The sequence below is a fragment of the Hemitrygon akajei genome, chromosome 1 (assembly GCF_048418815.1).
Source record: "Hemitrygon akajei chromosome 1, sHemAka1.3, whole genome shotgun sequence".
Taxonomy (NCBI): Eukaryota; Metazoa; Chordata; class Chondrichthyes; order Myliobatiformes; family Dasyatidae; genus Hemitrygon; species Hemitrygon akajei.
In genome coordinates, this window is record NC_133124.1 from 76,376,744 (window position 1) to 76,501,304 (window position 124,561).

The following is a 124,561-nucleotide window of genomic DNA, read 5'->3' on the forward strand; positions in this document are numbered from 1 at the left end:
TGAAGGAAGAGAAGAGGAATTGAGGTTCAGCCAGGTTGCTTGCTCAGTGCTGCAGCTTCCCATTGAACTGATGGAACTCAGAGGCTTCTGATTGAAAGTGTGGTTTACCACAGGTAATTGGTGTTCGTGACTGTACAGGGATAATTAATAAGTCTGTAAATGACAGGAAAGCTCGTGGTGGTTTTGAGAGGTGTATAATACGATGAGGCGTCGACAGAGTGGACAACCAACGCCTTTCTCCCAGGGTGGACATGGCTAATACAAGAGAGCATAATTTTAAGATGACTGGAGGAATGTAGCGGGGGGTTGGGAAGTCAGAGGGAGGTTTTTTACACAGAGCAAGGTGGGGGTGTAGAGCATGCACTCAGGACTGGCGGTAGAGAAATACATTTGGGACATTTCAAAGATTCTTCGATAGGTATATGAATGAAATAAAAATGTAGGTTTACGTGGGAGGGAAGAGTGAGATTAAAAGGTCACAACAGCATCATGGGTCCAAGAGCCTGCACTGTGCTGTACTGTTCTGTGTTCCATATTGTGGATGGTGAGGAAGGGTTTCTAAAACTGTAGAAGAAAATGGATTAGCTAGAGATGAGAGGAATCAGAATCAAGTTTATCACTATATCTGTCATGAAATGCAGTGCAGTGTAAGACAGATAAATTACTATAAATTACAACAAAAGTAAATATCTAGTGTAAAAAGGAAGAGTGAGGTAGTGTTCATGGGTTCACCATTCTGAAATCCGATGGCGGAGGGGAAAAAGCTGCAGTCAGTTCAGCACTGAGGTGAGTAAAGCCTTAAAGAGAAATGAGCTGTACAGCTGTTCACCCTCTCCACCCTCAGCCTCGACGGTTCAATCTTTTTAACCGGCTCGGTGCTTAAATCAGCCAGACATCGGTTCGTTATCAGTTTTTGGGCCTAGGCCCGCTGCCTCAGTCTGGCCTGAAGTTTCAGCCCAGCCCCAAGTCTGCTCCGGCAGTGGCCACTGTGGGTGTCCCTGCACTCACAGGCACTTTGCATCATATAAGCAGCATTCACAAATAAGCATCAATTATACACAATTCCAACAAGAAAAACACAATTGGAACAAGGAAATCCATTTTTAAGTGTGTATAGTGTTTCTATACTCGGGTGTATGGGGTGTCCAGGGATGGGTAGCACCTCTGGTGAAGGAGCTTGTATTGTCCATTGTGGGGCGGCTCACTCACCTTTGGTCCTCACTGGACACTCAGCTCTCACCTGTGGCTCCAAGTAGCTGTTTGCATGTGACCCCGGTACACCACTTCGACAGGTGGGGGGTAGCAGACAGCCTCGTACCCCAGTGAGATGGGGGCATGCCTGAACTAAAATGTAAAAGTCAGCTCCGGCAGACTGGGTGGATGAGATGCAACCGCCAGGAAAACGGTACTGTAATGCTTGTAATGGAGAGCGAAGGGCATGGCAAGGCACAGGGGACGTTAGTTATTCACACCACTGGACCCAGACTTGGGGTCAAGAGAGTGGAACTGCCCCAGTGCAACAACTTTTCCTCTTTAAAATCTCTCCCGCACTGTTTCCTGTCTTCATCAGACACAATGGACAACCACCACTGAGGTAGTGATAAGGGTTGTGCTAGTTGGTTAAAGAACTGAATGATTGAAAGGAAGTAGCTTTCCTGAAGCTGGTGGTGCAGGACTTAAGGGTTCTGTATCTCCTGCCTGATGGTAGCTGCAAGAAGATGGCATGGCCTGGCTGGTGGAGATCTTTGATGATGCATGTTGCCTCCTGTATATCAATGGTGGCCAGGGAGGTGCCTGTGATGTTTTGGGCAGAGTCTACTACTCTCTGTAGCTTCATGCGTTCTTGTGCATTTGAATTAATAGGTTGATGAAGAAGGCAAATGGCATACTTGCCTTTTATAGTCATGGGAGGCAGTATAAGGATTGGGATGTTATGTTCTAACTTGACATTATCAGGCCATGCTTGGAGTATTGTGTGTAGTTCTGGTCTCCAAACCACAGGAAAGATATGGTTGTAGTGGATTTGAGGACTTAAGTTAAATTTGATAGGCTGGGTTTGTTTTTCCTGGAATAAGGGATGATCCGATAGAGGTAAATAAAATTATATGAGGCATAAACAGGGTAGATAGTCAGAATCATTTTCCCATATTAGGATATCAAACACAAGTGGGCATTGTTCTAAGGTGAAAGGTAGAAGATTTAAAAGGGCTTTCAGAGATAAGTTTTTGAAACAGTGGTTAATATCTGGAACGTGCAGCTAGAGGAGATGGTGGAACCAGACACAGTTTCTGTGTTTAAGAGATATTTAGACAGATATTTAAATAGGCAGGCACAGAAGGCTACAGTCCTAATGTGGGCAAATGGGATTAGTGTACATGAGTGAAAAGGTCAGCATAGATGTGATGATCTGAAGGGTTGTTTCTGTGCCATACTACTCCTCTGACTCTGCAAAATTTGGCAGGACTTGGTGAGAGAATAAATCCGAGAAATATCAAGGGAGAGGGATCTATAACTTGTAATGTTACATCCTCCAACAGCCTAGATCTGCTGGCATAAGAGCCCTCCTTTGAATTCAGAATCTAGCCTGAGACAGGCACACAGAATCCCAGGTACATGTCGACACTAATCCCGTCTTACTCTCTCCATGTTCCTAACAATGCCCCCCGATTCCTCCTCTCACTCACACACTCGGGGACAGCTTACAGCAGCCAATTTACCAACCAACTTTGGGGTGTGTGAGGAAACCAGAGCCCCAGAGGAAAATTACATGCTCGCGGGGAGAAAATGTAAACACTGCACAGACGGTGCCCAAAATTCAGAATCGAACCTGGGTCTCTGGAGCTGTGAGACGGTGGCTAACTGTGCCAGTGGTGCATGCACTGATTCTATGTTTCTTCACTAGCATTTTAAAATAAAGTCATTACAGATTTGTTGGAAAAGCAACAACACCAAAAGCTGTTTTAAACATTTTGCATTAACCAACTGTGCAAACCATTTATCACAGCTTTGCCTTGCTAAAGCTGCTCTGAACTCAGAGGCTGCATTAAAGGGGGAGACTTTCGTTGTTGTCCAATGAACACCCCATTCCATGAGTTACTGATTTGCCCAGTGTTTATTGAGATAATAATCCGAGTCAGCAGTTTGGAGGTTAGTGATTAGGTGACCCCTGCCTGGGTGAACTATAAAGTCGGCCCTCAGACACAGTAGCTCCACCTTGTATTGATGTACAGAGAGTGCAAAATGCTCCATGCACTGTTGTTATTTGTGTTCGCCCTCACTGCCTCCAGTGCAGCCACAAGAGTGGTAAGTGTTTCCGATAAGGCGGTAAGTCTTTCTTTTAAGGGAATACTTATTGGTGATTGCATTGGTATTGGCAGAATTGGTTTTAATATTGTCATATGTCCCAGTGGAAAGTTCGTCTTGCATACTGTTTATTCAGATCAAATTATTACACAATGCATTGAGCTAAAATAAGGTAAAACAACAATGATGCAGAATAAAGTGTAAAAACTACTGAAAAAGTGCAGTAGAGCTAAATGATAAAGTTTAAGGTCATGTGAGACTAAGAGTTCATATTACCGTACAAAAGGTCTGTTCAAGAGTCCAATAACAGTGGGATTGAAGCTATCCTTTTCTCAGGTGGCACATACTTCCAGGCTTTTGTGTCTTCTGCCTGACTGCACTGGCATCTGTAGAGAATATTTTCTTTTCGGCTTCACCTGGGATGAAACAACAGTAACTTATGTAAACCTTGTGTACGGAAAGGAAGAATATGGATCTCATGCAGGCAGAAGTTTACCATTATTTGGCAATGTATTCAGCACAGACATTGTGTGCTGTGCCGAATTATGTTTTAGTTCATTATTGCCCAGTGACTGACAACTAAAACCTGCAGCCAACATGTTATATGTACTAAATTTTTTGAAGCCAAAACCAAAATTATTGTCATATGCACAAATACATATGTGAACAGGTGCAATGAAAATTTCACAGCAGCATCACAGGCGTATACCATCAAATAAGCAGCATTTAAGCTGGACATAAATTATACACAGGTTTTGCAAGAAAGAACAGAGTGGAGAGAGTAAGCAATTTCAAATTCCGGAGTCCCAGTATCTCTGAGGAACTAACCTGGACACAACATATTGATGCAGCTATAAAGAAGGCAAGACAACAGCTATTAGAAGTCTGAAGAGATTTGGTTTGTCAACTAAAACACTCAATCCTCTATACATGCACCATGGAAAGCATTCTGACAGGCTGCATCACTGTCTGGTATGGGGAGGGACTACTGCACAGGGCCGAAAGAAGCTACAGAAAGTCATAAAACTAGTCAGCTCCATCTTGGGTATTAGCCTCCATAGAAAGGCGATGTCCATTATTAAGGATCCCACATCACCCAGGGCATGTCCTTTTCTCACTGTTACCATCAGATCGGAGGTACAGAAGCCTGAAGGTACATGCTCAGCAATTCAGGAACAGCTTCTTCCCCTCTGCCATTCAATTCCTAAATGGACATTGAACCCATGAACACTACCTCACTTTTTTTAGTATATACTATTTCTGGTTTTGCATTATTTTTAATCTATTCAATGTACATACATATACTTACTATAACTGATTTACTTATTTTTTCTTTCTATATTACTATATATTGCATTGAACTGCTGCCACTAAATTAACAAATTTCACAATAATAAACCTGATTCTAATTCCATTCATTTGTACTCCCAGTGATGGACTGTAGATGAATACCACTTCCCCTTGGATGCTGCTCTGCAAGCCAAAACACTTCATGGGCTCATTCAGATACTTATTAAGCATGGGGATTGTTCATGTCTCTACCGTTCTCCTGCTGTGAATTGCAAATCCTCGCTCATTGAGAGAAAATATTTTTGCTGATATCCTCTCTAAACATTCCACTGGTGGCATAAAATTCAGCCCCTGGTTACCTTTCTACAATTTGGATGGATGCACAGATGAAAAAGATTAAGAGGGATATGGGTCAAATATAGGCAAATGGGACAAGCTTAGGTGGCAATATTGGCTGGCATGGAAAAGTCAGGCCGAAGAGGCTGTATCCATACTGTATGACTCTATGACACAGAGGAACAGCCCTTTTTTGTTAGGCCTAACTTGATGGCTTTCATAATCAGAATCAGGTAGAACAAGGTAAAGCAGTATCGATTCTAACAGACATTTTGATGACAAACTCCACCATCTTCATCAGGGACATTTTCCCTAAATGTCCATCCCTCCTGACTGGTTAGTCCTCATCCAATCAGGTTTCCACAGCCCCACCTTGTTTACAATCAAATACCAGTTCTCACCTAGAACGAGGCCTTCATTTTTGTTAAAGACAAAGAAAACCTGGTGAAGTAAGCCATTGAAATAAAACTAGAGAAAATTTTTTTTAACAAAGATGAAGGCCTAGGCATCATTGCTGATGAAGATGACAGAGCTTGTCATCAAAATGCTGGTTAAAGTTGATATCTGTACCTGGCTGGAAACCCAAGAAGAGCGTATTAGAGAAAAGCTTTGTTTTGCAAACAATCCAGACAGATCACTTCATCACATCAGTTTATTGTTGAGAAACAGAATGCACAATATAGAAGCATAGAGTCATTGAAAAGTACAGCACAGAAACAGGCCCATCTAGTCCATGTCAAAAACATTTAAACTGTCTACACCCATGAACCTGCATCAGGACCATAGCCCTCGATACCCCCACCATCCAAGTACTTACCCGATTTTTGCTTTTACGTTGAAATTAAGCTCGCATGCACCACTTATGCTGGGAGCTCATTCCACACGCTCTAAGCCCTCTGAGTGAAGAAGCTTCCTCACTTGTTCCCCTTAAACTTCTCACCATTCATACTTAACCCATGACCTCCGTAGTCCTTCCCAGCCTCAGTGGAAAAAGCCTGCTTGTATTTGCCCTCTTTCTACCCCGCATACTTTTGTATACCTCAAATAGAAACATAGAAACACAGAAAATCTACAACACAATACAGGCCCTTCAGCCCACAAAAACTGTGTCCAACATGTCCTTACCTTAGAAATTACCTAGGATTACCCATAGCCCTCTGTTTTTCTGAGCTCCATGTACCTATCCAGGAGTCTCTTAAAAGACCTTTATCATATCCGCCTCCACCACCATCAGCGGCGACCCATTCCACGCACTCACCACTCTGCGTAAAAACGTAATCCTGACATCTCATCTCCTCTGTACCTGCTTCCAAGCACCTTTAAACTGTGCCCTCTCATGCTAGCCATTTCAGCCCTGGGAAAAAGCCTCTGGCTATCCACACAATCAATGCCTCTCATCTTGTACACCTCTGTGAGCTCACCTTTCATCCTCTGTCACTCCAAGGAGAAAAGGCCGAGTTCACTCAACCTATTCTCATAAGGCATGCTCCCCAATCTAGGCAACATCCTTGTAAATCTCCTCTGCAACCTTTCTATGGTTTCCACATCCTTCCTGTAGTGACACGACCAGAACTGAGCACAGTACTCCATATGGGGTCTGATCAGGGTCCTATATAGCTGCAACATTACCTCTCGGCTCCTAATCTCAATCCCACAATTCATGAAGGCCAATGCACCATACGCTTTCTTAACCACAAAGTCCACCTGCACAGCAGCTTTGAGTGTTCTGTGTACTCACATCCCAAGATCCCTCTGATCTTCCACACTGCCAAGAGTCTTACCATTAATACTATATTCTGCCATCATATTTGACCTACCAAAATGAACCACCTCACACTTATCTGGGTTGAACTTAATCTGCCACTTCTCAGCCCAGGTTTGCATCTATCAATGTCCCACTGTAATCTCTGACAGACCTCCACACTATCTACAACACCCCCCAACCTTTGTGTCACCAGCAAATTTACTAACTCATCCCTCCACTTCCTCATCCAGATCATTTATAAAAATCACTAAGAGTAGGGGGTCCCAGAACAGATCCCTGAGGCACACCACTGGTGACTGATTTCCATGCAGAATATGACCAGTCTACAACCACTCTTTGACTTCTGTGGGCAAGCCAATTCTGGATCCACAAAGTAATGCCCCTTTGGATCCCATGCCTCTTTACTTTCTCAGTAAGCCTTGCATGGGGTACCTTGTCAAATGCCTTGCTGAAATCCATATACACTACATCTACTGCTCTACCTTCATCAATGTGTTTAGTCACATCCTCAAAAAATTCAGTCATGCTTGTAAGGCATGACCTACCCTTGACAAAGCCATGCTGACTATTCCTAATCATATTATGCCTCTCCAAATGTTCATAAATCCTGCCTCTCAGGTTCTTCTCCATCAACTTACCAACCACTGAGGTAAGTCTCACTAGTCTATAATTTCCTGGGCTATCACTACTCCCTTTCTTGAATAATGGAGCAACATCCGCAACCCTCCAATCCTTGGGAACCTCTCCCGTCCTCATTGATGATGCAAAGATCTTTGCCAGAGGCTCAGCAATCTCCTCCCTCTCCTCCCATAGTAGCCTGGGGTACATCTCATCTGGTCCCAGTCACTTAACCAACTTGACGCTTTTGAAAAGCTCCAGCACATCCTCTTTCTTAATATCTACATGCTCAAGCTTTTCAGTCCACTGTAAGTCATCCCTACAATCGCCAAGATCCTTTTCCGTAGAGAATACTGAAACAAAGTACTCAGTAAGTACCTCTGCTATTTCCTCTGGTTCCATACACACTTTTCCACTGCCAGTCTTGATTGGTCCTATTCTCTCATGTCTTATCCTCTTGCTCTTCACATATTTGTAGAATGCCTTGGGGTTTTCCTTAATGGCCCCTTCTGGCTCTCCTAATTTCTTTCTTAAGTTAGCCTTATAATTTTCTAAATCTCTATCATTACCTAGTTTTTTGAACCTTTCATAAGCTCTTCTTTTCATGACTAGACTTACAACAGCCTTTGTACATCATGGGTCCTGTATCCTACCATGCTTTCCCCGTCTCATTGGAACATACCTATGCAGAACTTCACATTTGCCACATTTCTTCTGTATGTTTCCCTGAGAACATCTGTCCTAATTAATGCTTCCAAGTTCCTGCCTGATAGCCTCATATTTCCCCTCACTCCGGTTAAACGCTTTCCTAACTTGACTGTTCCTATTCCTCTCCAATGCTATGGTAAAGGAGATAACATTGTGATCACTATCTCCAAAATGCTCTCCCACTGAGAGACCTGACAACTGACCAGGGTCATTTCCCAATACCAGGTCAAGTACAGCCTCTCCTCTTGTAGGCTTATCTACATATTGTGTAAAAATACCTTCCTGAACACACCTGACAAACTCCACCCCATCTAAACCCCTTCGACATTTGCCAAATGCCAATCGACATTTGGGAAACTAAAATCTCCCACCACCGACAACCCTGTTATGATTACACCTTTCCAGAATCTGTCTCCCTATCTGCTCCTCGATGTCCCTGTTACTATTGGGTGGTCTATAGAAAACACCCAGTAGAGTTATCTCCTCTCAAACTTCTTTGATCTAAGGGATAAAGTCCTAACCTCTTATGACTTAGGTCCTCCAGACCTAGAAACAGACCTTGTAAATACTCTTTCAACCTTATTTACATCATTTCTGTCGGTGGTGTACCAAACGCTTTTTTCACAACCCTATCTACCAGTGACACCACCTCCAAAGAATTATGGACCAGTATTCCCAGATCCCTTTGTTCTACCACCCTCCTCAGTGCCCCCGAATTCACTGTGTAAGACCTACCCTGGTTGGTCCTACTGAAGTGCAACATCTTGTACTTGGCTGTATTAAATTAAATTCCATCTGCCATATTTCAGTCCATTTTTCTACCTGATGCAGATTCCTCTGCAAGCCATGATAGCCATCTTCACTGTCCACCACACCCCCAGTCTTGGTGTCATCCATAAACTTGCTGATCCAGTTAATCACATTATCATCCAGGTAATTGATATAGATGACAAACAACAATGGACCCACCACTGATCCTTGTGGCACTGCACTAGTTATGGGCCTGAAGTCAGAGAGGCAACCATCTACTGCTACCACTCTCTGGCTTCTCTCACAAAGCCCAAGTCTAATACAATTTACTACCTCATCTTGCATGCAGAGTGACTGAACCTTCTTGACCAACCTCCAATGCGGGACCTTGGCAAAGGTCTTGGTAAAGTCCATATAGACAACATCCACTGCCTTGTCTTCATCCACTTTCCTGATAACTTCCTTGAAAAACTCTGTTAGATTGGTTACACATGACCTACCATGCATGAAGCCATGCAGACTATCCTTAATCAGTCCATGTCTATCCAAATATATATCCAGTCCCTTAGAACACCTTCCATTACAATTACTGCTACAGTTATGGAGAAAGTGTAGTGCAAGCAGAGAGATAGAGTACTGGGGCCACGATGTGAAAGAGTGGGAGATTAGAGGTTCTTTTTTTTAATGTCTGATAACAACGGGATAGAAGCTGTCCTTGAACCTGCTGATATGTGCTTCATGCTTTCCTATCTTCCATCCAATAGGAGGGAGAGAAGATAGAATATCCGGGATGAGTGGGACTTATGCCCATGCTGGTTGCTTTACTGAAGAAGTGAGAAGTATAGACTAAGCCCATAGATGGAAGGCTGATTTCCGTGATGTGCTGAGCTGTGTTCACAACTCTGCAGTTTTTTGTGGTCATGACAGAGTCATTGCCATACCAAGCTGTGACGCATACAGATAGGATGCTTTCTATGGTATGTTTATAAAAATTGGTGATAATCACCAGGGACATGCCAAATCTCCCTAATATCTAAAAATAAACATATCTACCTTTTCCTCCACTGACCTCTTGGGTAGATAACTCCAGAGATCACCACCCTCTGGTTGAAGAAATTTCACCCCACCTCAACCTGAGTGATCAATCCTTTGCTTTAAGAATGTGACCACTGGTTCAAGACCAATAAGCAAGAGGAACATTGTCCCTGCATTTACATGGATCGATGAGATCTATAAGATTTGTACACCTCTCCTCTCACAGTTCCAAGTTCTAGAGAATATAGGCCCAGTCTGCTTCCACTCTGCTTATTTGATGTACCCTCCAGCCCAGGAGTCACCCTGGCTGATCCAAGTCAACATGTTGCATTCTTGATTATCTAAATATGACCAAAGATTTCATTGGCCTCCCTCTGGCTCCAGCTATCCTCTGTCAAGAACTCAAGGCACCCAGTATACTGAGCCTGTTGTCTAGTAGATCAGGCATCAGCCAATCCACACACAGCAACTTACCACAAAACTACAAGACCATAAGACATAGGAACAGAAATAAGCCATTTTGCCCATCAAGTCTGCTTCAGCCTTCGATCATGGTTGATATATTTCTCCTCTCAACCCCATTCTCCCTAACAAAAGAAAATCTGTAGATGCTGGAAATCCAAGCAACACACACACTCCCTGTAAGCTTTGACACTCTTACTAACCGAGAACCTGTAGGCTTCTGCTTTAAATATACATGGCTTCCTTGGCCATCTGAGGCAGTGAATTCCACAGATTCAACACCCTCCAGCTAAAGAAATTCCTCCTCATCATGTCCTTTTCATCCTAGACGCTGCTGCTAATGGAAACATCCTCTCCATGCACATTCTATTCAGTCCATAAGAATGAGCACCAACCATAAAGTTTGCAAGTCCATTGATGCTTGAAAGTGGCAACTTAGGGATGCAAGTAAGGTGTACAGCATGCTTGCCTTCCCCAGTCAGGGTGCTGAGGATAAAGGTCAGGAAGTCATGTTGCAGTTGTTCAGATATTTAGTCAGGCTGCAGGTGGAGTACTGTGTGTGCAACACAGGAAGGATGTGGGGCTCTGAAGAAGGTGTATAAGGGGTTCTTCAGGATTTTGCCTGGATTAATGACAATTATAAGGAGAGGTTGGGCAAACTTGGGCTTTTTTCCCTGGAACTTTGGAGGCTGAGGGGAGACCTGATGGAAGTTTATAAAACTATGGGAGACATAAATAGGGTAGACAATCCAAGTAATTTCCCCCTGTGGAAATGCCAAATACTAGAGGGCATAGGTTTAAGCTTAAAGGAGACATACGAGACAAGTTTTTGTACACGAGTTGTAAGTGCCTGGAACCTACTGACAGGAAGATAAAACAATAGCACTGTTTAGGAGGCATTTAGACAAACAAAGTCGCTGAGTTAAACAGCATGGTAACAGTCCTCTTGGCCCAACTCATCCATGCCAACCAAGAGTCTAGTCCCTTTTGCCAGCATTTGGCCCATATCCCTCTGCACCTTTCCTATCCATGTACCTGTTCAAATGTTTTTTAAATGTTATTGTATCCACCTCTTCCACTTCCTCTAGCAGCTCATCCATAAAACCAGCACAGTCCGAATGAAAAGTTTTCTTCTCAGTCTCTCAAATCTTTTCCCTTTCATGAACAGATGAACAAGGAGGATGGAGGGGGTGGGGTATATGGATCTTGCGCATGTAAGTAGGATTAGCTTTGACTGGCATCATAGTCAGCACAGTCATGTTGAGCCTAAAGGTCTGTTCCTGGTTTAGCAATGTCACATGGGCAGTGGAAAGCTTGACTTACATATTGTTCATACAGATCAGATCATTACACAGTGTCGTGAGGTCGAACAAGGTAAAACAATAACAGAATAAAATGTAAAAACTACAGAGAAAATGCAGGTTAAAAAATAAAGGTGCAAGATCAATAATGAGATAGATTGTGAGGTCAAGAGTCCATTTTATCGTACAATCAAGAGTCTGATCTCTGTACTCTGCTCTAACTTTCTTCATGAGAAGAAATCTGATCCTCTTTCTGAGTTGGTCTCTAGCAGATGCACGAGGGAATTTTTTTCTCCTGTGAACAATTTACTTTGAACAGTACAGCCTATGATGCTGTACCAACCACTTAGCCTACTCCAAGATCAATCTTATTCGCCCCCCCCAACAGATACAGTAGCCTTCCTTTTTTTAACTTTTCATTCTTTCGCCCATGTGCCAATCTAAGAGTCTCTTAAAAGTCCCTAATGTATCAGCCTCTACCACCACCCTGGCAGTGTGTTCCACATACCTAACACTCTCCTTAGAAAAATCTTACCTCTGAGCCCTATACTTTTCTCCAAGCACCTTAAAATTATACCCTTTTGTATTAGCCATTTCTGTCCTGGGGGAAGGACAGTCCCTTTATCAATGCCTCTTATCTTCTTGTGCACCCCTATCAAATCAACTCTCATTTTCCTTCACTCCAAAGAAAAGGAGCTGGATGAACCACTGATCATTCGGGAGGCAGAGACAGAGATAGATAAGAGTTATCGGGAGGTAGTCACACCGAAAAGACAGGAGGTAGGCAAATGGGTGACAGTCAAGAGAGGCAGGGGGAGCAGACAGAGAGAGCAGAGCACCCCTGTGGCCATTCCCATCAACAATGAGTATACCGTTTTGGATACTGTTGGTGGGGATGACCTACCAGGAATAAGTTGCAGTGGACCTGTCTCTGGCACTGAGGTTGGACCCTCGACTAGGAAGGGGAGGAGGGAAGAGAAGAGAGCGGTATTGATAGGGGATTCTATAGTCAAGGGGGCGGATAGGAGATTTTGTGGGGAAGATCGGGAGTCTCGGATGGTATGTTGCTTCCCTGGTGCCGGGGTCCGGGACATCTCAGATCGGGTGCAGGTTATTCTTGAGAGGGAGGGCAAGAACCCAGATGTTGTGGTCCATGTAGGGACCAACGACGTGGGTAGGATGAGTGAGGGGGTCCTGCGTAGTGAGTTCAGGGAGTTAGGTGCAAAGCTGAAGGGCAGGACCTCCAGGGTAACAATCTCAGGATTGCTACCTGTGCCAAATGCAAGTGAGGCAAGGAACAGAAGGATAATACAGATTAATACATGGCAGAGAGGATGGTGCAGGAGGGAGGGCTTCAGGTTTTTAGATAATTGGGCTTTGTTCCAGGGAAGGTGGATATATGTTCCGACGGGACGGTTTACACCTGAACTGGAGCGGTACTAACATTCTTGCAGAAAAGTTTGCTAGTGCTGCTCGGGGGGTTTAAACTAAATTTGCAGGGGGCAGGGATCCAGAATGTGAGAGAGGATAGCGAGATGAAGAATAAAGGACAAGTGGGGACTACACGGTTCTGGAATATTAAGTGTGTAGTAGAGAAAGGTGAAGCGGAACAAGTGATGAGGACACATACAGAGGGATGGTCTGACAGAACGTGGAGTTAAATGTGCAGAAAGAATAAGTAAATTTAGGAAGGACAACAAAATTCAAGGGGCGTATAGCCCGATGGGAGTTCAGGGAGCTGGGTTAAGCACAATAGGCAGCGATTTAAACAGAGAGAGGAGAAATGGGCAAAAAATTCTATATCTGAATGCACGAAGTGTCAGAAATAAGGCGGATGAGCTTGAAGCTCAGGTGCGAATAGGTAACTATGATATTGTTGGGATAACGGAGACATGACTGCAGGGAGATCAGACCTGGGAAATGAATGTACAAGGGTATATGTGCTATCGTAGGGACAAAAATGTGGGCAGAGGGGGTGGGGTGGCCCGTTGGTGAGGAATGAAATTCAGTCCTTTGCAGGGGGGGACATAGGATCAGGAGAAGTAGAGTCTGTGTGGATAGAACTGAGGAACAGTAAGGGAAAAAATACCCTAATGGTCTTTTAGCATGGATATTGGGTGCAAGTTGAATAGGGAGTTAACATTGGCATGTGGCAAAAGTAATGACGCAGTAGTTATGGGGGATTTCAACATGCAGGTGAACTGGGAGAATCAGGTTGGTGCTGGACGCCATGATAGGGAGTTTGTAGAGTGCCTACGGGATGCATTCTTGGAACAGCTTGCACGAGAGCCGACCAGGGACAAGGCTATTCTGGATTTAGTGTTGTGTAATGAACAGGATTTGATAAGCGATCTTGAAGTAAAAGAGCCATTAGGAGGTAGTGACCATAATATGATAAGTTTTTATCTGCAATTTGAGAAGGATAAGGGCAGCTCGGAGGTGCCAGTGTTGCAGTTGAACAAAGGAGACTATGGAGCCATGAGGGAGGAGCTGGCCAAAGTTAAATGGACGGATATCCTAGCAGAAAAGACAGTGGAACAGCAATGGCAGGTATTCTTGGGAATAATGCACAAGGTGCAAAATCAGTTCATCCCCCAGAGAAGGAAGGATTCAAAGAGGGGAAAGGGGCCACAGTGGTTGACAAAGGAAGTCAGAGATTGCATAGCATTAAAAAAAAGAAGTATGACAGAGCTAAGGTGAGTGGGAGGACAGATGATTGGGAAGTTTTTAAGGAACAACAGAACTTAACTAAAAAGGCAATACGGGGAGAAAAAATGAGGTACGAACGCAAGCTAGCCAGGAATATAAAGGAGGATAGCAAAAGCTTTTTTAGGTATGTGAAGAGAAAGAAGATAGTTAAGAACAATGTTGGGCCCTTGAAGAATGAATTGGGTGAAATTGTTATGGGAAACAGAGAAATGGCAGAAGAATTTAATAAGTTCTTTAGATCTGTCTTCACTAGGGAAGACACAAGCAATCTCCCAGATGTATGGATGGGCCAAGGACATAGGGTAACAGAGGAAATGAAACAGATTGACATTAAGATGGAAATGGTGATGAGTAGACTGATGGGACTGAAGGCTAACAAATCCCCAGCTCCAGATGGTCTGCATCCTAGGGAACTAAAGGAGGTGGCTCTGGAAATTGTGGATGCATTGGTAATCATTTTCCAATGTTCCTTAGATTCAGGATCAGTTCCTGAGGATTGGAGAATGGCTAATGTTATCCCACTTTTTAAGAAAGGAGGGAGGGAGAAAACAGAGAACTATCGTCCTGTCAGCCTAACATCAGTAGTGGGGAAGATGCTGGAGTCCATTATTAAAGATGAAATAGTGGCATATCTAGATAGCAATGATAGGATTGGGCCAAGCCAGCATGGATTTACCAAGGGCAAATCATGCTTGACTAACCTATTGGAGTTTTTCGAGGATGTAACCAGGAAGTTAGACAAGGGAGATCCAGTGGATGTAGTGTACCTCGATTTTCAGAAGGCATTTGATAAGGTCCCACATAGGAGATTGGTGGGTAAAATCAGAGCTCATGGCATTGGGGGGAAGATATTGACATGGATAGAAAACTGGTTGGCAGATAGAAAGCAAAGGGTAGCAGTGAATGGGTGTTTCTTGGAATGGCAGGTGGTGATTAGTGGGGTGCCACAGGGCTCGGTATTGGGACCACAGCTGTTTATGATTTACATCAAAGATTTAGATGAAGGCATTGAGAATAACATCAGCAAGTTTGCTGATGATACTAAGCTGGGTGGCAGTGTGACTAGTGATGAGGATGTTAGGAGAATTCAGGGTGACTTGGATAGGCTGGGTGAGTGGGCAGATACTTGGCAGATGGCGTTTAATGTGAATAAGTGTGAGGTTATCCACTTTGGGAGTAAGAACAGGAAGGCAGATTATTATCTGAATGGTGTAGAGTTAGGTAATGGAGAAATACAAAGAGATCTAGGAGTCCTTTTTCATCAGTCACTGAAGGTGAATGAGCAAGTGCAGCAGGCAGTGAAGAAGGCTAATGGAATGTTGGCCTTTATTACAAAGGGAATTGAGTACAAGAGCAAGGAAATCCTCTTGCATTTCTACAGAGCCCTGGTGAGACCACACCTGGAGTATTATGTACAGTTTTGGTCTCCAGGGTTAAGGAAGGACATCCTGGCTGTAGAGGAAGTGCAGTGTAGATTCACGAGGTTAATTCCTGGGATGTCCAGACTGTCTTACGCAGAGAGGTTAGAGAGACTGGGCTTGTACACGCTGGAATTGAGGAGATTGAGAGGGGATCTGATTGCAACATATAAGATTACTAAGGGATTGGACAAGATAGAGGCAGGAAATATGTTCCAGATATTGGGAGAGTCCAGTACCAGAGGGCATGGTTTAAGAATAAGGAGTAGGTCATTTAGGACAGAGTTAAGGAAAAACTTCTTCTCCCAGAGAGTTGTGGGGTCTGGAATGCACTTCCTCAGAAGGCAGTGGAGGCCAATTCTCTGGATGCTTTCAAGGAGCTAGATAGGTATCTTATGGATAGGGGAATCAAGGGATATGGGGACAAGGCAGGAACCGGGTATTGATAGTAGATGATCAGCCATGATCTCAGAATGGCGGTGCAGGCTCAAAGGGCCGAATGGTCTACTTCTGCACCTATTGTCTATTGTCTATAAAAAAAAAAGTCTTAGCTTGTTTAGCTTTGTTAAAACGTGCTCTCTAACCCAGGCAGCGTACTGGTAATTTTATTTGCACCCTGCTCTAAAGCTTCCACATTCATGTTATATTGAGGGACTAGAACTGCACAATTTCTTGTTTTTTAACTGTACCCTAGTTTTCAGTCTAAACTCTAGGACCCATTGTCCAAAGGCATCTTCGCCACACTAATGCAGCAATTCAGGAGGCAGCCTGCACTGTCCTCCCAAGTATATTTGGGAATTGACATTGGATGTTGGTAACATTTGTGACTGCCAGGTTCAATAAATCAACAAGAGAAATAAAAGCACTTTGGACTTTGCCCAAAGCTGCAGTGCCAGCTGTGAAGGACTGCTTGCTTTCATCCAAAGCAAAACAATCAGCTTGATTGATGCACGATTCAGCAGTCAGGATCCTTAAGGGGTATCAAGATGAGAGGGTATAAGTTTAATGTGAGCGGAAGGTGTTTTAAAGAGGATTTCAGGGGAGATTTTTTTCACACCGTGTACTGCTGAGATCTGGAACGCAGTGCCAGAGAGCATGGGTCAGATACGACAACCCATGAGATACAGAGATGCAGTGTGCAAGACAAGCTTTGCACTGTATCTCTGTACAGGCCACAATAATAAACCAATTCCAAATCCATTTCTGTTCAAGAGTCTGATAACAGCAGGATAGAACCTGTTAGTATAGTCAAGTATAAAGATTTCACCCAATCATTGGTGCAGTAGGGGGATCTTGCTATGCACATCTTGACTGCTGCATTTCCTATATAACAACAGAGACTGTTATTTCATTGGCTGCAAGGTGATTTGGAAACATTCAAAGGACCTATAGAAGAGCAAGTTTTTCTATTAATTTCATTTACGTTTATCTTGGTTCTTCATTTCAATTTGTAAACAGTTAAATTGCACTCTTAGAGAATCCATTGATATTAATTGCATCTCCACTTCAGGATGCTTTTGCCTTGAGGAAGTCTCAATTTTCCATCACTTATCTGTTTCCTTTGAACGTAGAGTCATGGTGCCCATGATGACAAATGCCCAATCCTCATCAAAGTTCTGGATGCTGTGAGCGGTACACCGGCTGCAAACCTGCACATCCAAATGCAGAGGCAAGGTGATGACCAAACCTGGCAGCAGCTCTCCACAGCGTGAGTACAATATCTGACCACCCCTTCGCAGGCCTCTGCAACCTCTTGCTGTCCAATGCTCAACGTTTTTTTAAAATATTGATTTGAGCATCTTTTGGGGTACTTTATATAGGTTTATAGGGTCGGGGAGTTATACAGTAGAGAAACAGGCCCTTCAGCCCAAGTTGTCCATGTCTACAAAGGTGTCCACCTGAGCTAGTCCCATTTGCCTGGGTTTGAGCCAGATCCCTCTAAACCTTTCCCATCCGCCCTTCTATGGACGCAAATGGAGACTTGATATTTCTCTGACATGAAATGATGGCTCCACACTTCCCTCCACAAATGCTGTGCTGCTGAGTTCATCCAGCTTTTTAGATAGGCACTTGAATTCCAGGCAAAAGGTACCTAGATGTGGGAATGGACCAGACAAGATGGACACGCATAGAGCTGCAGAGCGTGACCCTGGGGTTCTGATGTGTGCCTCTTTAATTCTCATTCCTTCTCCTCATTCTGTTGGTGGTGCTGGTTTAATGGGCCAAATGGCCTGATTCTGCTCTTGCGTCTTATGGTCAATCCTACTCATCTGTGGCCTCCTCCAATCCCATAAGGAAGCCCAACCAGAGGAAGTCATCTAGGCACCTTGCAACCTTCTGGAACATTGTTTTTCCCAACTTTAACTTGCTCCATCTTCATTTTACGCTATCAATCCCTTTCTCATCCTGTTTCCTTAAAATGTCTTCCTAGTGGTCAGTAATCATAAAGTCATAGAGTCATAGAAAAATATAGCACAGAAACAGACCCCTGGGTTCATCTAGGCTGTGCTGAACCACTTAACCTGCCTACTCCCAACAATCTGCACCGGGGCCGTAGTTCTCCACACCCCTACCATCCTGTACCTACCCAAACCTCACTTAAAGGTTGAAATCAAGCTTTCATGCACCACTTGTGCTGGCAATGTTCCACATTCTCACAAGCCTCTGAGTGAAAAACTTTACCCTCGTGTTGCCCTTAAACTTTTCACCCTTAACCCATGATCTATTTATAGTCCCACCCAATCTCAAAGGAAAAAGCCTGTTTGCATTTACCCTATCTATACCCTCATGATTTTGTATATCTCTATCAAATCCCCTCTCAATCTTCTATGTTTCAAGGAAAAAAAGAAGTCCTAACCTATCCAATGTTTCCTTGTAGCTCAGATCCTCCAGACCTGGCAACATCCTTGTAAATTTTCTCTGTACTCTTTGTACCTTATTTACATCTTTCCTGTCGGTAGGTGGCCAAAACTGCACACAATACCCAAATTAGTCTCTTGCATTCCTTTTGCTATTATTCCTTATCACTCAATCTGTCTTCACCAACCTCCAAATAATCTTGTACTTTACACTTTCCTGCCCCCTCCCCAGCTCTGCAATAAAAACTGAAGACTACGCTACCCCCAACCCACACTATCCCAGATCTGAGGAAGGATCTTTAACCTGAACCATTAACTGATTATTCTTTCAACAGATTCTACCTGACTGACCGAGGTTACCCAGCATTTCTGCTTTTGCTTTGGATTCCACCATCTGTCGTTTGTTTCCCAGTTTGGACTTGTTGGGCCAAACAGCCGCCTTCTGTCCCATATCTTAGTTCACACTGACCAACTTTACAAAGCACTGGTTAGGCCACCCTTAGAATACTGTGCACAGTTCCAGTCATCACACTATCATAATGATATGTGAGGGGCAAAGAAGATTCACTTGAATCGGAGTATTTTAGTGATGAAGACAGACTGGATAGGCTGGGCTTGTTTTTTTCCCAGCAGCAAAAGCAGCTGAGGAGTGACATGATAGATGTTCCCAGGTTTTGACAGGGCTGTGTTGCTGATAACTGTTGATAACAGACAGCACAGTAGCAGTGGAACTGAACCTGGGTTACTGTTTGTGTGTTCTCCCCATGACTGTCTGGGTGCTCTGGTTTCCTGCCTCATTTCAAAGATGTACAGGTTATTAGGTTAATTGGTCAGATGGGTGTAATTGAGCAGAAGGGGCTCATTGGACCTAAAGACCCTGTTACTGTGCTGCATCTCTAAATCAAAAAGTTCACAATTGCAGCCTCCTGCCAATATATTTAAATAAAAACAGAGCAATGTGCACTTAATCCAATCATTCAGATATTACCATGAACTGAGTTCCTATGTGGCAGGATCTCCTTGCAGCCCTTCAATACGTAACAGCCGGCAAGCCCATCCCACCAGTCTCCAAATGCTTGTACGCATGTGTAGGCTGTACATAAGTCGGGTGTTCAAAACCTGGGGAGAACCTGTATATAAAATTACAAGGGGCATAGAGAAGATGAACAGTCAGAATCTGTTTTAGAACATAGAACAGTACCACATACAATGTTATGCCAACATTTTAATCTACTTCAAAATTAGTCTAACCCTTCCCTATAGCCCTTGATTTTTCTCTCATCCATGTGCCTATCCAAGATCTTCTTAAATTTCCCAAATGTATCTGTCTTTACTACCATCACTGAGATCTCATTCCATACACCAATGACTGTAAAAAAAAAAATAAATGCCTGCCTCTGACATCCTCCCTATATTTCCTCCAATCACCTTAAAATAATGCCCCTTCCTTATATTAGCCATTTTGTCCTGGATAGAAGCATCTGGCTGACCATTCTGTCTATGACTTATCACCCTATATACTGTGATGCTTTGGGCAGGGGAAGGGAGGTTCCGGTTGACAGCCTGCCCCTGCATTTCTAATGACCAGTACTGTTTATTGTTCTTGTGTTAGAATGCTTTTGTGGGATAATGGTTTCAGTTCATTTATTGTTACATTTTAGCTTGGGTTATACAGTTATTTGCTTGTGTATTTGTGGGTCACCCTCATTGTAACCGGGGTGTGTGATGGTCACCTCCCCCGTCGGTGTGAGACTGGTGGGGTTCACTCTCCAGGTCATGGTGCCCAGTCTGTTTATCACAACAAAACGGTTGTTAATGAGCTTCCTCGTCTGTCATTATGGATCAAATGCTCACCACAATATTTCTATCACATCACCCTTACTCCAAAGAGAACAGTCCTAGCTCACTCAACCTTTTCTTATAAGACATGTTCTCCAATCTAGGCAGCATCCTGGCAAATTTCCTCTGTACCCTCTCTAAAGCTTCCACATCCTTCCTACAATGAAGGGACCAGAAGTGAACACAAGAACTGAACTTATTTTCCATTGGAGGAGCACCGAAATAATAGGGCATGGGTGTAAGGAGTGTTAAAGGGGACCTAAGGGGTGAACTTGTTTTTTGACACAGTGAGTAGTTGGTATTTGGAAGACATTGCCAGAGGAAGCAATGGAATCGGATACAATGACTACATTTAAAGGGCACTTGGACAGACACAGATAGACAAGGCATAGAGAGATACAAAACTAATGCAGTTAAATAGGACTGTTGGAATAAAGGTTAGCATGAGAGTGCTGAGAGGAAGGGCTCATTGCTGTGCTGTATGACACCATGACACTAAAGAGCTGGTTTTTAACTCCATTTACAGCTCACACAATAGAACCATTGACAAGTAGTCCTTACTCCACTGGCTTCTTTTGTAGGGTCACAGGAATAAGTGGAGAAGTCCACAATCTCACTTCCGAGGAGCATCTTCCAGCTGGTCTGTACAAAGTCCATTTCGACACTGGTGCCTACTGGAGGAACAAAGGAATTAACCACTTCCATGAATGTGCTGATGTAAGTTCCACTTTAATGAATACTTTATATGTAAGAACATAAGGTATCAGAGCAGAATTAAGCCATTCAGCCCATTGAGTATGTTCCGCCATTCAATCATGGCCAATTTATTTTTCAAGTCCATTCTCTCACTTTCTCCAAATAAACCTTAACCCCCTTGCCAATCAAGAGCCTATCAATCTCTGCTTTAAATATACCCAATGATTTGGCCTTCACAGTCCTCTCCAGAAATGAATTCCATAGATTCACTCTCCTCTGGCTAAATAGATTTGTCCTTATCTCAGTTATAAAGTGATGTCCCTTTATTCTGAGGAAGTTCTTTTGGATCCTAGATCCTGATGGAAATATCATCTGCACATCAACTCCACCCAGACCTTTTTTAGTATCAAGTAGGTTTTAATAAGATTCACACCTCTTCTCCCCATCCTTCTGAACTCCATTGAGAACAGGCCCAGACACATCAAACACTCTCATACATTAAGTCGTTCATTCCTGGGATCATTCAACTCCTGAGAATAATCTGTGCACGGAAAATTGCAGGCTTCCATTCCAATACAACCCATTTCACACAAAATTCCAGCATTCATCAATTCATATGTAAACTTAACAAAGAGAAAGACTGCATTTCTCCAGACACACAAGATTCTGCAGATGCTAGAAACCTGAACCAGCACATGCACAGTACTGGAGGAACTCAGCAGGTCAGGCAACATCTATGGAGAGAAATAAACAGTTAACCCATGATCTCAGCCTGAAATGGCTGACTGAGTTCCTCCACCATTTTTTTTGTCTCCAGTGACTTGGGAGATCCCAAAGGCATTTTTCAGCTTATGAAGGTGTTGAAATGTCATTTTTGGAATGCCACCAATTTTTGTGCAGTATGGTCCCACAATAGGTAATGTGATAATCTGGTTTACTGACATTGATTGGGAGAGCATGATCAGGTCCACAGAGTCAGCACCAGTCAGCACCTGGCCTCAGAATCATACGGGCAAGAGTACAACATTAAATGCCTAGGACATAGTTCACCAGTTTATATGACCACAGGCTATCAACCACTTCACTCCATTATCCCCACATCCTTTGAACCTATTACTATCTAGAAACATATTCACTTCCCTTTTATCTATATTTAATAATGATATTTATGATCTTCAGGTGAATATATCTCTACTGACCTTTACCAAGATAATGAAGAGTAAGCCATTTGGTCACTCAAGCCTGTCCCACCATTGTGTATAATACTCCCCAGGCCTCATCTCTTGTGCACTGGTTCCCCATCGCCCTCAATCCCCGATCTTTCAAAAATGAACCTCCCTCCTCTTCCAGTGCTTCCAATGATCCAGTCTCCACAATATTCGGAGTTCTCCATCCGCTGAGGGCGGAACTGTCTAGTTTTGGACACTCTATCTGGTCCCGTTACAGGTGCAGTCATTCTATGAGGACACTTCTCATCCTTCTAAACTCCAGTTTACTTCAGCTGAATCAATGCAATACAATTAAGTTTGGATAGGTACATGGATGGTAGGGATATGGAGGGCTATAGTCTGACTGCAGGTCAATGGGACTTGGCAGTTTAAATGGTTCAGCACAGACTGGATGGGCCGAAGGGCCTATTTATGGCTGTATTTTTATAAGACACTAATACTAATGGTTACAAGTTTAGATCAGCTCCCTCAGAAATGGAAACATCACTAGCACATCACTATCAACCATTGAAAATGAACTTCAATGTTAAATGGTGTTAAAGTATTAATGTACTGATTCCTTGAAGGTTTATACACTATAGGTGTTGTTGCTGTATATTGACAATTATGTTTGATTCAGTTTAGTGAGCTGTGAATAAAAGATGCATTGTCTGACTACAAATCCTAGGGTTTAGTGGTTTATTTAGCTAGTATTCTCCAGTATTCCACTCTGCCATCCCACTGCCCGCCCCCCCCCCCCCACCACCTGTGAATACTCTTTCCACTAATCTAGATAAGTTAGTGAGCTTGTACCAGATAAAACTCAAATATAACATGCTTTGTACTGGGGCAAAGTTGAATGGAATATTACTTGTTTGTGTCTTTATAAATGCTTCTCATTGTACAACAACTTGTTACTCTTGCTTTCCTTTGTGCATAACTGATTGAACAGTTACCAGTGTAGGAATGTTGGCAAAGAACACTGAAGTCTATTGGCACACACAATACAACTGCCAAATCCGCTTACTGATTAACTAGACTCTGATTCAGCAAAAAAAAAGTCCTCTGGGTGTAAGATGCTTATCAAGCATTCCCACTTTACTGAGCATTTTTAATGAAGCATAGACATGTGTAGCAAAGGAGAGCCACAAACTCTAAAGCCAGCATTAACCATGTGGAATACTCATATAATTACTCCCATTCCCTCCTAGTTTCCCCAGATCCTGGCTCTTCTCCCATTTTAAGTCAAGTTTCCCTACGCTTCCCCCATTTGTTTTCAGGTAGTAGAGTACAATCAACACAAGTCAAATTTGAGTTTGTCATGTGCACGGGGCAATGAGAAGCTTACTTGCAGCAGCTTCACAGGCACATGGTATCTGATGAGCAGCATTCACAAGAAAAACATAACTTAAAACATAAATTATGCATAATTTTTACAAGAACATAACTGAAACCAAAAATTAAGTTTATTGTAGTTCAAAGGGGCCAACTATGAGTGAAAGCTCTGCTTTTGTATTGTAATGATGTATGGCTGATATACAAGCACTTTACTTCATTTAAATCTTTGCTGCGCTTTGAAAATAATTTTGCTTGTCCAAGGTGCAAAAAGCAGCAAATCAGAAGTCGGAAACATGCACTGATTTTCATTTCCATCAACTGCAAAATCTAACAGCCTCTCAATTCAGTCCAATCTCTTTTTACACAACTGCTCAATCTGTTTCATGGGTAGAGGTGACAAACATTCCTTTCATGTTCTGAACCAGTGGGCCAGTCAATATCATTGATGCAGCCTCCCACTCTCACTACTTCGGTGGCCCTCATTAACATTGAGGTGCATGACTGAAGGCAATGATGTGACGAAAGTGAAGGCAAGAGAGAAAGTAGCAAGCAAGGAGAGAGTAGGAACTAGTGAGAAAGAGGTACAGAGGGAGAGAGATGTAAAGGTTGAATTAGAAAGCGGAGAAGGTAGATCTGAAGAGGCATAAGTTAGATCTGTAAAGGGGAGGGTAAAGAAGGCAAATGTAGAGAGAGGGAAGAGGTAACGAGAGGAGAAATGCAGAGAGAAGAAAGGTAGACAGAAAGCTTACAGTGAGTGAGTCTGCTCCACTGTTCAATAAGACCATAATGGATTGGAATTTGCCCTCCGCTTCAATTTCCTCAGAATCAGAACCATTTTATTGCCAGTGTGTGAAACCTACCAGAATTGATCATGGTTTGGTGCCAAGCATAAAGCACAGGACAAAAGAATTCAACAATTTGCAAGACAATAGTGCAAACAGACATGAGCAGTTTAATTTATGTAATCAAACTTAAATAAATGTGAACATATGAACAGACTAAATAATTATCAACATAACAAGGACAGTAGGAAAGACCATTTAATAGAAATTGTGCAGGGACAGTTAGGGTATTACATCTGAGTGAGTTTTGTTGAGAAGCTGGATAGCTACAGGAAAAGCTTCTCAGATGAAATGCCCTGTCCATCATCACAACCCTCAACTCCTTTAAATTCCAAAAATCTATCTCAGCTCCGCATACTTGTCACTTGAGCCTCCAGAGCACTCGGGGAGGGGATTCCAAAGTTCTCAACGAAGCTGTTCCTCTCATCTTCCACAAGTAACCTCTTACTCTTATGTTTCTATATCATGAATGGGAACATCCTCTTGCTGCTCAGCTTAACAGGACTCCATGTGCTTTTGTGTTTCAAAAGGATCACAATATGCCTTGGTGAATCTGTGGAATTCTTTGTCAGAGGCAGCTGTGGAGGCCAAGTCTTCATGCATATTTAAGGCAGAGGTTGATAGAATTTTGATTGGTCAGATCATGAAGGGATACAAGGTTGGGGGGGGGAGGGTAGGAGACAGAAGATTGGGGCTGAGAGGAATATTTGATCAGCTATGATTAAATGGTGGAGCAGAATTAGGCTATTTGGCCCATTATGTTTTATGGTCTTGTTTCTCCAAGGCCCTGTATAATTGTAGTAAGACCTCCCATTGCCCAACAATCCACTTACCTTTTGGGAATGTGATAAGAACAAGCAATAAAATTGGCGTAGGATTAGTGTAATTGGTTGGTTGATGATGGGTATGGATTCTGTTGGGCTGAAAAACTTGTGCCATCTCTGAATCATACACTTAATTACTTGTACCCAGCTGGTCAATTGGTTTATTGTCACATGTACCAAGATACAGTGAGAAACTTGCCTTGCACATGGCTCATACCTATCAATCCATTACAACATTGCATTGCTGTAGACAAGGTGAAACAGAAACAGAATGCAGAATAGTGTTAGTTACAGAGAAAATGCAGTGAAGGTAGACAATAAGATGAAAGGTCATAATGAGCTAGATTGAGAGGTCAAGAATCTATTCTTCTTGTACCAGGGAAAGGTTCAATTGATATAACCATCTTCAGCCTGGTGGTGTATGCTTTCAGGCTTTTGGAACTTCTGCCCGATGGAATGTCATGGGGGAGGGGGTGTCGAAGAGAGAATGTCTGGAGTGGGTAGGGTCTTTTATTCAGCAGACTGCCTTACAGAAGGAACAAGAGTAGACATGCTAACTGTGTTCCCTCTGCTCAGGCACCTTTTGTAGTACACACAGCAGCTTGCTTTGTACGTGTTGATTTGACCACAGCATCTGCAGTGTACTTTGTGTTTGCTTTGTACTGAGACTGCACATTGATCATTCCATAATCCAGCTAATATTTATTCACAAAGATCTGTTCACTACAGGTTCTGGAAGCTGCAGTGCACAAATTGACAGCCACCATCACCAATGTAATTCAGGGAACAAATTGTCAAAAGTACCTCACTGGTTTGCACAGTGATTTAGGATATCAGAGGGACATAGAATTCACCATACAAATGGCACACTCATTGAACAGAAAGTGCTGGATTTACAAAGTCAGTCAGCTTCTGCAGGGAGAGGAATAGCTAATATTTCCAGCTGGAGATCCTTTAATGGGTGGGTCTTCAGAAGTAGTCAAATATTTTGAGACCAAGATTTTGGAATCTAGCAGAGTCGAGGGTTTAAAGACAAAGTCAGAGATAAGATACTAGAGTCTGAAGACACACACTCAATGTTTTAGCAACTTCTTTCCCTCCATGATCAGATTTTAGGATGGACAATGAACACATTTATTTGTCTGCACTTTTTGCTACTTAATTTTATATATTATAATGTCTATTTTTATGTATTGTATTGTACTGCTGCTGCAAAACAACAAATTTGATGACATGTCAATGACAATAAGCCTGATTCACAAGTTAAATTTGTCATTAAGTAGATGTAATAAAAAAATTACTTGCAGTAGCATCAAGGGCACATAGAACCAGATAGACAATATTTGCAAGAAACAAGACATTAAAAATATACAAGAATAACACCATTACAAAAACAAAATCCATTTCAGTGCAAAGGGATCAATGTGGCCATAGGGTTACTAGTGATTGGGGCTGTGTAAGTTGTTTCAAGAACCAATTGGTTGAAAGGAAGTTACTGTTTTTGAACCTAGTGGTGTGGGTTTCCTGCTGGATAATAGCTGCAAGAAAATGGCATGGTCTAGATGGTATAGATCTTTGATGATATATGTTACCTACTTGAGGCAGTGCTTCCAACACGTAGTACTGACGATGGAGAGGGATATGCCCAAGACAGACAGTCCTGTAATTGGACGTTTGTGTGGGTTGGTGGGAGGGAGAAACTGGGCTCATTTGCTGCTTTTGTTCTCTTTTTGATATTGTTGCTGATTGCATTGTTCTGTGAACATTGTGGACATGCAATGCTGGTGCCAAATATATGGTGACTCTTGGGTTGTGTTGGTTGTTAACGCAAGCAATGCATTTCACTATGTTCCAATAAATGAATCTGATATATTGAGCTGAAACCACTCATCTCTGCAGTTTCTTATGATCCTGCACTTCAAAATGCATTACTTCAAAGCTGGAACTGGGTTTATGGGGATCACTTGCAGGTGGAGCAAGGTAGTATCTTCAATCTGAAGTGTTCACTCTGTTCCCCTTCTAGATGCTAAGTGCTTCCAGAATATTAAATGATTTATTTCAGATTTCCAGCATCTGCATGATTTTAAAAATTTACTAACCATTAGTCTGTTGGTAAAATCTCAAATACCAAAGGCTGACAGGAAGAGTTCACATTAAGTTGATAATCTATTGTTGCTTTTCATTTCAGGTGGTCTTCCGTGTACCAAGTGCAAGCCAGCAACACTACATTCTTGCAGTTCTTCTCAGTCCCTACTCCTACTCCTCTACAGGGCTGACTAGAAATCCACATTAGAATGAATGTGTGGCACCCAGTAAAGGCTGTTCACCCTTCATATGTGAAAATGATTCAGAAACTAATAAATTAAATGTCAATGTTGTGATTTGTGCAAATAAAACTAAATTAAAACTTTGGCTTGCATTTTGAATATATTTGTAACTGATCATAAACAAATTAAAACATTGCTTAGATAAAAATGTAAACTAACACTGATTTTGTACTTCAACAGGTTAGACATTTTTGAATGCTATTCTTTTTAGCTTATGTTATTCTTCATCTCTGTAGACATCCGTAAGGGAGTTTTTCTTCAGTATGTTGCACTCATCGCTTAAAGGCACAGGTTTTTTTTTGAACTTCTGCCAATTTATATTAGATGTTTATTTTACCAAGGATGGTAACCTAAACTGCTTTATGTAAATTCTGGAATCCTAGTTCATTATTGTTCCAACTTTCTATTTCAAATACTAGTGAACACCAAACTGCAAGTACACTTGCTTTAAAACCAAGGTAGAGGTACACATAAAGATTAGAGGCTGGTATTGTTTATTTTCATAAAATGATACAAAATGTACAAATGTTACCGAAACATCACTAAATAGATACTTAAATCAATTAGCTGACTGTGCAATGTACAAATTAGCATGCCTTTTCATTCCTCCTGGAGCATACTACAATCAATTTTTGCCTATAAACTTCAATGTTTTTTGAAAGTAAATGTGATTTATAGCATCTTACATAAATGTATTATGATTAGCAACATGGACTTTTGAACAGAAAACAATTTCTGCCACTATTACAGGTTTTTAAGTTTTGAAATGAGGTTTACACCCCTCCAATTTAAAATCCAATACATATAGATTTAAATATATCAAATATATAAGAGATAATGTATAGATAAAAGTTAAAGTGCACAATACTTTCAGTTAATACTGAAAAATAAAAGATACAGGAGAGGGTTAAATTAAAATGTACATTGTGCAGGATGCATCCTAATTTTTGAGATTTTAACCTTGTAAAACTTAACCAACAAAGGTTTCATTTTACTTTTTTAAAAAACAGAATCAACTAGATTTCAGATATTAACTCTTTGGATAACCTGACATTTCTTTCAGTGACTTTTAACCAAATGTATGAGTAGACAAAGTGCAATTTTAAAGCTAAATAAGGCAGCAAAATAATAGCGCTAACTTGCACATATTTGGCTTAATTTATAGTGGTTGGATATTGCAGTTAGTAAGTAGTTAAATTTCAAGTCTTATTTTAGTCATTACATTTGATATAATGACATGGCTTTTAATCAGAGGCATAAACCAATTGCGTACATCACATCATCAGATTCTCCCCCCCCCCCCCCCCCCACCCCGCTTCCCATCAAACCTCCACACGTCTTTAACTCCCCAGGCAGGAGGATAATCAGATAGAATTAACACGTCCATGTTCCTTCCGCTCTAAAAGGGAAAGAATGTCTCAGAAATGACACCCTGACTACTACTCATTGTAGGAGAATCCTACATTCCAAAGACTTGAGATCTTGTCAAATTTATTGTCCATTGCTTAACAAATGTCCTAGTAAATGTACAGAATTATCACTGGGAAGGGAGAATATCTGTTTCGGATAAGATTAGATATATTAATAAAACAAATTTCATACTTCATTTCCTTTCAGAAGCAAAATACTTTGCAGTCTCTTCCCTCTTGAAGAAACAAAACTTGCAGAAGCACATACAAACAGATCTACAAAAAAATCAATGCCAGGTTATTATAAGTTATGAAAAGTATTCCTTAGAAGCTGAAGCAGGCTGATTGTTGGTGGGATTAATACATATTATATTTCACAACAGTGACAGATACTCTATATTTTATGCTGAGAAACAGAAAATTTAAACATTTTTACTCATTCACTCAATAATGTGAACATTACCATTCATACCAGCATTTTGACACACATCCACAAATTATCCCAAAACCAAAAAGGGAATTAAGAATCAACTATACTGGTGGACCTGGAATGCATGTTACAAAGATGTTAGATATCATACTTTGCAATGCTTTAATATATCAAATCAGCTTTTAAGGACAATGTGGGAGTTGCTGGTCCTAAGATTGGTTTTATTTCAATAAAATCCTGAATTAAGTTACTCAAATTTAAATTTCCCAGCTGCCAAGCGATCTCTATATCGATTATGGTCTGGGATTTGATTTTAACTCCAGAGATCTAACCAGTGTGTTACTATGCCTAAAGTCACTTGAAAGGAAGCAATGGAAGGGAATGGAGAGTACAGGCAACAAGCCCAAAAAATAGGTAAAATTCAAATCAAAACTGATCTAGAATCACTGCTGGAACTTCAAACTCTAGGTTAACTTTGGCTGGATTAAACAAAACTCAACAAGCTCAATAAGATTAGTGTATTTGATTTACCCCATATAATTTCAGAATAATTCTTCTGGACCCCACTCTTCAGTACTTAATCAGGGCTTTAATGGTTCACTTAAGCAAACACTGAACAGAAAAAGATTAAGGCAATCATAGGCAAAATATACATCAATGACATAATGGCCAGAAGGCAGTCACTAGTAACAGCAACTCAGTATGTTTGATGCTGTCACCTCAAGTCTTTCTCTCCCTCTTGCTGGATGACATCCAAATTTACTGCAAGGACATCTTGGTTTTTTTAAAATCATTTGTATTTTTTGAAGCGCACTTTCTTTTCCAAGTCATAGCTAGTTTATAATATAGTAATACAAATCCCTACTGTAACCAGATAAGTTTATAACTATCAGAGACCCAGATAATATACTGGAATTTTTTCCACTACACAGTAGGGAAAGTAAATGATGTGTCTTAGACTTTCTACATTTCCATATACAAAACTATTCTCCCTTACTATTTGTGGCAAGGTATTTTGTATGTCTTACAAGGTACCTGCTTTATACACTTCAAATACATTTAGCAGTAACACACAACTCAAGCCAAAACACCTGAAGTTCCCAACTGTGGTTAGTGGCAATTGCGAAAAGTTATAGAAAAGATCTGCAAATGTACAATGAAAAAATAAACAATACCAGGCTCATCCACAACTAAAGAACTGTAGTCCACAAATGAGGAATCCCTTTTCAGTCTACTCAGTGAAACAGCCCATTTTGAACCAAATTAAATTAGAAAACTACTATCCTCTTTGAAGAGCAAAAATGCTCTCTTCCCTTGGTGTTGAACTCTAGCAATTACATCAACATCCAATCAGATTAAAATCAATGTAACTGCAGATTCTTAAAGCGCTTATAAATCACAATTTTTAAAAAAAAATCAAAAAACAAAACATTACCAAAATCTATGTTCACAGAATAATCTGTCTTTTCAATGGTACTGGCATATATACAATGGTCCAATGAAATACGTTTTAAAAACTTATACCTAGCTACTCTGCTTTGACCCATGCTTTTATATCTATTGGCATACACTAAATTTTATAATGCTTCCTTTGCAAAGTTAACAAAAAAAATCAGAAAACAGGGTCTCAAGTTCCACATCTGAATGAGGACTGCGATCTTACAAATAGCAAACTTGAAAACATGCAGGAAATCCACAGGGTAACGGATTTGCCACTGCTTTGAGTCAGATGAGCATGGTGGCTATAGAATTACTCAAGCAACTGATAACAGTCAGTAGTTTCTGAAGAGTCTGCACACACAAAACCCTACAAGATAACATCTTAGTTTAGCTACTAGTTTATTTTCAACCACTTTAAAGAGATTTAAAAAACACACATCTCCCTCATTTTGACTTTTGTAAGCAGTTGCCCATTCACGAAATGCTCTGGAGAGCACTATTCCATTCTGAAATTAATCTCAGGCTAAACTAATATTACTTTCAAGAGTATTTGGGTCATAACTAGATGATGTGATTTAGTAATATAAACTGCTACTGTAACCAGGTAAATTAATAGCTACCAGAGACCAGATATTACACTGGAATTCTTTCCACTATTCCATAGGGAAAGTAAATGATGTGTCTTAGACTATATACACTTTGATCTTACATGCCAAGTTAAATACATACATATACATACTTCCTTTTTAAAAGGAACATCACATATGCATTAGTTCAATAGTATAAAAAGAGTGGCAAAGTGCACAATTTTACAGTATATTTACAAATCCATAGCATTATTTGAAGTAGACCACAAGCCTTCATTTGAGCTAAAAATTACAATAGGTTATACAACACCTACAAATGGGAATTCCATTGGCATTAATAACTTTGTACAGGAACAGCTAACCATGACAAGAAAGCTAATACAAGAATGGCAGGACCTAATAATGAGCAGCCCTGCTGTATGCACCTCTTGATTTTTGAATGATTTGGGGTGCTCTCTCTCGAAACGCATGATGAACTCATTAGCAAAGCTAGTGCACACACATGCAGATAACAATCAGCTGTTCAAACTTCAGGACTTGAGCCGTCATTAAAAAACCACATCCACGGTGCTTTGGCAGTTTCTCAAGACCCTCAAAAGCCTTTCACTGAACCGCCAGAACAAAATATGCTGAAATTCAATATTCCAGGGAAGCTGTTAAAATTCAGGGTGGTCTCATCCTCTCTAATCATCAGCCACGGGGGCCAACTCTGGTGTAAGGTTCACAGTTATGTTTTTGTACAAAAAGTGGAGAGTTATATTTGGAGTATACTTTAAGTTGTTCAACCCATCCAGGGGTTGGCGTTCTTTGGAGTACCTCAACAATTTATATCTGCCAAGGAAAAAAGACATGGAAATGATTAAATGAGCAGTGAACCAAACCAAAGAGAGACAACCAATCAGATGACAATGCAAAAGGTTTATACAAGCTCTGAAGGAACTTTCCAATTAATCCCACATTTTCAAGAGGCTTCAATATTTCTCATTTTCCAGTACCTTTGACAAAGTTCCTTATGACTCTGCTTCCACCACCCACTCTCTGCAGTATCCAAAATCATTAAACAGAAAGAAAATCTTCACAATTCAAAAACACAAGAGATTCTGCAGATGCTGGAAATCTAGAGTAACACACACAAATTGCTCAAGTATCTCACCAGTTCAGGTAGTATCTATGGAGAGCAATAAAAAGCCAATGTTTTGGGCTGAGACCCTTCATGATTCAATTTTCTTTAGGTAATCATTTTAAATCTATTTTGTTATCTTTAATCATTGGGAAGTTTTTCCCATGCACCCTCATCTACCCCAGCATAGCAGCTCAATATTGAACCAAGCTATTGCCCCTTTTCTTAAACTGCTTTAAAGGAGAATTAAATCCTATCATTTTTAATCTACCTATAAAAGCCCAAATATCATCATCCCACATACATATTATGATGAGAGGCATTGATCGTGCGGATAGTCAGAGGCTTTTTCCCACAGCTGAAATGGCTAACACAAGATGCATAAAGGTGCTTGGAAGTAGGTAGAAAGGGGACGTCAGAGGTGCGTGGAATGCACTACCAACAACAGTGGTAGAGGCGGATACAATAGGGTCTTTTAAGAGACTCTCAGATAGGTACAAGGAGATTAGAAAAATAGAGGGCTATATGGTAGGGAAATTCTAGGCAATTTCTAGAGTAGGTTACATGGTCAGCACAACATTATGGACCAGAGGGCCTATAATGTGCTGTTGATTTCTCTTCTTCGGCTGTCCATGGATTTCGATGCTGACTGTGCTGAGAGTTTAGGCACGTTTACGGGCCACCAGACCAGCATTGGATCAGCACTGTCTCCCACATCGGTTGCATTTGTGATTTGACTTGTCTAGCACTGAATGTCTGCGTTCATGACCTACTTCATATTTCTTCTGCCTTTTCTCCTCGATAGCTGGGATTAGCTTCTTGACAATGCAGCGCCAACAACTTCTGTCCAAAGCATCTTTCTCCCAGGTGTTGACATTCATGTCCGTATTGGCGCTTGAGCTCATCTTTGTAGCGCAGCTTCTGACCACCATGCTTCCTCTTTCCTTCATGTAGCTCACCATAGAAAACAGCTTTGGGTAAACGATCATCGCTCATTCTTGTGACATGACCAGTCCCAACGCAGCTGAGAAGCTGTGATGAGTGATTCTGCGCTGACTGTCCCAGCATGTTTGAGTACCTGCACATCAGGTACCCTCTCTTGCCTCTTGATGTGTAATATTTGGCGTAAATGCCCGAGTTGTGTCTTGGTCAACTTCTTGATGTGCTTCTGATACAATGTCATTGTTTCAGTTGAATAAAACAGAGATGGTAAAACAGCTGTGTTATACACTTTGACCTTGGTTGCCATTTTAATGTCGTGGCGAGACCAAAGTCGCTTCTGCAAAGTACCAAAGACTTTAGTAGCTGATTGAATTCCCCTCTCAACTTCCAGATCTGATGAGTTGTTGTTGGTCACAGCGCTTCCTAAGTATGTGAAAGAGTCAGAACGTTTCAGTGCTACCCCATTGACCTAGGCCAAAAAGAGTGGGAGCAAACGAGAAGCGGTCTACAATTTCTTGAATCACATTAACATCAGTAGCAACCAGGGCCGAGTCATCTGCATACAGAAGCTCTCTGATAGATATCTCTCTTGATTTGGTTGAGGCTTTGAGTCTTGACAGGTTGAACAATTTTCCAACTGAGCGAGTCCTGATGTACACACCTTTGTCCAAATTATGGTCAATTATTTCCAAAACTGCAGCAAGATAAAGTGTGAACAAAGTTGGAGCAAAAATGCATCCCTGTTTTACCCCATGGTGATGGTGAAGGCTTCACTGATGTCTCCTCCAATAGATACTTTGCCAGACATGTTCTCATGAAACAACTTGATCATCATAACCAGCCTATCTGGACAGCCATAAGTTTTGAGCACTTCCCAGAATGTTTCTCTGTCCACCGTGTCAAATGCTTGTGAGAAATCAACAAAGACAATGTACAATGGTCGCTGCTGTTCTACCGCCTTCTCCTGGAGTTGCCTCAACGTAAAAATCATGTCAGTGGTTGCTCTTCCAGCCCTAAAGCCACATTGGCTTTCAGGAAGCACATCTTCTGAGATGATTTTGAGCTGGTTGACTGTTTATCTTCACCATAATCTTGCCAGCTGTGGACAGAAGGGAGATTCCTCAGCGGTTTCCACAAACACTACGGTCGCTTTTCTTCTTGTAGATGATGACTATGAGCGCAACTTTGAAGTCCTGAGGGAGACACTGATTCTGCCAACAAGCATTATGTAAGTTCAACAGTTCAGTCTTCAGAGCAGGACCACCTTGCTTCAGTACATCTGATGGAATGCTGTCTTGCCCGGGTGCTTTACCACTTCTGGTATCTCTTAAAGCCTTATTAAGTTCTGTCATAGTGATGAGTCCACATTGCTCTTCTGTTATCGGTCTAGTTGTGAGCCTTTCACACGCACTGCGGTCAGCTGCACCTTGTTGGTTTAGAAGGTTACAGAAGTGTTCCCTTCATCACTCAATTATGTCTTTCCTGTCAGTGCATACTTTGCTCCCATCTGCAGTTTTTACTGGGGCCAGTGTTTTGCTTCTTGGACCATAGATAGCTTTTAGTCCTGAGAAGAGCCCATGGTAGTCTCCATTTGCTTGACTACGCTGTGACTCATAGAGCAGATATGCTGGAGGTTCTATCAACAAAAGCAATGCATGGAGCAGAGTGCTCATCTGATCATTACAGTACAATCACAACTTGGACTTAAACTGCTGCTGCCAAGGCGAAAAACACCCAGTGAAGCTCCCAAGAAATTGGATTTTTGAAAATCCAAATAACTATCCAGTCACTCTCTATTGTCTATCCTGCCAGTTATTTCCTCAAAGAATTCCAATAGATTTGTCAGGTAAGATTTCCCTTCAAGAAAACCATGCTGATTTAAGCCTATTTTATCATATGCCATCATGTACCTCATTAACTCATCCTTAATAATGGACTCCCAACATCTCGCCACCACTGAAGTCAGGCTAACTGGCCTAATAATTTCCTGCTTTTTTGCCTCTGTCCCTTCTTACAATTTTCCAGTCCTCTGGAAACATTCCAGAGTCTATTGATTCTTGAAAGATCACTAGTAATGCCTCCACAATCTCTCGGCTCACTTTTCCAGAACCTTGCGGTGCAGTCCATTACTACCTCTCCAGCGACATTTTCCAGTGGTCCAACATACTCTCACCTCTCATACTACTTACCTAAAAAAACACTTCCCATCTTCCTTTATATTACTGGTTAGCTTGAACTTCCTATTTTATATTTTTCCTCTTTGTTTTTTTAAATCACCTTCTCTTGGTTTATAAAAGCTTTCTAATCCTCCAGCATCCAGTAATTTTTGCTATATTGTATGCCCTCTCTTTTGCTTTTATGCTGCCTTTGACTTCCCTTGATAGCGACAGTTGCCATATCATTCCTTTAGAATGCTGCTGCTTCCTTGGGATGAACTGATCCTGCATCTTCCAAATGCTCCCAGAAGTTGCAGACATTGCTGCTCTGACTCATTCATGCAGGTGTCCCCTTCAAATCAACTTTGGCCAGCTCCTCACTCATGTCTCTATAATTCCCTTTACTCCATAATAACACTGATACATCTGATTTCAGCTTCTGCCTCTCAGACTCTATATTATGATCACTTACCCTTAGGGTTCCTTTACCTTAAGTGCTCTAATCAAATCTGGCTCATTATACAACCCCCAATCCAGAATTGCCACTTCCCTAATAAGTTCAACCACAAGCTGCCTTCAAAGCCATCTCATAGACATTCTACAAATTCCTTCTCTTGAAATCCAGCACCATTATTTTCTCAATCTTATAGCATATTAAAATTCCCATGAGTATCATAGTATTACCCTTTTTACATGCCTTTGCTGTTTCCTATTGTAATTTGTACCTCACACTCTAGCTACCGTTCGGAGGACTATATAAAACTCTTATCAGGGTCATTTTTACCCTTGCAAGGATTCTACATCTTCCAATCCTATGGCACTTCTAAGAATTTGATTTGTATTTTTTTCCCACCTCACATCCTCTGCAAACCTGCCTGTACTTTCAACGTTATGTGTATGCTTGGATGTTAAGCTCTGACCCTTGAACTCAGACCATAAGAGATAGGAGCAGAATTAGGACATTTGGCCCATCACACCTGCTTCACCTTTCCATCATGGCTGATTTGTTATCACTCTCAATCCCATTTTCCTGCTTTCTCCTTATAACCTCACAAACTCCACTTTAATTCGAGAGGTAATATTGCAGCTATATAGGACCCTGATCAGACCCCACTTGGGAGTACTGTGCTCAGTTCTGGTCGCCTCACTACAGGAAGGATGTGGAAACCATAGAAAGGGTGCAGAGGAGATTTACAAAAGGTTGCCTGGATTGGGAGTGTGCCTTATGAGAATAGGTTGAGTGAACTCGGCCTTTTTTCCTTGGAGTGACGGAGGATGAGAGGTGACCTGATTGAGGTGTATAAGATGATGAGAAGCATTGATCGTGTGGATAGTCAGAGGGTTCTTCCCAGGGCTGAAATGGCTAGCATAAGTGGGCACAGTTTTAAGGTGCTTGGAAGTAGATACAGAGGAGATATCAGGGGTAAGTTGTTTGTGTTTTTTTTTTATAAACACAGAGTGGTGAGTGCATGGAATGGGCTGCCGGTGACGGTGGTGGAGGTGGATACAATAGGGTCTTTTAAGAGACTCCTGGACAGGTGTATGGAGCTCAGTAAAATAGAGGACTATGGATAACCCTTGGTAATTTCTCAGGTAAGGACACGTTCGGCACAGCTTGGTTTTCTGTGTGTCTATGTTTCTAAATATACCAATGACTTGGCCTCCACAGTTGTCTGTGGCAATGACTTCCACAGATTCACCACCCTCTGGCTAAAGAAATTCCTCCTCATCCCTGTTCAAAAGGGACATTCTTGTACTCTGTGAGACTGTGCCCCATGGTTCTAGACTTTCTCCACTAAAGGGAAAGATGAGAAATGAAAGAAGAGAATTAGTAAATGACATACTTCATTTATTCTCTCCATGTCCACTCTATCTAGACCTTTCAATATTCAGTAAGTTTCAATGTCATCTCTAGTGAATACAGGCCCAGAAGAGTCAAATACTGCTCATACATTAACCCTTTCATTCCCAGGATCATTCTCATGGAACTTTTCTGTACCCTCTACAGTGCCAGCACATTCTTTGAGACAAGGAACCCAAAACAGTTCACAAAACTCCATGTGCGGTCTGTCCAATGCATTATACTGTCTCACGATTACCTCATCTTTCAGCCCACCAAGTCATACCTGCTAATTTCTAACTGTGCTACAAGAACGTCTATCTTATTTCATATACTACTTACACTCAAATATGTTCAGTTCTTTATTCATCACCTCAATTAGCCCAGTAGACATAATAGAAACTCTACATCTCAAATGTGAAAATGCCTGCATATTGAATACTCGCCTGCCTAAGAACTGTACTTCCCCTCGATGATGATGGGGTATAGATTTGTACTTTCCCAGATCTCCTTCTGGTCTCGTCACATTGTATCCTGCATAAAGAACTCTGCAAAATGAAAGACAAGAAATAATAAATGACATACTTCATTTAAGTATAAAGTATTGAAGTTTCTCATGTTAGATTCAGTGAATTTAGCAACTGTAACTGCAGCTTTTTTTTTTTAAAGTGCCCAATACAAAACATGAAGTAGTTGGATTACAATTTTCTTTTTTTTCTATTTTTTTGTAAATTTTTTTTTTATTGAAGTTCATCATCAAACAAACATTTCCATAAGATGTGTTTCAGACATTGTAACTATATATCATATAATTAGTATTTATCTGAAGTATACACTTACAGAAAAGAGTGGAGAAAAAAAACAAGCAAAAGGGAAGAACTATGTACAAGTAGGGAGTGATCTTTTGTTTTTACAACAGATTCATTGATTTGTGAGAATAAAGTCATGCCTATGAGGCATTATGTAGTTAAACCATTTTCCAAATTGTTCCAAATTGGATAAAATTCTCTTACGTTTGATTGGATTTAATAGCCCATTGACATTAAAAGAAATGAATTTTACCTTGTCCTTAGCCATCTGTATTTATCTGTCAATGTACCATTGAAATTAGAATAAAACTTAATCGATCTACTCCCTGAACAAATACGAACCAAGAAATGCAGATAATAACAAAAATGGCAACGAACGTGTGATTCCAAGGCTGAGGTCACTAGTAGATGACCCTGCGTTGAGCTAGAGGAAATGTCTAGCTGTGGGGGATAACCCCTTCCTACTTGTGAGTTGAGGGCCCCCAATGCAGTATTCATAAAAGTCAGTGAACAAATCCATTACACAGAAAAGATTTCCCTGTGTACTGTATGTATGTGTATATATATATATATATATATATATATATATATATATACACACATACATACACACACACACACACATTACATACGTGTATATATATATATATTCTCATTTTGGTGTGGAAAAAGGAGTAAGTGAGCGAATAAAGAACTACTACTAAGTAATATAAAATCCACATTATAATAAGTATTTCTCGAGATAGGTATATCACCGTGTACTTTTGCTTTCATTTAGCTTCTCAACATTTTAAAAGTTAGCCAAACCTTATGGCTCTTCTGAAGGGGGTGAGGACTGTCTTTGGGAAACTCCCGGTGTCTTCCTGATATATTTCTCTCGGCCTCCTCCCGTCTCCTGCCTTCTTGATTCTCGCACTATTTCCCAAGCAGAGTGGGACAGTTCCTCAGTCAGGCTTTCCCTCGTTTTGGTGACACTGACGGGTAAACCTCTGGCCATCATGTCTGTAGTCGCCTCTTCCACCGTCTGGTACAACCGCGTCCCGTTGTCATAAAACACTCGAAGTTTAGCAGGGTACGGAGTTTGAAATCTAATCGTATTTTGCTTTAGTACTCGCTCTACTTCAGAGTATTCTTTGCATTTCTGCAGGACCGCAGGGGGGGGGGGGGGGGGTGAATAATCTTGGTCGAAATATATTAATTTATCATCAAAAAACACTCTCTTCTTACCCCAGGCCCTTTGTAGAATCTGTGTCTTGGTGCTGTACCGAAGGAATTTAATTATTATTCAGCGTGGCTTTCTATCCTGGGTAGGTTTCGGAACCAGCGCGCGGTGCGTCCTCTCGATTTCCAGCTCCATAGTTGAGGGAAGATCCAGCGCATCCCACAGTAACTTTTCGACAAACTCCGTCATAGACGGGCCCTCCACTCCTTCAGGAACGTTGTAGATTCTGGTATTTTTCTGCCGTGATCATCCCTCCAGATCAAGCAGTTTACCTTCTTGGTGATGTATTATTTTTATTGTCTTGCTCAGTATCCATTCCACATTTTGAACGTGATCTTCCACCTTCTCGATTTGAGTCTCTGCCACCGCTATTTTTTGATTAACGCTGGCGAGCTCTGCCTTAATATCCCGGAACTGCTGCTTTATTTCTTTCTGGACCTCCATTATCTCTTTCAGGATTTCGAACATGTTCGCCACTTCGACTGAGCGAGGCCTAGCAGCCGCCTCGCTAGCACGCGGTCGAGTCAGAGAGCAGCTTGCTGCACTCCTCTCAGCCACATGCTCCGCAGTGTCACTTTTTTTATTTCCGTTCCTTTTCCCCATTCTTGCCCCTCTTTTCAGTTCAAATATTTTTCAAAAAATATTATATTTCATGGAATAACGGGGCTTAATACGTGCTTTTCCGGAGGAGCTAGTGACAAGCTGCCATTCTCGATGATGATGTCACCGGAACCCCCGGATTATAATTTTCAATTGTGTTTTTAAAAAATCAATTTATTCTAAGCAAAATCTGGCTGGGCTGCAATTTCTTTGCACTCTAATGAAGCAATAAATTCATTTACAAGGAATTATGTGGTTACTTGGCCTAACAACCATTGTCCTGGAACAAGTTCATATTAATAGCAGCTGGTAAATAGAAACATACATCAAGGTACAGTGAAAAACTTGCATTGCATACTGTTCATACAGATTAATTTATTACAACAGTACAATGAGGTAGTAAAAGTAAAATAATAACAGTACTGAGACATCAATTTGAGTAACAAAATAAATTCTATTTCTAATAAGGCTAGTGTTAAAAATAAACAATTAAAATTAAAATATTTTAAATCAAAAAGAAAAATTCTGCAAATGCTGAAAATATGAAACAGAAAATGTTGAAGGTGCTCAGGTCAGGCAGCATCTATAGAGATAAACGGTTAACATTTCAGACCAATGATCTTTTATCAGAACATTTGTCGATGGACTACAAATAATGAGTTTTCCAACCACATCCACAATACATTAACAAATCATTAAAAACCTGTTACAGCATATTTAGGTCCAGTATCAAAACATGATGAAGCAATCTTATCAGCATCATGTACCTGGAGACAGACGAGACTGTAGCTGTTGGAATCTGCAGCAAAATGCTGGAGGAGCAGCACTTGTGGAGTGAAATGGACAAGCAGCAGTTTGGATCGTGATCCCTCCAATTCCACTTAAAGCTCTGACTAATTGTTTCCACTTGCTGTACACAGTGAATTCCAGTTAATATTTTCTCATGTCCCCCTTGCAACTTCTAAGCAAAATCTTAAATGATCTACTAATCAGAACTCCATTTGCCCACTTTAAATCAACCATGATCTTGTTAACTTTATCAAATACCTTGAAATTGATTTCAAGGCCAGCTTGTCCATTTAATCTTACAAAAGAAATCCTTCATCCTCAAGTAAAGTTTCCTTTGCCATCTTTCTGGGTCCTTCACACTGCTTTAAGGTCCAGTGACAAGATTCTCCAATAATTCTCCAATGAGATACATTGCCTTTTGTACTCCATGCTTCAATTCATGAACCCAGACTCCAGCTGCTCCGTCAAATCACTGCCACTTTCAAGGATTATGCAAATATGCACTCAGATCCCTGTATCTGCACTCTTTATAACAGTCCTATTTATGACACACTGTCTCTCCTCTTTCCGCCAGTATCACTTTACGCTTCTGAACTTAAACTTCAACTGCCACTTGTTTGCCCATTCAGCCAAAAACAGTCTTCTTGCAGTCTATTTATATCAACCTCACTTTATTTATACATAATCAAACTCTGTGCCCTCATTAATTTGAAATTTTTTACCCAACCATCACCTATCAAAATAGTCAATATGCATCAAAGAGAGTGGTGGTTCTGGCAGTGAACCCAGGATACATCTGTTTACCATGTTCTTGTCTCATTTACCTCTAAACTGACATGGCTTTAAATTAATTCTCTATCCATGGTACTGTTGAATTTTGAATTCTGTGAACCTCAGATGTGTTCATTAGAAATAGGAGTAGGACATTTAACCCTTCAAGCCTACTGACATTGCCATTCTCCTTCATGATCACAGCTGACCTGTTCCCTCAGCACCATTTTCCTGTACAATTCCTACATTCCCCAAGCCAACACATCTCTTGATCTGTTTTGAATGAATGTAGTATTGGAGTTACCATGGGTATCTGTGGTGAAGAATTCCAGAAGTTCACTATCTCTGACTGAAGGAATTTCTTTCAGACTTAGTTTTCTCCTTACTCTGAAATAATGCCCAATCCTAGACTCCTTGGTCAAGGGAAACATCCTCCTTGCTACTACTGTCAAGTTCTTTACAAATTTCAAGGTTCCACAAGATCGCATCTTATCCATCCAAATTATAAAGAATACCACCTCAATCTCTCCTCATACAGTAAACCTGTCACTCAGAACCAGTCCAGTGAATATTGACTGTACTTTCTCAATGACAAGTAACCTCTCGTGGAGAATTTGATTCAATACCTCCTTACCTCAACAACATGTGCAACTTGATCGTCGATTTCCACACTTGCAGAACCCAGCCAGTTCAGATTGACAACAACATCTCCTCAGCAATATCCAGCAGCAAAGGTATACTACAAGACTATGTGCTTAGCTTCTGCTCTACTCACTTTACACTTATGACTGTGTAACCACAGCTTCAATGCAATATTTAAATTGCTCCAAATCAAAAGTGGTGACGAATCAGCATATAGGAGGGAGATTGAAAATCTGGCTGAGCCGTGCCACAACAACAAGCTCCTACTCAATGTCACCAAGATGAAGGAGCTGATTATTGACTTCAGGAGGAGAAAAATGGAGGTTCATGAGCTAGTCCTCATCAGGGGAATTGGAGGTGGAGAGATTTCAGAGGAAATCTCCTGGGCCCTGTTCACAAGTGCCATTATGAAGCATGGCAGCACCTCTATTTACACAGAAGTTTGCTAAGATTCAGCATGACATCTAAAACTTTGACGAACTTCTTCAAAAGTGTGGTGCAGAATATATTGACTGCATCATAGCCTGGTATGGAAACACCAATACCCTTGAACAAAAAATGCTACAAAAGGTAGAGGATATGGCTAGAACCATCACAGGTAAAGCTCTCCCCACAAATGAGCACATCTACATGGAGCGTTGGTGCAGCAAAGCAGCAGTCATCACCAGGGACCCCCCCCCACCCCCCCCATTACCCAGGTCATGCTTCAAGGTGGCGGCACAGGAACCGCAGGACTCACATCACCAGATTCAGGAACAGTTATTACTCCTCAACCATCAGGATCTTGAACCAGAGGGGATAACTTCATTCAACTTCACATACCCTATCACTGAACTGGGTAAAATACTACTGTGCAAGATGCAGTATCAGAAATTCATAAGATTTAACTCTCAAACAGTACAATGTCGACGTATTGATGATATGTCACATGATGCTGAAGAGGTTTTGTGATAAACAGAGAAACAACAGTTTCTCTTTCCAGATTTCACCAATAAATGTCATGTTGCAGCATTTGTAAGATTTGCAAATGATAATGAAATTCAAGAAAACTTTTTCTGTTGCAAAGAGCTGCCAGAAACAAGCAAAGGCCAATGTGCATTTAATGTTTTGTTTTATATCTGGAAACAAAAGGTCTGTCTTGGCATTGGTGTCCCATCAATGGTTGGCTCCATGAGAGGTTTTCTTTCTCTTGTTAAAAAACGTCCTGACATTGCCACAACACACTGCTTTCTTCACAGAGAGGTCCTGATGTCAAAAATTCTTGGAGATGAAATAAGTTCTGGATGATGCTACAAAAATGGTTAAGTTTATTAAACAAAGACCTGTTTACTTGAGAATGTTTTAAAAAACTGTGAAAACCTGGACAAGAGGATAACAATCTCCTGCTACATACAGAAATCTGGTGGCTTAGCAGAGGAAGAGTTCTCAACAGGGTGTTTGAGCTGAAAGGTGATTTGCAGGAGTACTTTCCAGAAAATAGAAGTCCAGATTTTGCTGAGTGCTTTGAATGTAAAGAATGGCTGAAGAAACTAGCCTATTTAGTAAACATTTTTCAATCTATGAACCAGTTGAACAAGTCTCTGCAAGGCCCTGGTGAAAATGTTTTGACGTCAAGTAGCAAGATCACTGGATTTAAAAGGAAACTGAACCCTTGTAAGGATCATATTACAAAAGGAAATCTTGAAATGTTTCCACTTGAGAGTGGGGAAGGATATCAAAGTCTCGAATCGTATTGTAAATCACCTGGAAGAATTGCAGAACAAAATTGAGCAGTATCTTCCTCCCCTTCAACACAAGTGATGGACCCTTTCTCTGAATTTTCTGCTCAGCCTGAGACCTTGACTTTGACAGAAGAGGAAGAACTTTGTGAGCTGCAGTCTGATCATGCACACAAGATGAGGTTTACTGACCTACCCTCTGGACAAGTTATGGACTTCTGTGGTTAAAAAAAGTATCTTGCCATTCATAGGAAAGAAATTAACATTTTGCTGCAGTTTTCAACTTCTCACCTGTGTGAGCAAGCTTTTTCTTGTTTAACAAGCATCAAGAGTAAGGATAGAAACAGTATTTCAGTTGAAGGTGAAATTTGTGTGTACTTACCTCAAGTTCAACCCAGAATTGAGTATTTGTGCAGCAAAAAAAAAGCACAGGTTTCACATGATAGGCCTATCATGTCACGTAGTAAAAAAATGTTTTTTCAAAGTTTTGTATAAAATTGTGTCAGGCTATATTTTTATTCATATTGTTTTGGCTTATGGTTTTTAGTAACTTTACCATTCAGTATTGTCAATAAATTTTCATGCTGCAAATAGCATTAATTAAAATCAATTTACAACCTTTATTTAAAATAAATCTACCGAGCCTAACTTTAAAAAAATTAAATCCCATTTTGGCTTAAACTGGTTAGTTAACAGAAACTTATTATGTTTGCCTTATGAGCTTTTAAAATTTATGAAAGGGAAAAAGCGAATAATTTCAAGAAAGGCAAGCTAAGGTTAACTAACTTTTTTTCAAGAAAGATTGGCTAAAAACTCATTTTCTACTCAAACGAGCATTGACAATTATTTTTAGATTATTACATTTACAACTTACTGATCGTGCTAATGTTCCATGAGCTGTAGATACAATAATTTTTATGCAGGGTTTTCCTGAGACCTGAAAATTATTTCAAGGGTTCCCCCAGGGCAAAAAGGTTGAGAAAGGCTGCTCTAACATCCCAACACACAATCTCCCCAGATGTTCCTGTTCCAAAAGTATTCCAAAAACTCAAGTATCTTTTCATAACCAATCTAAGGATTAAGAAAGTGCAGTTTCATCCATTTGCAACTATTAAAAATCTTTCTCCTCCAGTTTAAGTATTGCTTATCCTTGGCAATTTGCCAAACAGCCTCGTCCCATTCAGTCAGCATATCCAACTACAAATACGTACATACTTCAGAATGGCTTCTTACCTTCGCCAAAGATCATCATCTTCTCCACCCCATCCCCAGAAAGCATTGGGAAACCCATTGATTTTTCTGAACTGTTCCACTGTTAGACCACTAACTCCACCAAAGAATTCATTGTACGGGAGGCTAGAAAATAACAGATGGGGGAGGGGTCAAGTGGAAGAAAAAGACAGGAATAACTACTCATGGATTGCGAGGTTTGAAATATTAAAATAATCAAAAACTTGAGATTTAAAGCAGAAAAAAACTCCCATTTAGCTTAACAGTGCATAAAAGTTACATTTCTACCTGAGCAAATAACAATGTTAAAATGAAAGCAAGTGCAAAAACAAACTTTAAAAAATTTAACAAAACCATTATACATGATCATTAGAATGCAGCGAGAGAAAATGTCCGTTCTTTTTTTCATTTGCAGGGTCACAGCTTTGCCAGCCTGACCAACATTTGTTATCCACCCAACACCTTCTTGAACCACTGTTGTCTGTCTGATGGAAGTACTTCCACAGTTCTGCATGGAGCAAGCATTTCGCATTTACAGTCAGCAACAATGAAGGTCTGGCTTTTGTTCCCAAATCAGAATGGCATGCAAATTGAAGGCAGACCAAGAGTTAATTTCTTTCCATGCACCTGCTGCCTCTGCTCTTCTTCGTTTTATAAGTCATAGTTTCAACAGATACAATTGGGATGTCCTGGGTGAGTAATCACAGTCTATAGATAGTGCACACTGCAGCTACGATATTGGCAGTAAACTGGATAAATTCACTGCCAGTCCAGCAGGCTGCTTTGCTTTGAACGGAATCCAGTTTAAGTGTTAAAAGTACAGCACTCATCCAAATGAGGAGAATTTAAACACACATCTGACTAGTTTCTTATAGATGGTAAAAGCCTCGGGTGTCAGGAATTGAGTCACTTAGTGATGTAGAGTCTGATCTGTTTATGCAGTCATATCATGTATAGAATCAGAATTAGGTTTATTAGCACTTGCATAAGACACTAAATTTGTTGTTTTGTGGCAACTGTATTGTATACCACATAAAAATATTGCAAGTTACAAGAAGTGTAAAAAATAAATTGGTGCAAAAAGAGAGCAAAATAGTGAAGTAGTGTTCATGGACTGAACAAAAATTTGATGGCAGAGAAGATGCTGCTCCTGTACCACCTCCCTGATGGTAGTATCGAATGTAGGGCATGTCCTGAATGGTGAGGGTCCTCAATGACGGATGCTACTTTCTTGAGGCATTACCTTTTGAAGATATTCTCGATAGTGGTCTATTTGAGTCCTTAATGAGACTTTCAGAATATCGATGATGTGTTGGTAATGGTCATGCCACTGAACGTTAAGGTTGATGGTTAGATCCTCTTAATGGAAGCAGCTATTGATAATAAAGCTAATTTTCATGGCACTTTTACCCCAAGTATGTATGCCTCTGGCAATAAAACTGTCCAGCATGTTTCAAGTGCAAATAATATTTGCCACTTATCAGTCCAATCCTGATCAGATACAAACTGGTAAAAATAAATTTGTCCTACATTTTATAAATAAGCCATATATGGGTAATTTTCCACATTGTTGAGTAGGTGACAGTGTTGTAACAGTACTATATACTTTGGCTGGGGCATTGCATTGCTTGCAGCTGAATTCCACTACTATTGTAGTGGATTTTAAATCTGCTCTGGAGGTTGTTAGTGTGGAAATGTAACCAGAGTACAGCCACTCCACCCCTTGATCAGTTATGTCCCCTGATACATCCAAAGATGATAATATTAAAAAGTTCCAGCTGAAACAAAGGAATCAATGCATTTTAAGGTAAAGAGGGAAGAAAATATAAAAGGAATAATGGCTAGAGGAGGAATATATCTAAGAGTGTATTTGCTGGCGTTGGAAAGGATCCTAAGGTTTACGAGAATGATCTCAGGAGTGAAAAGATTAATGAAAGAAGCATTTCAAGGCTCTGCCCTGTACTTGTTAATTTAGAAGAATGAGGGGGGGCGGGGGGGGGGGAAATCTCATTGAAACATCAAACATTGCAAGGCCTAGATAGAGTGGATGCTTCCAATAGTTGCAGAGTCTAACACCAAAAGCCAAAGCCTCAGAATACAAGGACGTCCCTTTGTAACAAATATGTTGAGTAAAGAATCCAGAGGGTTCCCTGGAATACACTGACAAAGATAGCTATAGAACCCAAGTCATTGGGTAAATTAAAAGCAGCCGATGGTAATTTTTTTTTCATTAGTAAAGGTGTCAAAGGTTATGGGAAGAAGGGAGAAGAATGGGATTGAGAGGGGCTAATAAATTAGCCATGATTGAATGAACCAGGCAAGCTAGATGGGCCCAATAGCCAAATTATGTTCCTATGGTCTTAAAGAAATATGTAATCATAAAATTGGGAACATGTAATAGGCTGTCCAAATGATCGTTTCTCTATTATTTCCAGATATATGTGTGGGCTAACTCGCAAAAGCATCAAGATATCCTGATTTATCAAACACTGAAAATCTTCTTGTTACAGAAAGAGGTTTATGTCCTAACATAACTCCATGTGACAAGATATGGAAATGAAAATGAAGAAAAGCGCCGGGTTTAATACTTAATAGTGGTGGAATGGTTAAAAAATTGAACTTGAGATTCACCACTAAGTACCTGTGCTGTTCAATTTACCTGATCCTTTATCCATAAAAGTATTTAGATTTAGTACTCATATAAAAGACTAGAGTATATAAGAGCAGAATTAGACCATTTAGCCCATTGAGCCTTCTCCAACATTCCATCATGGCTGATTTATTATCACTCTCAATCCTGGCTAATCCAGAAACTATCAACCCTCGCTTCAAATATACCCATGAGACTTGGCCTCCACAGGTGTCTGTGGCAATGATTTCCACAGATTCACTACTCTCTGGCTCAAATAGTTCCTCATCTGTTCTAAATGGACATCCCCTTCTATTCAGAGACTGCGCCCTCTGATCCTCCCCCACCTCTCCACATCCACCATATATTCTAAGTCTTGCAATATTCAATAGGTTTCAATGAGACTCTCCCCTCCCATTCTTCTAAACTCCAGCAAGTATAGGCCCCAAACACGCCTCATATACTAACAATTTCATTTCCAAAATCAATCTCATGAAGCTCCTCTAGACACCACCCAATGCCAGCACATAAGGGGCCCACAGCTGCTCATTATACTCCAAGTGCAGTCTGACCAATGTCTTATGAAGCCTCAACAATGCATCATTGATTTTATATTAGAGCCCTCTTGAAATTAATACAATTCAGCGGTTTGAACGGAGCACGACTGCGCAAGTGCGTGGAGGTCGCCCAATGAGAACAGCGGGAAGAGTTTAAAAGCAAGCAAAGTTGAAAAGGTGACGATTATTTCTTCAGCGGTTTGAACGAGGCATGAGTGCGCAAGCACGTGGAGGTTGGCCAGTGAGAACAGCTCGAAGAGTTTAAAAGGAAGACAGATTTACAGAGCGGGTGTCAGAGTACTGGGAGACAGAGTAGGAAGGCTTTGGCTCCACGGGACTACAGCAATAAGGGGTCAAGGCAAGGTAGGCTATATGTTTAAAATAAAGACAGACAGAAAGTATGTGTGTGAGGCCAGTTTTCTGTGCTCAGTGTCAGACGTGGGAGGTCCTGGAGACTCCCGGACGACTACATCTGCGTTGAGCTGCAGCTCCTTAGAGACCGCGTTAGGGAACTGGAGCTGCAGCTCGATGGCCTTTGTCTGGTCAGCGAGAGTCAGGAGGTAATAGAGAGGAGCTATAGGCAGGTAGTCACCCTGGGATCACAGGAGACAGAGAAGTGGGTAACAGTCAGAAGAGGGAAGGGCAAGAAACAGGTGCTACAGAGTACCGCAATGGCTGTCCCCCTTAACAATAAGCATTCCTGCTTGAGTACTGTTGGGGGAAGGGCCTACCTGGGGAAAGCAACAGTGATTGCGCCTCTGGCACAGCATCTGGTCCTGTGGCTCTGAAGGGTAGGGTAAGGAAGAGGATGGCAGCAGTAATAGGGGACTTTATAGTAAGGGGTTGAGACAGGCAATTCTGTAGACACAAGAAAGAAACACAGATGGTAGTTTGCCTCCCAGGTGCCAGGGTCCGGGATGTTTCTGCTCATGTCCACAACATCCTGAAGTGGGAAGAATAGGTAGAGGTTGTGGTACATATTGGTACCAACTACATAGGTAGGAAATGGGAGATAGTCCTGAAAGCAGACTACAGGGAGTTAGGAACGAAGTTGAGAAGCAGGACCTCAAAGGTAGTAATCTCGGGATTACTGCCTGTGTCATGTGACAGTGAGAATAGGAATAGAATGAGGTGGAGGAGGATAAATGCATGGCTGAGAGATTGGAGCAGGGATTCAGACTTCTAGATCATTGGGACCTCTTCTGGGGCAGTTCTGACCTGTACAAAAAGGACCGGTTGCACTTGAATCCGAGGGGGACCAATATCCGAGCGGGAAGGTTTGCTAAGGCTACTGGGGAGAGTTTAAACTTGAATTGCTGGGGGTCTGGGAACTGAACTGAAGTGACAGGGGAAAGGGAGGTTGGCTCACAAATAGCGAAAGCTTGGAGACAGTGTGGATGGGAGGATAGGCAGGTGATAGACAAGGGACACGCTTAGACCGATGGTTTGAGATGTGTCTATTTTAATGCGAGGAGTATTATGAATAAAGCGGATGAGCTTAGAGCGTGGATCAGCACTTGGAGCTATGACGTTGTGGCCATTACAGAGACTAGGATGGTGCAGGAGCAGGAATGGCTACTTCAAGTGCCAGACTTTAGATGTTTCAGAAAGGATAGGGAGGGAGGCAAAAGAGGTGGGGCGCGGCACTGTTGATCAGAGTTAGTGTCACAGCTACAGAAAAGGAGGAAGTCATAGAGGGGTTTACTATAGAGTCTCTGTGGGTGGAAGTTTGGAATAGCAAGGGGTCAATAACTCTACTGGGTGTTTTTTATAGACCACCCAATTGTAACAGGGACATCAAGGAGCAGATAGGGAGACAGATTCTGGAAAGGAGTAATAATAACAGGTTTGCTGTGGTGGGAGATTTCAATTTCCCAAATATTGATTGGCATCTCCCTAGAGCGAGGGATTTAGATGGGGTAGAGTTTGTTAGGTGTGTTCAGGAAGGTTTCTTGACACAATATGTAGATAAGCCTACAAGAGGAGAGGCTGTACTTGATCTGGTATTGGGAAATGAACCTGGTCAGGTGTCAGGTCTCTCAGTGGGAGAGCATTTTGGAGATAGTGATCACAATTCTATCTCCTTTACCATAACATTGGAGGGGGATAGGAACAGACAAGTTAGGGAAACATTTAATTGGAGTAAGGGGAACTATGAGGCTATCAGGCAGGAACTTGAAAGCATAAATTGGAAACAGATGTTCTCAGGGACAATGTTCCCTCTAATTTTTAGTAGTGAGTGTGACCAAAAATCTTGTTGTGCAAATTTTTTTCCTGTGACAAAAGTATGTGCGCACTGAATGCACACAAGGCACAGTTTATGGAGGTTTACAAAATATTTGACATAAAACTGCACAGAATAACAACAAAATAACACACATATTTAAGTCATTCAGTTATTTTTTCTCTCTCCTGTCTTTGACATTTACCCATTCTTTGTGAACTCTATCTAGACTAATAGAACTTCCATCTAATTAATAGTTTTTGATTCTCATTAACATATCCAAATGACATTCACCTAAACCGTTTCTCAGCTTGTTTTTGTGTTGATTCATTAGGCCAAAACCTTGCTCGCAGTCCACACTAGATGCAAGAAAGGTTCCCCCAATGTCCATCAACTGTACAAGGTCACAAAACTGTTCATTTTGAAGTACAAATGCCACCGTTTGAGCAAAGTTTTAAATCAGTTTGGATTTAATTTTTTCTTGCACGGAAAATCTGAAATCATTAAACAATTTAATTATTTTCAGCTAGAAAATCTTGATATTTTAGAGATAAGGCATTAAGTTGCTCATTGGCAAATGTGAAGTTTACGATATGAACACTGTCCACCAAAGATGGTTGCCACCGTGATGCAGCTGTACAAACCTGAACAGGAAAGGTGGGGTGACGTAAATTAGTGACGTGCATTGGGGGCATTTGAAAAACCAACCAACTAGTTAACAGAAATATTCTAAAAGAATATTTTCAGTAAGTATAATTATTAATTACTACATTATTTTAGGTAACTAACCTTCAGTGCGCACATTAATTTCCTGTGTGAGCTGGCTGAAAAATGTGTGTGCGTGCACACAGCTTAGAGGGAACATAGCTCAGGGAAAAGTACAGAAGAAATGTGGCAAATGTTCAGGGGATATTTTCATGGGGTTGAGTAGGTACGTTCCAATAAGACATGGAAAGGATGGTAGGGTACAAGATCCGTGGTGTACAAAGGCTGTTGTAAATCTAGTCAAGAAGAAGAGCTTATGAAAGGTTCAAAAAGACTAGGTAATGATAGGAATCTAGAAAATTATAAGGCTAGCAGAAAGGAGCTTAAGAATGAAATTAGGAGAGCCAGAAAGGGCCATGAGAAGGCATTGGCGGACAGGATTAAGGAAAACCCCAAGGCATTCTACAAGTATGTGAAGACCAAGAGGATAAGACATGAGAGATTAGGACCCATCAAGTGTGACAGTGGAAAAGTGTGTATGGAACCGGAGGAAATAGCGGAGGTACTTAATGAATACTTTGCTTCAGTATTCACTACAGAAAAGGATATTGGCGATTGTAGGGACGACTTGCAGTGGACTTAAAAGCTTGAGCATGTAGATATTAAGGTAGAGGATGTGCTGGAACTTTTGGAAAGCATCAAGTTGGATAATTCATCAGGACCAGACGAAATGTATCCCAGGCTACTGAGGGAAGCGAGGGAGGTGATGGCTGAGCCTCTGGCAAAGATCTTTGCATCACCAATGAGGACAGGAGAGGTTCCAGAGGATTGGAGGGTTGCGGATGTTACACTCGCTGCCTCATGCCTGTTAGCCATTCCTCTATCCACGCCAGTAACTTTCCTGTAATGCCATAGGATGTTATCTTATTAAACAGCCTCACATGTGGCACCTTATTAAACTCCTTCTGAAAATCTAAGTAAATGACATCCAGTGCCTGTCCACCCTGCTTGTTACCTCCTTGAAGAACCCTAACAGATTTGTCAGGCAAGATTTCCCTTGACAGAAACCATGCTGACTTTGACTTATATTATCATTTGTCTCCAAGTACCTATCCTTAATAATAAACTCCAACACTTCTTTAGCCACTGAGGTTATTGGCCTATAATTTCCTTTCTTTTGCCTTCCTCCCTTCTTAAAATAGTGGAGTGACATTTGTAATCTTCCAGTCCTCCAGGACCATCATACGAATTCAATCATATTAAGATCACTGCCTCCTTAACATTAAGCTCCCTAATAATATCTGAGTTATTACACAACACCCAATCTAAGATAGCTTTTCCCCAAATAGACTCAAACACAAGCTGCTTTAAAAAGCCATCTTGTAGGTGTAATGCGTTATAAGGTTTCACAGCTAACATAATAGTTTTGCTGTAGTAGCAATGTTTGGGTTATGACTAGAGATAACAGGGCTTTGGAACGTGGGGTGTCCAATGAGAGGGATACAATATTGCTCTTTCTTGTGGGTCTGGGTGCAGGGATTTTGTGGTCTTTTGCCAGGGAGAGAAGATGCAAATGGAGAGAGTTGGTAGACTGCCAAATGGAGTGGGCTTGGATCGAGGGTCCGAGGGTCGGCTACGCTCGAAGGAGGTCAACAGGAAACCAGTTGTCTGAACTGTGAGCTTCAATGTTGCGCATTAGACTGTTTCATAAGAATGGGCCCTTTTCTTATTTTTGTTTCTTTACTAACCATATAGTAAAATTAAGAATTATAAAGCTTATTCATTTCATCGCCTATTGTGTACTGTTTGTTATTTCTTATCACACAGCATCCACCCAAACAAAATTTCTTAAGTTTGGCTGGACTGAGGGCTGTCTTCCCCTAGATTAAGCCGCTAGCCAAACCGAGAGTTACGTAGGTATTCAACAAATTCCCTTTCTTGTGATCCAACGCCAATCCGATTTTCCCGGTCCCCTTGCATATTGAAGTCCCCCATTGAAATTGAGTCATTACCCTTATTACATGCATTTTTCAGTTCCCTTTGCAATCTGAACCCCACATCTTGGCTACTATTTGGAGGCTTATATGAGTCCATAATACTTTTTTTTTACCCTTGCAATTTAACTGCACCCACAAAGACTCTACATTTTCTGACCCTATATCACTTCTTTCTAAAGATGTAATTCCATCTCTTCCCAAAAGAGCCACACCACCGCCTATGATTAATGCCTGTCCTTTCAATACAAAATATATCCTTTGATATTAAGCTCTCAACTATAGCTTTCTTTCAGCCACGACTCAGTGATGCCCACAATGTCATACGAATCAATGTCTACTTGTGCCACAGGTTCTGAATGCTACACACACTTTAATACACAGCATCTTCATTCCTGCATTCGTTGCCCTTTTGAATTTTGCCTCTGTGGTACAGTTTAACTCTTTGCTCTATTTGCATTTGTCCCCCAATCATTGGCTTGTCCTTTCTTACATTCATGTTACGCCCATCATCTACTTGTAAACTATCATACTGGCTCCCATTCCCCTGCTATATTAGTTTAAACCACTCCCAACAGCTCTAATAAATCTGCCTGCAAGAATCCCTCACAGATTTACATGTAACCCATCCCTTTTGTACAAGTCCCACCTATCCCAGAAGAGGTCCCAATTATCAAGAAACCTGAATCTCTGCCCCTGCTCCAATTTTTCAGCCACACATTTATCTGCCACCTCAGTCTAGACACTAGAATACTACAGCACAGTACAGGCCCTTCGGCCCTTGATGTTGTGCCGACCCCTATATTCCTTAAAAAAGTACTAAACCCACACTATCCCGTAACACTATTTTTCTTTCATCCATGTGCATGTCCAAGAGGCTCTTAAATACTCCAAGAGGCTCTCATCCTTCTATGCTCCAAAGAGAAAAGCCCCAGCTCTGCTAACCTCACCTCTTAAGACTCGTCCAATCCAGGCAACATCCTGGTAAATCTCCTCTGCACCCTCTCTATAGCTTCCACATCCTTCCTATAATGAGGTGACCAGAACTGAACACAATACTCTAAGTGTGGTCTCTCCAGAGATTTGTAGTTGCAACATGACCTCTCTACTCTTGAACTCAATCCCCCTATTAATGAAGCCTAGCATCCCATAGGCCTTCTTAACTATCCTATCAACCTGTGCAGCAACCTTGAGGGAGGTATGGATTCGAACCCCAAGATCCCTCTGTTCATCCACACTCTTAAGTAACCCGACCATTAACCCTGTACTCAGCCTTCTGGTTTGTCCTTCCAAAATACATCACCTTACACTTATCCGGATTGAACTCCATTTGCCACTTTTCTGCCCAACTCTGCATCCTGTCTACATCCTCTTGTAACCTTTGACAACCTACAGCTCCATCCACAACTTCTCCAATCTTCATGTCATCCGCAAACTTACTCACCCATCCTTCTGCCTCTTCATCCAAGTCATTTATAAAAATCACATAGAACAGGACAGATCCTTGCAGCACTCCACTAGTCACCAACTTCCAGGCAGAATACTTTCCTTCCACTGCCACCCTCTGCTTTCTTCCTGTAAGTCAATATTTTATCCAAACAGCCAAGGTTCCACTGATCCCATGCCTCATGACTTTCTGGATGAGTCTCTCGTGGGGGATTCCTATCCTCACTGTCGCATGGCACAAGCAGCAATCAAGATTACTACCTTTGAGGTCCTGCTTCTCAGCTTACTTCATAACTCCCTGTATTCTTTTTCAGGTCCTCATCCCTCTTCCTTCCATGTCATTGGTACCAATATGTATTATGACTTCTGACTGCTCACTCTCCCTTTCAGGATATCGTGGATGCATCCAGAAACATGTTGGACCCTGGCACCTGGGAGGCAAACTACCATCTGTATTTCCTTTTCATGTCCACAGATCACCTATCTGTCCCCCTGACTATAGAGTCCCCTATTACTACTGCCATCCTCTTCAGTTCCCTACCCTTCTAAGCCACAGGACCAGACTCAGTACCAGGGGCATGGCCACTGTTGCTTCCCCCAAGTAGATCATCCCCCCTGCCCCAACAGTACTCAAAAAGGAGTACTTATTGTTGAGGGGTACGGCCACAAGGGTGCTCTCCACTATCTGACGTTCTCCCTTCCTTCTCCTGACAGTCACCCATTTATCTGTATGCTGTAGCCTTGGGGTGACCTGTCTACCAGTGCTTCACTTGTCCCAACATGCCTCAAGTCATCAAACTGCAGCTCCAGTTCCCTAAGAAGCTGCATCTGGATGCACCTGGTGCAGATGTGGCCATTGAGGCTGGGAGTCTCCTGGAAATCCTTCATCTGACACCCAGAGCAGAACACTGGCTTTGTAGACATACCCCGTATTCTCTCTACAGTTGAATAAGAAACGAGGAATGAACTTACCCAACCTCTGCCTGTTCTCACCAAAGCCTTTTAAGGATAAAAGTGGAAAGTGCACACACTTACATGTACATGTACTTGTCTAGCTTTGATGCAAAATGTCGTGGCATCTGTCCACATCCATAATAGTTACGATCACTTTCTGGTATGTGGTCCACATCATGAAAAATAAGGCAGTCCCAATCTAGATCTTTGATAGCCTCCAAAAAACCAACGTTGAACAGCATTGCACGATTAAAGGGGTAGTTACCAGCCTGGGTAAACAAAGGAAGAGAAACAATAGCACTTAAGAGTTACAACAAATTAAATATTAAAGTATTATACCATAAAGCTGGTGTACATTAGAATGGATGTCAATGGTAACAAAGGCCTAAATGTGGACTTCAGCAACAGATGAAGTAAGGTAGAGGCAGGAGTTGCACAACATTAAGGTGACAGAAATAGGCAGTCACTGATGGTTTGGATATAGACACGAAACTAAACTCTGAGCCAACTCTCAACTGCAGAGTTGCCTTGTCCATGGCTGGGAACATTAGTAACAAGGAAAGCAAACTGCTTTGGTTTTGAAGATTTGGTTGGAAGTTTCCATTTGTTCATTGTTGAATGGCAATCCAATTGCTGCCAACTTAAGGGAAAAGAGGCATCAAGGGAAGTAAAGCACAGTATCACACACCAGCACACTCACAAGTTATTGCTTCTTCCTTTCCACACAAGCACTTAATTGTAGAAAAGCAATTAAGGATGATGTATTAAGATGACATTTGGGGAATGAAGTTAATTCCTTCCTCTGTCTTCTTCCATACCATATGCAATGATATGGAAATAAAGCCTGCTAAAAATTACAAAACCTTCTGTAACAACTCAAAACAGTCCAGAATGCCTTGTGTTCAGTTAGACCAATAGACATGCAGCCATAGTAATACATTATGCAATTAGAATGGCTTAGAAGGTTATGGGTCAAACTCCAGCAAATGGGACTAGCTTGGATGTGTCATCTTAGTCGGCTTGGACCAGTTGGGTGAAAGGAAGCCATGGTGTAATCAAAATATTAGCAATAGAAGCTATTGAGAATGTTATGTGTACCAGTCATATTAAGAGAGAAACAAGTGGTCCTGGATTTCATTGCTTCTTCATGCCCATCATTCTTACTCCAAATTCAATGTATATCACTCCCGATATGGTAGTTGATGCTCCACCAGAAATCAAGCAATATTCTTAATAGTGCAGGAATCCCATATTTCATTAACTAATCTTGAACACGTTACCACATTCAGCATGGGAGGAATGGCTATTCAAATTATTCCACCCAAATGGCATATTTTTGGGCTGCAGCCTGACTTTACGAATGAAAAAGAATCATAAATGACTTGGTATCCAGTCGCATTCTACATCAGGAACTATGAAAGAATTTACCTGCTCAATAACATAGAAACCAAACTGTACATGCTGCCTCTGAAGCATTGGAATCAGATGCCGAAATAGGATCGGAAGATGTTCATGACGATTGCGGAATGGAATAAGGATTGCCACCTAGAAAACAATTAACTTAGCAACTTTATAGAGCATTTGGAAGTAAGAGGTTTTTTAAAAAAAATCATGAGTATTGATAAGATAGGATGGTCATAGTCTTTTCCCTGGGGTTGGGAAGTTCAAAACTACAGTGAACAAATACAATATGGGTAAGAGATTGGAATGGTAGCTTCTTTACACAAAGGGTATACCACCTGGAATGAGCTGCCAGAGGAAGTGGTTGAGGTGGATACAATTGAAACATTTAAGAGGCATTTACGTAGGTACATGAAAGAGAGGTGCTTGAAGGCCTGTTTCCATGGTGTTCTACTCTATTACTAAATATTCACCATACATTATATAGTTGAATGAACTTTGGGAGAATAGTTGAAATACCATTCAACTTAAGATATTAGGGCTGAACACATCAATGATTTACTTCCTAAAAATCAAAACATACCTCCTACCTGCTAGTCCCAATATTCACAACACATTAGAATCTAAATCATTATTATAAGGTGGTGCCCTTAGCTACCAAATGCTATGATTTTGGAAGTTACATGCAAATGTCTGGGAAAATAAACTAATCCCAATTTCACCATCCTACTAGAATAAACCTAAAGGAGTTTCACGTTGAGCTGTAAGCCAATTACTCATACTGTAATAATTCCTCCTCGTTTGTTGGGATTTGTACTTTGATAAAAGAGGGAAGTAAATAATGTTATTTGTGATGTGGATGACAGTGTTAATTCAGTATTTATTGTCTTTCACTAGTTTCCTTCCAAATTCAAAGATTACTTGAGCCAGTTAAATAATGGAACTGGAATCATTCATCAGCTAGAGCGGTTAAAGGTGGTTTCTTTCCTCAAATTTTAGCAACCAATTAAGAATGCAGCAAGTTGGGCAATTTTCTTGGAAAGATTTATTTTCTTTAGAACTCACTACAAAGGTACATGGATTTGGATCAACACTTCAACATCTCACCTTCCATCGGGGCTTGCAATCACCTGGCTTCCAGTGACCTCCATATTTTATATCTATATCTTTTGAAAATAAATGCTGGATTTCTTCCATGCTGATTTCGCTCATGTTAACATCTATAAGCCCCTCTGAAAAGACAAAAATATATTAAAACAAGCAGGCTTCCAGATATAAAATGAGCCAATATTCCAAATATATCAGATGATTGAAGAAGTTCTTAGAAGTTTTCTTCTATAACAAAATTTGTTCAAACTGTTCCATAATTTTGCTCCTACTGCACCAATTATTTCCACTTTGCATAGTTCCTTCTGGTCCACAAACACAAAATGGCCCAGTTAGATACTCTGTTATAAAGCAATGCTCAGCACTTGGAATAGGACTGAAAAAGTGCTGTCACATTCTACCAACCCAGAAAAAATGTCCGATTTCCAGGAAATATCTCCTCAAAACCCTATCCACGATCTGTCTGTGGAAATAGGTACATGCCTTTAATATAAAACAGTCCAGAATCAGATAGCATGGCTCAGAATATGGGCCATCTGGTTAAGACTAAGATATGGATGTACTTCTTCTCAGAAACCCCTTGGTCACAGTGTTGTGGGTCAATCCTAGTGTTTTAAACCCAACACATTCCAATCAGCAAGGCAGTGAACAGTTATGGGAAAAGGGTAGGAATGTGAACTTCAGGAAAATCTGATCAGCCATGATCCTAATGAAAGGTAGAGCAATACCTCTCCTTATGGTACACGACCACTCTGCAAGTCTTTGAATAACTGACCCTTCATCGGTCTTGGCCCAACACATCGACAATGCTTCTTCCTATAGATGCTGCCTGGCCTGCTGTGTTCAACCAGCATTTTGTGTGAGTTTATCCAAAAAAGGTTTCTGTGCAAGTTTTGTTCTCCAATTGCTTTCATTATCACTCATTCATGTTCATTCCAGATCTGGCAATGACTATTTAAAATTCCTTCTTTGGTGACAAATCCCAAGGCTTTTCTTCCAGTTTCTTTCTCTCTACATTTCTCCCAAATAACTGGATTCAAATTCTGGCCAATTGCACACCACCAATTCAGATATCCATCATTAATTGTCATGCTTCATCAGCCAGAACCCATAACTAATTGTTGTACTTCAACTCTGAAGGGACAAGTATCTAGGCTAGTTTCCTGCCTAAGAGATTATCCTGAAACATGCCTCTCCAGTCAGGCGTTCAGTCAACCATTGCTGCATCACCTGAAATAGACTGGTTTGGTACTTGGTTTGCTATCTCCAAGCAGGTGGCACAGGATACGTGTATTATATTGTAAAATTCTATACAAACAATTTTCCATCATTATTTCAGAGGGAGGTTCAACTTAATCATTGTTAGCTCAAGCTATGAATATCAAAGGTTCACTACTCACAAGGTGAAATAATCACATCCCTCCCCAACATTAATATACAATAGCCAATAGAAGGGTATAGGCCCCAGCTGACATCTCAAGCAGTCACTAAAATAATCTATTGACAAGACGGATTACTGAATAAAGCAATGGTTGGAGAAATAAAATTCTACTGTAAATCTTCCCTTTTCTCCCCCACACATGAAATATTGCAAATGTTTTTTTAAAATTCAGAGATGACTCACTCATTGACGGTAGCTTTTCTGGACAAGGCAAGCCTGGAGAGTAAGTGAAGTCTTCTGGAAGATATGTTCCACCCTGACCAAGGTATTCACTTGAATTATATCCTTCAAGATAATCTACATGAAAATCAATAAAGTGACAAAGTCAACAAACATACTAGAACTCAGGAGTGCATCTTAAATAATGCACTGGAATAACATTAATACCTTTTATCAAGAACACAACTATTTGATGCTGTAATTTATTAATTATTTTTCATGCAGAGAACTAAAATTAAAAATGGCATATAATCAGACAGCACACCAAGATCAGGAAAGTTGGTTATTTAGAATTGAAACATAGAACAGGAGCAGCCATTTCAGCACAAAAAGTTTGTCTGATCATGATGCCAACCCCCATCTACCTGTACATGGGGTGCATCCTTTCATTTCCTGCTTGTCCATGTGCCTATATAAAAGGTTTTTAAAAGTTGCTATTGTATCTGTTTCCACTACATCCCCCCAATCTTTATAATCATTAGCTCAGAAGGCCATCAATGCTTAATCCTTGAACACAGGGAATCAGGGTTTGTAGGGATATGATGATAAATGAATTTCAGGCACAGGTTCAACCTCATCTTGGGGAATACCAGTAAATTCAAAGAATTATGGCCTATTCCTACTTTAACATGCTGTGGTTTTAAAGCGAGAGACCTTCACTGACAAGGAACAGAAGTTCAAAGTATTTTATTATCGAAGTATGTACACTTTATACAACCTTGAGATCCGTCTCCTTACAGGCAACCACAGAACTCATTAAAAACGAAAGACAACCATCAAACACCCAATGTGCGGAGAGGAAAAAAAAACAAATTGTGCAAACAATAAAGCAAACAGCATTCAGAACTGAAGTTCACAACGCCAGGTATCACTGCAGCCAATTCAGAAGTCCACTAGTTGCAGGCCACAGCCTCACTCCAGCAGAGCCCAGCAAACCCCTCAGCAGTGAACCGAACAGGCCTGTCCCTCACTTCCGAAACCAACAATGGGACCATTTCCATCTGGCCCGGTGCTTAAGTCATCCAAACTTCAGGTCATTCCTTGCCCACAGGCTCAGGCTCCGTCACCTCAATATGGCAAGAATCCCCACTTTTCCATTTGGGCACCGCTCTTACAATCAATCAACCTCGGATCTTTCCATGCCTTGCCTCGGCTCAACCTCATCAAATTGCCTCCGTCCACTAGCAACTCTAGCTCTGATATGCTGCAACAGCCCTGCCCCAGCGAGATTCCAGCCACACCATAAAAATGCCAGACTGTATAGATGTTTCAGCTCAACACCGACAGAAAAGTCACAGGCCACTGTTTGCAGCAATCATTTCCAGAAAAAGTGTGAATAACAAAGCATTTAGTTGCTTTTTCTGTTTCATAGAACCATAAAACATTACAGCACAGAAACAGGCCTTTTGGCCCTTCTTGGCTATGCCGAACCACTTTTCTGCCTAGTCCCACTGACCTGCACCTGGACCATATCCCTCCATACACCTTTCATCCATGTACCTGTCCAAGTTTTTTTTTTAAATGTTAAAAGTGAGCCCACATTTACCACTTCATCTGGCAGCTCATTCCACACTCCCACCATTCTGTGTGAAGAAGCCCCCCCTAATGTTCCCTTTAAACTTTTCCCCCTACACCCTTAACCCATGTCCTCTGTTTTTTTTCTCCCCTAGTCTCAGTGGAAAAAACCTGCTTGCATTCACTCTATCCATACCCATCATAACTTTATACACCTCTAACAAATCTCCCCTCATTCTTCTACACACCAGGGAATAAAGTCCTAACCTATTCAACCTTTCTCTGTAACTCAGTTTCTCAACTCCCAGCAACATCCTTGTAAACCTTCTCTGCACTCTTTCAACCTTATTAATATCCTTCCTGTAATTCGGTAACCAAAACTGCAAACAATACTCCAAACGGCCTCACCAATGCTTTATACAACCTCACCATAACATTCCAACTCTTATACTCACTACTTTGATTTATGAAGGCCAATGTACCAAAAGCTCTCTTTACAACCCTATCTACCTATGACGCCACTTTTAGGGAATTTTGTATATGCATTCCCAGATCCCTCTGTTCTATTGCACTCCTCAGTGCCCTACCATTTACCTTGTATGTTCTACCTTGGTTTGTCCTTCCAAAGTGCAATACCTCACACTTGTCTGTACTAAACTTCGTCTAACATTTTTCAGCCCATTTTTCCAGCTGGTCCAAATCCCTCTGCAAGCTTTGAAAACCTTCCTTGGCCACTAGCAAGTTGTTGATTAAACCGTAAGTAGCACCATCTTAAACTGGGGGAGAAAACACCCGGGAGCAAACATACAATCGCTACTTCACTACAAAGTTACATACATTAACACAACTGTAGGGTTATGTCACTTGGAAAAATTGCCATTCTAATTTGGAACTTGCATCTCAAAAAAAAGGCAAAAGAAGTGTCAGAATTTCAAAGTCTGGATTCAGAGGCTGATTAACTTAAATACTGGGCTCAGAACTGCAATGTTTCCCTTCTATTAATCATAATAGTCTTTGAATTCTCATCTTGTTTAGCAGCCTCACATGCTGCACCTTGTCAAGACGTTCTGAAAATCCAAATAAACAACATCCGCTGTCTATCCTGCCTGTTATTTCCTCAAAGAATTGCAACAGATTTGTCAGGGAAGACTTCCCCTTAAGGAATACATGCTGATTTTGATCTATTTTATCATGTGCCTCCAAGTACCCAGAAACCACATCCTTAATAATGGACTGCAACATCTTCCCAACCACTGGTCAACCTAAATGGCCTATAATTTCCTTTTTTAGTCTCCCTCTCTCAAAGTGTGGAATAACATTTGCAATTTTCTAGTCCTCTGGATCTATTCTAGAATCTAGTGATTCTTGAAAGATCACTAATGCCTGCACAATCTCTTCTGCTACCTCTTTCAGAACTCTGGAGTGTAGTCCATTGGGTCCAGGTGACTTATCTACCTTCAGACCTATATCTATTTCTATAGATGCAACATGAGATCATTCTGACTGGTTGCATCACAGTCTGGTACGAAGGTTTCACTGCACAGGATTGCAACAGGCTGCAGATTGTTGTTGACTTATCCAGGTCCATCACAGTCACAACCCGCCCCACCACTGAGGACACTTTCAAAAGGCAGTGCTTCAATAAGGCAGCATCCATCACCAAGGACCCTCACCATCTGGAACATGCCCTCTTCCTGTTACTACAATCAAGGTGGTGGTAAAGGAATCTGAAAACCCACATTCAACAAATCAGAAACAGCTTCTTCTCCTCTGCCATCTCAGATTTTTGAATGGTTCATGAAGCCTACCTTGTTATTCCTGATTTTTGCACTACTTCTTTATTTTTGTAATGAATAGTAAATATGTCTTTGCACTGTGTTGCTGCCACGAAACAACTAACTTCGGAGTGTGTTATAATAAGAGGCAGAGAATAAATGAGTTGGGATGTTACATTGCAACAGTGAGGACAGAAAGACCATTGAGTGCAGTTCTGGTCACCACAGTTCAAGAAGGATGTGACTGCACTGGAGAGAACAGAGGAGATTCACCAGTAAGTTGCCTGGGTAGGAGGACTTCAACAATACAAAATACTGGATAGGTTGGGCTCATTGTCCCTAGAGTGATGATGACTTGAGTGTGATCTAATAGATGTATACAAGATTATAAGCAGCATGGACAGAGCAGATGGTTAAAATCTTTTTTCCAGGCTGCAATGAAACGAAACAAAGTTTGAAGGGAAATGTTTGTCTGATTCTCACACATATACAAACATACACCACTCACACAGTGATTGATACCTAGAACATGCTACCAGAGGTAGTGGTGGAATAAAATACAATTACTACATTTAAGAGGCCTTTGGACAGGCAAGTAATGGAATGATATGGTGTTAATGCAAACAAATGAAGTGAGAGCTGAGTGCAGATGCGCACAGAGATCAGCAAGGGTGTGTTGGGCCCTATGACTCATTTCATTGCCATTTGACTATTGGCTCCAATATTTATTGACAGTTGCCTGCAAGGCCACTAAAGCATTTCATTAAGGGTAACCACCAACACCCAGCCTCCCTCCCAGATAGCAAACATTTTGTAGGAAATGGTGCAAGGAAAAGCCTGACAATTACACACCTGTGAGGGAACCTAATGGAAATAATTCTGACAGACAGAATAAATGATCACTTGGAAAGGTAGGGACTCAGATAACCATCAAGGAAATACAGGAGATTGCAGATATTGGAATCTACAGCATCAAGCAGAATGCTGGAAGAACTTGGCAGATCAGGCAGTATCTGTAGAGGAAAATGGATAGCTAATGTTGTTGGGTCAAGACCTTTAATCTCATAGCCAGCTTGGCTCTGTCAGGAGCAAATCCTGACTGAATCTTTTGAAGGTAAAAAGTGTATGATGAGGATAGTGCAGTAGATGTAGCTTGCATGGACCTTAGCAAGGCATTTATGAGATCCCATATAGCAGAAGAGTTCCAAAGTAAATTAGTAAACTGGATCCAAACTTCACCTGGCATTAGGATTCAGAGGGACAGTAGAGGGCAGTCTTGCAACTGGATGCTTGTGATTGGTGGTTTTCCACAGGAATCAGTGGCAAGCCCTTTTTTGTAACAAACTTTAATGACCTGGACGTGGATATAGCAGGCATTATCAGCAAGTTCACAGATGACGAAAATTGGTGGAGTTGTTGATAATATGGAGGTTAATCCCAGGTTGTAGAAAAGATAAACTGTTTAGCAGCAAACATCCTGGGTTAATTTCTACTCATTCAATATCTGCAACCAATAAATGCTGGAATTATCAAAAGAAAACACACATCCTTGCAAGAAAAGCAACACTAGATACAGTTAAGGAAATAGAAATCTGATCTTATTGATCAGAAAACATTGTCAATTAATAATATCTACTGCAAGTACAACAAATGAATTGCGTGAATGTACATAACAGCAAGTACTCTCTGAAGTCTGTAAATCATACACATTAGGATCAGGCATTAGTTAACATGAATGTTTTGAAAGTGGTCAATCACATAGTAAGAATTTGGTAGAATGGAGTACATTTCCCATCCAGATTCATATCTGGAGAGTGACCAGTGAATTGAGATAGAACCACAAGAGTTCTGATCTCAACAGCATACTGCTCACAACACTGTGGCCTAAAGGGCCTGTTCCTCGGTTGTACTGTTCTACATTCTAAAAGAACAATAAATTATTAACTTATTTCACAAAGCCATTTTGCTAACTAAGCCTACTCCTGCTATATTTTCTAATACAAGATAGCCTACCAAAGGATTTTGGGGCAGAAAGGCTAAGACGTAGGAGCAGAATTAGGCCATGCGATCCATTAAGACTGTTCCAGCATTCAATCATGGCTGATATTCTTTCTCAACCAAATTCTCCTGCCTTCTCCTTGTATCCTTGACACCTTTACTAATCAAGAACCTATCAACCTTCGCTTTAAATATATCCACTGACTTGGCATCCACAGCTGTCTGTGGCAATGAATTCCAGAATCACCACTCTCCTAAATAAATTCCTCTTCATCACTGTTTTAAATGGACATCCTATTCTGAGACTGAGCCCTCTGGACCTTGACTCCCCAACTATAGGAAATATCCTCTCAACATCCATTCTATCTACCATTGGCCTTTCAATATTCGGTAGGTTTCAATGAGACCCCTTCCCATTCTTCTAAACAGCATGTATAAAGCCAAAGCCATTAAATGTTCCTCATATGTTAACCCTTTAAGTCTCTAATACCAACACATCTTTTCTTAGAACTGGAGTCCAAAACTGCTCACATTACACTAAATGTGGAGTGACTAAAATCTTAGGGTCTTTTACATCTTCGCTTTTATACAGGTGTTCCCCATCCCCCCTTTCCAAAGGTAGAGTATTCCTATGAAACCTTTCTTAAGCCAAAATGGCGTAAAGCAAAGAACTATTAATTTATATGGGAAAAATTTTCATAGAAGCGAAAATCCTCTTTGTAATGTGAAAACAGATTACTAATGTAGGTCTTTCGTAAAAGCGAAGTGGCATAAAGCGAACATTCGTAAAGCAGGGGACACCTGTATTGTCCTCTCGAAATGAATACTAACATTGTATTTGCCTTCCTTACTGCTGACTCAACACAAAAGTTAAGAAGGAAACTTCAAAGGAAGAGCTAACTTGCCATATTCAGCAACAACTCTGCAACAGGCTGTGACCACGCCTTAAGCTAAAAGGCAAGATTCGCAACTTGTAATTTGAGCCATGTAATTGGAGCAAATTTAGTTCATTTCATTTGCAGTTTCACATCACCACTTTGACCATGCAAATTATTTGGATGGCTGCAGCAGTCTCTATTTTAAAAAACACACTGTATGGGAAATTTGATGTTCAAGTTCTTTAAACAGTTGCATCACAATAACAAAATCTGCCCACCTGTACCATTCAGAGTATTATTCCTTTTTGTATAGTGGTCTCGAATCAAGATGCCAATAGTTCTCACATTATCCCTCAACATCTTGCCTCGTGCTTGCATCATGAAAAGGTAGGTATTTGCTGAAAGATAGCATGGTTAAACAAATTACTTGACATTTAGCACCAACTTTCAAGTAAACAACCAAATATAAAACTGATTATTACCATTATAATCTACAATCTTTATCCAATTTAAAAACAAGTGCACCAATTGCCTGTTTTTTTTTAAATAGGTTGACTGATCCATTTGAGAAATCAATAGTCTAACAAGTAGACCAAACACAAGTCAACTGCTTTCAGAATGTTAGAAGCACACTTCCCCACCAACAACTTCTCCGCCCAATCCATGTTACTGCGCTCTTGGAAATACTTAAATTATTTTAATGTTTATTTTTACTTTAAATTTGGAAATGTCCTAGAAGCACCACTTAAACTGATCAACCTTGATTAGCTTTTAGTAAATTTAGTCCATTTCAATTTTCAGCAAATATTTAAAGATTTAAGTTGTTCATCAGGGTAAGACAATATTGTACTATCCAAAAAAAATCCAGTATTAGTGGAAAGTGATCTTAAAGTGATGATCCATGTTTCCTAGACTGCCCCAAGCACTTCAGATGGTCATCGTTTCCACATACATTTTATTACACAAAGTGATACAGTCAACTAAACATTACAATGCAACATCCAAGTACCTCTAAAGAGTGAGACAGGTCCTAAAAAGCCAGCTGAATGCAAAGAACAAGATCAGAGCCATCAACACATTTGCCCTACGTTATCAATAGTGTGCTGGCCAAGGAATGAACTGGAAGCTGCTGACATCAAAACCTGGAAACTACTAACAATACATGGAGGATTCCATCCAAGGTTGAGCGACTCAACACCTGCTTGAATAAAGGAGGACGGGGACTTAGAAGTGTCAAGGCCACAGTCCTTGAAGAAATGCAAAACATCCATGAGTATGTCACGAAGATGGCCCCCAAGGACAACCTGCTAGGAGAATACCTCAGACAGCAGATAGGGGATACAGAAATGGAAGTATGTGAAGCAGAGCCAGAGGACCACAGGCCATGGCAGGATCAGCCACTGCACGGAATGTACCATCACCAGATATCAGAAGTGGCTGATATAAAAATCCTACCGATGGATGGAAATGGCAGGGCTGAGTGACAGCACAGAGGCATTGCTCATGGCTGCACAAGAGCAAAAGAAGTAGGTGTCTATCACACCACAAAATGCAGACTGTGCAAGGAATCGGCTGAAACCATCCAGCGGATAGTAGCAGGGTACAAAACCGGGCAAGGACAGCATACACTGAATGAAAAAACAAAGCTGCAAAAATGTTGTACAGCAACATCTGCACTGAGAATGGATTGGACACTCCCAAATCCAAATGGGAAACACTAGAGATAGTAGAGAATGACTGAATTAAGGTCTATGGGACTTCCAAATACAGTCTGATAGGCAGGTACTGGCTAACCAAACAATAGTAATACTGGACAAGGAAGAGAAGAAAGCATTAATAATAAATATGGCAATCCCAAATATCAGTAACATCAGGATAAAGTCAGAGTAATCATGGTGGTGACAGGAGCAATTGGAGCTGTGACACCTGGACTGGGAGAGTGGTTCAAACAAATCCCGGGAACAACATCTGAGATCTCATTCCAGAAGAGCGCATTACTTGGAACAAGGATACTGTGCCGAACCCTGAAACTCCCAGGCCTCTGGTAGAGGACCATAGATTCAGGGAAAAATACACATACACACCAGCCATATGGGATGAGAAAAACATATGTATATTAAGTAGTTAAATTTAAAATAGTACAAAACAGAAATTAATTATATGTATATACCTCCTTCCTTATGGCAACAGTGAGAAGAGGGCATGTCCTGGGTGATGGTGGTCCTTAATGGACGCTACCTTTCTGAAGCATCAATCCTTGAAGATGTCTTGGATACTACAGAGTATACTACCCAAGATGGAACTGACTAGTTTTACAACTTTCTGTAGCTTCTTTCAGTCCTGTGTCGCAGCCACCCCACCACACCACAATGTCAGGATGCTCTCCATAGTACATCTACAGAGGTTTGTGTCTTAAGTGACAAGGTTATTTATTACATCCAGTTCTGTCAATGTCATCTCCTCTGCATCAGCGAGACCAGACACAGACTGGCTAACTATCTTGCTAAATCTGCTGCGCTTGTCTGTACCTCCCAGCTGCCAGCCATTTTGATTATCTTGCCTATTCCCACAATGGCCTGTTTTATCCTTAGCCTCCTCTAGTGCCAAGGTAAGGCCAAACATAGGTGAAAGAACATCACAACTTTGCAAAACATTGAATTTTCCAACTACCAGTGACTGCTACCCCTCTGTCCCTTTCTCTCTCCGCCTGAACTACATAACCCCATCACCGTGATTGACATGAAGTAACTGACCCCTCCCATGCCTTTGCCATCTGATCATCACCCTGCTCATAAATCATACACACTTACCATTGGGTCCACTCCCCTCCCCTCACCATTGCCCACCTGGCTCCACTGTAGCTTTGAGGTTTTGTGTGACGCTACTGCAGCTCGGAGGTTGGAGTTCAACTCCAGCATCCTCCAAGAAGTTTGTATAACGTTCCCGTGAGCATGTGGGCTTCCTCTGGGTGTACCACTTTCCTCCCACAGTCTAAAGACATATCACTAATTAGGTTAATGGGTCACTGTAAATTGTCCTGTGATTAAGCTGGGGTTAAATAAGTGGGTTGCTGGGCAATGCAGCTCATTGGGCCTGTACTTGGCTGTATCTCCAAATAAGACAAAATAAAATAAATTTGATTCCATCCTCCAATTCCTTCAATCAGATTCCATCACTTGCAGCTCTTAGCTGCCTCCACCTATCATTTCCCAGCTTCTGCCAGTACTTCCACTTTCCCCTCCGCCATCTGTCTATCAATCCTTCCTCACCTGGATCAACCTGTCAACCTGCCAGCTCTTGCTCCATCACTTCCCACCTCCTTTTTATACAGGCCATCTCCCCTCTATCTTCCAGTTCAGATAAAGAGTCTCAACTTGAAACATCAAGTGTCTACATCCCTCTACCGATGCTGCCTAACCCACTGAGATCCTCCAGCTTTTACTGTGTTAAGTGAAGGCCTTCATTTGTTGGAATGCCAGACTCTGAACCATCTTTGTGTAAAGGTATGACTTCAATCAGTGGAGAGTTTTTGCCCTTGATGCCCTCTTACCTGTGCAACTTGATGCCACACCTGACAAAAAAATGTATCAAAGGCATCGCTGTCACTTTTTTGAACACCTTTGGATTAAGAGGGCAGTAGTCCTGGTAAAGTCAAGAATCTATACAGGATTTTTAAATGCTACAACAGCACTGTCAATAATGTATTTTTTTAAAGTGATATAGGAATTCAGTGTCCACTCACTGGGCAGCAATTAGCCGGAATGAATTTGCACTGCTGTTTCTGTTTTGAATATGTGGAAGATGCTAATGTTACATTGTCGCATATGTCTCTTGATACTTTAAAATTCATGCAACTCAGCAACAATCCCTCAGTTGACTTGAGGGTTACAGAGTTATTAACGCTGTTCTCACAGGTCCAAATACCCATTGTTATAAAAAAAATCCACATTAAGTAGCTGAAAGCACAGCAAGTTCTGGTGCCAACAATTTGCATTTGCCTGCTAACAGGTAGCAAAGTCTAGCCTTAGGCAAAGGATCAACTAATGGTATTCCCCCCTTAGCTTTGAGTGCATAACTTGCTTTTTGAGAGAGTGATTTAGATGCATATCATATTTTTACTGAGTTAAGTATTGTATGTAATTAGTTTTGCTAAAACAAATGTATGGGACATTGGAAAAAAATGTTGAATTTCCCCATGGGGATGAATAAAGTATCTATCTATCTGTCTAACATAGATACCATTGTTCAGGAGTTACAGAAGCAAGTCCGACACCATTCGTTATTTGTTGTATCTATCGTATGACTTGCGCAATCATGACCTTCCATCTCTTTTAAAATCTGAAGTTCTAATAAGCTCTTCCAAATGTTTGCCTGTCCACCTCTTGAAGTAACTCATGAATGTCATGCGTCGTTGACTGCGACTTGTTCTTCCATCAATTTTTACCTGTCACTGCAAGATGGTCTGAGGAAAGAGAAGCTTGAACATGTCCTAGAAATTCCAGTTGCCGTTTCCTGATTGATGATATCAGCTCTCCTCTTATTCCAGCTTTTCACAACACATCATTTGTTACTGTCCTTCCACAATATTTTCATCATTCGTCTCAAAAACATTTCTGCAGCCAGTCTTGCTTCATTTTGCTTTGATATTGTCCAACAGTCGCTTCCATGTTAATGTGTAATAAACATGACACCGCAACAATGAGTTTCATACCCATAGAAATTATGTTATTCTTCAGTATCTTGTTCAAGTGTGCATTTAGCACTCCCAATCTCCTAATTTCAACATCTACTATCGTACACCTTAAGTACTTGAACGTCCATGTTTATTTAATTGTTTCATTGCCTCCTTTCAGTTCACATTTCTGTATTTCTTTCTTCTTTGTGACAACCATGCATTCAGTCTTCTTGTAGTTGGTCAATCCTCTCTTTGCACTTGGATAACTTTATCCAGTATTTCTTAGATACTTCTAAAGAGAAGCTCCATCAGCACTGTGTCATCTGCTTATCGTAGATTGTTCAAGTTGTAATCACCAATTATCATGCCTGGAATACTCCCAATTTATCTTAGAATCTTCTTGCTATAAAGGTTGAATAGGTTGGGTGGGAGAACACAACCCTGTCTGACTTCCCCTTTAATCTAGACAAAATTACTTGTCATTTTATCTCTCACTCCTCCAGTTTGCTCCCAACAAAAATTCCTGATGATTCTGATATCTTTCCCATCAATGTCTAAGTGCCACAAGCTCTTCAAAGCTTATCAAAAACTTTGGCATAATCTTTGATATAGGTCTTTCTGGATCTCTATAGCACACTCACAAATCATTCTAAGAATTAAGATTGCATTTTGCGTTCTACTATCATCCCATACCATCAGGTTCCATAACAGCTACTAAAACTAAAATGACAAAAACACAAAAACTAAACACGTAAATTGTAACAAATCATTTTTTCCATTACAAGTCAGCCCCATTATCTGGTTACAAAAATGTTATTAAAACAGCTCCAGGGGAATGGAAATATTAATATATTTGTATCTAAATATATATACCTTAATATAAACACTAACAATACAAAATGATGGATTTGTAATGACAGAAGCAAAAACTACCTCCAGAATTTAAACACAAATAAGTTTGGGGTTTAGCTGTTTATTATCAAATATGAGACAAAGAGAAAGCCATTTCAAAGTCAAGCACTATCTAAACTTTCATACAACATGCATCATAATAGTTCTTGACTTTGTACTGTTGTCTTATAGATCAAATCTATCTTTGATTTTTGCTGAGTAAAAATCTAGTCACAGTACAAAACCAGGCTCTTTAGCCCAACTCATCCATACCAAGGCTCCTTTCTGAGTGAGTCTCATCACTGCATTTGATTACTGAATGTGCAGTTAACATTCTGATTCAAACAATTAATGTACATGGCAAACCAAAGGGAAGCCAGCACTGATTCCTTGGCTCAAAGGCCTCCATTATTAAAAAAAAAGCCTTCCACTACTATCCTCTGACTCATTCCACTAAGCCAACTTTGTAAAAATTGGGTAGATCGTCCTTCATCTTATGTGATCTGCTGTTCTAGATCAGCCTATAAAGTAGACCTCATCAATTCCTAACTTCCTTGATTGCAAATATTCAACTGTAGACAATGATATGCCAAGATTTCCAGTAAAACCATTAACTTTAATTGGAGTATAGGAAACATGGGGCATTAATGGTAGTGTAGTGGTTAATATAATGCTATTAGAGCATCAGTGACTCAGGTTCAATTCCTTCCACTTTCTCCAGGGAGTTTATAAAGTTGTGCTTCACGGTTGTATGCAGTTGCCACAATGCTATTACAGCTTGGGGTGCTGGCATTCAATCCCTGCATCCTCTGTAAGGAGCTTGTATGTTCTCCCCATGGAATGCCTGGGTATTCTACGGGTGCTCCAGTTTCACCACAGACGTACCAGTTAATAGGTTAATTTGTCATCATAAATTATCCTGTGATCGGCTTAGGGTTAAATCTGAATTGGTTAGGAGTTGCTAGGCGACATGTCTTGAAGGGCCAGAAGGACCTATTCTGTATTACATCTATAAAATAAAATAAACGGAAGTTCAGTGAGCAAGACACCAAATAGCTCGGATTTCCAAACAATCAGATACCGTTTATTTGAGTTTTACAGTAGTGGGATTTCTGGAGAAAGACATAATCCCATTTGTGACTGCTTAATAGGGGATACCTATCAGAACTACAGGTCAACCTCAGCTTATGATACTGTAGGTTTCTGTTCCTAACTCAATTTGCAAAACAGATAGAAGCACAACTACAAACAGAGCCCACAGCAACCAGAAAACCAATCCCACCAATCTATCAACCACTCGTAAATGTGATTGCAGGACTGTCACACCAGGAGGAGGAGCGAGGGGCTCGGGAGAGCGCTTAGTGCTGGGAAGCAGTTGAGGAGCTAAGGTGAGTGTGCTTTAAAAGGACGGCGGAGCAGGGACTTGGGACAGTGTGATCGCAGGACCATCGCAGCAGGAGGAGGAGCGAGGGGCTCGGGAGAGCGCTGAGTGCTGGGAAGTAGCTGAGGTGAGTGTGCTTTAAAAGGAGCTTGAAGGGCAACTGAAGGGTTAAACAGAGTGTTGATTAGTTGATTAGAGGGAGTGAGTACTGGAGATAATTGGCAGGGACAAATAAGAAGAGGGGTAACTGAAAAGGAGCGGCCAGTGTGTGAGTAACTCAGGGTAGGAGTGGAGCTTTGAGGCTTTGGCTTGAGAGGCTTCGGCGAGCAGAGGCTGAGGACGAACTTGCTCCCAAGTGAGGTAAGGCTGGGTAAGTTCCTTTAATTAATTTAATTAATTTAGGAGTAGGTAATGGAGGCAGCATTAAGGGCAGTCAAGTGCTCCGTCTGCAGTATGTGGGAAGTCAGGGACAGCACAATTGTCCCTGATGACACCACCTGTAAAAGGTGCATCCAGCTGCAGCTCCTGACAAACCAAGTTAAGGAACTGGAGCTGGAGCTGGATGAACTTCGGATCATTCGTGAGGCAGAGGCAGAAATAGACAAGAGTTTCAGGGAGACAGTCACCCCTGTAAGTCAGCAGGCAGATAGCTGGGTGACTGTCAGGAGAGGAAAGGAGAATAGACAGAAAGAGCAAAACACCCCTGTGGCCATTCCCATCAACAATAAGTATACCGTTTTGGATACTGTTGGTGGGGATGACCTACCAGGGACAAATTGTAGTGGTCATGTCTCTGGCACTGAGACTGGACCCTCAGCTCAGAAAGGAAGAAGGGAAAAGAGGAGAGCAGTAGTGATAAGGGATTCAATAGTTAAGGGGACAGATAAGAGGTTCTGAAGGAGAGATTAAGAACCCCGGATGGTCTGTTGCCTTCCTGGTGCCAGGGTCCGCGATATCTCAGATCGAGTTCTTGGTATTCTCAGAAGGGAGGGTGAGCAGCCAGATATTGTGGTCCATGTAGGGACCAATGACACGGATAGGAAGGAGGAGGAGGTCCTGCAAAGAGAGTTTAGGGAGTTAGGTGCAAAGTTAAAGGACAGGACCTCCAGGGTTGCAATCTCAAGATTGCTACCTGTGCCACATGCTAGTGAGGCTAGAAATAGGAAGATAATGCAGATAAATATGTGGCTAACGAGATGGTGCAGGAGGGAGGGATTCATGTTTCTAGACAATTGAGCTTTGTTCCATGGAAGGTGGAACCTGTTCCGACAGGATGGTTTGCACCTGAACTGGAGGGGGACTAAATCCTTCTCGGTAGATTTGCTAGTGCTGCTCCCGGGGGGGTTAAACTAAATTTGCAGGGGGAGGGAACCAGAGTGTTAGAGCAGATAGTGAGGTAGAGGAGGATAAAGGTCATGCAAGGACTGCATGTATAGACAGAAATCAAGTTTGTACGTGATAAAAATGTTCTCAGGTGCATCTATTTCAATGCAAAGAGTATTGTAGTTAAGGCAGATGAGCTTAGGCGTGGATTGGCACATGGGATTATGACATTCTTGCTATTACTGAGACTTGGTTGCAGGAGGGGCTGGACTGGCAGCTTAGTGTTCTGGGTTTCCGTTGTTTCAGACATGATAAAAGGGGAGGGATGAAAGGGGGAGCAGTGGCATTACTAATCAGGGAAAATATCACAGCTGTGCATAGACAGGACAGCCCAGAGGACTTGTCTACAGAGGCCATATGGGTGGAGCTGAGGAATGGGAAAGGTGTGACCACACTAATAGGGTTTGAGACCGCCCAATAGTCAAAGAGAACTGAAGGAGCAAATCTGTAGAGAGATAGCAGACTGATGTAAGAAACAGAAAGTTGTAATAGTAGGGGATTTTAATTTTTCACATATTGACTGGGATTCCCACACTGTGATAGGGCTAGATAGCTTGGAGTTTGTGAAATGTGTTCAGGAAAGTTTTCTAAATCAATATATAGAAGTACCTATGAGGGAGAATGCAAAACTTGATCTCCTATAAGGGAACCAGCCAAGCCAGGTGATAGAAGTATGTGTAGGCGAACATCTTGGGTCCAGTGACCATAATATCATTAGTTTCAAGTTAATTATGGATAAGGATAGGTCCGGTCCTCGAGTTGAGGTTCTAAATTGGAGAAGGGCAAATTTTGTGGAAATGACAAAGGATCTAAAAAGAGTGGATTGGGATTAGTTGGTTTTTGGCAAGGATGTGTTCAGCAAGTGGAAAGCCTTCAAAAGCAAAATTTTGAGAGTGCGGTTTGCATGTTCCTGCTAGGATTAAGGGCAAAGTTAACAGGCATAGGGAACCTTGGTTTTCAAGGGATATTGTCAATCTACTTAAGAAAAAGAGGTGTTTAGCAGGTATAGGCAACAAGGAACAAATGAAGTACTTGAAGAGTATAAAAAATGTAAGAGAATACTACAGAAGGAAATCAGGAAGGCAAAAAGACATGAGGTTGCTTTGGCAGATAATGTGAAGGTAAACCCGAACAGTTTCTACAAGTATATTAAGAGTAAAAGGATAGTAAGGGACAAAATTGGTCCCCTAAAAGATCAGAGTGGTCATCTATGTGTGGAGCCTCACAAGATGGGGGAGATCTTAAACAGTTTTTTTTGCATCAGTATTTACTCAGGAAACTGGCATAGCATATATGGAAGGAAGGGAAACAAGCAGTAGTGTCATGGAACATATAGAGATTAAAGAGGTGCTTGCTGCCTTACAGCGAATGAAGGTAGATAAATCCCCCAGGCCTGACATGGTATTTCCTCGGACCTTGAGAGAGACTAGCATAGGAATTGCAGGGGCCCTGGCAGAAATATTTAAAATGTCCTTAGCCACGGGTGCGGTGCCGGAGGATTGGAGGGTAGCTCATGTTCTGTTGTTTTAAAAAAGGCTCCAAAAGTAAACCAGGTAATTACACGTTGGTGAGGCTGACATCAATAGTAGGTAAGTTATTGGAAGGTGTTCTGAGAGATCAGATATACAAGTATTTGGATAGCCAAGGGCTGAATAAGGATAGTCAGCATGGCTTTGTGCGTGGTAGATCATGTTTAACGAATCTTATATAGTTTTTCCGAGGAGGTTACCAAGAAAGTAGATGAAGGAAAGCCTGTGGATGTTGTCTACATGGACTTTAGTAAGACATTTGACAAAGTCCCACATGGGAGTTTAGTTCAGAAGGTTCAGACACTAGGTATCCATGGAGAGGCTGTAAAATGGATTTGAAATTGGCTGTGTGGGAGAAGACAAAGTGGTAGTGGATGATTACTTCTCAGACTGGAGGCCTGTGACTAGTGGTGTGCCTCTGGGATCTGTGCTGGGACCATTGTTGTTGGTTGTCTATATCAATGATCAAAATGATAATGTGGTAAATTGGATCAGCAAGTTTGCTGATGACACTAAGATTAGAAGTGTTGTGGACAGCGAGGAAGGCTTTCAAAGCTTGCAGAGGGATCTGGACCAACTGGAAAAATGGGCCAGAAAATGGCAGATGGAATTTAATGCAGACATGTATGAGGTGTTGCATTTTGTAAGGACAAATCAAGGTAGAACATACACAGTAAATGGGAGGGCACTGAGGAGTGCGGAGGAACAAAGGGATCTGGGAGTTCAGATACATAATTCCCAGAAAGTGACGTCACAGATTGACAGGGTTGTAAAGAAGGCTTTTGGCATCCTGGCATTCATAAATCAAAGTACAGTTGGCCCTCCTTATCCGCGGATTCCACATGCGCGAATTCAACCAACCGCGAATCGCAAAAACCCGGAAGTGCTCTTCCAGCACTTGTTGTTCAAAAAGGAAAAACCTTTCCTTGCCATTATTCCCTAAACAATGTAGTATAACAACCATTTTACATAGCATTTACATTGTATTAGGTATTATAAGTAATCTAGAGATGATTTAAAGTATAAGGGAGGATGTGTGTGGGTTATCGTGCATCAGGATGGAAAAAAATCGGAAGTTCGCTTACTAAGTAAGTCGGAACAGGTACATCCGGTATTATTTAGCGTCAGTTAGTCAAACGTTTGTCTTGGTATATAGTATATATTTTGCCTTTCTATGCATATAAAACACTTAAGGACATATGTTTCAGCGCCGGGCTTGGGAACAGAAGTTCTCGGGATTTGGGACAGATCGCTCCCGAGCAAGGATCAAAAACCCAAAACCCCAGAACCAAATAATTAAACCACTGTGTTGCTTAGTAATAATTGTAGCTTTCATCGGGGCAGAGCCTTTCTCACTTTATCCTTTAAAATTGTTCCGACTGTTGACCGAAGTAGCCTAACACTTTTCCAATGACCGATGGTGTTTCACCTCTTTCCGATCGCTTTATTATTTCCACTTTATTTTCAATTGTGATTGTGATTATTTGCGTGAATAGAAACACTGCGCATTCAGAGCTCTGGCACCGGGTCCTAATGTCCACCGCACTGAGACAGGTTAAATAAGGTCTGGGGTTCCGCTGGGTCCTAAATCCACCACATTGAGCCAGGTTGAATAAGGGACTTGAGCATCCGCAAATTTTGGTATCCATGAGGGGTCCCGGAACCAATCCCCCGTGGATAAGGAGGGCCGACTGTACTGAGTATAGGAGTTGGGATGTTATACTGAGGTTGTACAAGACATTGCTGAGGCAAAATTTGGAGTATTGTGTGCAGTTCTGGTCACCTAACTCTAGGAAGGATATCAGTAAGATTAAAAGAGTGCAGAGATGATTTACTAGGATGTTGCCGGGTCTTCAGGAGTTGAGTTACAGGGAAAGATTGAACAGGTTAGGACTTTATTCCTTGGAGCGTAGAAGAATGAGGGGGGATTTGATAGAGGTTTACAAAATTGAGGGGTATAGACAGAGAAAATGCGAGTAGGCTCTTTCCACTTAGAATAGGAGAGATAAATACGAGAGGACATGGCTTTAGGGTGAAGGGGGAAAGGTTTAGGGGAACTTCTTCACTCAGAGTGGTGGGAGTGTGGAATGAGCTGCCATCTGACATGGTAAATGTGGGCTCTCTTAAGTTTTAAGAATAAATTGGATAGATACATGGATGGGAGAGGTCTGGAGTTACGGACTGGGTGCAGGTCAATGGAACTAGCGGAATAAAGTTTCAGCACAGACTAGAAGGGCCGAATGGCCTGTTTTCTGTGTAGTGTTCTACGATTCTAAGTACAGGCTATACACAAGTCCAGCATATACAAAGTGAGCAAGACCTGAATGATGCTTGCAAGATTTGTAAGTATTTAGCTCATCTTACGGGATTAAAAGTGGTTCAAATAATGTTTCACATCTACACTAATTTTGTGACTCAGTTGATTTGTTCACTTGAAAAATCATTCTGTCGAAGCAATATACACAAAATGCTGGTGGAACTCAGCAGGCCAGGCAGCATCTATCAAAAATGTTGATGTTTCAAGCTGTGACCCTTCATTGAAGCACATGGTCCTGTATATTTCAAAAAAGCTTCAAGCTTGCTTAGAATTTCAATGATCCACAACAATTCAACAGAATGTAGAACATCACAGTACATCACTAGTCCATCATGTGGTGTTAACCTTTTAACCTACTCCAAGATAAGCCTTCCCTCATACATAACCCTCAATTTTTCTATCAAAGTGCCTAAGAGTCTCTGCCTAATATATCTGCTTCTACCACTACCCCAGCAAGACACTCCATGCACCTACCTCGTGTAAAGAACTCACTGACAGCTCCCCTGTAATTTACTCCAATCACCTTAAAATTATGCTCCCTTGTGTTATTTGATACTTCAGTATTAGTTGAGTAATACTGTAAATTTATTAAGCATTCTTTGCCATTTAAATAATTCATTACAGATTATATATAAAAATGTGAACAGCATACATCATTACGCCATCACTTCATAAGTGCGCACCTCAAAGTAAAAACAAAATGAAGACATCAATTCTTGGCTCTGTGTTTTTGCTTTCAATTAGTTTCATGTTTTGGCCTTACAAAACATAACAATAACATCAAGGAAACCGAGATAACTACCTACCTGTTGAAGTGCAGTGAGATGATACCAAATTTTACCAATATTTTTTAGATGTACAAGAGTAAAAGAGAGGCAAGAGTAGATATTGGAACTCTGGAAAATAATGCTGGAGAGAGTAAAAGGGGCAAGGAAATGATGGACAAACTTAAGTATTTTGCATCGGTCTTCACTGTGGAACACACTGGTAGCATTCTGGAAGTTCGAGTGTGTCAAGGGGTAGAAGTGAATGCAGTTGCTATTATTCTGGAAATGGCACTTGGGAATCTGAAAAGCCTGAAGGTACATAAGTCACCTAGACATAATGGACTATAAGCCAGGGTTCTAAAAGAGGTAGCTGAAGAAATTGTGAAGACATTAGTAATGATCATTCAAGAATCAATAGAATCTGACATAATTCCAGAGGACTGGAAAACTGTAATTGTCATTCTGCTCTTCAAGAAGGGAGGGAGGCAGAAGAAGGGACATTATAGGCCAGTTAGCCTAAACTCAGGTTGGGAAGATGTTAGAAGTCCATTATTAAGGATGTGGTTTCGGGGTACTTGAAGGCACAAGACAAAAGAGACCAATCTCATCTTGTACACCTGTATCAAATCACCAGTACATGCCCTCTATTCCACGCAGCATCCTGGTAAATCTCTTCCGCACCTTCGCTAAAGCTTCTATATTGAAATGGATTGCATTTTCCAGCTCATTTTTGTATTCCACATTTTGAATCAATATTTCTAATAAAATTTAGCACATTTTTGGTCATGAATATCATCTATGTAAATTTTTCCTCATATCTGGGGATCAATATACATCCAAGGTTTATTAACAAAAAGCACTTTGCAATCATAGGTTTGAAGTAATACCAGGTCCTGAACTTCGGTCAGTTCTGCTTCTCAATTTCTAAGGCAAGTTTAACAGGCCAAGTAACACATAAAAATACACAGCCTATATAAAGTAGAAATAATGTATATACAGTGTAGTTTCACTTACTGGAATTGGGAAGACAGTGAGCATAGTGATGATGGTGTGTTAGGCTGAGTCGTCGGAGGTTGGGATGGTGGGAGACTGGGGTCTCATCTCATCATCGTCTGTTTCCATCAGGGCAGGCAGGTCACCTTCTTCTATATCTGCCTGCCTCGAAGTCGAAGTTCATCATCTGCTGTGGCTGATATGGAAGGCTTGAAAAACGACACTATGCTTGACTGCTTAGCCTCGCACATTTTTCTATCATGCAGTTCTTTGCAAACACTCAAACCATCCTGCAAATATGCTCTAAACCTACGTACCCTTTCAAAATTAAAGTCGTACTTCTCTGCAATCATTGCAGCATTGTCAATTGCAGCAAAAATGTCACGCAGTTGCTTCACGTTCAGTTCCTGGGTGACTTCATTTTCGGGCCATTCGCTACTGCGTTCGGTTTCTATTGTTATCCTTTCCGCTTCCATTTGTGTCAGCTCATCATTTATCAGTACTTGGTCATGGGATGCCAAAACCTCTTCAACGTCATCTTCGTTAACTTCCACAAGCCAAACTCACTTTGTCCTTACTTCGTTCACCATGATTGAAACGTTTAATTATGTCTAGTTTTACGCTAAGTGCAACACCCTTAGGAGCTCTTTTAGGCTTTTCCAATACCTTAGAACTCATCTTGCTAACGGATGCACAAAATAAATCGACATAAAGAACAGATGCTCACAGGCATATGTTTAAGCAATGCCAGCTAGAATGCAGTTCCGGGTGAGGAGCTCGGCTGCTCAAGGCACGCGCTGCCTTTTTTCATAACAGTGAAAACACCTTCTATTAGCAAAAACAGGTAACTAATGTAGATCTTTCATAACAGCAAGGTGTTGTAAAGCGAACATTCAAAAAAATGGGGGACACCTGTATTGTCATTCTGAAATCTGCAAAGCTTGCTCAATTCAACCACAAGTACAGTGTTCCTTGAGACATGCTGACAGTCCCATTACTGAGGCTACCATAAACAAAACACTGCAGGTGAGGGAAATCTGAAAAAGAATGCCGTTTCTCTCTTCACCAAAGCTGCCTGACCTGAAAACGTCTAGCATTTTCTGTTCATATAGCAATTTATCATTGGTGGAAACAAGCATTATTAATACTGTATTTTTGCGGTAATCCAGTTCTCCTTGATGCATTTTAATTCAGTAAACTAAAATTCTGAATGCACAAATACTTTACAGTGGGCTCACTTTATGTAGGATGTTGCTTTCATATTCATTATTAACCCTTTCCTATTAAATATCTGCCAAACATGACAGCTTCAGTCTCAATATAGTGTATAATGATCATATTTATAACGGAAGATGCAGTATGCAATAGATGTGAGCAAATACAATATTTGTGTTGCGAAGCGTAATGACAAAAGCAGGTTTAATAATCTGAAAATGAGACAAAATTGTTCCGATAGGAACCACACTGCAGAGCAGCTGGTACAAAAATGAAGCTGTGTGAATTTAGCATGTTCTCCATGATGTTTTCCAGATCGTGCGGTTCCCTTCCACGTACCAAAGACGTGTGATTAGGTAGGTTAATTTGCACTAGCGTGTGTAAGTGAATGATTGAATCTCCAAGTGATGGGAATATAGGAAGAATATTTCATCCTCATTTCCTCAGGAGGCTAAAAAAAAATTGGTGTGTCCTACTGACCCCTGAACAACATTGGTTTGACTGCGAGAATGCGACAAGTGTGCCTGAACTGCTTAATCACATGGTGAATCAATTGGGCTTCCTACACATGGGAGTTACGCACTTATAGCATAGGCTTTCGAGTGCACTTTTTGTGTCTCAGCAGGCTCAGTTTGTAGCATCCACACTGCAAGTTGCCCGGCACTTACTGTTACTAACAAGACTCAGTAAAAACATTTACCGTAATCATACTACTGTTATTGTTCTTGCTCCATGCACATGGAACAACTCTTACCAATTTTTAATCAATGCACCAGAGAAAGCATCTTATCTAGATGTCTCACAGTACATTGCCCTGCCTGCAATCACAAAAAAAACTAGAGTTGTGGGCAGAGCTCAGCATAACACAGAAAACAACTTCCTACCATGTACTCTTATACTTCCCTCTGCCTTGGTAAAGCAGACAAAATAATGAGCCCCCTGACATTCTCTCTTCTTCTGCTGGGCAGAAGGTAGAAAAGCCTGAAAGCATGTACCACCAAGCTCAAGGACAAGAACATTGATCTTGTCTCTGCAACAGCAGGGACTTCTGATTAGTTTACCCTGTCAGACAAGCACTGACAGCAGGAAAGTAATGAAGTTGTGCTGTTTTTCATGCGAATCAAGAGAAGCTGGTAGAGTGCAACATTCACAGAGGAGACAACAGACTGCAAATACTCTATTGGGGGCAACAAACAAAATACTGGAGGAACTCAGTCAAACAGCACATGTTGAGGGAAGAGGACAGCTGACATTTCAGGTCATTATGGATAACTTCACTCACCTCAAATCTGAACTGATACCATAACCTACAGACTCACTTTCAAAGACTTTATAACTCATGTTCTTGGTAGTATTTACTTATTATCATTATTAGTATTTGCATAGATGATCTTTTTTGCACATTGGTTGTCAGTATTTGTGTAATTTTTCATTGATTCTATTTTATTTCTTTATCCCACTATGAATGCCTACAAGAAAAACTCAGGGTAGTATATGATTATATCACTTTAATAATAGATTTACCATTGTGCAGGAGTTACAGAAGCAAGTCCGACACCATTCGTTATTTGTTGTATCTATCGTATGACTTGCGCAATCATGACCTTCCATCTGTTTTTAAATCTGAAGTTCTAATAAGCTCTTCCAAAGGTTTGCCTGTCCACCTCTTGAAGTAACTCATGAATGTCATGCGTCGTTGACTGCGACTTGTTCTTCCATCAATTTTTACGTCACTGCAAGATGGTCTGAGGAAAGAGAAGCTTGAACATGTCCTAGAAATTCCAGTTGCCGTTTCCTGATTGATGATATCAGCTCTCCTCTTATTCCAGCTTTTAACACATCATTTGTTACTGTCCTTCCACAATATTTTTATCATTCGTCTCAAAAACATTTCTGCAGCCAGTCTTGCTTCATTTTGCTTTGATATTGTCCAACAGTCGCTTCCATGTTAATGTGTAATAAACATGACACCGCAACAATGAGTTTCATACCCATAGAAATTGTTATTCTTCAGTATCTTATTCAAGTGTGCATTTAGTACTCCCAATCTCCTAATTTCAACATCTACTATCGTACTCCCTAAGTACTTGAACTTCAATGTTTACTTACGGTAATTGTTTCATTGCCTCCTTTCAGTTCACATTTCTGTATTTCTTTCTTCTTTGTGACAACCAAGCATTCAGTCTTCTTGTAGTTGGTCAATCCTCTTTGCACTTTAATAACTTTATCCAGTATTTCTTAGATACTCCTAAAGAGAAGCTCCATCAGCACTGTGTCATCTGCTTATCGTAGGTTGTTCAAGTTGTAATCACCAATTATCATGCCTGGAATACTCCCAATTCTCTTAGAATCTTCTTGTTATAAAGGTTGAATACATTGGGCAAGAGAACACAACCCTGTCTGACTTCCCCCTTAATCTGGACAAAATTACTTGTCATTTTCATCTCTCACTCCTCCAGTTTGCTCCCAACACAAATTCCTTTGAACTTTATTCCCCTCCATTGATGCTACCTAACTTGCTCAGTTCCTTCAGTATTTCACTCAAGATTTGAAAATTCAAAGTAAATTTATTACTAAAGTACATACGTGTCACTATATACAACCCTGAGATTCATTTTCCTTAAGGCATGCTCAATAAATCCAAGAACCATAATAGAATCAATGAAAGACCACATGCAACAGGTTGGACAAACAGCCAATGTGGAAAAGACAAAATGTGCAAATGTACAAGAGAAAATGAGGGGTGACCTGATAGAGGTGTATAAGATGATGAGAGGCATCAATCGTGTGGATAGTCAGAGGCTTTTTCCCAGGGCTGAAATGGCTGTCACAAGAGGGCACATGTTTAAGATGCTTGGGAGTAGATACAGAGGGGATGTCAGGGTAAGTTGTTTTCACAGAGACAGTGGTGACTGCATGGAATGGGCTGCTGGCAACAGTGGTGGAGTTGGATACAATAGGGTCTTGCAAGAGACTTTTGGATAGGTACATGGAGCTTAGAAAAATAGAGGGCTATGGGTAACCCTAGTAATTTCTAAGGTAGGAACATGTTCAGCATAACTTTGTGGGCTGAAGGGCTTGTATTGTGCTGTAGGTTTTCTATGTTTCTAAAAATGATAATAAATAAGCAAAAGAGAACAGGAGATGAAGAGAGTATATAGGTTGGTGAAACGACTTACTTTTTGGTAAGTGAAGTTGAATGAAGGTATTCCCACTTGCTCAAGAGCCTGGTTGAGGGGTAATAACTGTTACTGAACCTGGTGGTGCAAATGCTGAGGCTCCTGTACCTTCTACCTACTGGCAGCAACAAGAGAGCTTGACCTGGGTGGGGGTAGGTCCCTGATGATGGATGCATGCTGCTTTCTTGCAACAGTGCTCCGCATAGATGGATTCAATGGAAAGGAGAGCTTTATCTATGATGGATTGGGTTGAATCCACTACTTTTGTTAAGATTTTCAATTCAAAAGGTATTGGTGTTTCTATACCAGACTGTGATGCAACTACCGTAGTCAATATACTCTCCACTACACATCTAGAGGTTTGTGGAAGTATTTAATGACATGACGAGTTTTTGCAAACTTCTAAGTAGAGGTGCTGCCATGATTTCGTTGTAATTTTACCTACAGTTCCTTTTAAAAAAAATATTCTCCCCTCTTGGATATTTTCATGTTTTATTGCTTTACAACATTGAATCACCGTGGATTTAATTTGGCTTTTTGTAAAACACTAATCAACAGAAAAAGACTTGAACTGAATTGACTATATTCAGATTTATTATCACCGGCATGTGACTTGAAATTTGTTAACTTCGCAGCAGCAGTTCAATTAAATACATAATATAGAAGAAAAAAATTATGTAAATCTTATTCCATACACTTTATGCAGTATATGTATACTGAATAGATTAAAAATCATGCAAAAAACAAATACTATATATTAAAAACTGTGAGGTAGTGTCCAAGGGTTCAATGTCCATTTAAGAATCGGATGGCAAAGGGGAAGATGCTTTGAATCCTGAATCGCTAAATGTGTGCCTTCAGACTTTTGTACCTCCTATCCAATTGTAACAGTGAGAAAAGGGCATACCCTGGGTGCTGGGGTTCCTTAATAATGGACGCTGCCTTTCTGAGACACCACTCTTTGAAGATGTCCTAGGTACTTTGTAGGCCGGTACTCAAGATGGAGATGACTAAATTTACAACCCTCTGCAACTTTTTTCAGTCCTGTAGAGCAGCCGCCCCCCCCCCCCCCCCCCATACCAGATGGTGATGCAGCTTGTCAGAATGCTCTACACGGTACATCTATAGAATTTTTTGAGTGTGTTTGTTGACATACCAAATCTCCTCAAACTCTTAATAAAGTATAGCCACTGTCTTGCCTTCTTTATAATTACATTGATATGCTGGGACCAGGTTAGATCCTCAGATCTTGACACCCAAGAACTTAAAATTGCTCACTTTCTCCACTTCTGATCCCTCTATGCGGATTGGTATGTGTTCTTTTGTCTTACCCTTCCTGAAGTCCACAATCAGCATTTTCGTCTGACATTGAGTGCCAGGTTGTTGCTGCAGCATCACTCCACTAGTTGGCTTATCTCAGGGGTCCCCAACCTTTTTTGCACCGTGGACCAGTTTGATATTGACAATATTCTTACGGACTGGCCGACTGTTTTGGGGGGGGGGGGGGGGGGGGGGTGTTAATCACGACCGGAATATAGGTGATAAGTCAACTAAGTCACTTATAAGTGGCTAATACACTCAATTTTGTTTCTAAAACCCTGGGCTTGTTTCCCTGCAATAAGACGGTCCCATCGAGGTGTGTTGAGAGACAGCGATACTCGAAGGGGGTTCCTTGTGTCCAGTCTATTCCGCAATTTAGTTTTTGTTGCATTCATTGCAGAAAAGCCCGCTTCGCAGAGACATGATGTTGGAAATGGAAGCAACTTTTTCAGTGCTTTCGTGGCTATCTCAGGATATTCAGCCTTGACTTTGATCCAGAATGCCAACAGAGATGTTATGTCAAACATACTTGTCAGCCCACCGTCATTTGTAAGCTCGAGGAGTTGATCTTCTTCCTGCGCTGACATGGATGAATCGTGGGTAATGACCTTGCGTGCGTTCAAGTTCCAACAGTGGGCATGACAGGGAATGAGGAAAGGTGCAACTGACTCACATTGTTTCATATCACCAAATCATATCATTTCCTCGCAGCCCGGTAGCACATGCTTTGCAGCCTGGTGGTTGGGGACCACTGGCTTATCTCACTCCTGTACATCAGCAAATTTATAGATGGTATTTGAGGTATGCCTAGCCACACAGTCATGGGTATATAGAGAGTTGAGCAGTGGGCTAAGCACATACCTCAGAGATGCATCAGTGTTGATCGTCAGCAAGGAGGAGATGTTATCACCAGTCCGCACAGATTGTGGTCTTCCGGTTAGGTAGTTGAGGATCCAATTACAGAGGGAGTTACAGAGGCCCAGGTTCTGCAACTTCTCATTCAGGATTGTGGGAATGATGGTATTAAATGTTGTGCTATAAATTGATAAACTGCATCCATAAAATGGTGTTTGTGGTGTCCAGGTGGTCTAAAGGTGCATGGCGAGCCATTGAGATTGCTCTATTGCTCTTGACCTATTGTGGCAATAGGCAAATTGTAACGGGTCCAGGTCCTTGCTGAGGCAGAAATTCAGTCTAGTCAAGACCAACTTCTCAAAACATTTCATCACTACAGATGTGAGTACTACTGAGTGATAGTCATTAAGGCAGCTCACTTTATTCTTCCACTGATATAATTGTTGCCTTTTTGAAGCAAGTTATTACTTACATCCTTCAATACATGAAGAGCAAAATCTTTACATTAAATCTCTGTCTAAATGTGCAATTACAGTAACTTATAATAAATATTATGCACAACAGGATAGTCAATATAACACAGAAATACAGTTGTGTCAGCACGAGTTAAGCAGTCTGATGGCCTGCATGGAAGAAGCTATCCTGGAGCCTGTTGGTCCTGGCTTTTATGCTGCAGTACCGTTTCCTGGATGATAGCAGCTGGAACAGTTTGTGGTTGGGGTGACTTGAATCCCCAATGATCCTTCAGGCCCATTTTATACACCCATCTTTGTAAATGTCCTGAATAGTGGGAAGTTCACATCAAGAGATGCACTGGGCTGTCCACATCACTCTCTGCAGAATCCTGCAGTTGAGGGAAGTACAGTTCCCATACCAGGCAGTGATGCAGTCAGTCAGGATGCTCTCAATTGTGCCTCTGTAGAAAGTTCTTAGGATATGGGGGCCCACACCAAATTTCTTCAACTGTGAGGTCAAAGAAATGCTGTTGTGCCTTTTTCACCATAGAGCCAGTATGTACAGACCACAAGATTCTCGGTGATGTTTACACCAAGGAACTTAAAGCTGTTCACCCCCTCAACCCTAGATCCAATTATGTCAATAGGGGCTAGCCTGTCTCAATTCCTCCTGCAGTCCACAACCAGTTCCTCTGTTTTTGCAACACTGAAGGAGAGGCTGTTTTCTTGACACCACTGTGTCAGGGAATTTTGTGTCAGAATGAAAACAGATCTCTACAAAGGTGATCTAAATTACAAACATAAAATACAAAATAATTGATTGCATCATTCACCCCATTCAAGTCAATATTTAGTACCTTTGGTAGCAATGACAGCCTTGAGTCTGTGTGGATAAGTCTCTATCAGCTTTGCACATCTGGACTGCAATTTTTCCCCATCCTTCTTTACAAAACTGCACAAGCTCTGTCAGAATGCATGGGGGATCACGAGTGAACAGCGTTTTTCAAGTCCAGCCACAAATTCTCAATTGGATTGAGGTCTGGACTCTCGCTTGGCCACTCCAGGACATTAACTTTGTTGTCTTTAAGCCATTCCTGTGTAGCTTCAGCTTTATGCTTGGGGTCACTGTCTTGCTGGGAAACATCTCCCAAATTGCAGATCGCTTGCAGACTACATCAGGTTTTCCTCTGGGATTTCCCTGTATTTTGCTGCATTCATTTTACCCTCTCTATCTTCACAAGCCTTTCAGGGCCTGCTGCAGTGATGCATCCTCAGAGCATGATGCAGCCACCACCATGCTTCAAGTAGGAATGGTACATTTTTGATTATGTGTGGTGTTTGGCTTACACCACGCATAGTGTTTAGTCTAATGGCCAGAAAGCTCAATTTTGGTTTCATCAGATCATAAAACCTTTTTCCAGCTGATTTCAGAGTTGCCCACATGCCTTCTGGCTGAGATTTTATGTGAGGTTTTTCCAACAGTGGCTTTCTCTTTGCTATTCTCCCATAAAGCTATAACTGGTGAAGCACCCGGGCAACAGTTGTATGCGCAGTCTCAGCCACTGAAGCTTGCAACTCTTCCAGAGTTGTCATAGGCCTCTTGGAGGCCTCCCTCATTAGTCCCCTTTATGCACAGTCAGTATCTAAGGATTGCCTACTGTGCCATATTCTTTCCATTTCTTGATGATTGACTTAATTGTACTCCAAGGGATATTCAATGACTTGGATATTTTCTTGTATCCATCTCCTGACTTGTGCTTTTCAATAACCTTTTCACGGAGTTGCTTGGAGTGTGCTTTTGTCTTCATGGTGCCGTTTTTGTCAGGATACTGACTCACCAGCAGTTGGACCTTCTAGATGCTGGTGTAATTTTACTCCAATCAACTGAAACACAGGTCTCCAATTAATTATATGACCTCTAAAGCTGGCTGCACCAGTAAGGATTTGGGTGTCATATTAATGGGGGGGGGGGGGGGAAGAAGAGAGAAGAGGAGAATACTTATGCAATCAATTATTTTGTGTTTTATATTTGTTATTAATTTAGATTACTTTCAGAGATCTGTTTTCACTTTAACACAAAAGTCTTCCGTTGATCAGTGTCAAAAAGACAAATTAAATCCACTATAATTCAATGTTGTAAATTGATAAAAACAGATCAAGGGGGGCAAATGCTTTTTATAGGCAATGTGCTGGGCCAAGGACACATTTTCTGAATTGGTAACACATGAATTTAAAGTTGCTGACCCTCTCCGTGATAGGACTGACTCATGGACCTCTTGTTTCCAACTCATTAAGTCAATAATCATCTGCTTGGTTTTGCTGACATTGAGTGAGGTGGTTGTGTGGCACCACTCAGCCAGATTTTCAATCACCCTCCTATATGTTGATTCATCACCATCTTTGATTCGGCCAAAGATAGTAGTGCCATTAACAAACTTAAATATGGCACTGGAGCTGTAAAGCAGGTAGAGCAAGGGATTAAGCACACAGCCTTATGGTGCACCTGTGCTGATTGAGGTCGTGAACAAGATGTTGTTGCCAATCCAAACTGACTCGGGTCTGCAAGTGAGAAAAATCGAGGATCCAATTGTTCAAGAAAATATTGAGGCCAAGGTTTTGACACTTAATTACTTTTAAAGGGATGATAGTACTGAATGCCCAGCTGCCGCCGATAAAGAGCATCTCAATGAATTGCTGTCCAGACGTTGCAAGGTTAAGTAAAGAGCCAATGAACTGGCATCTGCTGTAGACCTGTTTTGACAGTAGGCAAATTGGAGATTTCCAGCATCTGCATAATTATTGTGTTCAGTTCAACATACTGTGGATTCCTTTAAAGTTTCTCAGATGTTGAAAAACTGGAATGTTGCAGTAATTCCTTCTCAGCACCAAACCAAATGGATGATTCACATGAGAAGCTACTGGCATGCAGTATTAACTGCAGATGCCACACAACCAGTTAAGTACAATACTTTTCATTCAATTTGATTTCCAGCATCAGTAACATGGTAAATTTACCATCTCCTAATTTTAAAAAGGAGCTGCAAGTCAGATACTGTTCAATGAAGGACAACTTCATCTTGTGTTCAGCTACTGAAACTGACCAAACCCTTCTATGTCCCACAAGCATCACATAGATGGAGCATGTTTTGTTGATCATGCAGTGAAGCAACTTCTGTTAATTGTCTCACTATGAATCCATAACCACACAAAATACAAACTGCATAAACGATTAATTAATAAAATTACTGGTGTATTAAACATCCAAAAAGCAAACTCTAGTCATAATTATTTATAATAAATTCTTCAAATACAGATTTTATCTTTAAGATAGCATAGTTTCCTTTGATTTAATACAGTTTTGAACTGTTATTCAACAGAGGATGAAAATGAACAGGTTTATGGAACTTAAAAGGTTAAGGAAGTTTGGCATGTCACCAACAAAAATAAACTTCTACAAACGTACTGTTGAAAGTATCCTCACTGTTGACATCATGAACTGGTACAGCAACTCCAATGCACAATAACGCAAGAAGCTGCATTGGGTAGTGTACTCTACCCAATACATTATGGGTACATCACTACCTACTATCCTAAGTGGCTACATAAGGTCTATAGCAACATCCATCAAGGATCCCCACCAATCGGACCATTCCATCTTTTTCTGGCTACCATCAGGCAAAAGGTACAGAAGGCTTTAGTCTTAGACCACTAGGTTCAAAAACAGCTGCTTCCCTTCAACCAACCGATTCTTGAACCAACATGCATAATTCTAATAATTACCTCACTGTAGCAACACTATGACCATTTTGATCACTTTGTACTACAATGGACTTTATTTTAGCCTAATTGTGTTCTTGAAAAACTTATGTACAATTCATGTTTTCCTTGTGTACACTGCTTTATCGGATGCTATGTACCTCTAATGGTGCTGCAACTTTATCCAGTGCACCTGTGCATACCTGTACCCGTGCATGTGACAAACCTGATTTTGACTTCTTACTGTCAATCTGCAAGAAGGACCATTGTACAATGAAGCATGGAATTTTATTTTTAAGTTCTCAGCATTACATTCCTAATTCACACACAAAGCCCTCTCCATTGAGTACATGCACAAGGAGTGCTGGCACAAGAAAGCAGCATCCACATCGCTCCTAATCTGGCCTCCTGTATATCTGTGAGCCATGACATAGATTGGGATACCACTTCAAGGAGCACTTTCACTCCGTCCACCACAAAAAGCAGGATTTCCCGGTGCCTATTTCAACTCTATTTCCCATTCTTATTCCAACGTCAATCCACAGCTTCCTCTACTGCCACGATGAAGCCACACTCAGGTTGGAGGAGCAACACCTTATATTCTGTCTGGGTAGCCTGCAACCAGATGCTATGAACACCAATTTCTCAAACTTCTGGTAATTGGCTCCCTCCTCTCCTCCACCATTCTCATTTCCCTCACAGCTTCTCTTTTTAACTGCCTGTCACCTCCCTCTGGTGCCCCTCCCACTTCCCTTCCTTCCATGATCTTCTGTCCTCGCCCATCAGATTCCCCCTTCTCCAGCCCTTTATCTCTTTCACCAATCAACTTCCCAGCTCTTTACTTCACCTCCTCCCCTAGTCTCACCATTATGTGCCACCACCTATGCTTCTTCCTCCCCTTTTCTCCCCACCTCCTTGTTTAACTTCTTCCCTTCCTTTCCAGTCCTGATAAAGGGTCTCCATCTGAAACGTTGACTGTTTATTCTTTTCCATAGATGCTGCCTGGCCTGCTGCTCCTCCAGCATCGTGTGTTGCTTTGGACTTCCAACATCTACAGATTTTCTCATGTCCATATTAAGACCACCACCATTCAGGCCAGGCGCCCTTCTCACTGCTACCATCAGTGAGGAGGCACAGGAGCCTTAGGTCCCACACCACCAGGTTCAGGAACCAGTTGTTACACTACAGTCATCAGGTTCCTGAACTGGTGTGGATAGTTCCATGACCTCATCACTGAAATTAATTCCACAACCTATGGACTCACTTTCAAGGACTCTACGTCTTATGCTCTCAGTATTATTTACTTATTCTTGTTTGCACAATTTATTTTGTCCAGTCTGTTTGTCAGTCTTGATGTGTAGTCTTTCACTGATTTTGTTTGTTTTCCTTCGAACACCTACAAGAAAATAAATCTCAAGGCAGCATATGGTGACACATGTACTTTGCTAATAAATTTACTTTGAACGTTGAATTGTCATTGAACCTAGAAACAGTAAAATGTATTTTCAAATACTTGTGCTAGGTAATTACTTCAAAAATTAGCTGGCATTGAGTGCTTTGACTCGTGAAATGGGCAGAAGTTTGACAAATGAAATAATGTGTGAAGTGATAAGTTTGATAAAACAGTGCAAAGTTAATGGAGTCGCTGGAACAGAAATATGACTATTTATACAAATCTGTGAAGCTGGTAGGACAAGCTGAACATACAGGTTATAAGTTGTTCCAGATTCTTGGCTTTGAAGGAACACACAAGTACAAAAGCAGATAAGGTAAAATAAAAAGCAAACACAAGGAAATCTGCAGATGCTGGAAATTCAAACAACACACACAAAATGCTGGTGGAACACTGCAGGCCAGGCAGCATCTATAGGGAGAAGCGCTATCGACGTTTCGGGCCAAGACCCTTCGTCAGGACTAACTGAAAGGAAAGATACTAAGAGATTTGAAAATAGGAAGGGGAGGGGGAAATGCAAAATGATAGGAGAAGACCGGAGGAGGTGGGATGAAGCTAAGAGCTGGAAAGGTGATTGGCAAAAGTGATACAGAGCTGGAGAAGGGAAAGGATCAAGGGACAGGAGGCCTAGGGAGAAAGAAAGGGGGAGGGGAGCACCAGAGGGAAATAGAGAACAGGCAGAGTGATGGGTAGAGAGAGAGAAAAAAAACAACTAAATATAGAAGGAGGGGGTGACACTTCACCTGTAAGTCGGCTGGTGTGGTATACTGTGTCCAGTGCTCCCGGTGTGGCCTTTTATATATTGGTAAGACTCGACACAGACTGGGAGACCGTTTCGCTGAACACCAACGCTCGGTCCGCCAGAGAAAGCAGGATCTCCCAGTGGCCACACATTTTAATTCCACGTCCCATTCCCATTCTGATATGTCTATCCATGGCCTCCTCTACTGTCAAGATGAAACCACACTCAGGTTGGAGGACCACCACCTTATATACTGGCTGGGTAGACCTGATGGCACGAACATTGACTTCTCTAACTTCCGTTAATGCCCCTCCTCCCCTTCTTACCCCATCCCTGACATTTAGTTTGTTTTTCTCCCCCTCTCTCTGCCCATCACTCTGCCTGTTCTCCATCTCCCTCTGGTGCTCCCCTCCCCCTTTCTTTCTCCCTAGGCCTCCTGTCCCATGATCCTTTCCCTTCTCCAGCTCTGTATCACTTTTGCCAATCACCTTTCCAGCTCTTAGCTTCATCCCACTCCTTCCGGTCTTCTATCATTTCACATTTCCTCCTCCCCCTCCTACTTTCAAATCTCTTAATATCTTTCCTTTCAGTTAGTCCTGATGAAGGGTCTCGGCCCAAAACGTCGACAGCGCATCTCCCTATAGATACTGCCTGGCCTGCTGTGTTCCACCAGCATTTTGTGTGTGTTGAAGGTAAAATAAAATGCAGGTTGGGTTCAGTTGGAATAATGTGGCATTTCTGTGCACACTTTGAGCACATTCACTATACTGAGGAATGCAAACCTCTCCTTTGTAATGCAGAGGTTTGACCAGAAATTGCTGTAGCTAAACACTGCAGAAGAGGTCTACCAGGATGCTGCTTCGATTACGAGGTATGAGCTATGAAGACAGTTTGGACAAATTTGAGTTATCTTCCCTGGAGCAGGGGAGGCTGATAGAAGTTCATAAAATTAGTAGACAGCTAGTATATTTTCCTCCATGGTTGAAAAGGCTATAATAGAGGCCATCCATTTAAGACAAGAGTGGGCAAGTTCAAAGAACAAGTGCAGGGCACTTATTTTATTTTAAAACATGAAGTGGCGTGTGATTGGAGTGTGCTGTCAGGGTGGTGGTGGATTTAAGGGGCTCTTAGATAGGTATGTGAATGCGCAAAGAATCAAGGGATATGGACATTGCACAAACTGAAGGGATTAGTGTAGTTGGGTATTTGGTTACCAGCTTAATTAATTCAGTGGAATATTGCCAGCTATAGGACCTATTCCTGTGCTGCACTGTTCCATGCTCCAAAAAGGATGAAAAAATTAAGTTGAAAACAAGAGGAGCATTAGCAGTTGATGAATGTGAATTTTACAACACTAAAAAAAATGAACATCGAATAGTAATGTTAAAACAGCAAGGGCTTTATAGTTATGAAAAAATAGGTAGCTAGGATATGTGTGGGATCCCCTAGTGAGGCTACACTGATGCAGACAGGTTTGGAAAACAATGACCTTCACTGCAAGAGCATTGCTGTTTAGAAATAGGGAAGTACCGTAGATTCCGGACTACAGAGCGCACCTGATTAAAAGCCGCTGGCTCTAATTTTAGAAAGAAAATCAATTTTTTACTTGTACAGGCCGCACCGGATTTTCGGCCGCACGTGTCCCACGTTGTAATATGAGATATTTACACAGAAAGATATTACACGTGAGGATTTTTTAACTTTTAATTAAATCCATATGGTAACATAAACAAATACATATTGCAAATGCTTTTTTTCGAACCGTGCCTGTATCGCGGCTACTTTTAAATATACGTTGCGTATACTTTTTTACTGAACAACATTCCAATATCTCCTAACGACTGGTAAAAAATATATATACTGCAGCCTACCAGGAAAAGTTATTGATCGCCTTTAACTTAAAAGCAGCGTTTTGGCTCCGCCGCTCGCCCCCCGCCGTCCCGTTTATCGCAAACCGGTATTTCCCACAAGACGCGGCGAAACCGGGTGTGACGTCATAGTATCCCGGGATGTAGTACAGAAAACAAATATAGTTAAAACTCTTCTAACTTTAACTAGAAAATGAATTACTAAGCGAAAATATTATAAACTAAATAACTGCCATAAAGGCAGCACAATGCTTTTCTTCGAGTGTTTTCCATGTTGATGAGGGTGAGTACAAATGACTGATTTACAATAATTTAATTGTGAAAGTGCGCTTGATTTATCGTACAATTTCATTGGACCTCTGTGAACTACTCATCAATTTTATTGGTCTACTGTTACGAGGCAAAATGTTTTTGGCGGCATGAAAAAAAACCATGCATTAGCCGCTCCGTATTAAAGGCCGCAGAGTTCAAAGCTGTTCAAAATGTGGGAAAAAAGTAGCGGCTTAAAATCCGGAATCTACGGTAATTGTATTAGTAAGGCCACACCTGGAATACTGTACAGTTTTAATTCCTTAATTTGAGAAAGAATATATTTGCACTCTAGGCTAATCAAAAAGAGATTCACTATACTAATTGCTGGGATATGACAGCTGATCCACCATGAATGGCTAAAGAAAATAGATTTACTTTAAAAGCTTCACAGAAGGAGTGATCTTAATGATATGCAAGATCCTCAAGGGCTGCATGGGCTAGATGTTGCGATGTTTTCACTGGCAGGAGAACATTGAACAAGGAGCCATAACTAAAATATTAGGGGGTTGTTCAAAAGTGACTCATGGAAAATAGTAGTAGAATTCAGTATCCCTGTGGATTGTGGAAACAAGGAGTTGAAAGGCCAGGAAGTTGAGGACTATGGAGAAGTGACACAGAAGAGAAGTTGAGGTCTGAGACAGATAAGCCATGATCATATTGCATGGTGGGGCAGGTTTAAGGGATCAAGTGGCCTATTCCTACTCCTATTGCCGATTTCCTTTCTAGCAGTTTATCAGATGGATTTTTACATTAACCAAGTAATTTCATGATCATTGTTACTTTTATTTTTATAACCAAATGTTTTTTTTCCTTGAAATTAAATTCAGTTGCTTAGGTCAGAGTTCAACTCATACCTTACACAGAACTTCACATACTCGACCATTAACAATCATCTTGTTACTCTAACCCACAACTTTTAAAAAAGTTCAATTTAGTTTCAGCACCATTGGCCTTCTGCTTCACCTAATTTACTGTTTACCAGCGGTTTGCTTTCCTAGCACAAGAGTATGTCATCCTAGTACAAGTCTAACATCATTTGAGCTTTCAATAATGCTTTTAAAACACGTCTTTCTGTAGCTTCTTTTTAACTGACTATTTAAAATATTCCCCCAGTTCAATACTGCCCTTTTGAGGGAAAGTCGGGCAAATAGCTATTATCATATTTCCTGGGTAGCTAGCTATTCTTGGCTCAACATCTGTTGACTCCAGCACTTTCTGACTTAGTTGCCAAATTCTAGCTCCTGCCACGCTAGCTATTTATTCTCCTTCAAAGCTTTCTTTTAGCCTGAAAAAGTCCACTGGTAATTTGTAGAAGACATTGAATATTGTGATTGAGACCACTGTTCTAGTTGGCTTAATATATTCTGCTGCGAGACAAAGTTGGCTTCAATCATCTGTATTGTTATTTTCTTTTATATTATGCATTTCTTGAATTATTTTTTCAAGCAAGGTTGGATAGAAAAAAAATTTCAAACAATGGCACTGGCAAGAAATGGTTCTCTCATATTTCAAGACAAGGTTTACATCTCTAAATTGCTTGCTCTAAACCATTTACAGAGACAACTCTGCCTTGCATTGTTAAAAAAACCTTTACATTTATTGGCTGCTTCTAGCTTACCTACTACTATCCAAGGTTATCACCAACAGAACATACCTTTGCAGACTTTAATTTGGTCACTGCTGGTATTTTAAATGTGACCCGTACAAACGCAGAAAAAAATATTAGATCTTAAGTAAGGGTCCAAGACATTAAAATGGTTGGAACCCCTGGATTAGATTGATATTGGAGTAGGAAGCAGGTTGGCACAACATTGTGGGCTGAAAGGCCTGTACAGTACCATGCAGTACCATGTTTGACGTCACAGTAAAAATCACCATTCATCTTCCACCTTGTAAAAAGTCTAGCGAGCCAATTATTTCAAATGAAATCAAGTACTCATTTCTTAATGATGAGAATTTCTCCACACATCTTAATACATAGATGTATATCTGGTACTGGTCATTGAGACCTGGTTAAATATGCAAGAGTAATGAAATTTGTAGATTTTCTCCACTCAACTGATTTTATGGAAGTACAACTGTGACCCACAGAGGGTTCATTCATGCAGAATTCTGCTCCATGTACTCAGAAATCCAATTGAAACAGAACAAATACATCAGTATACATAAAGCACAGTCAATGAAAGAGGACCACCAATTTGGTTTACATCACTGGAGGCTTCTTACATGGCACCAGAGATGCCGAGGGATCAAACTATGCAATGTAAGAAAAGGCATTACTATCGACTCATTGATGCTGGAGGACGATTATCAGCAAGGCCCAGAGGTCAACAGTTTTGAAAATTAATCGTCTAAGAGCATTGAAAACAGGCCCTGTGGACGTCGTCTGAGCCAGTCACATTTGCCAGTGTTTGGCTGATATGCCTCTATCTATCCCAACCATGTAACTATCCAAATACCTTTCAAATGCATGAAGTGGTAAAGCCAGGTATAGTTTAAATTCGATCTGCTTCTACCACTTTCACTGCCAGCTCATTCCATATACCCAGTACCGTCTGTGTGGAAAAAGTTGCTCCCCAGTTCCCTTTTAAATCTTTCTCCTATCACTTTAAATTCATGTCCTTTAGTTTTAGATTCTTAAACTCTGGGAAAATATTGTTCCCACAGTCTGCTGTTAAGATGTTTAGATGGCAACTTTATGAAAAATATTACTGCTTCTTTCCCCCAACCACCTCAGGAAATAGAAAAAGCTACCTATTCCGAATGAACTGCACTATACACTAACTTTACTAATCTAAAATAAATGGCTAAAACAAGAGGTCTATTAAAAACAGATGTTTTGTTGAATGCCAGATTTTGAGATGCTATGCATATTTTAATGGTTAAATGAAATAATACTATCCAACCATACTGCCCATAGCATTATTAAAATCCAAAAGTTCACAAAGAGCTGATCACCCATAAGGCTTGACAGACCTTATTTTGTTGACAAATCGACCCTTGTTATTAAACTTTGAAAGTGGCTTCATTCGCAGCTCCACTGAGAGGCAAGAAACTCATAATCATGTCACATGTTAAAAACACACTTAAATCCCACTCCAGTGAAGGATGGTAGAAAATACAAGGATTGAGTAAATGTTCAATATGCCAAGCCTCATGTTCATTTAGCATTCATGATGCAATTAGTGAATTTAAATGTTTCCAACAAGCTCAGTTTCCAGATAGCATCAGCTTCACACATTACCCTCTTCCAAAGTAAATGTTCTCACATTAATTACCCCTTAAATTGATTTGGGCAGACAATTGACAACATGTAATCTGTAAATATCTTTTTTATTCTCCAGTCCTGCTCAAAGGATGTCAGCTGAAATGTCAACTGTACTCTTTTCCATAGATGCTACCTGGCCTGCTGAGTTCCTCCAGCATTTTGTGTATGTGGCATATAATCTGTAAAATTCATTTAAGATTTCATGGTATAATGCATTATTCCTCCAGTTCTCAAACAATAGCTTGGGATTGATAATACCTTTGTTCCATTTCTGTTGTGGTAACTCATGAAGCCAAAATGAGTGTAATCTGGTCTCTATTGTTTACACTTCTGACAAGTGGACTCAAGGATTTCAAAGCTATTCCAAATGCCCTTCTCCATTTCAAAGTATTGAAGTCTTGGTTAGGATATTACAATTATTCTAAGGTTTTGAGAATATTCTTAGACATGTCTGAAGACAAAACCTTGCAGATGCTGAAATCTGCAAGCCCTATCTGCAGTATCTTGCGGATACTGTTGTGGGCTGTATCAAAGGGGTGATGAATCAGCATACAGAAGGGAGATTGAAAACTTGGCAGAATGGTGTAACAACACCAAATTCTTGCTCAGTGTCAATAAGGAGCTGATTGTAGACTTCAGAAGAGAAAAAACAGAGGTCCACGAGCCTGTAAATGGAGGATTAGAAGTGGACAGAGTCAGTAACTTTAAATTCCTAGGTGTCACTATCTCAGAGGACCTGTCCTGGACCATCATATAAATATTATTGCAAATGTAACCCTCAGGTTAATTTAGAGGAAGACAGCCTCCGGACAGGCCAAACTTGAGAAATCTTGTTTGGGTGGATACTGCGTGAAATCCCGTTAGAAATCAATACTACGAAATAACAAACAGTACACAATATACAATTAAACAATTTAGCTTTATAATTCTTAATTTGACTATAGGGTTAGTAAAGAAACAAAAAAGAAAAAGGGGCCATTGTCATGAAACAGTCTAATATGCAACTTTGAAGCTCAGTTGGTGTCCCGTTCTGGCATCTCCTCTCTCCATCTTCCATTGAACAAAAGACCGCAAAACCTTCACTCAGTCACACAAGAAAAACATCTCCCCTCATTGGCCAGCGCACATTCCAAAGCCCCCATTATGTCTAGTCATAACCCAAACACTGCACTACAGAGAAACCATTACATAAGCAGGTTGTTACATAAAGAAAGGAGCCTGTGGAAGTTCAGCATGTCATTGAAAATCTAGGCAAACTTCTATAGATGTGTGGTGGAAAGTGTGCTGACTGGCTGCATTACAGCCTAGGACGGGAATATCAATGCCTTTGGAGTGGAATATCCAACACAAGGTAGTGGATTCGGTCCAGTACATCACAGGCAAAACCCTCCCAGCCATTAAGCATATCTACATGAAATGTTGTCATAGAAAAAGGCATCCAAAGATCCTCACCACCCAGACTATGCTCTTTTCTCACTGCTGTCATCAGGTAGAAGATACAAGAGCCCCAGGACTCACTCCACCAAAATCAAGCACAGTTACAACCCCTCAACCATTAGGCTCTCAAACAAAAGGGATAGCTACACTCATTTAAGGACTATTACATTGTTATTTCATGCTCCTTATTTATTGCTACAGGCAGTCCCCGGGTTACGAACGAGTTCTGTTCCTGAGTCCGCCTTTAAGTCTGATTTGCACGTAAGTCGGAACAAGTACATCCAGTATTATTTAGCGTCAGTTAGTCAAACGTTTGTCTAAGTATATAGTATACATTTTACCTTTCTATGCATATAAAACACTTAAGAAACACATGTATTCCAATAATTAAAACACTGCATTGCTTAGTAATAATTACAGCTTTCATCAGGGCAGGGCCTTTCACATGCTCCATTATTTTCACTTTATCCGTTATCCTTTAAAATTGTTCTGATCGTTGACCGACTGTAGCCTAATGCTTTTCCAATGACCAATGGCGTTTCACCTCTTTCCAAATGCTTTATTATTTCCACCTTATTTTCAATCGCGATCGCTTCCCATCAATGGATCAGAAACACTGTGGGCAGCGGGTCCCGAGCTGCACCGGGTCTTAAGGACCGCCGCACTGAATTCCCCGGGTCCGAAACTCCACCGCACTGAGACAGGTTAAATGAGATAAGTGGGGGCTGTGCTGGGTTTGGGTATTTGATCCTCCACAATATTCCGCGTGGGAATTAAAACTGGAGATGGCAGTGTTTTTTTTAAAATGAGGTCGAGTTGTGAGCTCGACATCAACCCGGCACGGATGGCATGGGAATCACAGGATCGACATCAACCCGGCACGGGAGCAGTCTGTCACTGGATCGAAATCGGGAACCTCTATTTTCAAACCCGGCACTAATCCCACTGCGTCACCAGCCGACCGGAATGTGGGGGAGGGGGGGCGGGGTCAGGGTGAATCTTGCCAAGAAAAATTTAAGCCAAATACAAAGTTACACACTCACAGTGTCAACAGCAATGATTTAAAATGGCGGACGGCATCGCGATCCGGCTTATAATGGCGGACAGCGTTCTCCTTCCTCGGTTCGTCAGTACGAGTTATCCGTAAGTCAGACGTTCGTAACTCGGGGACTACCTGTATTTATATCTGCATTTGCATAATTTGTTCAGTTTCTGATGTTTACAGTTACTATTCTATAGACAGGGAGGGAGGCAAAAGAGGTGGGGATGTCGCACTGTTGATCAGAGATAGCGTCACGGCTGCAGAAAAGGTGGACACCATGTCTATGGAGTCCTGTGGTTGGAGGTTAGGAACAGGAAGGGGTCAATAAAGTCAATAACTTTACTGGGTGTTTTTTTTAGGCTGCCCAATAGTAACTGGGATGTCGAGGAGCAGAAAGGGAAACAGTTCCTGGAAAGGTGTAATAATAACAGAGTTGTCGTGATGGGAGATTTTAATTTCCCAAATATCGACTGGCATCTCCTAAAAGCAAGGGGGTTAGATAGGGTGGAGTTTGTTAGGTGTGTTCAGGAAGGTATTTTTACACAATATGTAGATAAGCCTACGAGAGGAGAGGCTGTACTTGATTTGGTATTGGGAAATGAACCTGGTCAGGTGTCAGATCTCTCAGTGGGAGAGCATTTTGGAGATAGTGATCATAATTCTATTTCCTTTACAATAGCATTGGAGAGAGATAGGAACAGACAAGTTAGAAAAGCGTTTAATTGGAGTAAGGGGAATTATGAGGCTATCAGGCAGGAAACTGGAGCCTTAAATTGGAAACAGATGTTCTCGGGAAAAGTATGGAAGAAATGTGGCAAATATTCAGGGGATATTTGTGTAGAGCTCGTATAGGTACGTTCCAATGAGACAGGGAAGTTATGGTAGGGTACAAGAAATGGTGTACAAAGGCTGTAATAAATCTAGTCAAGAAGAAAAGCTTACAAAAGGTTCAGAGTGCTAGGTAATGTTAGAGATCTAGAAGATTATAAGGCTAACAGAAAGGAGCTTAAGACTGAAATTAGGAAAGCTGGAAGGTGCCATGAGAAGGCTTTGGCAGGCAGAATTAAGGAAAACTCCAAGGCATTCTACAAGTACGTGAAGAGCAAGAGGGTAAGACATGAAAAAATAGGACCTATCAAATGTGACAGTGGGAAAGTGTGTATGGAACCGGAGGAAATAGCAGAGGTACTTAATGAATACTTTACTTCAGTATTCACTATGGAGAAGGATCTTTGTGATTGTAGTGATGACTTGCAGCAGACTGAAAAGCGTGAGCATGTAGATATTAAGAAAGAGAATGTGCTGGAGCTTTTGGATAGCATCAAGTCGCTGGGACCAGGCGAGATGTACCCCAGGCTACTGTGGGAGGCGAGCGAGGAGATTGCTGAGCCTCTGGTCTCTGCATCATCAATGGGGACGGGAGAGGTTCCCGAGGAATGGAGGGTTGCGGATGTTGTTTCTTTATTCAAGAAGGGGAGTAGAGATAGACCAGGAAATTATAGACCAGTGAGTCTTACCTCAGTGGTTGGTAAGTTGATGGAGAAGATCCTGAGAGGCAGGATTTATGAACATTTGGAGAGGTATAATATGATTAGGAGTAGTCAGCATGGCTTTGTGAAGGGCAGGTAATGCCTTACGAGCCCGACTGAATTTTTTGAGGATGTGACTAAACACATTGATGAAGGAAGAGCAGTAGATGTAGTGTATATGGATTTCAGCAAGGCATTTGATAAGGTACCCCATTGCAAGGCTTATTGAGAAGGTAAGGAGGCATGGGATCCAAGGGGACATTGTTTTGTGGATCCAGAACTGGCTTGCCCACAGAAGGAAAAGTGTGGTTGTAGATGGGTCATATACTGCATGGAGGTCGGTCACCAGTGGTATGCCTCAGGGATCTGTTCTGGGACCTTTACTCTTCGTGACTTTTATAAATGACCTGGATGAGGAAGTGGAGGGATGGGTTGGTAAGCTTGCTGATGACACAAAGGTTGGAGCCGTTGTGGATAGTGTGGAGGGCTGTCAGAGGTTACAGCAAGACATTGATGGGATGCAAAACTGGGCTGAGAAGTGGCAGATGGAGTTCAATACAGTTAAGTGTGAAGTGGTTCATTTTGGTAGGTCAGATATGTTGACAGAATATAGTATTAATGGTAAGATTCTTGGCAGTGTGGAGGATCAGAGGGATCTTGGGGTCCGGGTCCACAGGACGCTCAAAGCAGCTGCGCAGGTTGACTCTGTGGTTAAGAAGGTGTACGGTGTATTGGCCTTCATCAATCATGGAATTGAATTTAGGAGCCGAGTTGCAATGTTACAGCGATATAGGACCCTGATCAGACCCCACTTGGAGAACTGTGCTCAGTTCTGGTTGCCTCACTACAGGAAGGATGTGGAAGCCTTAGACAGGGTGCAGAGGAGATTTACAAGGATGTTGCCTGGATCGGGGAGCATGTCTTATGAGAATAGGTTGAGTGAACTCGCCCTTTTCTCCTTGGAGCGAAGGAGGATGAGAGGTGACCTGATAAGAGGTGTATATGATGAGAGGCATTGATTCTGTGGATAGTCAGAGGCTTTTTCCCAGGGCTGAAATGATTGCCACAAGAGGACACGGGTTTAAGGTGCTGGGGAGTAGGTACAGAAGAGATGTCGGGTAAGTTTTTTACTCAGAGAGTAGTGAGTGCGTGGAACGGGCTGCCGTCAACGGTAGATATGATAAGGTCTTTTAAGAGGCTTTTAGATAGGTACATGGAGCTTAGTAAAATAGAGGGCTATAGGTAAGCCTAGTAATTTCTGAGGTAGGGACGTGTTCGGCACAACTTTGTGGGCCAAAGGGCCTGTTTTGTGCTGTAGGTTTTCTATGTTTCTATGTATACATTTGCTAAGTATGACTGCAGAAAAAGAATCTCAGGGTTGTATGTGGTGACATGTATATACCCTGATAATAAAGTTACTTTGAACTTTGATCTGGTTCAAAAAATAAACAAACTGCTGGAGAACTCCATAGGTCAAGCAGCATCTGTGGAGGCACAAGGGTTCTGCAACAACCAACATGGACTCAATGAGCCAAATGCCCCTTGTAATGAAAAATGAAATTATGCACTGGAAGGCCTAATAAGCACTGCCCACAGATAAGTACTCATCAAAAAGTTTCTGACATAATACGAAATAATCAGGTTTTGTGAGCCTTCACTGTCAGGTTTTTAGAGTGGTGAGAGGTTGCAAGCAGACCTTTATTTTGCAAATGTTTCATGCGACACCAATTCTTATTCGACCTTAGAATGAATCCATGACTTAGACATCTATCTCTAAAAGCAAACCAACAAAAATGTTGCTTGCAGACTGCAATCACCGAGTTGGCCTGACTTTGGCTCAGGAGAGGAAGCAACTGTTGTGGAGATTCCCATCTGCTCTGAAAGGGCATTATACCAGTGACCAAGAGCAGCTTCAGCAGGTCACATCACTATCGCTAGGTTGCTCTCAAATCTATCATGAAGATGTTAATCATGGCTAGAATTAAATTCTGCCTGAACAAGAACCTGGACCCATGTCAATCTGCCTACCACCACACAGGTCTACAGCAGATGCTATCTCAATGATTCACAGCTCAGCTTTGGGCACCTAGACAACAGCAATACATACAGCAGGCTGATGTTTATTAATTAGAGCTCAGCATTCAACACCATCACTATTAATCATCAACAGGCTTCAAAAATTGGGCCTCTGTATCTCCCTCTGCAACTGGATCCTCAAGACCAGTCAGTGCGGATCCATAACATCTCCTCACTGACAATCAATACAGGTCACATGCTTAGCACACTGCTCTACTCTCTGCACACTCATGACTGTGTGGCTAAGCACAGCTCAAATGACATCTATAAATTCGCTGATGAGAAGGCATATGGGAATGAGACAGATTAGCTGGTTGAATGGTGTCACAACAACAAACTCACACTCACCATCAGTGAGACTAAAGCAATCGATTATGGATTTCAGGAAGGGGAAGTTAGGAGGTACACAGAGTCTTCACTGAAGGACCAGTGGTAGAAAATGTAAACAGCTTTCAAGTTCCTGAGCATCAGCATCTCAAAGGAGATATTTTAAACCCAGCACATTGATGTAATCATGAAGGCTTAACAATAGTTCTACTTCTTTAGGAGAAGGTACCTACAGATGTACAGTGGAGAGCATTTTGACTGGTTGCATTACAGCCTGATATTGAATCTCCAATGCACAGGACTACCAAGGTTGTAGACTCAGCCAGTTCTATTATGAGCACAACCCTCCCCACTATCAAGGGCATCCTCAGGAGATGGTGCCTCAAGAAGGTGGCATCCATCATTAAAGGTGCTACAGAAGCCTAAAGACTCCATTGCCTTTTGCACTGTATTACTGCCACAAAACAAAATTCAGGATATATGTCAGTAATAGTAAAGCTGATGATGAAACCTGATTCTGAACACAAGTGTTCAGAACAATTTCTCATTTGTCTTATGCACAACTTCTATTTCAGTAGGAAACATGTTGGAAGTTAAGTGTAACACTGCAACAAAACTGAGAAAAGGGTTAGGGCAACGTTGCAGCCTTGTACTAGTCTACACTAATATTGAGTTTGCAGTAATCTCCAATTAGCTAGGGCTCACTTACCACCAGATGAAGACCTTACTCTGGCAAGACTGGTACAATGAACTTTCTGAATTTCAAAGTTTTCCCATAGGTGACTCTTGCTCCTCAATAGAAAGCTGGAAACTTGGATGTCAGTACTTTTGTGGGCAATTCCAAATACAGACCTAAAAACTTGTCTGACGATATACAACTCAGGCTTTGAAGCAAGCTGATGTAGATCAAACAAACTGCCTTTTAATTTCAAAGGCACTATTGAATCAGAATAAGGAATTTGTCTTGGGAGCTGCCTCTTAATAAAAATGTGTGGATGCTAGAAATCTGAAGCGAAAAAAAAAAACAACACTGGAAATACTTAGTATGTCAGGCAGCACCAGTGCAGAATTAAAAGAGCTGCTTTTAAAACCCAGCCAACAACTGGGTGGGGGGGGGGGGGGGGGGGGCGGGTAGGGCTATTTATCTAGAATCCATGTTAGAACACAAATCATATCCAAATAAAGTAACACAAAAGATTTGTAATTATAATAGAAAAAGCTGTTTATTTTCAGCAGTTCAAGTAGCACTAGTATTTTCCTGGCCACACCATTCATTTTACACACCCTTGAGAAATATTCTTCATCCTTATTTATCCAACAACTGCCCACTCTGGAAATGGGTGCACACTCAGACCCAGCTTTAGAATCTAGAATGTATTTAAATCTTACATACATCCCAAAACGTGTGGGAGTAAAAATCATTGCATTATTACTATTGCAATGTACAAACATATGTATTTAAGAATCTAATGGCTTGTAGAAAGAATCTGTCCCACAGCCTGTTGTTCTTGGTTTTAATGCTATGGTAGCATTTGCCAAACGGAAGCAGCTGAAACAGTTTATGGTTGGGGTGACTGGTGTCCCCGATGATCTTCCAGGCCTTCTTTCTGCACCAGCTGCCATAAATGTCCTCAATGGAGGGAAGTTCACATCCAGATGTGCTGGGCTGCCCATACCACTCTCTACAGTACCCAGCGATTAAGGTTGGTGCAGTTTCTGTACCAAGCAGTGATACAGCCAGTCAGTATGCTCTCCATAGAAGGTCTTAAGGATTTGGGGGCCAATGCTGAACTTCTTCAGTCGCCTCAGGTGGAAGAGACGCTGTTGTGCTTTTTTTTGCCACAAAGCCAGAGTGTACAGTCCAGGTGAGATTATCAATGATGTGTATACCAAGGAACTTGAAATCACTCACCCTCTCGAACTGCAGACCCATTGATGTTGATCAAGCCAAGCCAGTCTCCGTTCCTCCTATAATCCACAATCAGCTCTTTTGTTTTTTGGACATTGAGGGAGAGGCTGTTAGCCTCGTGTCATTGTGTCAGGGTGTCTCATTACCGCTAGAAATAAGGCCGCTCAAAGTCGTGCTGTCTGTGAGTTTGATCAGCGGATTGGAGCAGTACAGTCGTGGATGTAAAGGGAGTAGAGAAGGGGACTCAGAACACAACCCTGGGGTTACCTGTGTTGAGGTCAGAAGGGCATAGGTGAAGGACCCCATCCTTACCACCTGCTGGCAATCCGATAGGAAGTCTAGGATCCAGCCGCACAAGGTGGGGTGCAGGTCCCTGAGCTTCTTGTCGAGCCTGGAGGGAATTACGGTGTTGAATGCTGTACTGCAGTCCAGGAACAGCTTTCTAAAGTATGCATCCCTCTTCTCCAGGTGAGTGAGATCATTGTGTAGTGCTGTGGCTATGCCATCATCGGCAGACCTGTTCCAATGGTATGCGAATGGTAGGGGTCCAGTGTGGGTGGCAGAATGCTCAAGATGTAGTCTTTAACCAGCCTTTCAAAGCATTTGCTTATAATTGAGGTGAGAGCGACAGGACACCAATCGTTCAGGCATGCTACCTTGGTTTTCTTAGGTACAGGGACAATGATGGATGATTTGAAACAGGAGGGCATAATACACCGGGAGAGGAAGAGATTTAAAATATCCGTAAACACCAGCCAGTTGTTTAGCACATACTTTAAGGACATGCCCTGGGATGCCATCCAGCCCCATTGCCTTATGGCTGTTGACACATTAGAATGTTCTACGTACCTCGGCCAAGGTGCAGGTCTCATCAGCAGCTCTCCTTGGTGGTTCAGTCCTATCGACCTCAAATTGAGCATAAAAACCATTTAGCTCATCTGGAACCAAGGCAGCAATGTTGGCTGAACTGCTGCATTTCCTCTTGAAGTCCACGATAGTGTGCAGTCTTTGCCATATGCCGCATGTGTCATTGTCAGAGTTGTGACGGGATTTTGTCCGTATTGCCGCTTTGCCACCTTGATGGCTCTATGTAAATTATAGGGGTATCTCGAGTTCCTGTTGGTCTCCGGAGGTGAAGGCTTTATCCCTTGCGCCGACAGCAACACACACTAAACTATTTATCCAAAGCTTCTGAGTTTGGGTAGACCCGGATCAATTTTTGGGGAACAATGTCTTCAATGCACATCCAAATGAAGCTTGTGACCACCTCTGTGTATTTGGAGATACTCTCAGCTTGAAATATCTCTCAGGTGACGCTATCAAAGCAGTCTTGTAACATTGAGTATCATTGGGTTGGACCAGCAGTGGGTAGTTTTCACTATGGCTATTTTCTGCTTCAATTTCTGCCCGTAGGCAGGCAGAAGCAAGATAGAGGAATGGTCAGCGTTTCTAAACAGAAGGAGAAGTACTTTATAGGCATTGCAGAAGGGAGAGTAGCAGTGGTCGAGCAGTGTGTTGGCAGAACTTTGGTTAAGCTCTGATCATTGATGCTTGCTTAAAGTCTCCAATGATGATGAAAGCAGCCTCTGAGTGTGTGGTTTCACGGATATTGATGGTTTTGCAAAGTTCATTAAGAGCCAGGTTGGCATCGGCCTGTGGTGGGATGTACACAGCTGCAATAATAATAGACATAAATTCTCTAGGCAGCCAGAAAGGTCGATATAGCAGCATAAAGTACTCCAGATCCAGGGAGCAAAAGGATTTGACGGTGTGCACACGACCTGGGTTGCACCTACCAACACACACCATGAAACATACTCCTCCACCTTTACTTTTCCCAGAGAGGTCATTAGCCTTATCCACTCGGAGATTCAATGGCTTGGTCTGGCATTTGCTCCGACAACCAGTTTTCAGTAAAGCACAGATATTACAGTGCTTTGTTTCCTGTTGTGAGGATATTCTGGCTCTTAGCTTGAACATCTTGTTGTCCAGGGACTGTATGTTGGCCAGGAGTATGGTAGAGAGCAGCTGCCAATTTGCACACCATCTTAACCTAGTCAAGACTTCAGCTTTTCTTCCTTGCCTCTGGCAACACTGCCTTGGTAATGCCAGTGTGGTGAATGAACCTCCTGTGGTTCGTGGTTTCTTTTGATTGTTAAATCAGGACCATTCTTGAATTATTTATTTTGTTTTTGCTAAATTGAGTGTGCTGCTTCTTTTTAAGCAGTTTGTCAGGTTCTGCCCCACCATATTGTCTGTGCACAATGTTCTGTGCTATCAGTTTCGATCAAATAACTTATGAAATATTGCATAAAAGACCCCAATGCAATGAAAAAGATGAATCACACCTTTACTGAACAACACTACACTAGCAACATTGTCAGGAATAGGTTCTCCGATTATTCATGTGGAGATGAATCATAGGATACCTATCTTTGACTCAATAATTTCCCTCAGCCACAGTCAAAGGTTTTTAGAGCACTACTATTTTCCCAATTTTATTTCAGAAATGAGGTAGACAGATTTAAAAACACAAGCAGAAAGCACCAGAATATCATGTTTTCAAATTAGGAAAAAAATGGATTTCCACAGCAATGCAAGATAGCAAAAGGGATCAGTAGTAGGAAGAACATCAGATTTCAAATATCAAATTATATACATTTTGTTCACACTCTTTTGTGCCTTTCTATTAACCTGACACAGACTATTCAAGTTGATCAATTTAGCAAAGTTTTCTTGTTATTACCATCTGAGGTAGGGAGCCATTCAACATTTCAGAAAGAGCTACTCCTGCATCAGATTTCTGAATAGTCCTTGAAAAACTACTTTGTTATTCCTTTTGTTTTTTCACTATTTTTGTAATTTATTGTAATTTTGCCTGCCACAAAACAAATTTCACATCCAAGTCAGTGGTAATAAATCTGATTTTTAAAAGGAGTGAGCACAAATTAAAGAATTTTTTTCCCCTGCTACCAAAGCCTGTATGGTCCACCAGGCTCAAGAAGAGCTTCTATCCCACTTTTGGCTTTGAATGGATCTCTTATACAAGATGGACTCTTGGCCTCACAATCTATCTCATTATGATCTTGTATGTCATCATTTACCTGCAATAAGCTCGCTCGGTAGCTTTTACTCTTTATTATGCATTGATATAGTTTTATCTTATTCCACCTCAATGCACTGTGTAGTGATTTTATCTGTATGAACAGTAAGCAAGACAAGCTTTTCATTATCTAGGTATATGTAAAAATAATAAACTGGTACAATTTTTTAAAATACCACATGCACTGAGGAAAACAGGAATTTGATATTCTCCAGCAAAAGCTGGCTATTCATTCAGTTTCTTTTAAATGGAGAATTGAACATTTATTTAATTGAAAGACACTAGGTACAGACAAAGGAGTACCACTGATCTAGAAAACCAATGAAGATACAACTTCCATCCACAATGGAACAAACAGCTTGCTTCTGCAAGGTAGCTTCATAAGAAATGAAGTACCACTACCAGGGGTTCATAAGAACATAAATAAAATCAGGAGTAGGCCATCTGGCCTGTCAAGTCTGTTTCACCATTCAGTAAGATCATGGCTGATGTGGCCATGGACACATCTCTACCTACCTTTTCTCCATAACCCTTAATTCCCCCACTATGCGAAAATCTAACCAACCTTGTCTTAAATATACTTACTGCAATAGCCTCCGCTGCTTCATTAGGCAGAGAATTCCACAGATTCATCACCCTCTGGGAAAAGCAGTTCCTCATCTCTGTCCTAAATCTACTCCTCCGAATCTTGAAGCCGTGACCTCGAGTTCTAGTCTCACCTATCAGTGGGAACTTTCCTTCCTCTATCTTAGCTATCCCTTTCATAATTTCATATGTTTTTGTAAGATCTCCTCTCATTCTTCTGAATTCCAGTCAGTACAATCCCAGGTGCCTCAATCTCTCCTCATAGTTTAACCCCCTATCTCTGGAATCAACCTGGTGAAACTCCTCTACACAGCTTCCAAAGCCAGTGCATCCTTCCTCAAGTAAGGAGACCAGAACTGCACACAGTACTCCAAGTGCAGCCTCACCAGTACTCTGTACAGTTGCAGCATAAACTCCCTGCTCTTAAATTCAATCCATCGAGCAATGAAGGCCAACATCACACTTGCCTTCTTGATAGCATGCTATACCTGCAAACCTTTTGTGACTTATGCACGAGCACTCCCAAGTCCCTCTGCACAGCGGCATGCTGCAATTTTTACCATTTAAATAATAAACTGCTCTTCCAGTTCGCATTTACGAACATTGTACTCCATCTGCCATACCCTTGCCCACTCGCTTCACCTATGTTTCTCTGAAACTTCTGCACAATTTTCTTTGCCACTCAATTTAGTATCAGCAAACTTAGATACACTACACTTGGTTGCCTCTTCCATATCATTTATATCATTAACAGTTGCAAGCCCAGCCCCGAACCCTGCAGCACACCACTCACCACTGATTGCCAACCAGAGTAACACCTATGTATCCCAACACTGCTTTCTATTAGTTAACCAATCCTCTATCCATGCTAATACATCACCCCCAACTCTATGCATCCTTATCTTACAGATAAGTCTTTTACATGGCACCTAATCAAGTGCCTTCTGGAAATCCAAGTAAATCAAGTCCATCTGTTCCCTTCTATCCACTGTGCTCATTATATCCTCAAAGAACTTCAGTAAGTTTGTCAAACAGGACCTGCCCTTGCTGAATCCATATTGCATCTGCCTGATGGATCCATTTCTTTCCGGATGCCTCGCTATTTCCTCTTTAGTAATAGCTTCAAGCATTTCCCCAACTACAGGTGTTAAACTAACTGGCCTATAGTTACTTGCCTTTTGCCTACTTCCTTTTTTTGGACAGCACCATGACATTCACCATCTTCCAATCTGCCAGACCCTGCCCAGAGTCCAGTGAATTTAAGTAAATTATGACCAAAGCTTCTACTATAACTTCTGCAATTTCTTTCAGTACCCTGGGATGCATTTCATCAGGACTTTCCTTCAGGCTCATAAGTTTAATCAGCACTACCTCTTTAGTGATAACTTTTATCAAGATCTTCACCTCCCATTGCATCCATAACATCTCTCTTTGGCATGTTAGACATGTCAGCCATCATGAAGACCGACATACAATAGACATTCAAAGCCTCTATTTCCTCATTACCCAATATCAATTCCCCCTTCTTGCCCTCCAAGGAACCTAACTTTAGCCACCCTTTTCCACTTTATGTAACTACAAAAACTTTTACTATCCGTTTTTATATTTTGTACTAGTTTTTCCATAATCTATCTTCCCTTTCTTTATTGCTTACTTAGTGGTTCTTTGTTGCTTTTTAAAGCTTTCTCATCTTCCAGTTTCCCACTACTCTTGGCAACTTTGTAAACACAAGCTTTTAGTTTGATGTCTTATTTTATTTCCTTAGTTATCCAAGGCTGGCTCTCCCCAGGCTTACATCTCTTGCTTTTAACTGGAATATACTTTTGTTGAGCACCATGAAAATCTCTTTGAAAGTCTTCCACTGTTCCTCAACTGTCCCACCAGACAGCCTGTGTTCCCAGTCTACACTAACCAAATCCTCTTTCCTCCCATTGTAGACACCATTGTTTAGGCATAATACACTGGTTTTCAATAGAAACTCAATCATACTGTGATCACTCTTTCCAAGAGGATCCCTAATTTTACCAGTCTCATTGAACAGGACCAGCTCTAAGATAGCACTTTTTTTTAATGCCATGGACCCCTACCATTAACCAAGGGGGTCCATGAACCCCAGGCTGGGAATCCTGGAACTACACAGAATTAGCTTTTTATTACATCTCGAATCTGCAGGGTAAAAAAAACAGGTAAAGCACTTGGTCATCTTGATTACAGCTATCTCTGTGTTGTTGTGATATCACAGAAGGCTCAAGTTGGGCATGAAAAGAAAGGAAATATAGTCTTATAAACAGGTAAAGGAAATAAGAAGTTTGAGTCTAGTTTCTGAGACCAGTTAATTATTAATTTAACTGAATGGGGAATGATAACTTGGTAATTAGGAACTCAGCTGATTATGGAAGTAAAAGAAAGGACAATGAACCTTGGAGCTTACTGAAAGCTGCAAAACAGGAAAAATGTAAGAGTAAAATATCTAAAAAATATACAAGAGAAATCTAGTATATAATGCTAGAAATCTTGAGCATTACAAAATTCTGGAGGAACTTAGCAAGTCCGGCAGCATCTATGGAAGGGAATAAACAGGACTGGAAAGAGTAGCAGAAGCCAGAACAAGGTGAAGGGTAGAGAAATACAAGCTCTGGAAATGTTTACAGTTTATTACCCTCCATAGATGCTGTCTGACATGTTGAGTTCCTCCAGCATTTTTTGTCTATTACTTAAGAAAAAATTACTTTTGAGTTGGAAGCCAGGACAACAGATATTGGCTAAAAGAAACATCTGATTGCTTAGGAAGATTTGCACATTTGGGAATTAAAAAAAACTGATCAGTTCTTAATATCTGATGTTAACTGTGGAATGGTATTGTTTGGAAAGAGGGAGATGGAAATAAAGTTATTAATGACAGGTAAGAGGTAAACTTCAGTGTTTCCAGAGCTCCAAAGTAATTTTGGAATAAACTGCTGACTTTATTAGATGGCAAGGTAAGATATTGCATCTGAAGTGAAACCCCAGCAGTTAGTTATGTTGTAAAGTATCACAGGAAAGCAGGAACATTTTTTACTTATAAGAGCTGTGGCATAATAGGTAGAATTACTGGTTTTGGCTCCAGTGAACCATGTTCAGAATCTAAATCACTGACATACATCATGAATATTGTTTTCGTGGCAGTGGTATGGTGCAAGGTACAAAATTTACTACATATCAAATCAATGATTTGATTTACTACATCTCAAATGGTGAGGGTCCTTAATTATGGAAGATGCCCTCCGTGGTGCAAGAGTTCCGTCTGTTATGTAGCTGGTTGAGCCTACAACCTTATACAACCTCTTTGATCCTGCACATCGGAGCTTCCATACTAGTCATAATGCACATCTGCAGAAAACTGCTGGAATCTTTAGTGACATACCAAATGTCCTCCAAAGAAGGGAACTGGCACGCCTTTTCTGTGATTACATCAGTGTGTTGGGTCCCTGATCTTAAACATGACCTTGGGTGCAGTGTGCACAGAGTTGTTAGACACACGAGATAATGGATTGCTGGGCTACAGAGAAAGGGGAAAAGAAAAGGAAGGATGGGATTGTTCCAGCACGAATGCAAATAGGCTAAATGACCTCCTGCATTATATCCTGCAAGCAAATAGAGTGGATTACTGTTTCTAGTACAGCATGTTAATTTTCATACTAAACCAAAGATTATATAGGACCTTAGAAGCTAATCCTTTAGACAATTTATTCTTAAATAATGCAAATTATTAATAACTTAATTTAAAAATACAGAAAAACAATGAATCATGGCCAAGTTATATAGGCCTCCACTGAGAAACATGAGGAGGAAATGGCAGCATGACTGCTGGTAACCAAAAAAAGCTTCCAGTTAATGAGGAATGAACAAAAGAATTGAAGTACATGGTTTCTTCTTATTGTAATTTAAAACAAAATACAACCATCCCCTGTATATAGTTCCCTAATAACTGATGTAACCTTGGACATCATCCCCTCCTCAAAAAAACATTGATAGAGTGTTAATTTGGAAACAATAAGTAAAGCTTGTGAACTTAAAGCAGGGAGCCACAAGCAGACAAAATATAAAATTATTACCAGGCCAACACAGTGCCAGTCAGCATAAAATAAATAGATTGATACCTAGAGTAAGACATTTGTGATAATCAAGATTATTTCCAATCTTCCAGAATTCACTTTCTGCCAAGCACCTATGCTCCGCCCACCAGAAAAAAAATGGGATCTCCTGGTGACCACCCATTTTAATTCTACTTCCCATTCCAACATGTTAGTTTATGGCCGTCTCTACTGCCGCAATGAAGCCACACTCAGGTTAGAGGAGCAACAGCTTGTATGCAAGCTGGGTAGCCTCCAACCTGGTGGCATGAACATTGATTTCTTGAACTTCTGATAATTGCCACCCCAACCCCACCCCTTTCACCATTCCCATTTCCCTCTCACCTTATTTCCTTACCTGCCCATCACCTCCCTTTTGTATTCCTCCCCTTCCCTTTCTTCCTTGATCTATGCTTTCCTATCAGATTCCCCCTTCTGCAGCTTTGTCTCTTTCACCAATCAACTTTCCAGCTCTCTACTTCACCCCTCCCCCTCCCAGTTTCACCTATCATCTACTACCTTGTATTTCTTCCTCCCATCCCCCACCTTCTCACTCTGACCTCATATTTTTCCTCCAGTCCTGGTGAAGGGTCTCAGCCCAAACCGTCAACTTTTCCATAGTTGCTCCCTGACCCGCTAAGTTCCTTCAGCATTTTGTGTGTGTTGCTCTTGGTTTCCAGTATCTGCAGATTTTCTCATTTGAGATATTATGTAGTTAATGTCATGAGAGGTCTAATTTGCAAATAATACATTATCACAACTTCCATGAAATAAAAAATATGAATGAGGCCACTCAACTCAAATCTTCAGAGTTCTATGAATGAGATCATCTGTTTAAATGACACTGCTATTGGGTAAATATTGGTCAGGTCATACTCTTTGTCTTAAAGTCTTTTTCCCCATTTGTTCAGTGGGTGTGGATGTCATTAGCAACAATATTTACTGCCTCTCACTGATAGCACTTGAACCGAGGAGGAAGTTAAAAGTCAACTGAATTGGAGAGTTTGGCAGATTCCCTTCACTAAAGAACAGTGAAGACAGAATTTCAACATTCCAATGGTTTTGAGCTTGCCATCACCTACAGTATATTGCCATGGTAGACTTTGAACCCATGTCCATAGATCAATGGTTCAGAACTTGGCTATTAGTCCAGCAACTTAACTGCTACACTACCCTACCCAACTGTGTGAACGAATCATTCACATCAACCCAAGAGGATAAAGCTTCAGTTTAATTCTTCTTACTAATGAGACAATGCTGAATGTTAGTAAATCAGTAATGCACTCATGCGTAAGCATGGTTTGCATTCTCAAGTTTTTGGACTCGATTACAGACTACTGAACCAAATGCAAACACTTAAGGTAATATTGGACTTTTAAATTCCAGACTAATAAAGTTTACAATTATTGCACGTCCAATAACTAAGATTAGTCTCCATTTATCACAGAATCAAAGTCCCAACTCTTCTGTTCTCAACTCTTTTGCTGTAATGTTAATACATTTTAAAACATGTAAAACTATATATTTAAATTTTCCATATTCAATAGGTCTTAAAGTATTTAACAAGTCTCCAGGTACAATTTTAAATGGATGCAACAACTTTTCAATACAGTGGAATCTGGTTAATAGGTTCATCAGTTAATCAGGTAGCTGTTTATTTGGGTCAAAAACAAAATCTAATTGAGAAAACAGCCAAGATTCCCTTCGTTTATTTGGGACACAATGCTGCTTAATTGAGACAGGACACTGTGGCCAAACAGTTTCTAAACAGTGGCAGTCGTGTGAACAGGTAGGTAATACAAAATGCTAGATGAAATCGGCAAGCCAGGCAGCATCTCTGGAAAAAAGTAGTCGAGATTTCGGGCAGAGACCCTTTGGCAGCACTCAGCCCAAAACATCGACTATACAGTACTTTTATTCCCCACAGACGCTGCCTGGCCTGCTGAGTTCCTCCAGCATTTTGAGTGTGTTACTTGGATTTCCAGCATCTCCAGATTTCCTTTTGTTTCAGGTAGGCGTTAGGTGGACCGAGGAGGAGTGAGGAGCTGATGGGGAGAAGAGGGGGGCAAAATTGAGAGACAGAGGCGGATAAGTGATCAGTATACTTGGACAAAGAAATGTAGTGTAGCGGTTAGCGCACACTATTACAGCTTGGGACATTCTGGAGTTCAGAGTTCATTTCCAGCACTGTTCTGAAGAAGTCCATGTACATCCCCATGGAATGAGTGGGTTTTCTTCAGGTCTTCCGGTTTCCTCCCACAGTCCAAAGACATACAGGGTAGGTTAGTTGGTTATTGTAATTTGTCCCGTGATTAAGTTGGGTTAATAGTGGGACAGGAGCCCGAGGGAACAATTCCTTACCCTTCCACTGATACTACTCTACCTGTTGAGTTACAGTACTCCAAATTCCATCTACAGTCCCTTGCAGTTACAACATTCTTTCCCTACACATAATTTCACCCAACTGAAAAATAGCAAGAAAACACCGAGTCAGCAAGATGTTTTACAAACCATTTTTTTAAACTGCTGACCATTTTGGCTCAGGTTAATACTTAATGAAACAACACCGCCACAATCTTTTGCACCATTCTGCGGTTTCGCACTTGCATTATATTTATTACCATGCATTGTTCGCTTGTTGAGCAAGTAATTCACATCGCACCTTGTTCGATACAAACTGAATTCCTCCGCCGAACAAGGCAATATCTGCGCCTGATACAACTTCGCTGGTGAGCCTCCCCTTAACACAGTGCAACCTGCACATCACCGCTTCCCTTTGCAATGGGCTGCAACAATTAAAACACTCTCAGGCCAGCAAAAACCGTGTACTCTCGGGGAGGGATGTCAAGTGTGGCAATTAAATGGCAAGTGTCCCCCTTCCCCTCACGAACACTGCAGTAATAAAAACCTGCCCTGCGCATACCCCGGTATGAGTGAGACCCTGGTGCTTACCTATTCCGGGCGCCACATAGATAAAATAGAGGCAGGAGGAGGAGAGGGAGAAGAGGAAGATGAAGACGAAGAAGGAGCGGTTGGAGAGACGCAGGACTTTCTTTAGCATGCTGCCAGACGGGTGTGGCCCAGCCCGTGGGTTACAGCCTAGAAGGCGACGACAGAGACGGGGCTGGGTGAGGAGGGGTTAATACTGCGGAGGGAGCGAAAGTGGACAATCCGGCAGCATGTTGGCCGGAGCGACGGCAGGCTGGTCTTCTTCTTCTTCTCCCCCTCCTCCTCTTGTTCTTCTTCTTCTCCCCCCTCACCACCGGGGAAGGCAGAGAGCGATTCAGCCGCACACTCGGCGCCTTCCAGCGACCGGCAACGTCGTCTCCCCTGCCGGCCTCGGGTTGATGGAGGGAGAAGGCGGAGTACCGGCCCGGTCGTCATAGAGACCCTCGCGAATTCGTGACCTCACAGAGCGCACGCTGACGTCGTAGCCCGCAGCTGTGCGTACGCGCGCAACCGCCTTCGCTCCATTTTTTTCGCAGCAGGTCGAGAGGCGTGCGCAGCGAGAGCACGTGATTAGCGTCGGACGCACAGGCGCAGAGAGCCGCCGTTCGCCCGATGACGTTTCCTGATTTGAGTTGACCTTTGTGTCTGGTTTCTGTCACGATTTCGTGACTGTTTGCATTTACTCAGGCAGCCCAAGGTGTTAAGACTAGATAACTCACAAGGTTGAACAACCAGTGTTCTGCAAGCCTCGAGTTTGATTCCCGCCATGCCATTTAAATTCAATACAATATAGAACAGTACAGCACGGGATGGGCCCTTTGATCCACAATGTCTCTATCAACCATGACGTCTATGTAATTCCAATGTGCCTGCACATGGTCCATATCACTCTATTACTTTCAAGATCATGTTTTTATCAAGAAGCTTCTTAAAATGTTACTATCATATCTGAATCCATCCTGGGAGCCCTTCCAGGCACCCATCACTCTGTGGGGGTGGAGGGGGGAGACATGCCTAGACATCTCACTGAACTTTCTCCTAGGGATAACTTTGGTCTCTATCCACTGTCTACAAAATGTACTTTGAGCAATCTATGAAACATAGAGGCAGCACTATTGATCTTTTGGGCAATAGGAACAGGATGCCATGATATCATAGCGACTCATAACCTCTCTTTCCTTTCTGTCACAGCCAAACTGACTTGGATGTACGATGCCCTCCTTCATCATCACTGAATTGATTTATAATGTTTAAAATTATTAAAGACTAAGGAGATTAGCCTATGAGAAAACATTAAGATGCCTGGAACTATACAAGTTCAAGATAAATGATCATTCAACAATACATGAATACAGCAAAATGGAACAGTACTCCTCTGGCACCAAGGTACCAACAGTCATACAAAGCACATATAACAGAGCAGTGAATACAAAAAGGTATAGCCTAAATCCCTAATATGTTGAATAGATTGATATGGCATGAATGTTGTCGGCAAGAACAAGCTGTCAGAAGTCCACAGCCGAATGCATGGATGTATGCACGCAATCCAGCTTATCTTCCACTGAGCAAACACAGGAGAGCAGCACAGGCAGGAGGAGCTTGCCCCCAGTCCAGCATAGGTAGCATCATAGATACCATCTCCATAGCGTGAGGTTATCATTGGAGGAATTTAAAAGAATGAGGGCGGATCTTATATGAACATAAAATAATGAAAGACTAGAACGCCTGGACATACTCTCAAGATTCAGGGAATAGGTTTAAAGTCAAAGTCATAGAACACTACAGCACAGAAACAGGCCCTTTGGCCATCTATACTGTTTTGAACCATTAATCCGCCTAGTCGCATGAACCTGCACCCAAACTATACCCCTCCCATCCATTTACTTATCCAAATATTCCTTAAATGTTGAAATTGATCCCACATCCACCACTTGTGCTAGCAGCTCATTCCACACTCTCACTGTCCTCTGAGTAAGAAACTTCCCCTCAAGTTTCCTTTAAACCTTTCACCCTTAACCCATGACCTTTAGTTGTAGTCTCACCCAACCTCAGTGGAAAAAGGCTGCTTGCATTTACCCTATCTATATCCCTCATAATTTTCTATACCTCTATCAAATTTTCCCTCAATCATCTATGTTCTAGGGAATGAAGTCCTAACCAATCCAACCTTTCCCTATAACTGTCAACAGCCTTGTATATTTTCTCTGCACTCTCAATCTTTTTACATCTTGCCTATAGGTAGTATTGGAGTATAAAAGTTGCATTGTTTGCTGTGTAACCAAAACTATGTAGTCTGAGTTTGCTATTTGCTATGCATGTATCCAATTCAGTAGGAGAATGAAATCTTAAGAATGTAGAAGACACTGGTGTGTTAATAAGAGGTAGCTAAGAGATGTGGATTATGTAGTCCGAGTTTGCTATTTGCTATGCATGTATCCAATTGAATGTAGAAGACAATGGTGTGTTAATGAGAGGTAGCTAAGAGATGTAGATTAGAACATGATTAAGCCAATTGATAGGAACAAAAGGGACATAATATACGGGCAGTACGTGCAGTATGCAACTAGAGATTGCTTTAAAAGCTGCTGTGTCCGAGGATCGGTGGGCAATCAGCGACTAGCTCAATGACTGTCTCAGCTTTGATTTGCAAATTAAAGTTTAACCCTTCTTGAAGAATCTTCTGCGTCTCCTGGTCGTTTGTGGGGCACGAGAAACCACGACAAAATTGGCGACCGCGGCAGGACCGGAAAGAGACCCGCGGAAAGGAAACGGCAGATTGGGGACGCTTCCCAGTCCTCTAGGGACCCCCACAAGGCTAACAGAATTAAGGGTACACCCAAACAAAAGGTAAGCACTTTTTGCAACAATTTGGACTAAGAATTCTGTTGGTTTTGGGGAGGTCTTGGAGTCTCAGAAGTGCGGAACCACTGCCGAAGGGTCTCTCCGGTCCAAAGAATCTGGCAGAATTGGGGGTTAACAGGAGGCTCAGAGGATTGATCAAGAACACTGCAGTGAGGGTAAGTACAAATAAGTTAATAGGAAGTTAAGAAAAATTCCACGTGGTGTTGGTAAATCCCTGTGGATACCGCTTCGTACAAAACGAAGGTCTGAACGGGCAGGGAAAGGGAAAATAGAGAAAATCCTCGTGGATACCGCCTTAAGAGATAAGGGTCTGAATAGACAAGTTGCAAAGAGAAAGTTCTGTGGATACCGCTCTGAATAGAGGTCTGTACGGGCAGAACAGAATAGGAAACAAGGGCAGTCCAATATATAGTTTAAAGCGCTGGTAGATAGACGATAGACTAGGCATAGAATTAGAGTAAATAATATTATCCAGTAAACGAACTGTGAATCTCTGAAATACCTTAAAAAGAGAGAACAACATGACAGGTAAAGGAACGGCAGTAGAGATTCTGAGCAAAAAATTCCCGGTAAATAAATATGATATCACAAAAACTTTAGAAAAATGGGAAAAGAGAACCAAAAACCTGGTCACAAAATGGCCAAGAGAAGGAACGTTTGATGTAAGCTTGTGCGAAGAAATGGAGGCACTAATTAAAAATTACAAACCAAAAGATAAATCTAAGAAAAGAGTGCAAAAAAGAGAACGAGAAATGGAAGTGCTAAAACTCTTCAGAACAGAGGGAGAAAGGCTGAGGAGGACAGTTAGAATATTGATTACAAGTGAGGAAGACACTAAGGTGCTGGAGAAACAGCCTGTTAGAGAGAGAGGAAGATACAGTGAGAAGCTGGCTTCAGCTCCGTACCCGGATGTGAAAGAAACAGTAAAGCCCCCTCCCTGTAAAGAGGAAGGAACCCCTAAGCAGTGCCCCCTGCTGACGGGTACAGTAAACATGCAGGGAGAAGTACAAGTTTGGGATAATGAGGAGGAAAAAAGACAATACCAAAAGACAATACGAGAAGGAAAAAGCGGCGATATGGAAGGAGATACAGGCAGAAAGGATAAAGGTGGAACAGGCAAAGAGAGAAATGGAAGAAGAGATTGAATGAATGAAATACTTGAGAGAGGAAAAGGAGTATGAGGAGTATCGGTTATACCATATAAATAAACAGACTAGAAAAGAAAGTGGCTCATCAGGACAGGAAGAGATGAGGCATTCAAGAGGAAGTGGAAAAAAGATAGGAGATGAGAGTCTTGGAGAAACACGGGAGAGAGGGGAATCAGCACGAGTGAGGATCATGAGGAGTCCCTGCTACAGGTGTACAGACACGGACAGGAAGAAAGAGAAGGTGACTCATTGGAGGAGCAAGAGTTAAGTGGAGAGAGAGAGGATGCGAGAATTTGTGGGGAAGAGGTAGGAGGCAGAAGCCTAGAAGAGCAGAAGGAGGCAGTAGGGGAGTGACTTGCGGAAGTAGAGAGAGAGCCAGATAAGTTACTGAGAGGGGATTGCCAGAGGAGATGTGGAAAATACTCCAGGGGCCAACCAAGTATTGAATCAAGACAGAAAGGAAGGACTCCACAGGGAGACTGAGGGAAGAAGAGGACCCCGGAGAAATTTGTGTGGGAGGCAGTAAAGACATACCCTGAGACAGATGGGGAGTCAGGTGAGGAGGAGAGCCAGGGCAGGTGGGAAGAAAGAGGAAGAATGATGCCGTTGTTAGTTAAAGGATCAGGACAAGTGCAGTATATCCCTTGGGGATCCCAGGACCTAGAAGGGCTGAAAAACACTCTGCCCAATTTACATGAAGGAGCAGGGAAATGGATTACAGCCTTTGAAGAAGAAACGGCGGGACAATTATTGGCTATGGGAGATTTGAAGGCACTGTTGATAAGGTTGATGGGAACCTCCAAATTTAACGAACTAATGGAAATGGCTGGCATAGTAAACTCGAACGAACCGAGAACTAATGGAGACGGGTTTGACAGAGTGAGGCAGAGGGTATGGCAGGCCCTCAGGAAGCTTTATCCACCCAACATGGACCCCAAAGCCTTAAAGGGGGATCCACTGGGAGACACTGAAAACCCAGCAGCCTACATAGAAAACCAGTTGAAAAGGTGGAGACTGGAGACTGAGCAAGAGGTGGAGAATAGCTTATTTATCACCACACTGTTCCGACATAGCATTTTGGAGGCAATGCCTCCGCAAGTAAAATCCAAACTGGAGGAAGTGGTTGGGCTGACGTCAATGACCGCACAAGAATTTAGAGACCATGTAGTCCATGCGGTTGAGAAATACCAGAAAGACAAACGAAGGTTGGCTGAGCAGCAGGAAGAGGTGTAAAGAAAGTTAATACAAATGCAGCTCAAAGAACTCAAAAAGAAGGAAAAAGAGAAAAGCAAAAAGATGCTGCCAGCAACCACCGGTTCGAGTACAGCCATCGAACTGGACAAAGCACTGCTATATGGAGGGACCGATCATACTGTAAGACAAGGGCCGGAAAACCCCATGCCAATAATCAACGTCTTTGGGGGAGCATTCCCACAAATGCCCTATCAGGAACAGACTAAATTCAAACAGCCCAGACAGAACTGGAAGTCCCAAGGAGGGGGACAGAGGAACTATGGGCAGAGGGGACCAGTGAGGAAACAGGGGGAAAGAGAGGTAGAGAGATTGTGCTGGGGATGTAATCAGCCAGGTCACATGAGAAGAGATTGTCTGTTTACACCATGGCCTATCACACACCAGCAGGAACCGATAAGAAGGGAACTAAAGTTTAGCCAAGGACCAGCCCCCACAGGCCCAAGAGGACCTGTAAACCCCTATGCGAGGTATTAGGGGTGCCCCGAGAACTCGAGTAGGAAGGGACATTACCCAATGATAACAGGGGAGGCAGACGAGAAACCCATTGTTCAGGTTATGTTAGAAGGGCAACTGACACCAATGATGATAGATACTGGAGCCACGTACACTTGTGTACAGCCACAGTATGCCCTTCACCTTCCCATGTCAGGAAAGTTTATTAACACGGTAGGGTTCTCGGGGAAAACACAGTTGACACAGTGCACGGCTCCAGTGCGGTTGAGAATGGGAAATAAAGGAATTGTTTTGCCGGTGCTAGTATTTAAAGGAACTCCGATTAATTTGTTAGGCAAAGATGCCTTATTGAAACTGGAATTAAAATTAGAATGCACCAGAAATGGGCTGAGTGTGGAAAGAGCAGGGGCTCAATTGATAGTGCGAGAAGACAAGAAGGCTAATGTCTTCTGGATAGGAGACATCGCAGATCAGATTCAGAGAACCTGGGAAAAACGGAAAAGGGGCGTGCAGGCTATATTACCCAAGGCGGTAATGCCCAAATCTGAGCTACATTGTACAGTGATTTTTGATGAGACTCAGAACAGGGAGTTAGAGGAGAGATGGCACCTGGAGGCATGTACCCAACAACACCTGGAAGGGGAGGCTGTGATAATTGGAAAGCAAGGGGCAGCTTTACAAGTTAAGTGGAACACCTTTTTAGAAAAATGGTACAGGATACCGGAGTCTGCGCCCCGTAAACAAAGGATATCAGTCTAAAGACTTAGGACCTTTACTTAAGAGTGCTGAAACCGTAACAGTGTGGAGGAAAATCACGCCAGAGGTGTGGATATCAGAAGACAACAATTGCATTAAAATAATGGTAAGTGTAGCTATGGTAGGGACAGTGAGAGAGGTCGAAATAACTCCCCAACCACACATGCCCTTGCTGGGAAAGGAAAGAGGCCAGCAGAAAGATAGAAAGTTAGATGAGTTGCCATCTATTCTGTGGTCACAGCATGACACGGATGTAGGGAAAATAAAAACAGCTAGTCCGGTGGAAATAAGGCTGAAAAGGGGAGCAATTCCACCCAGGAGACCACGGTACCCTCTTAAGACCAGAAGCAGAAGAGGGAATAGCATCGACAGTGCAGGAGTTGCTTGAAATAGGAGTGCTTAAAAGAACAAACAGTCCATGCAATACCCCATTGCTGCCGGTCTTAAAAGCAGATAAATCTAAGTGGAGATTGGTGCATGGTTTG

General features: G+C 41.4%; 2 protein-coding genes across 3 annotated transcripts; one reads left to right on the forward strand and one right to left on the reverse strand.

The window, feature by feature from the left end:
* Positions 1 to 3,149: 3,149 nt before the first annotated feature.
* On the forward strand, positions 3,150 to 27,710 carry ttr (transthyretin (prealbumin, amyloidosis type I)). The gene is made up of 4 exons (XM_073045975.1): positions 3,150 to 3,303; positions 17,267 to 17,403; positions 20,974 to 21,109; positions 27,489 to 27,710. Exons 1-4 carry the CDS (start codon positions 3,223 to 3,225, stop codon positions 27,591 to 27,593), a joined length of 459 nt encoding a protein of 152 aa, XP_072902076.1. The 5' UTR covers positions 3,150 to 3,222; the 3' UTR covers positions 27,594 to 27,710.
* Positions 27,711 to 30,035: 2,325 nt separating this feature from the next.
* b4galt6 (UDP-Gal:betaGlcNAc beta 1,4- galactosyltransferase, polypeptide 6) lies at positions 30,036 to 118,119 on the reverse strand. 2 transcript variants are annotated; one of them, XM_073045953.1, is made up of 9 exons: positions 117,607 to 118,112; positions 66,454 to 66,573; positions 59,974 to 60,087; positions 58,350 to 58,474; positions 57,270 to 57,386; positions 55,923 to 56,110; positions 45,336 to 45,458; positions 37,998 to 38,099; positions 30,036 to 32,324 (listed from the first exon to the last, which is right to left on the reverse strand). In XM_073045953.1, exons 1-9 carry the CDS (start codon positions 117,713 to 117,715, stop codon positions 32,177 to 32,179), a joined length of 1,146 nt encoding a protein of 381 aa, XP_072902054.1. In that variant the 5' UTR covers positions 117,716 to 118,112; the 3' UTR covers positions 30,036 to 32,176. The 2 variants fall into 2 exon arrangements, with proteins under 2 accessions (XP_072902054.1, XP_072902063.1); XM_073045962.1 differs by lacking the exon at positions 45,336 to 45,458 and having other exon boundaries at positions 117,607 to 118,119.
* Positions 118,120 to 124,561: the final 6,442 nt, after the last annotated feature.

Coding starts and splice junctions, on each gene's coding strand:
- b4galt6 (XM_073045953.1), bottom strand. CDS start 117,715: ATGCTAAAGAAAGTCCTGCGTCTCTCCAACCGCTCCTTCTTCGTCTTC. Junction 66,574..117,606: donor CTATGTGGCGCCCGGAATAG/GTAAGCACCAGG, acceptor GCTATCTTTCAG/CAAATACCTACCTTTTCATG. Junction 56,111..57,269: donor GTTTCTATGTTATTGAGCAG/GTAAATTCTTTC, acceptor TTGTTTACCCAG/GCTGGTAACTACCCCTTTAA.
- ttr (XM_073045975.1), top strand. CDS start 3,223: ATGTACAGAGAGTGCAAAATGCTCCATGCACTGTTGTTATTTGTGTTC. Junction 3,304..17,266: donor CCAGTGCAGCCACAAGAGTG/GTAAGTGTTTCC, acceptor CTTTGAACGTAG/AGTCATGGTGCCCATGATGA. Junction 17,404..20,973: donor TGGCAGCAGCTCTCCACAGC/GTGAGTACAATA, acceptor CTTCTTTTGTAG/GGTCACAGGAATAAGTGGAG.